This window comes from Chiloscyllium plagiosum, unplaced genomic scaffold, assembly GCF_037043375.1.
Source record: "Chiloscyllium plagiosum isolate Xiang-an unplaced genomic scaffold, Cpla_swu_hap1 HiC_scaffold_14, whole genome shotgun sequence".
NCBI classification, from domain to species: Eukaryota; Metazoa; Chordata; class Chondrichthyes; order Orectolobiformes; family Hemiscylliidae; genus Chiloscyllium; species Chiloscyllium plagiosum.
The window spans coordinates 87,760,856-87,905,034 of record NW_028270152.1 but is presented as its reverse complement, the minus strand read 5'-3'; the positions used below and the strand labels follow the sequence as shown (position 1 = coordinate 87,905,034).

The following is a 144,179-nucleotide window of genomic DNA, read 5'->3' as shown; positions in this document are numbered from 1 at the left end:
ACTGGACTTGTGCCTCACAACACACTTCACTTTCAACAACCAGATATACGAACAAATCAACGGAACACCCATGGGATCACCAATCTCGGAACTCATGCAAAGGTGAGAACAAACAGTCCTACCACAAATTCAACCTAAACTCTGGGTCAGATATGTCGATGACACGTTTGTAATCATTAAAAACACGGAAATAGAAAAAAAAACACACCGGATCATCAACGCCACACTCACAGGAATCCGATTCACGAGAGAAGAAGAAAAGGATAGCCAACTCCCATTCCGAGACGTGATGGTACAGAGAACACCGAATGGAGAATCCCCTACAAGGGTATACAGGAAAGCCACACACACAGACGAAGTCCTAAACTATGAAAGTAACCACCCCAACACACACAAACGAAGCTGCATCAGGACACTATTCAAAAGGGCCACAACACACTGCTGTACACCAGAACTGCAAAAAGAAGAAGAGGAACACCTGTACAAGGTATTCGCCAAAAACGGACACCCGCGCAACTTCATCAGCAGATGCCTAAGAGAATGACCACGGAACGAGGACATACCACAACCAAAAGGACTAGCCACACTACCATACATCAGGAACATCTCAGAACTGACAGCCAGACTACTGCGACCCCAAGGACTCATAACGGCACACAAACCAACAGCCACGCACAGACAAACAACTCACCAGAACGAAGGACCCGATATCCAACATGAGCAAAACTAATGTAGTGTACAAAATACCATGCAAGGACTGCACAAAACACTATATAGGACAAACATGAAGACAGCTAACAATCCGCATACATGAACATCGACTAGCCACGAAACGACACAACCAGCTATCCTTAGTAGCCACACATGCAGGCAACCAGCAACATGAATTCGACTGGGACAACACTACTATCATAGGGCAAGCCAGACAGAGAACAGCCAGGGAATTCCGAGAGGCATGGCATTCATCCATAAACTCCATCAACAAACACATCGACCTGGACCCAATATACCAACCACTACAGCGGACAGCTGAAACTGACAACCGGAAGCGGCAGGGACAGACCACTATAAACACCGAAGGAAACATCAAAGAAGCGCTTCGCAGGAGGCTCCCAAGCACTGATGATGTCGCCTAGCCAGGGGGACGAAACGTTTGCAACAATAATTTCCAGCTCGGCGAACAGAACCACAACAACGAGCACCCGAGCTATAAATCTTCGCACAAACTTTGAACTCTGCAGTATTTCGAATATCTCTTCCTTGTGAACCTCAATCTCTTCTAGTCTAGACGCAAGTATCTCTATACCTTCCTCGCCAACATTTTCATTTTCAATAGCGAATACTGTCAAAAAATATTTATTTAGTGCTTCCCCTATCTCCTCTGACTCCACGCACAACTTCCCATTATTATCCTTGATTGTCCCAAATTTAACTCTCGTCATTCTTTTATTCCTGACATACCTATGGAAAACCTTAGGGTTAACCCTGATCCTATCTGCCAACAACTTCTCATGTCTCCTCCTGGCTCTTCTCAGCTCTCTTTATAGGTCTTTCCTGATATCGTTGGAACCCTCGAGCGCTCTAACTGAGTTTTCACATTTTATCCTAACATAAGACTTCTTGGTCTTCTTGACCAGGGATTCCACTTCCTTAGTAAACCACGGCTCACGCGTTCTATATCTTCCTCCCTGCCTGACAGGTACATACTTATCTAGGACACACAGGAGCTTTTCCTTGAATAAGCTCCACATTTTAATGTGCTCATCCCCTGCAGTTTCCTACCCCATTCTACGCTTCCTAAATCTTACCTCATTGCATCGTAATTTCCCTTCCACCAGCTGAAACTCTTGCTCCGTGCAGTACACCTATCCCTTTCAATCACGAAAGTAAACCTGAGAGAATTGTGATCGCTGTCTCCAAAGTGCTCACCTGCTTCCGAATCTAAAACCTAGTCAGGCTCGTTACCCAGTACTAAATCGAAAGTGGCTTCGTCCCTTGAAGGCATGTCTACATACTGAGTCAGGAGGCCCTCCTGCACACACTGGGCAAAAACTAACCCATCTATAGTACTCGTACTGTCGTGATCCCAGTCAGTATTTGGATTTTTTCTTGAGTGTTCCAGAGTTTTTCATTGTCCCAGAGTCCAGATGAAGTTTGCATTCCTCACGTACGTGAGCGAGAATTCTTTCAATGTCTCAGATCAGTTCCTGTCCCGATAACGTCAAGTCAATGTCCCGTCCTCTACTCGGTCCGACAGTTCACACTTCATCATCCTCCTCTGATTCCATTTCCCAAAGAGTTTCTCAAGATTTCCAAAGCTGGAGCCTAAATTATATGGTTTGCTTCTTAAACATTTTTCCAACTGCCAACTGAAAATATTTTCACAGTATCTCTTCACAATCCTCTGGCTTGCACCATGTCCAGGGATGAGAAGTCCCGTTTGGTGGAGAGATTCCCGAGGCTGGTGAGTTTCACTTTGGAACAAAGATGGTTAAGTGGCAATTTTCTGCGGTTGTTTGTAATGACCGGAGAGGGAGCGGTGGGAATGAGCACTTTGAAGATCAGGAGGAAGTGTTGCCACTGACCCGGGTCAGAGAACAGAGGACAGGGATTAAAGGAATCTAATGAAAAGCAGCACTTCTGCTTAGGACGTTCAATAAAAACTGCAGAAACCCGATGTGTCGAGCAATGTATCTGGGAAGAGAAACAGAGATAATGATTTAAATATGGAACGTTTCTGATGAAGAACTCGATTTTCCCAAGTCTCATCAAATTACTGGGCTGGTTTGCAAAATAGGTTTTCTGAACTTTGAGCGAAAATTATTCCAGCAGGAAAGTATTCGTACGTAGTCAGCAGGATTCGAACCTACGTGGGGAAACCCCAATGGATTTCTACTCCATCGCCTTAACCACTCGGCCATGACTACAGACAGCGCAGTTGGCTTGAGAATTGACTAAATCAGCCGTGATCTCATTGAAAGCTCTGGCTGATTTGATGAGCGAAATGCTTCCATCTCCTTTCATACCTTTGCTGTCATTTGTAAGGTGCGAGACACCAATGTAAAAGAAGAAAAGCACAAAGGTAGGAAAAGATATTTGCAGCCAAAGTGAGTCAAAATTATTTGTTGAAAGGAAAATCACACTTGGCAATTTGCTAGATCTCTTTGCGAACATGACCAGCAGAGGTAAGCAAGGGAGCTATTGGTCTGAGTATTCTTGGACCTGAAGCAAACAAATAGTGACATATTCATTTCTTTTTCTGGCGAACGAAATGTTCTTTCCTGATGGTTACAATGAAAGAGATGGTTCCCAATAAAAGAGAGAGATTAATTCGCATGTAGATCTCTTTCAATGTGACACGATTCATTTTCAACCCTAATTACCCCAGAGATGGAGGGGGTGAGTTACTTTTCTTCACGCTTCAAATCCTCAGCGTGGAGGTACAGACATGAAACCGCTAGAGATGGAGTTCTTGCATAGGGAACCAGCGACACTGAAGGAACGATGTAAAAGTGAGGACTACAGATGCTGGAACCTGATTTTAGATCAGAGTGATGCTGGAAAAGCACAGCAGGTCAGGCAGCATCCGAGGAGCTGGATAGTCGACGTTTCTGTTGCCAGTCTTGCTGCGTTCCGCAAACAATTTTCGTTTTTGGCTCAGATTTCCAGCTACTGCAGCTATTTGTTTTATGTTAACCTTCATAATGTTTTGGACAAAACCAATGACCTGCCAGCATCGGAAAATCGGCAGAAGTACTGGTACACCGATACGTTTGCTGAACAATACAACCATTCCATGAGCGGGAATACGATCCGGGCCACGGTGCTGAGAGTACCGAATCCTCACAAGTAAATCCTCACACGAACATTTTCGTTGCAGATTATTTTCAACTTGTCTTCGAAGATTTACAAAGTGGGGAAAGGCCATTCCGCCCTTTGTGCATTGCGGCTAATCAGAGAGCCATCTATTCTAGTCGCAGTTTCCAACTTTGGCCCAAAGTTTGGTCATGGTGTCATGCAGAAACTCAGCGAGTTCACTCAGACATTTTTGTGTGTGCAGAATGATTTGCCACATTTAAGGCAAATTCAATGGCATCCCGAATGGGTATATAGACAGGAAGCGTTGGGAGAGATAAGGAACACATTTTGGCAAATATGGTTCAATTAATTTCGGTTATCTGTTCAGCAGGGACATGTTCGATAGTAGGGTATTTTTCCGTGCTCGGCATCGTTGATGTGCTCCCGCAGCAAATACCAGTTTTAATGGACCATTTGCAAAAAAAATGCACTCTGTTTGTTAGGCAGTAAGCGCGTTTGCCTTTCTTTCTGGAGGGTGGATGGGACGAGTTGACCCAGCGATGAGGGTCTTTCCGGACTTTTGCTGCCAATGACCATTCGTTTGGCACCTTCCCAACTTTGCCATCAAAGAGTTTGGCTGAAGAAAAATACCGCACGGATAATGTTACCCCCCTCAGCTCTCCAACGAATCCAGAAACTGACAGCTCTTCATGTGGAACAGAATCAAAACAGAAAGGGTGGACCATTGTCAGACACACCGAAGCATGCATGCTGCCTTTGTTACAGTGCAATCCGATTATGTCATGAACTGCTCAGAGAAACGGCAGCGAACCAATTCAGGACATACTAGAGATTTAGTGCATTGCCAAGTCACAGGAAGTGCTCAACAAACATAAAACAAAACGGAACAGCAATAACCCATGAAAAGTGAAGTTTACCAATTGCACTCGTGATGAAATTAGGTCAACAATGCGCTGATGACTCCATCTGATCGAGAGGACCAATCACCAGCCCCCTTCACCAGGACAGTAATGAAGGAAATGCGAGAAATACAAAAAACATTTCTCATCGCGATTGCCAACCTTTTCGCCACTGCAACAACAAAAACGGCGAGCAGATACAATGCAGAATCTGGTTTCGTATCAGCAATGAAATAGTAATATCCATTCACGTTCAGTGAAAACGGTGAACAAAGGAAATTGTCTGAAATATGAATACCCAGCGCAGGCTGCTTGGTTCCCTGATTATACTGCTGCACAGACTTTCATATTTAAAGGTACCTTTCAAAGAGAGTGTTTGTGGCTGTTCATATGACAATGGAAATTGTTGCCCTCGCTCTCACTGCCATTATTGATCGTGTTGGGTTTGGCATCCTCACCTTGCACGCGGGAGTTCAGTGTACAATTCTCTGCTGTGAAAAATCGGAGTGCTTTGGAGCAGAAAGATGCGAAGCTCGTGTGCTTTATGGAGATGTTGTTGGAATGTTTTGCGGTGCTGGGAAGTGGGATCCTCACAGTTCTGGGTAACATCCTCAGGGTTGCAGAGCCTGTTGTGAAGCCTCCTGTCCTGTGGCGGTTGGAATTGATTTAGTTTCAGTGCCGCTGGGCCCAGTTGTTGGTGTTGCAGATTGGATCCTGATCAATGTGTTTATTGATGGAATCCATGGATGGGTGCCCTGCTTCGAGAAAATCTCTGGCTGCCTTCTGATTGCCATGTTCTATTACTGTTGTGCTGCTCTCGAGGATGCTTTCTGTCTGTACGCATAGCTACTCGGGACAGCTGGCCGTGCCAATTAGTGACGGCCACACAAATTCTTTGCCAAGAATATGTATCCCACAACTGCATTCCCAGATGTCTGGCACACTAAATTGTCAACTAGGATATGCCATAAAGCAATTGAAACACCTTGCTTCCCTTTAATAAAATACATTTCTGGAAACTGATAGCCAGACTCCTCTGAACACACGGATTTAGGACAGCATATAAACCAACAGCCTCGCTGAGGGAAAGCTCACCAGAAAACAATATTCAATGCCCATCTTGTGCAGGACAAATGTGGTTGTCAAGATTCCACGCAGTGACTGCACGAAACACTATATCGGAGAAACAGACAGACAACTAGCGAGCTGCAATCATGAACTTCAGCCAGCCCGTATCCGCCACGGGCAGATGTTCTTGTAGTTGTATGTAGGGCATTGAGTGTTTCTGATTCAGGGGCTTGGACCGTCTGCAGCACTGGTTAATTCCTTGTGTTGTAACTACTGTTGGAACATATGTAAAACTCGATTGCTCATTGAGATGTACATCCAAAATATTAGCCGAGAGAAGTATTTTGGTGGTTTTTCTGGTGCTGTTCCTGTCATGCCCTCTGGCACTGGACTTATTGTGTGCTTCCTGACGGTTCAGTGCATGCTTCCGTGATCGTATTCTGGGCAGAAACTTGCAATTTAGCTTCAATAACGTGCGTTTGCAAACCTGGTACACCTCCCTGTGTTTTGTTATCTCTTATTGTGTGCAATTGCAACACGGCAAATCATTAATTTACATTGGAAGGTGACAAACCTTGTGAAATGCCAAGGTATTAGTGACATTTATCAATTGGTTGCATATTACTTTGATTCAGGAGATAAGGATATAAAACGTGTTTGTGTAGAAATGAGGACCAGTGAGGAAAGAAGTCATCCGCAGGTGTAGTTTCCAAGTGCACTCGCAGTAACCACTACGTACAAGAAAAAAATACTACATGTGAGTGATAAAAGCTGGCAATAGTTACGGGTGATCTTAGCTTCCCATCTCCCACTCACAGTTCAATGGTAAAAAAAAAATTTGGATGACAATAATCAATAAATCATATCTGTCCCAGAGAACTACGCGAGCCATATTTTGGTCATCGATTAGTTTACAGCTGACTTAGTCTCTGTCTTTTCTTGGAAACCATCCTCTTTGTTGTGACCATCAGGAAAGATATTACTTTTGACATAAAGAAAATGAAGATTATGTCACTAATCTTTGTTTGTTTCATGCCCAAGTACAATCAGGCGACCTTGATCAACTCTGCTAGTCATGCTAGCAAAGAAATCTGGAAACATGCCAAGTATGATTTTTCGCTCAATAAATAATTTTGATTCAGTTTGACTGAAACCACCTCTCCCTAAAGTTGTGCTTTTCTTCTTTTAAAATGGTGTCCGGTATCTTCCAAATGACGGCAAAGATACGAGAGCAGATGGAAGCAATTTAGCCTACCAAGTCTGCGACAAAATTCAATGAGATCATGGCTGATTTGGTTAATTCTCAACCCCCGTTTTTATTCTCATCTCCGTGATGCTCCATGTCTGTCTATCACAGCCTTGAATAGACCTCGCCTTCACAGCCCTCTGTGGTTAGCAAACCCACGGATTTGCTACCCTCTGAAAGAGTGAATATCCTCCTTATCATTTTCTTAAATGTTTGATCCTTTCAGCTGTGAGAACGCACTCTCGTCCCAATTTCTCGGGGGTGTACATCAGAGCAGAATAAGCCCCTGAAGGTAGGTCTGCACTCTCCAGTGCCGCTCCGTGTATTTGACACATTTTCATATTTTGACCTCTGATTAAAAATAGTATACCTAATTTGCACATCAGATTTGCCAGTGGTGAATTGTTTTCAAGAAGACTTCAATGAGCGTAATTCTACTGCCAGTGAATAGGGCTAGACACATTAGATTACTGACAGTGGGGAAACAGGCCCTTCGGCCCAACAATTCCACACCGCCGCGCCGAAGCACAACCCACCCATACCCCTACATTTACCCCTTACTTAACACTACGGGCAATTTAGCATGGCCAATTCGCCTGACCTGACCTGCACATCTTTGGACTGTGGGAGGAAACCGGAGCACTCGGAGGAAACACACACAGACACAGGGAGAGCGTGCAAACTCCACACAGTCAGTGGGTCTCTGGCGCTGTCAGCCAGCAGTGTTAACCACTGTGCCACCGTGCCGCCCTAATGCAAGGACATTTTTCTTTCGCGATCCAGTGCTGTGTTTATTCACCTCTCTGCGCATGAAAATGGATCCGACCCATCCACTTTATCTCTCATCAATATGTGTGCACTTCAAATTGATGCGGCCATGACTACATGCGCGCAATGCTGTCTTAGTATGTCTTATGTAATGGAAAGTTCCAACCTGAAACACCAGGATTTGGCTTTTCTTGGCACCCCAGCATTCTCCTCCTTTCGAAAGCAAGAGAGTCTGACAGCGAATACTGGGGTACCAGAAAAAGCCAAATCCTGGTGTTTCAGCTTGGATTTTTCCGTTACATAAGACATACTAAGACAGCATTGCACGCGTGACGTCATGGCCGCGTGGTACAGGTGATGGATTAGAAATCCATTGGAGCTTCCCTCCACAGGTTCGAATTCTGCTGGTTCCGTTTTCAGTGATGTCATGCTGGACGATTTTTCACTCACAGTTCAGCAATCTCGTCTCAACAAACAAGACCAATCAGTTGATTAGACTTCATCCACTACACTAACACCTTCCACCCCGACCTCAAATTCACCTGGACAGTCTCGGACTCCTCCCTCCCCTTCCTAGACCTTTCTGTTTCTATCTCAGGCGACCGAATCAACACGGACATCTACTACAAACCAACCGACTCCCACAGCTACCTGGACTACACCTCCTCCCATCCTGCCCCCTGTAAAAACGCCATCCCATTCTCCCAATTCCTTCGTCTCCGCCGCATCTGCTCCCAGGAGGACCAGTTCAAAATACGTACAACACAGATGGCCTCCTTCTTCAAGGACCGCAATTTCCCCCCCGACGTGGTCGACGGTGCCCTCCACCGCATCTCCTCCACTTCCCGCTCCTCCGCCCTTGAGCCCCGCCCCTCCAACCGCCACCAGGACAGAACCCCACTGGTCCTCACCTACCACCCCACCAATCTCCATGTACAGCGCATCATCCGCCGTCACTTCCGCCACCTCCAAACAGACCCCAGCACCAAGGATATATTTCCCTCCCCTCCCCTATCAGCTTTCCGTGGAGACCACTCCCTCCGCGACTCCCTTGTCAGATCCACACCCCCCACCGACCCAACCTCCACTCCCGGCACCTTCCCTTGCAACCGCAGGAGGTGCAACACTTGCGCCCACACCTCCCCCCTCACTTCTCTCCAAGGCCCCAAGGGAAACTTCCATATCCGCCACAGATTCACCTGCACCTCCACCCACATCATCTACTGCATCCGCTGCAGCCGGTGTGGCCTCCTCTATATTGGAGAGAGAGGCCGCCTACTTGCGGAGCCAACCAACCTGTGGCACAGCATTTCAACTCCCCCTCCCACTCCACCGAGGATATGCAGGTCATTGGACTCATCCACCGCCAAACCACAACAACCCGACGGTCGGAGGAGGAGCGTCTTATCTTCCGACTGGGAACCCTCCAACCGCAGGGGATGAACTTGGACTTCACCAGTTTCTTCATCCCCCCTCCCCCCACCTTGTCTCAGCCGGATCCCTCGAGCCCGGCACCGCCTTCCTGACCTGCAGTCTTCTTCTTGACCTCTCCGCCTCCATCCTACTCCGACCTATCACCCTCACCTTGACATTTCCAACTCCCCTCCTCCAAGTCCCTCCTCCCTACCTTTTATCTTCTCCTGCTGAACACTCTCTGCTCATTCCTGAAGAAGGGCCTGTGCCCGAAACGTCGAATCTCCTGTTCCCTGGATGCTGCCTGACCTGCTGTGCTGTTCCAGCAATAAAGTTTCGATTAGACTTAGCAAACTCAAGTTATTAATCAAAAATGCAACACACTTAAAACATTATCTCCGTTTCTCTTTTCACAGTTACTGCCAGACCCATCAAGATTTTGCAGTATTCTTTGAATGTACTGTGCAGAAGTGCTGCTTTTGAATTGATTCCTTTTACCGCAGTCCTCCGTTCACTAACTCTGGTCAGCGGCAACACTTCCCCCCGCTCGTCGAAGAGCCAATCCCCACCACTAATTTTCCCATCATTATAAATAGCCGCAGGAAATTGCTGACAAACCATCTTTGCTCCAAAGCGAAACTCATCAACATCGGGAATCCCTCCACAAAACGGGACTTCTCATCCCTGGACATGGTGAAATACAGACGATTGTGAACAGAATTTGGGAAAATATTGTCACTTGTCGGGTGAAAAAATGTGAAGAAGGCAAAACACGTCACCCAGTCTCCAGCTTTGTGAATCTTCAGAAACTCTTTGGGAAAAGGACTCAGAGGAGAATGAAGAAGGGTGTATTGTCAGACTGATCGGAAACAGTCAGGACAACTTCCCATTCTTTAAGTGGACGGGACATTGATTCTGATGTTCTCAGGACAAGAACTGGTTGGAGACATTGAAGTAATTCTCGGTCCTGTACATGAGGAATATAAACCTTATATGGACACTGGGACAATGGAAATACTCGATACCACACAAGACATTGAGAGGTTCGAAGAGAGATGTTCCCGATTGGAGCAGAGCTGGATCCCAGTGACATGGGTGTGTCTGTCGTGGATGGGATCAGACTGTTCCCATGTCGCGATTATGAATGTCCCAGTCCTTATTTCGGAAAAGTAAAACTGATAGAGGACAGTTGTCGTTCTGGGAATGGCAGCCTGAAGTGGGAGGTCAATCACAGACTGCTTTCGAGGATCGTCCAAGATGTTAGGTTGGAAGTATCAGCTCATTCGACTGTTAACTGAAATGTTACTGGTTCAATAGCGCCAGGGCGACAGTGATTGATGTTCTTACTGCATCTGTTTTCTGTGCAGCACTGTTTCGTGTTTCTAATGGGGTAAGGAAAATGATTTCCAAACAGCAACCTTTGGTTTGACGAACGATAAAAAAAAGTTTCTGCATTGCTTTAATGGTTAATGTAAAGAACTGTGGATTCTGGGAATTTGAAGCAAAAACAGAAACTGCTGTCGAAACTAACCAGTTTGGCAGTGCCTGTGGGAGATTACCGAGTTCTGATGAAGTTTTGAAATATTTGTCTCTGATTCTCTCTGAATAGACGCTGTAAGATCTGCTGAGATTCTCCTGGTATTTCTGTTCGTGGTTTTAACTGAATGCCTATTCCATTTATAAGGATGATACAACCAAACCCACCACAAACCAAGATTAAGAAATAACACCTCAGCATCTCACTCCACCGCAAGCCCAAGGATAACTACACGACACTGCACTTCTCCAGCTTCCACCCTAAATATATTAAAGAAGCCATACCGTAAGGACAAGCTCTTCACCTGCATAGGAACCGCTCAGATGAGGAATAATGCGATAGACACCTAAAGATTTTGAAGTATATCCTCATGATGATGGGGTACATGTTGAACTGATTGATCGCCAGTTCCGGTGTGCCACAGTGAAAATCTGCTGTGAACTCGTCAGAAGACAGACAGAGGAAGCGACTAATAGAGTATCTTTCATCGTCAGTACTTTCCTGGAGTTCAGCACGTTCTTCACAGGATTCAGCATGTCACCGATGATGATGAGCATCTCACTAAGAACATCCCCATGGCTTCTATTCTCACCTTCAAACACCCAGCAAAATTATAACATACGACCGTTTACAGTGAACTACTCAGCCTTCACATAGCATTAACCACAACACCACAGCACCATGCCTTCGCAACCTTTGCAAGACATGGACACTACCATCACCCGTTGGTACACCACCCACCACGTACACGACAGATACTCATGTGACTCAGGCAATGTTGTTTGTCACATATGCAGCAGGCAATGATACAACAAGATACCACAAGATACTCAGTAATGGTATATTGGCGAGACCATGCAGATGGTGTGCCAATGGATGAATGGTAACGGCATAACAATTGCCAGACAGGATTATTCACACCCAGTCGGGGAAGAGTTCAGCAATCAAGGACATTTGGTTTTCAATCTTCGACTAACTGTCGGCCAAGGCGGCTTTCGAGGTACACAACAACGCAAAATCGACAAACAGAATTGGATCGCCAACTGCCTTCGTTGTGGTGATGCCATCAACCATGATATTCGGTTAATGTCACACCACATGTGACCCACCACACTGTTCTGTATCTGTGAAATCTTCCTTATTGTTCTGTTTTCACACCATCCCTGTGACAAGTTGTTATTGTCTCTCTACCTTAATCACTTTGTTCAATATTGGCTAACTGATAATTTGGGTCAGTCTCGCAGCATGTCACTCTAGCCAAATAAAAATCAGAAGAACTGGGAATTTATTAAACCAGGAGCAAGGGCAAGGGTTACTGGGCGGGGTGGGGGAATGAGACTGGGGCATCGTGGCGAAGGGGGCAGGTGTTTCGCTGCTCTGGGGACATCTGTGGAGGAACATGAGAGTTAATGTTTCGGAGCTGGTGTCCCTTCCTCTGGTGTTTTTGTTGTGGAGCGGTTTTCCAGTTGCTTCTGTTTCTGTTCCATGTCATTCCAGTGCCTTGATTTGTCTCCAGTACGACTTTATTTTAACGGTTTGTAATTATCTCTCTGCCTCACTTTGTTGGATCATAGTTCAACCATTCTGTTGGCACTCAGTTATTGACACATTACTCACACTGTCGGACACTCTTGTTCACTTGCAGAGACTAAGTCTTTTACACTCCGCTCCCACAATTTGCCTGATATTTTGATCTGTCTGCCCTTGATCTCTCTTCCCTTAAATTCAGTGTTCTGTGTTATTCCCTCCCATTTCACCTAACGAAAGGGCTCTGGTCCGAAATCTTGTTATTTCAAATAAACATGTACATCTATAACCTGGTGTGATTTCTGAATTGGTCCATCGCAGTCCAAAACCGCAACCTCCACAGCAGGTACACGGAAACACCACTACACGCACTTTCCCCTCCACACGATGTTCAAGCTCATTCACTCCCGTTGCCGCATGTAATTCTGAACTTGTTGTTGTTCGTGATGAAATCTTAAGGTTCAAGCGGTTATCTTGCAATGTAAGAACTTTGGAATGTGGTTTAATTTCAAAGAAAAACATACTTCAAGGGACGATATATGCTTCAAAGCTTTGCCTGAGTTGTTTAAATGTCATTTATCTTGAACCCATTGAGCTGACGGAAGAATAAACATGCTTTGCACTTCTACCACACGGTGCCAGGGACCCAGTTCAATTCCAGCCTGTGACGACTGTCTGTATGGTGCTTGTATTCCTCCCATGTGAGCGTGAGTTTTCTTCCCGCATTATGAAAGCTGTGTAGTTTCAGTGGATTGCCAAATGGAAAATTACCCAACTTGTCCATGTATGTGGACTTCAGGTTATTTCGCTGTGAGAAACTGGAAGGGGATCGATTAGGAAGTGGTTTTTGTTGGGATAATCTTCAGTGCTTTGGTGTGGGCTTGACAGACCGAACGGCCTACTTCCACACAATTGGGATTTTACGAAAATTATTGCGATCGTGCGATTTTCCAGACAGTCCGAAAGATAAATAATGTTTCTAGGTGTCGTTTTGAATGTCTGCAAACGATATTCCAATTCTCACACAGGAACTACACCTCGAAGTCTGCACTTACGCAATTTAAAGTTATGCATTCAGTGTTCACGCTTCGGAAATCACAGCTTTTTACCATTAAGATCAAATCTTGTGTTTCTTAATCTATATCATAAACAGTCGAAATAGTCTCATTTATCTACATTTAATGAATGTACTTCAAGCTGATTGGAATGATAACTTCTCAGATTCTGGTTCATTTTGATCGTGGATAGGTAGATGATAACCACTCTTCCCATCAGCCCAACTGGATTTGCAAGGCATCGATCACCAACGCTGAGCGTTGCTGCTCCCTGGGAGAGGGTGAAGCGCGGTGATGGCCTGTTCGGTGACATCATACATGTATTTGTCTCCAGTTAGTTTCTATGGAGTAGGACTGACAATGAAGGGAAGTTCGAAGGCAAGAGCTGATTCTGGGAGGGGAAGCTTCTTGAAGAGGTTTTGGCAGTATCTGAGAGACTTTCCAAATTTCAAACAGGCAAAGTCATGAAATAAAATCTCTGGGGATGGATGCCTTCTAACAGGAGAATGGTGTAACCGAAAATATATAACATAGCCTAAAAGAACATAAATACCGCAGTCTTAGCAGGACGAATGGTAAGAAGAACATATTTGATTGAGGACTTCCTGCTGCAGCCTTTAAGTAGCGCAGCTTAGTCAGCTGCTCATAAATGATGATAAAACATCTATCCTCTAACTGATCACCTTCAGCCACGTGCTGGAGTATGTCTAGTCTACTGATGTATACATTTTGCTGCAAAATGGCTATGGAGACGTGTATGTCTTTGATATCAGGCTTATTCGGAAGAATGGCTCTACTCAGGTTTGAAGTTAGCTTTCGTGATTCGTTGGTTAGCTCTACTGCCTTACAACATGAAGGACCTGGATTCGATTCCAGCCTCAGGCGACCGTTTCGAGTTCGCATATTCTTCCTGTGTCTGCATGGGTTTCTTCGGGTTGCTCCAGTTTCCTACTACAGTCCAAAGCTGTGCAGGTTAGATAAATTGGATATGCTAAATTGTACCTCGTTCTCCAGAATGTGTTAGTCATGAGCAGTGCAAAGTAATAGGGAAGGGAAATTGCTGTGGGTGGAATACTCCTTAGAGGTTGCGTGTGAACTTGTTGGGCCTAATGACCTGTTTCCACACTGTAGGGATGGTATGATTCTATTTCATAACGTCGATACTTTAACAGCGTAAGGCATGGTACAACTCAGCAGCTTGATAGTAAAATGGTGAATGGTGGATTCACGCTGATTATCTGTGTCAAAGTTAACTGGCATGTGTTCATCTCAATTGGAATTGACGACTATGCAAATTTAATTGAAACAGAATCATGGCTGGAAAATACCTCCAGTGAAAATGCATCACCAAATTCAACATTTCTATTCATGGCAAGTTGCTGAGTCAGCGTATCTCAAATGTCTGATTACATGAATCTGCTGCAAGAACACAGGGATACATATTTCCAAACTGCTCCTCTTAACTCTGTAGCTTAAGCGTTACATTTTTGTGAAGTTTTTCTCACCTCCCAGTAAGTATTGACCTTCTAACAATTGAGTTTGATAAAGTTTATTTGAACAGTTCTTTTAACTATTCGGATGTTTTGAAGTGGGGGAGGAGAGCAACCCTCTGATCCACTGGGACAGTGAAGGACTGACTGAAGGAATACCTATCCAATTGTGATGGTTAGTAGCTTGGAAGGGAACATGCAGATAATTATATTCTCATTCGTTTACTTCCTTTGTCTTTAGGACGATAGTAGTACTAGAGTTGGAGTGTGCTGTCAAATGGAAATTGTTGATGAATCAAAAAAACTGCGACAGTGGTGAATGGATTGAAATTACACATAAAGTGCCAATCGAACTGGCTCAATTGCCATGGAATGGAACGTTCTGACGAAACTCAGCCGACCTGTTAGCAACTGGGTAAATTGTCAGAGAAGTAATGTTTCTTGTCCTACATGTCCTCCCTTCAGGACTGTTCTGAAGAAGAGTCATTTTGGCCTCAAAAAATTAACTGTATTTCTCTCCAAGTATGCTGTTAGAGTTGCTGAACTTCTCCAGCACTTTCTGCTTTCATTTCAGTTATTCAATATTCGAAGCATTGTCCTTTTGTACGAATGTTTCATAATGGCGCTTTCCAACAACTTGGGGTATGTTGTCGATATATTTGTTCAGTCAATCGGGGAGTATTCCATCACACACTTGACGTGAGACTTCTCCGTATTGGAGAAGCGATTGGAGTCAGAAAGCCCATTACTGATGGCAGTTATCTGGCCTGCGCTTGTAGCCACATTATTTATGTAGGGATGACAGTTCATTTTGGGGTTAATAGTAACTTCCAGATTGTTGATCGTTCAAGACGAGGTAATGGCAACACCATTGAATTTCCAGAGGTGTTGATTGGATTATCTTAATCAGGATGTGTGAAATTCATTTCACTTTTCTGCCCAGGCCTTCACATTGCCAGAATTCTGCTGCATTGTGAAATGGAATGCTTCAGGAGTTGAGGAGGTAAGAATGCGGCTGAACTCTGGACATTTATTAACGAACAGAACCTTGAATAATTCCTGAAGTGAGGTCCTGGAGTTTAGATAACTGACCTGCAACAACCAATCCAGTTTCTGTGCGTCTGCAGTCACATGTATCTTGGAGCAAATAAGAATAGCAGCTTTACTTCCCTAAGGGGTAGAGGCGAATCGGAAGGGATTTTCCATGGTAACTTGTAATGGGTCAAAGGCATTAGACATAGAATTTCAACTTAGAATTCATGGCATCTGTCGTTGCAGGGTTTGAATTAGGTCTCTGATATCAATTCTGCAATATCTTCACGAGAGCTGATTATCATGTACTGATGAGCAATGCTTCTCCAAAACTGGGCTTAAGCTTGTTATTAAGCTTCTTCATTTCTCAGAAATTTGAATAAAAAACAAAAAAAAAAATGTGAGCAATGCTACAGTCTCAGTCTCCACAAGCTGCTTACACACAGTACCATGCAACACCTTTGGTGATGCATCAACTCAGATTTTCAAACAAGGAGCTTGTCAGTTGCCTGAAGGGAGAGAAAACGTCGCACAGAAAACTGCATCAAACAATTCAAACATGTGGAGTAGGTGATCCTCACTATCCTGGTCTTCATTGGCGTTCCTTATAAGGCATTATGACAATTTCACTTGTTTAGTCTGCTGCTGATCTGCTCTTTGGTTTAAACTTTTGAACAATAAAGTCTCCAATTCACTGACAAGTTTCCTTATTTAGACACAGGAAGTGCGATATCAGTTCACTGAGCAGTAGTCACCTTACAATTCTCTCGTGATAGAGACTCCCGATGTCACTGGAAATGCAGAACTTCCTAATCTCTGTGTTCTGCCATCCGTTCCGGTTTCATACCGTTTGTCGGTATGATAAGAAATCAGGCAAGTCAGTTGCAAAGAATGGTAAACGGAATTGAAACATTAACTCTTGCTAACCCACAGATGATGTAAGACATGCTGAGCCATTTCTGTTTCTGATATACAAATGAAGCCTGTTTTTGCGACAACTTTGAATGTTAAGTGGTGACCTGAGAGAAGTAATGCAAGACACTAAAATGAAGCGATAAACTGTTTCAGTTCGCTGTGGATTCTGCAATGAGTCTGAAAATGAGGTTCAGAGAATTCAGGACAGATGTTAGTGAGCACTTCTACACACAATATTTGGGAGAGGTTTGGAACTCACTTCCACAAATGACAGTAGATGCAGGGTTTTTATTTTGGTTTTAATCCAGAATTAATCCTGTGATTGTTTACATCTATCTCTAAAGACAATAGCAGCAGAAACAAGAGAAAACTGTGACCGAAAATCACCTATCAGGGATCTCGCCTTTCTGAGTTGGAAGTATCTGGCTATTCCTAAATCCTGGAACTCCCTCGCCAACAGCATCTTGGCTATACCTCTATGTTAAGGTCGCTCAAGTTTCTGTACAGTAGCTCATCATCTCAATCACTGGAGTAATTAGGGATGGGCAGTGAATCCAATGCCGTTGAGTGACGTCTATACGCCACGAATGAGTTTCGAACATCTGCAGGTTCTACGTGGACGGCCGCAAGCGATCGGGAGAAGGGAGTAGTGGAGCAGGGCGTTTGAGTAAAGTGAAAGGCAATGATGACTGGAGGGCGTGAGGCTGTAAGTGAGAGAGGAAGTGGTGATGCAAGGCTCACTGTTGGTATTAATGGGTCAGCCTAGACTGGTCACTTTTTACACTGACTTGCACAACACCGCTGATCAATTCAACACAATGATACTGTTCTCTTGGCGTTGTATTCCCTCTGTGCATATTAACGTGGTTAATGGGCCCAGTGAGGATGAACGTATCTTCTTTATGCTGTCGGCTTAAACAGACTTTAATAAAGTAACAAATGTCCAAGTTACTGTGATTGAACAGCTAATTAAATACACATATGGATTTGAACAGCATTGTCTGCGCTGACACCGTTGATGAATTAGTTCAAGCGCCTGGTAATAACGAGACTAGTATGGTGTCACATCCTGGCGTTGCATGTCCTGTACATTGAAGGATCGTTGCTTAAACTTCTTTAAAATGCCTTATTGTTGATGCACCATACAGAAAGAGCATGCTTCTTGTGTTTGAGCTGAGCGCATTTTTATTTCGTGTTACCACGTCCTGCCGCCTGCTGTGGCCCCATCAGTCAATATAGATCCTGCTAATTCAACGGAAAGATTCTTTACTATAATCCACAAGGACGTTTCAGTTAACGGTTGAATGCGCTGAAACTTCCAACCTAACAAATTCGACGATCCTCAAAAGCAGTCCGTGACTGAATTCCAAATTCAATGTGCCATTCCCTGAACTACTACTGTCCTCTATCAGTTTCATTTTCCAAATGAAAGACTGAACCATTTATTATGGAGACATTTTAACAGTCTGATACCCACAAGACAGACACAGCCATGTCACTGGGAACCAGCTCACCTCCATCAGGGATAATCTCCTCTTTTGCCTCTCAGTGCCTTGTGTCTTCCAGAGATTTTCATTGTCGCAGAGTCCAGATGAAGTTTCTATTCCCCATGTACAGGAGTGAGAATTTTTTCAATGTCTCAGACCAGTTCCTGTCCCGACAACATCAGAGTCAATATTCTGGCCTCTGCTCGGTCCGACAGTTCACACTTCTGCATTCTCCACTGATTGCACTTCCCAAAGAGTTTCTAAAGATTCCCAAAGCGGGTGCCTGGATTGGTTTGGCTCCTTAACATTTTTCCAACTGCCAATTGACAATATTTTCACAGTAAAGCTTCGGAAACCTCTGGTCTGCACCATGTCCAGTGATGAGAAGTCCCGTTTGGTGGAGAGATTCCCGAGGCTGGTGAGTTTCACTTTGGAACAAAGATGGTTAAGTGGCAATTTCCTGCGGTTGCTTGTAATGATGGGAGAGGGAGCGGTGGGGGATGAGCACTTTGACGAGCAGGAGGAAGTGTTGCCACTGACCCGAGTCAGAGAACAGTGGACAGGGATGAAAGGAATCTGATGAAAAGCAGCACTTCTGCTTAGGACGTTCAATAACAACTACAGAAACCCGATGTGTCGAGCAGTGTATCTGGAAAGAGAAACAGAGATAATGTTTTAAATATGGAACATTTCTGATGAAGAACTCGAGTTCCAAAGTCTAATTAAATTACCGGCCTGGTTTGCAAAATAGGTTTTTTGAACATTGAGCGAAAATCCGCCCAGCAGCAAGTCATTCATAGCGGAGTCAGCTGGATTCGGACCTACGCGGGGATACATGAATAGATTTTTAACCTATCACCTAAACCACTCGGCCAAGAGTACTGAGTAAAAAGCAGAGTTAAGCATTAACCAAATCAGCCATGATCTCATTGAAAGCAGTCGCTGACTTGATGAGCTGAATGCTTCCATCTCCTCTCCTAACTCTGCAGTCAAATGTAAGTTGCGAGACACCAATGTAAAAGAAGAAAAGCACAAAATTAGGAAAAGATATTTACAGCCAAACTGAGTTAAAATTGTGATTGAAAGGAAAATCAAACTTGGCAATTTGCTAGTTCTCTTTGTAAACATGACCAGCAGAGGTAATAAAGGGAGCTATTGATCTGAGTGTTCTTGGACCTGAAGCACAACAGAAATACGTCTCTTGGGTACTATTTTGGATGTATTTCTCAATGAGCTATCATGTTTTACATATGTTCCATCGGGAATTACCTCACGCAAGGAAGTAACCAGTGCGGCAGACTGTCATATCATCCGAGTTCCAAGTCCCGGAGTCAGAGAGACTCAGTGCCCTGTGTGTACCTGCAAGGAACAGCTGTGCATGGGGTTTTCAGGGTAATTGAACCGCATGAATGCAGCTCGATGGTCGTCTGTCTGCTTCTCCTCTATAGTTTTCTGTGAAGTCTCTGCGTGCAATCTTGTCAACTATGTTTGTCCGGCACAAGATGGGCATTGGTCACTTGTCTCTAAGAGAGGCTGCTGGTTTATGTGTTGTCATAATTCCGAGTGGAAGGCGGAATCTGGTTGTCAGTTCCCAGAAACTTACTTTAATAAATGGAAGCGTGCTTTTTAACTTGCCGCGTGGCATATCCTCGTTGCGAAGTTCGTGCACTGCGAATCACGTTGCGGGACAATCCAATTTTGGCAAAGAATTTGTGTGGCAGTCACGAGTTGCCACGACCAGCTATCCCTAGTAGCAATACGGACAAATGACAAGAACTGCAAATTCGATTACAGCAGCAGAAGTTTAATGTGACAGGGCAAACAGAAGGCAGCCAGAAGATTTCTGGACGTAGGGTAATCACCCAAGGTACCTTTACATATGAAAGTCTGTGCATCAGTAGAATCTGGGACCCAAGTAGTCTATGATGGTGATTCATATTCCAGACAACTTGTGTTGTTCCCCGTTTACTCTGAAAATGAATAGACATAGTTATTTCACCGTTATTTCGAAAGAAGATCCTGCATTGAGGAGGTGGCTGGAGCATCTCAGAGTTGTCGAGCATGGAAACAAATCCCGCGATCCAACTTGCTATTGCTGAATAGATAACCGAAATTAATCCATACATATCTCACAATATTTGCGCCTTATCTCTCCGAGGTCTTCCTGTCTGTACACCCATTCAGATGCCTTTGAAATGTTGTGAGTGCACCAGACTCTGCCACTAAATGTGGCAATTCATTCCACACACACAAAAATTCTGTGTGAGAAACATGTGTCCCTCACATCCCTTTTAAATTTTTCCTCTCTCACATTAAACGTTTGCTATGTAGATTTGAACTCGCGTGTCTTGTGAAAAAGTGCTCCCTGACTATTTACTTTGTCTGTCTTCCTCATGATTTTATTAGCTTCTGTGAGGCCATATGTAAGCACTGAAGCTCCTGGGAATCTGACGAAGACTATTCAGTTTCGTTCTCATGTCCAAGCAGTGCAAACCTTGCAAATCCTTGTAAAGGTTTTCTCAATTAGTCTTGCAAGAAGGATGTCCACCTGCAGCACTTGTTTGACCGCGTGGTCACTCTGGAACTGCTGGTGGACTCACTGTGGAGCATCAGCAATTCTGGAGAATTATGTTGCCTCGCAGGTGCTCAGCCCAGGGATGTCGACCATCGGCTGAAGAGCATTCGAAAAGGGGATCGGGAACAGCCAGTTGTCTTGGTGCATACAGGCACCAACGAAAAAAAAAACGAGATGAGGACCTGCAGGGATAATTCAGGGAGCTATGAGGGAAATTAAAGAGGAGGACCTCAAAGGTAGTAATCTCGGAATTACTGCCGGTACCATGTGACTGCCAGTGTAGAAATGAATAAAAAAAGGCACGATGAACACGTGACTTCAGGAATGGTGCTGCAGGGCGGGTTTCAGATTTGTTGGATTTTGCGACCAGTTCTGGGGAATGTGGGACTAAGAAAATTGACGATCTACATCTGAACCAGACAGGAATGAATGTCCTTTCGGGAGTTTTTGCTACTGCTGTTGGGGAGGTTTTATACTAATGTGGCAGGGGGCTGGGAACCACAAGATTAAACAAGTCGGCAGTGCGGTGGAAACTGGAAACGCTAAGAATCAGGAAGATAGCATTAATAATGGGAAGAGAAGGCAGACAGCAGATGACTGCAAAAGAACTGGTGGCCTGAAACGCATCTACTTTAATTCATGGAGTATAGACAGATGAACTTAGGGCTGAGGTTGGAGCCTGGGAATATGAGGAGAAAGTGAGGTCTGCAGATGCTGGAGATCAGAGCTGGAAATGTGTTGCTGGAAAAGTGCAGCAGGTCAGGCAGCATCCAGGGAACAGGAGAATCGACGTTTCGGACATAAGCCCTTCCTGAAGAAGGGCTTATGCCCGAAACGTCGATTCTCCTGTTCCCTGGATGCTGCCTGACCTGCTGCGCTTTTCCAGCAACACATTTCCAGCCTGGGAATATGACGTTATTGCGATCACAGAGATTTAGTTGAAGGAAGGGCATGGTTGGCAACCAAATGTTGTCGGATATAGATGCTTCAGACTGGACAGGGATGGAAAAATGGGGAAGGAGTTGCATTGCTGGCCAGGGATGATATCATGGCTGTGCGAAAGGAGGACACCATGTAAGGCTTGGGTCGTGAGACACTATGGATTGAGCAGTGACATAAGTAGGGTGAGGTTAGATTTTTGTGGCTGTATTACAGTGAGCGTGAGGTGTAAGAAAAAAATAGTTAAACAGATCATGGAAAGATTTAGAGGCAATAATTTAGTGTTGATTGAAGATTTCTGTTTTCCCAACATTGACTGGGATACTCTCAGCGTCAGAGGTCTGGATGGGATACCATTTGTAAGAAGCCTCCAGATGAGTTTTCTGGAGTGGTATATCAATAGTCCGACGAGGGAATAGGACATATTGGAACTGATATTGGGGAATAAACCAGGGCTGGTGATAGCAGTTGCCGTGGGTGATTTCTTTGGGAAGTGTCCAATATTCTGTAAGTGTTAGAATACTCATTGACAAAGATGAGTGTTGTCATGAGGAAAGAGAACTAAACTGGGCCAAAGCTAATTATATCAAAATTATGCAGGAGGTCGAAAATGTGGATTGGACACAGCTATTTGTAGGAATGTCCACAGTTCATATGTGGCAGGCTTTCAAAGATAGGTAAAATATAGTGCAGGATAGGCATGTCCCATTGAAGGCAAAGGATTTGGAAGGCAATGTTCGTGAACTGTTGATGACAGGACATTTGTACGACTCGCCAAGAGGAAAAGGGAAGCATACATAACGCCTCGGCAGCCAATAACATAATGGTCCCTCGAGGACATGAGAAGAGTAGGACAAGTCTTAAACGAGGGATCAAGGGTGTTAAAAGGGGTCATGAAACATCTTCACGCTAGCACAATTACGTAGAATCCTACAGCCTATTATTCATATATAAGAAGCAAGCGGGTAACCAGAGAAAGGATTGGTCCACTAAAGGAAAATGAAGGAAGGCTGTATGTCGAATCTGAAAGAGTGGGTATGATTCTGAATGATTATTTTGCATCAGTGGTCACTGAGGAGAGGAACATGATGAATGTTGAGTGCAGAGTAAAACATTTGATTAGTCTGGATCATGTCGACATAAGTAGGGCAGCTGTGTTGGGCAGGCTAGGGGTAATTAATGTGGACAAATCCCCAGGAACTGATGGTATCTATCCCTGGTTCCTGGGTGAGGTGAGAGAGGAAATAGCTGGGGCCCTGACAGATATCTTCGTGGCGAACTTCAGCACAGGTGAGGTTCTGGCCGACTGGAACGTTGCTCATATTGTCCCCTGTACAAGAAGGATAGTAGGGATATTCCGGATAACGACAGAACAATGGGCCTAACATCAGTGTTGGGAAAGTTGCTGGAGAAGGTACTGAGGGATAGGATCTATTCATATTTAGAAAATAATGTGCATATCAGTGAGAGGCACAGAGTTTTTCGGGGAAGTGCCCAAGTTGATAGATGAAGGAAAGGCTGTTGATGTCATATACATGCACTACAGTATGGAGTTAGATAAGGTTCCCCATGGTAACCAAATACAGAACGTAAAGTAACATGGTGTCCAGGGTGTTCTATACAGGTGGATAAAGAACTAGTTGAGCAATAGGAGACAGAGAATGTCAGTTGAATGGAGTTTCTCGAAATGGAGAAAGATGAGCAGTAGTGCTTCACAGTGGTCAGTGTTGTAGCCACTGTTGTTTGTGATATACATAAATGATCTGGAAGAGAGCACTGTTGGAATGATCAGAAAGTTTGCAGATGACACGAAGTTTTCTGGACTAGCAGAAAGTTTAAGTGACTGTTTAAGAATACAGGAGGACAGAGATATAGTGGAAAGTTGGGCGGAAAAGTGGCAGCTGGAGTTCAAAACAGATAACTGTGAGGTGACGCATTTCAGTCAGTCTAATTATAGATGGGGTTATACAATGAACGGAAGAGCTTTGGGAAAAAAAGTTGATGGACAGAGAGATCTGTGAGTGCAGGTCCATTATGCACTGAAGTTTGCTGCACAGGTGGATAGAGTAGACAAGCAGGCATATATTATGCTTGGCTTCATTGGATGGGGTATTGAATAAAATGGCTGGCAAGTCATGTTAAAATTGAACAATATATTGGCCTGGCCACACTTAGAATACTGTGTAAATTTCTGGTCGCCGCATTACCAAAAGGATGTGGACCCTTTGGAGAGGGCGCGTAAAAGGTTTAAGCGGATGTTGCCTCGTATGGAAGGTGCAATCTAGGAAGAGAGGTTGAGTAGGTTAGGTTTGTTTTCATTCGGAAAAAGGAGTTTGAGTGGGACCTTTTTAAGGTTTACCAAATCATGAAGGGTACAGACAGGGTAGATAGAGAAACGTTTTATTTCCCAGTTGAAGGATTAAATACCGAGAGGTCACGCTTTCAAGGTGAGAGGTGAAAAGTTTAAGAGGGATACACGCGGCAACTACTTGACACAGCGGGTGGTGGGTGTCTGGAACGCGTTCCCAGCTGAGACTGGAGAGGTAATCACGGTAGATACATTTAAGATACGTCTGGACAGATGCATGAGTCGGTGGGGAGCAGAGGGATACAGATGCTTAGGAATTGGGTGACAGATTTAAACAGTTGATTTGGATCGGCTCAGGCTTGAATGGATGAAGGCCCTGTTCCTTGTCTGTACATTTTCTTTAGTCTTTCTTCTTAAATTACGCCAATTGTTTTACAAAATTTGCGAGATCTAAGTGCCTGAAGTGAATCGATGCTGAAACACTAGTCAAAACAAATCTGAGTGATGGCTTTTGTGTGGTAGCGTGGTCGAGCGGTCTAATATGCTGGAGTTTCAGCTTCAGTTTCTATCGAATCGTGGCTTCAAATACCAGCAGCCTAAGTGAGCTACTATGTGGAGATGTATGTGAGCGGAGTGCGCATGCGTGGATGCCTTTTAATTTGAGTATTTGCAGCTCCTCAGTCTGCTTACCCTCTCGGTGATAACATTAGCGACCGTCTCTGAAAACAACGCAAGTTCCTGCTGTCCGACGTATCCTCATATACCGTCGATAACATTGGTTTTGGATATCTGCGTTGCCAGTTTCTGTTTCTCAAATGGTCAGCGCAGTTGGCTGAAATGTTGGTGGTTCGAGCCCACCCAGGGAATAAGCCTCAAATATTTCAGTATAAGCATTTACCCCGACCATATATTGACATTGTAACTGGGAAAACTCATCCATGATTCACCCCAAATCCACAGGGAGTGAGACGTTTACACGCAGCAGAATACGACATCACCTTCTCCAAGCTCCCGATGCTAACAGAAAGCGGCCACTGCAGCTTCAATCAGCGACTTTCTGCCAAGCCATGGGAAACAACTCGTGGAAACTCTTTCCTTAGTAACAGCTCTTTCCGTGTGAAAGGAGCAAACCTTTCGCTTTAAATTGGAAAGGGCTTCAGGACATTGGAATGTTGCTCCAGTCCTTGGAACGTGTTATAAATAAAACTCCTGGCGTGAAAATAAGAAGTGGTTAAGGTTTTCGGCAGAAAGAACAAAGAAAGTGTTGATTGAACCGACTCTGTCTCGTCAGCAGATAGGAAATGCCCAACACTGTAAACGGAAATGATTGGGTTTCCTTAGGTAATTTCCCGAATGATTTACTGTCTGCCAGAGTGATTGGAAATCACATCAGCGACATAAAGGTGAGGGTAAAAATATGAAGATATTAAGGCTGAACCTTAAATCCCGGGACAAGTGCTGAATAGATTGTCATGCTTTGAAGGAATAACTGAAGTGAAAGTTGTGAATGATATTTTTGTGATTAGGGGGAATGAACTGGATCTGAAAAAAATGCTGATGAATTATGTTCGCAATGTAATAGCAAACTAATCCACAGTGCACTGTGCTTGGCTAGCTCAGTCGGTGCAGTGTGAGATGTTTAGTATGAGGGTGGTGGGTGCAAGTCTCACAATGGGCGCTTTCACTGCTTAATACAATTCCAGCTCTTCGTTCCACGTGCAGTATTGAAAGCCTTCGCAGGGGAATGTTCTTGCTGCTTTCATTGTCCGCCTGCTTTTGATCACACGTCGGTTTCTGAGTGTACACTGTGTTCATTTTACTGGAGGCGCCAGAGACAACTTTATCAGTGCAGCCGAAAATACGATGAATGATGTCCGTTTCAAAACGTGAGGTTCCAAACCAACCGTGCACCACCCAAAGTGTTCAAAGGCACGGAAAGCGAATGGCCACTTGCTAGGGGTCTGACAGAGACAGATCAATGTCACATGGGTCCTGAAGCAATCTTCAGTGATTCAGATTGTTCTGATGGAAACCGAAGGGAACTCTCCCTCAACGTTTGTAATTGTTCTTCTTGTGTTTAACGTAATGAACAGTATATTATCAGTAACGAGGGTGGAGGTGCGGCAGGATCGTGAGGTTTCAGTGTGGGACATAGACATGGTAAGTCAAGTATCCCAAGAGCACGGGAGAACTGTTTGGTCCAGTATCACTGTCATCTTCTGCTTCTAAACCAACAAATGAAATTACTGGAAAATCTCAGCATATCTGTTAGCATCTTGGAAATATAAATCGATTTAAGACTTCGGGATTAGTGATACTTCTTTTCCATGTCCATCTCCACCTGCTTTTGCACACTCTTCCTTTTTATTGAATGTCTCCTGACTTCCAACTTTGTAATGTTTTGAACAAATAACAAAAGTGAAGGATGTGAATTATGTTATTTGTGATTGGGAGGAATGAGCTGGATCTTTGCAAATTGCTGTGCCAGGTGAATTATGCTCAGAATGAAATAGCAAACTAATGCATCGTGTCCCAAGCCTGGATATCTCAGTTCGGTGCAATGTGAGTTGTTTAATCAAAGAGTCGTGCGTCCAAGCCCCATTATAGTCGTTTTCACTGTTTAATAGAGTTCCAGATCTTCTTTCCACATGCAGAATTGCAAGTCAACGCTGGTGGAGCATTCTTGTTGTTTTCTCTGACACATATGTCCTCCTGCTTTGATCACATGTCGGTTACTGAGTGAAAACTGCACCTTACTGGAAGCGCCAGATATAACTTTATAAATGCAGCTGAAAATACTATGAATTATGTCCATTTCAAAACGTGAGATTCCACTTCATCCGTGCACCAACCAAAGTGTTCAAAGACACAGAACGCGAATGGCCATTTGTTAGTGGTCTGACAGAGACGGCTTAATGTCTCATGGGCCCTGAACAAAAATTAACTGATTCAGAATGTGCTGATGGAATGGAACGGAGCTCTCCCTGTACATTTTGCAATTGTTCTTGTTGTGTGCTCATGTAAGTTTATGTAATGAACTGTTTATTGCCAGTAACGAGGGTGGGGGTGGGGAAGGATTCTGAGGTTTCAGAGTGGGACAGACGTGATCTGATCGACCGGGTAATTCAAATATTCCCAGAACATGAGAGAGCTGATTGGTCCAGGATCACTCCCATCTTCAGCTTCAGAATCAACAAATGAAATTGCTGGAAAATCTCAGCAGGTCCGGTCGCATCTTGAAAATGAAAACCGAATGAGATTTCGGGACTGGTGACACTTCATTTTCCATCTTCATGTCCCTCTGCCTTTCTACAAACTTCCTTTTTATTGAATATGTCCTGACTTCAAACTTTATATTCAGCTTCACTTTTATTGCTTCCTCTCCAAACATTTTCCCAGTCTCTAAAATTGTATCATGCTTGTTCTATCTCTCATTTTGCCCAGGACTTCCAACTGAACAAATAACTCTGTTTCTATTTCCTTAGAAACCAGATGGCCAGAGATTGCAAAACATAGGAGCGGTTAGCACTTTCAGAATTCGATCTTGGCTAATATCGTTCTTAACCCCATTCTCCAGTCCACTTACTCCCCAGTCTTAGGATCCAGTCTTTTTGCCAGAGTGGGTCCTAATCCGTCCCAAAACCCTCCACATGTGTTGGCAGCTGTTACACCGTGTCTACGTGTCATCACTCTCAGTTTCAGTGATTCTCGGCAAACACGAACTGTTCTGAGCAGCTCGATCGGGTCTCTGGCTCCACTGTGATCCTGCAGGGGAGCAGTAATCATCTTCATCTCCTACGGAAATTATCGGCGCTTCAAGAAAAACGGACAGACAGAAACATATGTGGAGGCAATTGCTTTCTGACCTGGTCAGTAAAACTTACTCTGTATATCCCCGCACATTCTAGCTGTCCTGGTGAAAGGGAATACAAGTCCAATTAATTGCCATCTACGGTTTTATTTGATATGTTTTATTTTATTCTTCCTTGTTTTGAATATGCAGGGATGTTTCCAGCACTGATGGCCACCATTTCTAAGAGTGCATTCTGCGGGCCCTGATCTTTTCTGGAGAGTAGCAGTATCAGTTTGTGCGAAAGTGGCCCAGTCCAAACTTTAGAAGAAACATTGTTGTTCCCTCTTTCTGGGCGACAGTCTTTCATATCATGATCGATGGGGTTTTATTGCATTCTCATCAGCAAACCTTGTTTTGAATTTACTCGCCCGATACTACTGTAGCGGTGAAAAGAATATAATTCCGAATACCTGCTGCGTGAAATTCATTTTCAAATTTCTATTCGCAGTGGTCCTTCATATGTGGCGATTTCTATATCAGTGCTGGCCATCCTGTTTAAGAGTGCCGTTGCATATGTTCCTCTGTCTTGGCGCGGCAGGGAAAATTGTCTGTGCCTTTACAGGCAATATTTCCTGGATATTTCAACATGGTATTCTTTTTTTTTTCAATCATATCCTCTTTATGGACACAGTTACCGGGCACTGATCCTTTATGTAACAACAGTACCGCATTTGCTTGACATGCGAAGGTGGCCTGGATCAGTAACATGGAGAGCATTAATTTCCATCTGTCATAGCGAACACTGGATTCATGATGTTAGTCTCTGTCAAATGCATCCGAAAATGTGCTCTGAAAGCTTCATTTGAACGCTGTCTGGCGTTTCTCAACGTGTGTCAACGAAAACCAGAAATCCTCAATCATAGTTCGGAGCAGTTCACATATTCGAGTTTCGAAGCAGCAGACACGGATACAGTTCATTCAGTCAACAACAGGAATGAAAAGATTTACAGGCACAGATGTACTATCAACTCTTGTTCTCAGACTGTTACTAATATTACCGTGTGGCCTGAAGTCTCAGCCATGTTGTAACTGAAAATGAGGAAATCACAGACAGGCTGCCGAATGACGCAGTATGTATTTTGTTTTCTTGTTCTCACACAGTTCCAGGAAATTATGACAGCGAGGGAGAGGAATGCAAGTCAAGTGCAGCTCTGGTGAAACACCTTCTGTCTGATTCAGTCATCAACAAGAAACGTGAAGGCGACTGAAGCGGGAAACCTTTTCACAACTTGAACAAAGAGCATTCACGAAGAGTGACCATCTCTTTGACATCTCAGATCGCCTTTGGCCTTCCCTGAATATGTATAAAAACTAATTTTTGAACACCCCAAAGTGAGAACTGTTTGATTTACCGACAATAAGTGAGTCGCATGTCCTTGATTCCCACATAGGTTTCCAACTCAGCTTGCAGCCAGGTGGCAGTTGCTCATGGCTCTGCTGGATAATGCACTATTATGGAGAAAGAAAAGGAAAGTTGGAACTCTTATTGGCTCTGGGTTTCGAATAATCTTGCTACGTGTTCTGCCATTCTCGGATTCCAGTGTTAAACCAGTTTTTCAGTTCATCTGAGCAGCAGGAGAGTCGGCGTTTCTGGCAGGAGCAGAATTCATCATCTCCAGTGATCACTTTATCTGAGGAGAGAAAATGCACAACGTTTCACACAGCGATTAATCGGAATTGCATTCCGTTTCAGCATGGCAGCAGATATGGGCTAGCAAATTCAAAGCCAGATTTGCTGATGAGAACAACAAGCACGACCGCTCAGATAGAGCAATTCCTTCCCACCGCTTATTCTGCAGAACTGGTGCAGTTGCTGTGAGTATGCTGCAGGGTATCATCAGGTACATGCTCTTGGGTTTCCGGTTTTGGCCTGCGTGCTCGCGTGGCTGAGCAACCTGAGATTGTGATTTCAGATTCCACTTCTTAAGAAGGCTTGTGTTTGCATCCCTGTGCGGCCACTTGTGCTAATGAATCAAGCTGGCAACGTTTTGCAGGAATGAGTTTTGTTAAAGTTGAACAGAAAAAAAGCAGTCATTTCTTCTAACCCGGCTGTGATGTGGCACAGCAGAAAACAACCAACATGTCAGTGCCCATGTTTTCCCCTTGTGCTGTAGTTGTCACGTTCCCCTCCAGCTCGAAAGTCCACCAGCATAATACGCAACTCAAAAGCAGGCTGCGCCAAGTCCTCATATTCCAGACAATTTGCACTTTTCACCATTTTCTCTGAAAGTGAATGGAGATACTTCTTTTCCTGTTGATGTGAAATTAGGTTCTACATTGAATCTGCTCGCAGTTTTCTGTTATTGTTGCGAAAAGGAGGAAAATTGCGATATGAAACTTGGTTACTTTTCCCTAATTTCCATAATTTCTGTCCTGATGAGAGAGGCTGGTGATTGGTCCTCTCGATCCGGTGGAGACATCAGCCCAATTGTTAACCTCATCTAATCGAGACTGTAATTGGTAATCTTCACTTTTCATGGTTCATTGTTAGTCAGTTCTGATTCATGTTACTTGAGCACTTTCCTGGGAGTATTGATGCACTAAGGCGCCAGTACATTGAAAGCACCATTTGGAATTGCCTCGCTGCCATTTGTGTGAGCAGCTCATGACCCAGACGACTCGCTCTGCCTCACAGGCAGCATTCATGAGTCCGTGTGTCTGAAAATAGGTTCTCTTTGTCAGTTCTGCTTCTGTTCATGAGTTGTCAGTTTTCGGTTTCGCTGGAGAGCTGCAGGGGCAACATGATTTGTGAGGTATTTTCCACAGCCAAAATCTCCCACTGAGAAGTTGGGAATGTGTCAAGAAGAATGGTCATTGGCAGCCTAAGACCAGAAAAAAATGATTCGTTGCTAGTTTTAACCGAAGCAGCCTGATGGAGTTATCTCAAATGGGAGAGTACTGACTTTGCATGCGAGAGATTGCGGAGTTGCAAGCTCCGTTCTCCATCCCCTTTTATGGCGGCACCGTGGCTCAGTGGTTAGCACTGCCGCCTCACAGCACGAGTGTTCCATGCTTGATTCCTGTGCGTAGTTTGCACATTCTCCCTGCATCTGCGTGGGTTTCTTCCCACACTCCAAAGATGTGCAAGGCAGGTGAATTTGACATGCTAATTTGCCCATAATGATCGGTGCATTAGTTGGTGGGAAATTGGTCTGGGTTACTCTTTGGAGGGTCGGTGTGGACTAGTTGCGCTAAAGGGCCTGTTTCCATACTGTAGGGAATCTAATCTAACCATCTTCCAGAAAACCAGCCCAACGCACTGACCAAGTGATGAGTGCCTATTCAAACTGGTGATCGCCACTGCAGCATCTCAGAGGGTCTGAGCCCGTAAACAACCGCTCTATTTGCCAAATTTTCACGTTTATTCTTTTTCAACTTTCCTGTCTGTATACAGATCAATATGCCTTTGAAATGTTGAGAGTAGACCAGACTCCAACACTAAATCTGACAATTCATTCCAAACACGCAAAACAATGTCCTTCAGATCCCTTTTAAATTTTACCACTCTCCCCTTAAAACATTGTTCCCTTGTTTTGAACTTGCCTGCCTTGGGAAGAAATGTTCATTGACCATTTAGTCTACCGTCTCCTTCATATTGATATAAACCTCTGTCAGCCCATCCCTCAGCCCCCAAGCTCCACGGAAAATTTTCACATCCAATTCAGCTTTACGCTACAGTCCAAACACTATAAGCCTTGCAACATCCTCATAAATATTATTGAACTTACGCCAAGTTCGCCATTGAAAGGGCGTAAGGGTAAGTACCTGAAGTGAGGCGATGCTGAAACACTAATCATGAAAAACGTGGTTACGGGGGTTTGGCAGCGTGGCAGAGGTGTTCAAGGAGCTGTCTTTAAACTATAACCTCAATCTAGTCATTGATTTGAATTCCCACCACGACCAGAACCACAGGTGAAGTCGAGAACTCTGTTTTTCGTGAAAGACCTATAAACATTGAGATGTCAGGATTTGATCTCATAGTAGGCTGTTTTTTGACAGGAACTTTCATTAACTAAGGCTGAGGGACTGCCCAAGCTTAACGATTCAAAACTATGCGTGCATTTACTTGACTATTCGAACACAGGAACGCGGACTCATTTTTGTGTGTTTCACAGTTACTCGGTGTAAATTTAAAACAACCTCTGGTTATGCAAAAGAGTTCAAAGCTGGATATTCTCCACTGAAAATGCACAGGAAGCGGCAATGTCTTATTGCTTTTGCTTCGAACTGATAACTTAGCCTGTTTAAACTGACAGGATAACGCGGATCCATCCATCCTCTTGGGCACCTTTAATCGCGTTAATATCCGCAAAGGTAAACTCACACGAAGAGTAATGGGCTCATTGTGGTGAATTGTTAAGGAGTGGTGTGTGCTTCTGAGTGAATAGCGGTCAGTAAATACTGACACTAACATTGAACGTTGCAACACCAGCTCCTCACTCACTTGCTGTCTCATGCCTCCCAGTCATCATTGCCTTTCACATTTTCCCCTCGTCCGTTCCACTTCTCAATTTATTCCCGACCGTTTGCAAGTGTTCCCTTAGAAACTGCAGCTTTAGGAAACGTATTACTGGGATAAAGTCATTGCTCAATGTGATGGGATGCACCGTCAATCCCTAATTACCCGAGAGATTGAGATTTTGAGTTACTCCGCAGAACCCTGGATATCCTCAGTTGCGGATGCCATGAGGCAAGGATTTAGGCCTAGTGACATTGAAGGAACAGCGAGATATTTTCAAGTGTGAAACGCTAGATCCTTGGAGGGGTCATTGCGGTGATAGCATTCACGGGTATTTGCTGCCATTGTCCTTCCAGACAGATGCTGATCGATCACTGAATTGTTCTGGCAGGATCCGTGTGTGTGTTCTGTGTGCAACCAGGATTTAGCTTTCATTCGGATAATTTTCAAGAAGAGAATTAAATCTTCACTTCCTGACTGGAAATTAAAGCCTGTTCTGGGCAACTTAAACTCAGACTCGTCTGCAGGGATGTCCATTGATACTGCAGCAGCCCCTGGGACCTGTTCAAATTCTTGTGCCTGCTCTTCACGTCATAAGCGTCTTCGTCAGCAGTGTGTCTCTCTCCAAGTTTCCAAGTCGGTTCATATTATCACCCTTGGTTTCAATGTAAAGAAGGCAATGCTTGATAAACTGATGTTGTTCAGCAGATATACTGCAGCAAGTTAAGTAAAGACTGATGCAAGCACGAGCTCGTTTTGAGCTGTGCTGATGTTGTGGCAGCAAGAAAGGCATCGTTCAACTCGCCTCATTCCGGATGACGGGCTCGAAATGACCAGTGGTTTCTCGCTGAATTAGTTCAAGCTCTGGAATGTAAAAGACTTCAAATATGAAAGTACAGTGAAAGGAAATGGTTCACAGAGTGGGGAATTCCAAGTGAAACAGTGACGGTGATTATGTTTGCTGATTTTTCACCATGTGAATGCTGTTTCCCTGATGTGGACGTTTACATTACCTACAGACAAACTGTCACAGCGCTAAACCTGGTCTTTGGGTCAGTGACGGAATTGGTAACACGCCTGACATCGAGTTAGGGGATTGTCCGTTCGCATTTAAAATCACGAGGATGTAGCGTGCTAGTCCATTCCTGTTGTCTGTCAGGAAAGGAAGGGTTTGGTTTTGTTGAATTTGCAGTTTCTTTCGTCCACTTCAAATTCTAGCTCAGAGCAACGTCTCTCATTGTCTGAAGAACTGGCTTTGGTTTAACCAAAAGCTGCCTTTTGGCGGTTGAACTTGCATGTTGGAGCGGACAGCTGAAGTGAAGCACAAGGAGCTGGTCAAATCCTGAGAACTCTGCCACTCTCGGGGAATGTGTCTGTGTGTCTCTTTCTGTCGGCGACACGACGTGGGTAATAACACAGTGTGACTATGTCAAACTTCAATCCCATTGTTGTGTCATCTAAGATCAAAGCGAGAACCTCACTGCAATTTGCACTGGAAACATCAGAAGACATAAGGTTATGGACCAAAGCTGGAAACTGGGAATAGAATAGATGAATGTCTTTAAACCAGACTGCACCATGGGCCAAATGGGATTTTTCGTACTGCAAAACTTGAAGACGAGTAGAAACCAATCTGCAGTGAAACTGATCAGAAATGAAAGGGAAAAGCCATTTCATTGAGAATAAGTGCAAGAGCGTCTGTCTTCATTCAGTGTAATTTCATAGTTAGGATTTGGAACTCTGACCGCCATAGTGTTGGTTCTATTCTCGGACAGGGAATGAACGTTTTATTGTGCAAATATATCGTGGTACCAGTATTTCTTACCACTGGTCCGTACCTGGTAATGCTGGGTTTTGTGCTATGTTATCAAAAATCAAAAAGATGCAGGTTTTGGAAATCTGAACTAAAAACGAGAATTGATAGAAAAACCCGCTACACCTGGCAACATCTGTGGAGAAAAGCCGATTTTATTTTTAGATGGACAGGAAACAAATTAGTTATAGATTTCTAGATTATACTGTTGGGAAAATGATAATTTTACCTGTCGAATTAGGATATTTATCAAAATCACTCTTGAGCTTACAAACGTCGAATTTACAATCTTAAAAGGACTTAATCAGCTGTCATGCTACTTTCATTTTCCTGAGGTGGTGGAAGGCTATGTTTTAATGGCTACATTTCCTTTTGCTTTCTGTTATTTAGCAGTCACGCCGAATGGAGAATTGTTTCTTTCAGTGTCTGCCTCAATATGTGTTTTGTTTTTTTCTATACGTGTCTCTGTATCCTCCTGGGCCTTTTTCACATTCTCCGACTCTCTGGCTCTCCATATCCCTCATTTCCCATTTCTGCTCATGAAAATCCTGACATTCAGAGACAGTTTGAGATTCGTACTGCTGAGAGGCTTTCTGACTCCTGGCTGGAGTCGGTCGAAGTTGTCTCACATTCTCTGGATAATGCGCCTGTCACTTCGACCTGAGGCAAGGAGACATTTCTTCCTCAAAATCTAAAGACCCTTTCGAAGTTAAAGTTGAATTCCTTATCCAACTGATATTTGAAGAAGAACAAGGATGCATTTACTGTTGGTGTACAACAAATGAATGGTGACAGCAGAGAATGAGGGTGATCACGTCGTGGTGTCAGTGCCATTACAACAACATTCCCCGGGAATGCTGCACTGTCTCCTGCCTCACCAATTAATTTCCACAAAACTGGGAATGAAGGAATGAGAATAAGAGGATGAGAAGCAGAAGTGCTTGTGCAACTGCGGGAAGAATCTCCAGGTTAAAATAGTAGTTAAAAAGAGCAACATACACTACTGGATTTAAACCTGGAAAATGAAGCCGGAACGTGAAATCAAAATATACAGCAATTCAAACAGGACACTGAGTTTCTCGATGAGCAACACAATCCTTGCGAGAAATAACGAGCTTTCAATACAATGAGCAGGCATCAGTGTGATGGGAGGTGCTTTCACCAGTTAAGCCACGGCGCCACGTTAAAAGCCAGATTTGTCGTCCATATGTGCAATGTCTGAACCACTTGATCACAGGAATTCGAAAACGCGTTTTCTGTATTAGCGTTGCTCAGTATGAATGGCAATCAAACTCTGCTTGTGCAAAAGCAGACATTTCAATGCTGAGCATGCCCCACTGAAAAGGCACAGAAAAAAAACAGTATTCTCTTGCCTTGGCATCCAACAGATATTTTCATCTGTTTAAACTGATAGAATAAAGAGGATGTGCTCATCTCCTCTCGCGTCCCATTAACCACGTTAATACACACGCAGGGAATTTCAAACCAAGATGAACAGGCTCATTGGCAGCATTGACAGCAATGGTGTGTGAGTCATTGCGAACAGTGAGAAATAAATGCTGAACCAATAGCACTGACACTGAGCCTTGCACCATCAGTTCCACACTCACATCTTGTGTCATGTCTCCTCGGCATCAGAGCATTTGACTTTAATTATTCTACCCTGCACCTCTCCTCAAATTATTCCCGACCGCTTGCAGTGTCGAATTAGTGCATGCAATTATTAGAAATACATTTCTGGGACACATTTGTCTTTCAATAGATAAAATTCACTGCCCATCCCTAATTATCCCAAAGATGTAGGGGACGAGTTACTTTTGTTAACTCTTCAAATCCTTCGTATGGAGGTACTGACAAGAAACCGCTAGAGATGGAGTTCCTGGATTGCGGAAAGCAGACCGACCCCAAACTACTCACGTAACTCACCCAGGGAAGAACAGATGGACCCTACTCTGTCAATGTAACTCAACCAGGGGACAGAAGTCTGACATCACAAGATCAATGTAACTCAACGAGGTAATTATGGCCTGACTGCACTCTGTTAATGTAACTCACCCAGGGAAGAGTAGACTGACGCCACTCTGTCAATGTTAGTCATCCAGCGAATAGCAGACTGACCCAACACTTTATATGTAACCCACCCAGCAAATGGCAGACTAACACGACTCAGTCAGTATAATGTACCCAAGAAAGAGCAGACTGATGCCACTCTGTCAACGTAACTCACTCAGAGAAGAGCAGGCTGTACCCATTCTGTCTCTGTCACTCATCCAGGAAAGAGCAGGCTGGTCTGATTCTGTCAATGAAACACAAGCAGGGAGACGAGCCTGACTCCACTCTGTCAAAGTAACTCACTCATAGAAGAGGAGACTTATTCCATTCTGTCTATGTGAATCATCCAGCGAAGACAGTAATGAAACCACACTTGCTGTTAAACTCAGACAGAGAAGAGCAGACTGTCACGACTTTGAGAAAGTAACACGCCCATGGAGGAGCAGACTGACACCACTCTCTTAACGTAGCTCACCCAGGGAAGAACAGACTGAGTGTATCATTTGCGTATGTTGCTGTACAAGAGTCATTGTTCAAGTACAGCATCAAGGTACACTGGGAGATACCCAAAAGGAGTCTCCCCCGATTGGTGCATATACACTTTTCTCCCCTGCAATCCACGATCTGGAATGCTGTGGTCGGTAGCGTGTCAGGCTTGGGGCTGTAGTTAGCCTGGAGTTCGGGTGGTGACACGAGATTTGCCTAAATTGCCCCCCCCCCCACTATCAGGGTAAGGCTAGTCGCCTCCCGCGGAAGCAGACAGCTAGCATTTCTCGCCAAGCTCTCAGTAATTTGCTGGGCAGACTACCTCTGGGCTGTGTGCAAACATATCTAACAAGTGTAGCCAACATCTAATCTCTCATTTTGTCTAATGAACAAAGCAAATGCTCTGTTCCCTTCCCATCTAGCAATGGCCCTTCGCAGCTCCCAACCTACTGGCGTCGCATTTACGCCATTTATCTCCAGCAGGCAAATTCCCCTCCTGCTTTAACTTCGCTCTCTAGACACGGCCGTCTCCCTTCGGGGTTCGGGTGTGTCATTAATGACCTTTGCCCGGCTTGGGGTTTGGTCCATGATCTGGTTTGATTGGTTGCCATGCCCCAGGGCTCCTATCATCTGTACTACATTCTGCACTGCATCTCGCAGGGCGGGGGTGGGGCGACTGCACACTATATTCACCTGTCTACAGATGTCGGAGAAGGATCTTTCTATTCCACACCACGAGACTCCCTCATTGCTCTTCTGAGTCTTACTTTGCTCATATAATATCTATTTCCCATGTCAGGTGCCCCTTTTGCCGTGGTGGCTACTACTAAGTGCCAGTCACCGGCGCGGCATGGATCCCTGCATTAATCTTAATTATCGAATTTATAGTCGTACTTGTTACTGAACGGCTATGGGTCGCATGTAAAGATCCACTTCGTCCTATCAGTTAAGATAACTGTCAGCTGCTACATCCCAGACGCTCCTGCCCTTATGAATAGTCCTACCAGGGCGCTTGTCAACAGTGTTAACTTGGGGCAGCCCCACATTTGCTTAAGTCTTCTCATAAATACTAAATTGGTTTTGGTGTTGTGCGATGTCTCCTCAGTCCCAGCTGCAAGTTTGTAATGGCTGGCGTGTATCCACGTGGCTGTTCCGGCGATCTTAACAGCTGTCTGTGCTGTAAAGCGTACTTGAAACGGTCACCGCCACCTCTTTGCCTTCCTGTTTTCCCTCCTGAAGTCTTTTGCCACTATTCAGGCTCCTGGTTATAGATCGTACATCTTCCCTTCTGCTGATTGGGGTAGTGCTGTCTTCGCTTGATTCTGTATTTGGACAGAAGTGTAGAGAGTTTCATGCAGTAACACAACATCTCATCCTCAGAGTGGCCTGTTTTCTGGCTTCCCTGACGTCTCGGGACAATTCCTGTGTTTGGCTGCCTACCAAACAAAATCTCAAACGGACTAAGATTAGCTCTCCCTCTCCTCCTAGCTCTCATACACATTAGCACAATTGGAAGTGCCTTTGTCCATGCCATCCCTAGTTCCTCACAGCATTTTGTCAATTTATTTTTAAGGTAGAATTTTCTCTTTCCGCTGCCCTACCGCTCGTTTGGTGGTAGGCACAGTGTTATCTCATGTTTCTTCTTAAATACTCACTAATATACTGTAGGGCATTATGGAGAATTGGTGTCCCACTGTCACTACTAAGCCTAAAGTGTAGGTTTGCTCGCTGAGCTGTAGATTTGATATCCAGACGTTTCATTACCTGGCTAATGGAGGTTAGGGGGGTAGTGTAGGTTAGGTGGGCTTGGATCGGTGCAACATCGAGAGCCAAAGGGACTGTACTGCGCTGTATTATTCTATGATCTTTGTTCTAGGTAACATCATCAGTGACGAACTCCAAGTGAAGAGAAACCGTTGTCTCCTGCTTTCTAGTTATATGTTTGTCCAGGATGGAGTTCGTGGGGTTTGTGGCGATGCCATTTCCTGTTTGTTTTCTGAGGGGTTGATAGATGCTATCTAGATATATATGTCTTTTTTTATGGCGTTGCGGTTGGAGTGCTAGGCCTAAAGGAATTCTCTGGCATGTCTTTGCTTAGCCTGTGCTAGGACATCTATCCTTTGCTTAGGATAGATGTGTTGTCCCAGTCGAAATGGTGTTTTTGTTTCATCCATGCGTAGGGCTACGAGGGAGAGAGGGTCGTGTCTTTTTGTGGCTAGCTGGTGTTCTGTATCCTGGTAGCGAACTTTCTTCCTGTTTGTCCTACGCAGTGTTTGTGGCAGTCCTTGCATGGAATTTTGTATATGACGTTGGTTTTATTCATGGGTTGCACTGGGTCTTTTAAATTTGTTGGTTTTGTTTGAGACGTTTGGTGGGATTCCGAGGGGTCATAGGTGTCTGGCTGCCACGTTTGAGACTTCAGTGATGTATTGAAAGGTCGATAGGGTTTCTGGCTGTGTTAGGTCTACTTGTCGTGGTTTGTTCCTGAGGAATCTGTGGACTGTATTTTTTAAGTATCTGTTCTTCTTGAATACGTTTTATAGGTGCTTCTCCTCTGTTTTCCGAAGTTCGTCTGTGTTGAAATGTGTGGTGCTTCGTTGGAATAGTGTTCTGATACAGCTTCCTTTTTGCGTGTTGGAATAGTTGCTGGTGTAGTTACGTATTTGGTCAGTGTTTGTCGGTTTGCTGTATGTGCAGACACACCAGAGAATTCCGAGAGGCCTCACACTCCAATCACAACGCCATAAACAAACACATTGATCGATTTACCATCTGTCAACCCCTTAGAAAACGAATAGGAAATGACATCACCACAAACCCCAGGAACCCCATCCAGGACAAACATATAAATAGAAAGCAGGAGACAACATATTCGCTTCACTTGGAGGTCGCCACTGATGATGTTACCTAGCCAGGTAATGAAACGTCTGGATAACAAACGTACAGCTCAGCGAGCAAACCTACACCCTAAACCTCGACTGGAGCTATAAACGTTCACAAACCTTGGGACTACTAAGCCTCTCAGGGATGCTCCATCTCGGAATTATTTCAGTTGGGAAGACTTTGGTAACGGCACTGGCAATCTGTTTTGCCGTAGGAAACGCTTGCACCCATTTTGAAAACATATCAACTATTACCAGACAATACCTTTTTCCTTTGCAGGGTGTTAGTTCGCTTAAATCCAGTTATAAATGTTCAAATTGTTTTTGGGATTTCGGAAATGCTACATAACTCATCTGTATTCCCCTCCCCACATTATTGTGGCACAGATAAGACGTCGTTCACAATATTTCTGGAAGTAATGAGTAAATCCCTCAATGTACCACTGTGCTGAAATACTGTCATATCTCCTTTCTTTTGACACATGTTCCTTACCGTGTATCAGTTTGGCATAGAATTTAATAATGGTCGTGGTAGAAAAGGTTTAGCATTGGGGCCAAACCATACCCCTTACCTCAAACTGCACTCTGCTTTTTCCCACTCAAACGTGTCTTCCAGCCTGGACATCGACTGTGACTCCCGTACGTCTGCTATTTGGGAAAGGATTTTTGTCATTCCCATGTCAAACTGATCATTTACCGGCTGCTGGGCTGCCGTCTTTGCCGCTGAGTCTGCCCTTGCATTTCCTTGAGAAACGGAATCATTATGTTTCGTGTAGGCATCATATTTACACACAGCGATTGATTTAGGCAATACGACCACTTCCAAGAGATCAGAAATCTGATCACGGGTGTGTGATGGGCTTTCCGGTGAAGGTCAAGAAGTCCCTGTATTTCCATAGGATTCCAACATCATGTGCAACTCCGAATCCGTATCTGCTATTGGTTAAATATTCACTGTGTTTCCCTTAGCCAATTTGCATGCCTCAGTCAAGGCGATCAGCTCCGCTGCTTGCGCTGACAGTTGAGAAGCGAGTGATCCCGCTTTGAATACCTCATGGGTAGTTACTAGAGTATGCCCAATAAAATTCTGACCTATCTCCTTGCATCTCCATCCACACAAAAAAACGACATATTTAGATTCTGAATTGGTGAATTCTGCAAGTCTTGTCTAGGCAGCACATTTCATTAATTACAGCGATACAATCATGTGGGTCTCCGTCTCCTTCTCTAGTGAGAGAATTAGCAGCATTAAGGACGTTACATCGTTTTATTGCAATGTTAGGCTTCTCCAATAACGCAGTATTGTATCTGAGTCAACGCGCTGCCGACGTTAGTACTGTCTTTTGCTCGGAAAGCAGTAAGGATACTGCATGTGTGATCAGTTTGGTTAAGTCGCCATAGCCGATTATATCCCTGGACACTGCAACCACAGCTCACAGGCAATCTGACACGCAATCCTGCCGCTACGTGGTCTAGCTTAGCCGAAAAATAAGCTGCCAGCCTGAATTTTCCCCCATGATCCTGCAACAACACAGATGTCATGCAGCCATGTTTCTCATCTGCCGTTTGACAGAAGGCTTGTTTGGATTCGGAATCCCCAGTGTCGGTGTACTTTGAAACGTCTTTTTCAATTCAACTCGGCCGCTGGGATCTATTGCAACGGACCATGGTTCTGCTCCCCTTTTCATGGGCCATGTCACTTCAGGGCGCCTCAAGATTTGTGTAATGTGGGATAAAAGTTCTTCAGTCGGAGCATATGCCCAAAAAGTATAGCAATTGTTTCTTCATGTGAGGCCTTGGAATTTGCTGAATGACTTGCACTCTGTCTTGACAAATGGCCTTCCCTTGTTCAGATATTAAGTGACTGAAGAACTTCACCTGTTGTTGCATAAATCGAAGCTTTGCGAGACTGACTTTGTGCCCTTCCCTCGTGTAATGCAAGGGAATCCTTCTCACATTGTTCCTCTGTCGTTGCTGCTGTTCAGCAATCGTCTACAGATTGCAGAAGCGCAGACCCGGGGGTTAAAACAAGAGTCTCCAGTCTCCTGCGTATAGCCTCATTATATATGGTGGGTCACTCACAGTAACATTGACAAAGTCATGTGAACTCATAAGATTTCCCTTTGAATTAAAAAGCGAACCAGAATTGACTATCTGGATGCACCGTCACACTAAAGAATGTATTTGCTAAATCCACAGTACGGAACCATTTACTGTCCAGTATGTGGTTCGCATGGAACTAATACAGTATAGGGTTTGGGAACACTTGATGCGCGCGGGACAACACTGTTATTGACTGCCTGCAGGTCTTAAACAAACCTGCATTCCTCCGGTTCACTTGGAATTTTTGTTGCCTTTTTGATCAGAAAAATGGGAGTTCTCACTAGTGAGTTTACACAGGGGATTATCTTCTAGCCTTTGGGAAGGATTGAAAAACTAGAGTAACTACTTCTATGGCCTCGGGTTTTAACTGGCATTGTGCACTGCAAGGACGATACTCCGACTTCGTGGTTACTCGTATTGGTTCACAACCTCGTATAAGCCCCACATCATGTTTGCCTTTTACCCATAATTCAGTAGGGATCGTCATTAATCTTGGGTCTGAGACGTTTATGTTAGGGAAACGCCAGGCCAGCCTTCTCGGCTCTTCAGGGCTCGCGGGGGTTACCTCGACTGTTCTATTGCCTGAGTTAGATAAATTAATTTCTTCCTATATGTCCGCACATCTGCATTGAACCACATACCCACATCGTCCCAGAACACTCAGCATTTCGTTCTTTATGCCTTTAGTACCCATGGCCCCAAATCCTGCCAATTGTCACTGGATACCTTCGCCAGTGACACACGAGGAGCGCAGCCTTCCACATCAAAAATATAGAATTTACTTGCCGTCACAGGTACTTTACATAAGTTCACACTGACTGCACATCTGTCATCCCTTCAATAAAATTCGCACAATAACAACTGACCTGGTTTAACCAATCTCCTGAACCAATACTTCTCTTATGCGTGCTCAGGGCCATCCTGGTGTATGTGTGCTGTGCAGTGCAGCATATTCCCGCAAAAAAAAAAATCGATGTTGATATGATTAACATGGTTACCTGCTTCCAGGGCGAGTGAATTGCTTATTGAACTCATTGCTCTCTGGCTTAATCGCCACTCATAGACATACACAAGGGGTCGTGGGTTGTATTTTACAGTTTACACTTGTGAATCTTCCCTTTGAATTACCTGCAAGCCCGTCGGAGTACTGAGCAAATACAACCCCAGTCTCACTATGAGATCCCGAGCCATCAAATGTAAAGGACAGAATTCCGCTAACAAAATTGAGAATTAGAATGTATGCACATTACTGATTTCACACAATATGGGTGCGGTAAAACTCTCTCATATCACGAAGCCTGATGCCTCCATTGAGTTCAGGAACATTCCACTCATCTTTATTGGCGTCAACTCTCTGAACTGTCTTGATTTGAGGAGTGAATGTGCTGGCCATGTATCTACCAAAAAGGTAACTGGTGTACCTTCCACGTATAACATAGAGGTAGGCATCGACATATACGCATCATTGGTTTATTGAATATATTGTCCACACTCCGCAATCTCAATATTCAATATAGAGTTGGGATACATCTCAGTGCCCGTTAGGTTAGTAGAAGTGATTAGCATAAGGGATTCTTCATAGCCAAATATAAAGGAAAGAGGCTGACCTGTACCTTGTGGCCTGCCCACCTCAACCTCAGTCGTCCCCTGTCAGTCACTATGCTGTCCAGCCTCCAGGACCGATTGAGGCTGTCTGTGCGGGCACTGTCTCGACTAGTGGTCCATTGCTCCTCAAACAAAGCACTAGCCAGATCTATCTCTGCAAGCACACTTCCGCGATCCCTTCCTCTTTTGCGAACTCCACCTTCGCCTCTCTCTTTTCCCGCAGTTCCTCGCTCCAACGGCTGAACGACCATTTGCATTATAATAAGCTGAGGTTTATGTGATTGCTGTTGCATCTTTAATTTCCGGTTATGGTTCTCTTGAGCCAGCAATTTTTCAGCATGTATCACGTATTGTTCTATGTAATTCAGCTTTCCCGTGTCCCCGGTAATACCCGTATATTTTACCTATTTTGTTGTTTCGTACTTCATTCCATTGATGAAGCTGCTCCTCAGGTGTGATGTCTGCCGTCGCTATGTCCTTGGGTGGTATCAGTCCACAATAGACGTCATCGACTTTTGTGAGGCGCTTAAGGTACTGGGACATTGTCTCAACTTCTTTAGGGATTCTTGCTTCAATTGATTGTGGGTACGATATGCTATTGGTGATTCAGAAGACCCTGAGGCGGCGACCGTTGACTTGGATCTGATCCAGTCTTAAGACACTGTACAGCTTCATTAGGTTGTTTTCCGTGTGTGTGTGCATGTGCGTTGGTGTTTGTACGTGTACTTGATCTATCCTTTATTCGAGATTTTCTTTCCCTGAAATCAGGCTCAGCCTTCAACATGTTATAAGCACTCCAATTCACAGGTTCTATTTTACCCTTCCGTTTCTCCTTCTCTCTCTCCTCCAACGGTGACCTCAGCATTTGCAACTGCATGTTACTAAAACTTCCTTCCTCCAGAAAACCACATTCCTTGATTTACATTTTTAACTGCTTGACAGAAACTGGGCCATAATTATTTATCATATATTGTATTTTTTCTTGACCATTCCGAGTTGTCTGTCGACCCTCTTTTTGTTCGCTCTTGTTGGAGCCGATTTTCATGGATATTGGAAAAGTGAACATCTCTCTCTGTCTGTCTGTCTGTCTGTCTCTCTCTCTCACGATACCATAATCTTCTCTTTGCCAATATAACTTGTTTTTACCTGCCGAGGTCCCCTCTCATTGGTTGCGACCGCCTCATTGCCTTGGTTTTCACAAACCAAGAACCCACGTAACCGGTACAGCTTTGACGACTCCAACGTGGCACATGTTGGCTTCAAGTCTATACCGACGTTAATCTTGCTGTCTCTTAAACTCTCTCGAGACGGCAATCCTTTCACTTGAGTTTTACTCGAATATCGCGTGAGAGTTCACTGGTCCCGCTTCCTGGTTCATTTATTCTCTTCGAACGAGTCTCCATGTCGGATTACTTTAGCCACAACTCTTACCCCGACCCTATTCGATTCGGAACGCGACTCTGGAGCGATCCACTTATCCCCAGTTCTCTCATGCAAAGGGGCCAATTCAGTGCTCGAGATGGAGTGAAAGACCTTCAAGGCAGTGGCGCGTACACCTCCTGGGAATCTTCAAAATCTTACCCAGTCGCAGGGACCCAGGCGAGCCCCCAAGTTTACTGCCTTGGGGTTTCAATCGATTCGACTCAAATGCTACCAAGAGCAAAGGAAAAGTTTAATTTTGAAATTTGCAGAGTGGACCTGACACATTTGCAAGACGCCTCATAAAATGGACGCCTGACGGTTTTCACATATTCCCTTTATACTATATATCGCCTTGCCTTATCACACCTCAAGCCAGGAACCTGGATCAGTCGAGTTCCTTTCCACACATGGAGTTGCTTTTTCTAATTCATGGACTGCAGATATAATAGATTATTGGCCTTGAGAGTCAGCTGAAAGTTAGGTTGAACTTTACATTTTTTCGGTCTTTTTGCAAAGTTAGGTCCATACTTCTTTGTTTCAAACTGATTTCACAAGAAATGATAATTTTCCATTACAGGGGATCAGGCTGACAGTGACTGAAGAAGTGTGATGGAGTGAGGATGATAGTGACACAATGAGGGTGAGGTGTCAGCGTGGTAGTGATGCAGACTATGTGAGTGGATCAGGCCGATATGTACGCAGTCTGGGGGGGTCAGAGTGATTGTGATGCAGTAAGTCTGAGGGATCAGACCGATAGTGACGCAGTGAGTGTGAGGTGGTCAGGGTGATAGTGAAGCACTTCGTGTGAGGGGTCAGTGTGAGAGTGACGCAGGAAGAGTGAGTGGTCAGTTTGATAGTGACACAGTAATTGGAGAGAGATCAGGCTGATAGGGATGCAGTAAGTGTTACTATGTCAGGCTGATCCTGACGCATAACGTGGGAGAGGACAGGGTGATAGTGACGCAGTAAGTGTGCAGGGGTCAGGCAGAGACTGTCGCAGTGAGTGTGAGACAGTCAGGGTGATAGTGAGGGAGTAAGTGTGTGCGTTCATGCTGGCAGTGACACAGTAAGTTGTGAGCATCAGGCTGATAGTGGCCAATATAAGTGAGGTGTTAGGGGAATAGTGACGCAGTAAGTGTGAGGTGTCAGGCTGTTAGTAATGCGGTAAGTGTGAGGGGTCAGTCTGATAGTGAAGCAGTAAGTGTGGTGGGGTCAGGCTGATAGTGTCACAGTATGTGTGCGGGGTCAGGCTGATAGTGATGCAGGAAGTGTCCGTGAGTCAGAGTGATCCTAATGCAGGAAATGTGAGGGGACAGGGTGATAGTGACGCAGTGAGTATGAGGGGGTCAGTGTGATGGTGACGGAGTAAGTGTGAGTGTTCAGGCTGATATTGATGCAGTATGTTGAGGGCGTCAGGCTAATACTGGCCAGTAAGTGTTAAGTGACAGGGTGGCAGTGATGCAGGAAATGTGAGGAGTCAGACTGATAGACACGGTGAAATTGTGAGGGGTCAGGCTGATAGTGATGCAGGAAGTGTGCGAGTGTCAGGCTGATAGTGACGCAGTAGGTGTGTTGGGAGCAGAGTGATAGGAACGCAATAAGTGTGAGCGGCTCTGGATGACAGTGACAGGTCAGTATGAGGGGGAGGATGGTAGTGATCCAGTGAGTGTGAGGTGTCAGGATGACAGTGAAACAGACTGTGTGAATGTGTCATTGTGATGGTGACATGGCAAGTGTTATAGGGTCAGGGTGACAGTGACGCAGTGAGTGTGAGATATCAGTGTGATAGTGACGCAGAACATTTGAGGGGCCAGGCTTATAGTGACGCAGTATGGGCAAGGGGTCAGGGTGACAGTGATGTAAATGCACTCACAGGGCCAGGTTGTCGTAAAGCTGTAAGTGTGAGTGTCTCAGGCTGATAGTGATGAAGTAAATGCGACGGGGTAAGGTGGATAAGGTTGCAGTAAGAGTGCAGGGGTAGTGCTAGAAGTGACGCAGTAAATGTGAGTGTTGAAGCTGATACTGACGCATTAAGTTTAAGGGGATCAGTCTGATCTTGACGAAGTATGTATGACATTGTCAGGATGATAGTTACGCTGTAAGTGTATGGGGGCACAATGATCTTGATGCAGCAAGAGTGGCGAGTCAGGGTGATAGTGACGCAGTAAGCATGAGTGGGTAAGTCTTATAGTGACGCAGTATATGTGAGGGAGTCAGCCTGGAAGTGGCGCAGTATGTGTGAGATGGTCAGGCTGATATTGATGCAGTCTGACCCCTCACACTTACTGTGTCACTATCAGCCTTACTCCATCACATTTATTGTGTCAGTATCAGACTGACGCAGTTGAGGTCAAAATGATAGTGACGCAATAGGTGTAAGCGGCTCAGGATGATAGTGACACAGTGGGTGTGAGATACCAGTGTGATAGTAACGTAGTAAGTGTAAGTGTAAGGCCCTCAGTGTGATAGTGCCACAGCAAGTGTGGGGTGTCATGGTGTAAATGACGTCGTAAGTGAGAGAGGGGCATTGCGATAGTGAAGCAGTAAGTGTGAGGGGGTCAGGCTGATAGTGACACAGTCAATGTGACGGGGCGGTGTTTTAGTGACAAGATAAGTGTGAGGCGTCAGTCTGATACTGACACAATAAATGTGATTGAGTCAGGCTGATAGTGATACAGTAAGTGTGAGGAGTCAGACAGATAGTGACACAATAAGAGTAAGGATTCAGGGTGATAGTAACATGGGAAGTGTGAGGGCGTGACTGAAAGTGACGCAATAAGTGTGTGGTGGTTAGGCTGATGGTGACGCAGTAAAAATAAGGCCGACAAGGTGAAAATGGCAAAGACTGTGTGAGTGGGTCAAGGTGATAGTGACGCAGTAAATGTGAGGAGGTCAGGGTGAAAGTGACGCAATAAATGAGAGAGAATCAGAGTGAGAGTGACGCAGTAAGTCTGAGGGGTCAGACTGATATTGACGCACTAAGTGTCAAGGGGTCAAGCTGATAGTGACACAGTCAGTGTGAGGGGAGAGAGTTTTAGTTACACAGTAAGTGCAAGGCGTCAGACTGAAACTGATACAAAAAGTGTGAGTGGTTCAGAGTGATAGTGACGCAGTCAGTGTGATGGGGCAGAGTTTTAGTAACATGGTAAACGTAAGGCGTCAGTCTGATACTGACGCAAAAGTGCGATGGAGGCAGGCTGATAGTGACGCAGTAGGTTTTAGGAGTGAGGGTGATATTAACATAGGAATTGCGAGGGCGTAACTGATAGTGACGCAATATTTGTGGGGCTGTCAGGCTGATAGTGACGCAGTAAAAATGAGGATGTCAAGGTGGAACTGGTGCAGTAAGTGTGAGGAAGGCAGATGGACAGTGACGCAGTAAGTGTGAGGGGTTCACGCTGATATTGAGGCATGCAAGTGTGAGGGGCTAGGTTGATAGTGACGCTGTGTGCCGGCGGGTCTGGCTGATAACGACGCAGAGAATGTGAGTGTCTCAGTGTGACAGTGACGCATTACGTGTGAGAGGGTCAGGGTGATAATGACAGAGGAAGTGTGAGGTGGTGAGTTTGATAGTGATGCTGTAATTGTGAGCTTGGTCAGCGTGATAGGAAGGGGCTCAGGCTGATAGCGACACAGCAATTGTGAGGAGGTCAGGGTAGTAGTGACGCAAAACATGTGAGCGGGTCAGGCTAATAGTGATGCAGTGAAGGTGAGAGTGTTGGTGTGCTTGTGACGCAGTAAGTGTGAGCCGCTCAGGATGATAGTGTCACAACATTTGCGAGGTTTCAGGTAGACACCCATGCAGTAAGTGTGACGTGTTCAGGGTGAAAGTGACACAGACACATTGAGGGTGTCAGATTGAAAGTGACGCAGGAAATGTGAGGGGAAAGGTTGATAGTGACACAGTAAGTGTAAGGGGTCAGGCTGATAATGATATATTAATTGTGATGGAGTCAGGATAATAGTGGTGCAGTGAGTATGAGTTGTCAGGGTGATAGTGACACACACACGGTGTGAGTGGGATAGAGTTATAGTGATGCAGCAAGTATGAGGAGGTTCGAGTGATAGTGTGCAGGGTCTGGCTGAAGGTGACGCAAGAAGAGTGAAAGGTTCAGGGTGATCTGGGCGCACTAAGTTTGGGGGCTCAAGGTGATAGTGATGCTGTAAGTATGAGTGGGTCAGTCTGATAGTGACACAGTACATTGAAGGGATCAGGCTGGGAGTGATGCAGTAAGCGTGAGGGGGTCAGGCTGATATTGATGCACTAAGTGAGAGGGTATCAAGGTGATGGTGACGCATGAAGTGTGAGCAGGTTAGAGAGATAGTGACGCCGTGAGTGAGTGGGGTTTGGCTGATAGGCATGCAGTAGGTGCGCATGTGTCAGGGTGTGAGTGATGCAGGAAGTATGAGGGTGCCAGAAGTATAGTGACGCATCAAGTATGAGGGGGTCAGAGTGATTGTGACGCAGTAATTCTGAGGGGATCAGGGAGATACCAACGCAGTAAGCATGAGGGTGTCAGGCTGTTAGTGACGCTGTCAGTGTGAGTGCCTCAGCCTAATAATGATGAAATAAATTTGAGAGAGTAATTCTGCTTGTCAGGTGATAAGTGTGAGTGAGTCAGGCTGGTAGTGATGCTGTACGTGTGAGTGTTGAAGCTCATAGTGAAGCAGAAGGTGTGAGGTGGTCAGTGTGATTGTGAGGCAGTAAATGTGAGAGGGTCAAGATGATAGTGACATAGTTAGTTTGAGGAGGCAGTGTTGTAGTGACACCGTAAGTGTGAGGCGTCAGTCTGATACTTACATAATAAGTGTGATGGAGTCAGGCTGATAGTGACACAGTAAGTGTAAGGAGTCAGGGTGATCGTAACATAGGAAGTGTAAGGGTGTGACTGATAGTGACAAAGTAAGTGCTTGGCAGTCAGGCTGATAGTGACGCAGTCAAAATGATGGTCTCGAAGTGAAAGTGGCACAGTAAATGTGAGGGCGCCAGATGGATAGTGATGTAGTAAGTTTGAGGGGTTCACGCTGATATTAAGGCGGTACGTGTGAGGGGTCAGGTCTATAGTGATGCAGTAAGTGTCGGCGGGTCAGGCTGATAGTGATGCATTCAAAGACCAAATATCCAAGGCTCACTGTAGCGCTGATTAGTGAGACTTCTCAAGGCTAAGACAAAAATCAATAGTTCTCATCCTGGTCATAAATCACAATGCTTCATTTTAAAATTCTCCTCTCCTGCTTCTAGATTCTACAATGAGGGAACAAAATTTAATTGCTCCACCCTGTTTATCTCTTCAAATATTTTGCAACTCTCAATGAGATTACCTCTCTTGTTTTGAAACTGTTAAAAAAAGGCCGGATTTGCCCAATTAAAATTCAGAGGACTAACGTTCATCCATGATATCAAGGCGAAACACCATTCGTTGTATTCCTCATATGGCATTAGTATCTTTCCTAAATTGAGGATTGTAATTCCTCATACTGTCGTCCAAGTGCGGTCGAACTGAGCCACCATACATTGGAAATAATGCTTCGTTCTCGTGCCCTGAAATCCTTCTGCAGCTTTCACAACAGACTTCTACAACGGCTACTAGACTGCAATGACTTATTAAAAACCTCTCCAAGATGCATTAATAAACATCTGTACATCAGACTTTCTACTTCAAACCATCGACAAATAAGCTCCACACATCTCCCTCCTGACAAGTATGATAAAGTCAAATCGTTGCTATTTATTAGATCATGAGGGACATGGATAGGTTGACTCGTCACGGTGTTTTCCGGCTGGTGAGGAAGTCAAAATTTAGAAAACATCGGTTTACATTTAGAGGGTAAGGATTTAAAAGGGACGTCAGGGGCAACTTTTTCAGTCGTGTCCAGAATGAGCTGCCAGAGAAATTGTTGTAGACTGGTACAACTGTAACATTTAATGGCATCTGGATGGATATAGAGTAACAAGGTTTTGAGGGATGTGGGTCAAATGTTGGCAAATGGGACCTATTAATTTAGGATAACTGTCCACCATGGTCAAGTTGGAAAGAAGGACCACTTTCCGTGTTGTATTGTTCAAGGACTTGATGACTCTAGAACAACCGCAAAAACTTTGCAAATAATTCCGTCAAGACGATTTCAAGTTCCAAATCTTTGGTTAATCTTCCCCTTTTGCGCTCACAAATTCATTACCTGATGTCAGAACTTACGGATTAGTTGCTGGATCCATTCATGTAAATTGGTTCTGCATTCTTTCTAATTCCGATATTGTTTTTACGAATGTAGCTAGTGTTTATGGACTTAGCATCAATATTTCTAATACCATATTTCGATGAATATTAAAACACAACAGCATATCTAATTTGGCACCAGATGATGAGCAATTGAGTCAAAATCGATCGGACGCAGTGAGACAATGATCCTCTCTTCGTGTGGTGAACATCCGTGACTCTATAATTCTACGAAGAATCATTCCCATAACTTCAGCTGTGTCAGAATCTAGTTTGCGGTGAAAGCCTGTCAATCTGCGAAGGTACCGTTCGTCTGGGCATCTGCAAAGGATTTGGCGAAATCTTTGGGTCTTGACAATTTGTTCTTCCAACAAATGAATTCAGTTATTTTACTATGAAAATTAATAGGCTTGCCGCAGCTGTGATGGCCGAGAGGTTAAGGCGTTGGCCTTGAAATCCAATGGGGTCTCCCTGCGCAGGTTCGAATCCTGTTCACAGCGTAGAATCTTTTAAAAGTCATTAATTCATTTGCAGAATTTGAATTTCGTGGAGCTTGAGCTTTGCATTCAATCGAAAGTAAATTTTCAACTGTGAAGAATCCGAAGTAATTTCAAGACTGACCCAGTCATCTAATTGAATAAATTATGTGTCGAGACACAAAAAGCCACCAACTTCCAACACGAATCAGTGTCAACACATTTGTCGAACTATCATGAAATTTGGATGTTCGGGGGGTGGAATTCAGCAAAACAAGAAGCAATGCAATACATTTACCTGCAGGTGATGACATCTTTTTCAGGATCCGTTGAAAGTCAAGCTGAGAAAGTTCAACCTAATTTACAGCTGACTCTCAAGGCCAATAATCTATTATATCAGCAGTCAATGAATTAGAAAAAAGCAATTCCATGTGTGGAAAGGAACTCGACTGATTCAGGTTCCTGGCTTGCGATGTGAAAAGGCAAGGCGATATCAGCGGAGTAGAATTTTCTGGAAATATTAGAAATGGAATGTTAACGGTCTTCTGCTGTCCACATTCGTAAGAAACTGTGCATTAAGAACTGAAATTGAAAATTAACGATGAAAATCAGACTTAGCCCTCTGTTTGTGGTGTAGCATTGTTCAGAACAATTGGTTGTTGTTGAGGCTAAAATTGACCAAAATAATCGATGGGGAACTTATCCACGGCCTTCGTTGGAGCAGTTGGTGTGGAGAGGTCAGCTTGAAGAACCAAATGCCAATTATTCATCATGGCTGTCTGAATTGCTTAGTTAAACATACTCCCAGTTTAATGAAAAAAAAGTTTTGCTATCGGAGCTAGATGTTTTCGTGTCAGCATGTTCAAATATGAGAAGACACTCCATGGAGTAGATGTGACTTAAATTTTGACTCTAACGTCAGAGATGTTGACACATTTCTGCACCAGAACAGCACTACCATTGGTATCAAATCAAACTGAACAAAGGACTCGTCACTTCGACATTTCCTGTCTGCAGACTCTGCCAATAGACCGTTCAGGCCCGATGTAGGAATAGGGCGTGGTGACATCTGTTCGCAAGTGGATCACTTCATTCTTGCTCACGATCCGTAAACCGTAATTCATTTTGAACTTCTTAGCCATCAGCATGATAAGTTGTACATAATGCACCACTTTGCTTCTCGAAAGAAAGAGCGAAATCTTATTCAATGCAGACGCAAATTCAAGTTGTCCCTGGTCGACCAGAAGACAGATGTCGCGAAACAAAGTGAATACAGAAAACAATCAATGTTTTCTGGGAGTCAAAAAGATGTACTGGAAGAACGGAAACATATATTTGGAACTAAAGTCACATACCACTTCCACAGACTAACGGTGTTCTTGAACCGTTATCTTAATTTGACCTTCATGTCCACCATTGCTGCAAAAATTATGTTAACAACTCAGAACTTTGTGTTCTTTGATATTGTCTCCTTCATGTTTCTCTTGATTTTAAAACTCAAACCGAGCAATAGTAATGCGCCCTACTTCATTTGCAAAGATCAGAAGAAAATCAATTTATAAGAGAACAGAAATAAAGCTTCGTCTGTCTTTCGAGAGAAAACACAGTTACCATTTCGACTCCAAAAAGTCTTCTTCAGAAGTCTGCGCAATGAACTCGAAATAGTAGACCGAAAATGAAAAAAAGATGCCAAAATGCCGCGAATACACCACCCGCAAGTGCCTCAAGTCCTACTCGAATATGCCGGATTACTACTATCAACATCAGTGGAGAACGGAACAAAGCTCATTCTGCAGTTGTCAACCTGTTATGACGTAGTTTGTAAAGTCAGAAATCTGATTCGGTAAAAAGCGGGATGAGAGCGGGATATAGGAAGTCTGAAAAAAGCAAGTGCGTGCTTTGCTTTGAAGAAGGTTGGCAGTGATGAAAATGGAAATTAACTACAGTAAGGGGGGCTGAATTAATACTCAGAATCGTTGCAACACACAGGGACGCAATTCTTTTTGCTAGGTTTCTGTTCTGCCATTTTATAATCACGACTGCTGTCGGGTTTGGTTTCCATTCCAGGCTTAGGTGACAGCCTGATGGAAGTTTGCACATTCGCTCAATTTCTGTGTGGTTGCTCTGGTTTGCTGCCACATTCTAAACATTTGCAGGTTATTTGGAATCGCCATTGAACGCACACGGTTACAGAGACAGTGATGTCTCTGTAATAGGAGTGTCTGGATAGGACGTACTTCAGAGGATTTGTGTGAACTTAAATAGACAGTGTGGGGTAAGTCTGCTGTTTCCTGGGAGAGCTACATGGACAGAGAGTGGTCAGGGTCTTCTTCCCTGAGGGAGATACATTGACAGAGTTGGGTTAGTTGCTCTTACCTGTTTCAGTCACGCAGATACAGTAGGGTCAGTCTGCCTTTCCCTGGGCGAATTTCTTTCACAGAGTGGTGACAGTCTGCTCTTCCCTGCCTGAGTGAAATAGAAAGAGCGGGGTCAGTATTATCTTCCCTCGATAATTTATGTTGACAGTCTGGCTTCCGTCTGCTCTTCCCTGGCGAGTTACATTGGTAGAGTGGGGTTAGTGTTCATTCATTGGGTGAGTGCCATAGACGGAATGGGATCAGTCTGCTCTTCCCTGAGGGAATTACATTTATAGAGTGGGGTCAGACTGCTCTTCAGAGAATGACTTATATTGACAGTGTGGAATCAGTCTACACTGAGATTGTGGGGTCAGTCTGTCCTTCCCTGGGTGAGTAACACTGACTGAGTGGCGTCAGTTTGCTCTTCCCTCAGTGAGTTACATTGACAGAGTGGCGTCAGGAGTGGCGTCTTTGAGGAGTTGACAAAAGTAACTCGTCCCCTACATCTTTGGGATAATTAGGGATGGGCAGTGAATCTTATCTCATTGAAAGTCAACTGTGTCCCAGAAATGCATTTCTAATAATTGCATGTACTAATTCGACACTGCAAGCGGACGGGAATAACTTGAGGAGAGGTGCAGGGTAGAATAATTAAAGTCAAATGCACTGATGCCGAGGAGACATGACACAAGATGTGAATGTGGAGCTAATGGTGCAAGGCTCAGTGTCAGTGCTATTGGTTCAGCATTTATTTCTCACTGTTCGCAATGACTCACACACCACTGCTGTCAATTCACAACAATGAGCCTGTTCATCTTGGTTTGAACATCCCTGCGTGTGTATTAATGTGGTTAATGGGATGCGAGAGGAGATGAGCACATCCCCTTTATTCTGTCAGTTGAAACAGATGAAAATATCTGTTGGATGCCAATGCAAAAGGATACTGTCTTTTTCTGTGCCTTTTCAGTAGGGCATGCTCAGCATTGAAATGTCTGCTTTTGCACAAGCAAAGTTTGATTGCCATTCATACTGAGCAACGTTAATACAGAAAACGCGTTTTCGAATTCCTGTGATCAAGTGGTTCAGGCATTGCACATATGGACGACAAATCTGGCTTTTAACGTGGCGCCGTGGCTTAGCTGGTGAAAGCACCTCCTATCACACTGGTGCCTGCTCATTGTATTGAAAGCTCGTTATTTCTCGCAAGGATTGTGTTGCTGATCGAGAAACTCAGTGTCCTGTTTGAATTGCTATATATTCTGATTTCGAGTTCCGGCATCATTTTCCAGATTTAAATCCAGTAGTGTATGTTGCCCTTTTTAACTACTATTTTAACCTGGAGATTCTTCTCGCAGTTCCACAAGCACTTCTGCTTCTCATCCCCGTATTCTCATTCCTTCATTCCCAGTTTTGTGGAAATTAAGTGGTGAGGCAGGAGACACTGCAGCATTCCCGGGGATGTTGTGGTAATGGCACTGACACCACGACATGATCACCCTCAGTCTCTGCTGTCACCATTCATTTGTTGTACACCAACAGTAAATGCATCCTTGTTCTTCTTCAGCTATCATGTAGTTACTTTCTTTTCCTGTTGGATAAGGAATTCAACTTTAACTTCGAAAGGGTCTTTAGATTTTGAGGAAGAAATGTCTCCTTGCCTCAGGTCGAAGTGACAGACGCATTATCCAGAGAATATGAGACCACTTCGACCGACTCCAGCCAGGCGTCAGAAAGCCTCTCAGCAGTTCGAATCTCAAACTGTCTCTGAATGTCACACTTTTCAAGAGCAGAAATGGGAAATGAGGGATATGGACAGTCAGAGAGTCGGAGAATGTGAAAAAGGCCTAGGAGGATACAGAGACAAATATAGAAAAAACGAAGACACATATTGAGGCAGACACTGAAAGAAACAATTCACCATTCGGCGTGACTGCTAAATAACAGAAAGCAAAAGGAAATGTAGCCATTAAAACATAGCCTTCCACCAGCTCAGGAAAATGAAAATAGCATGACAGCTGATTAAGTCCTTTTAAGATTGTAAATTCGACGTTTGTAAGCTCAAGAGTGATTTTGATAAATATCCTGATTCGACAGGTAAGATTATCATTTTCCCAACAGTATAATCTAGAAATCTATAACTAACCTGTTTCCTGTCCATTTAAAAAAAATCTGTTTCTCTCCACAGATGTTACCAGGTGTAGCGGGTTTCTCTATCAATTCTCGTTTTTAGTCCAGCTTTTCAAAACCTGCATCTTTTTGATTTTTGATAACCTGGCACAAAACCCAGCATTACCAGGTACGGACCAGTAGTCAGAAATACTGCTACCACGATATACTTGCACAATAAAGCGTTCATTCCCTGTCCGAAAATAGAACTAATGCCATGGCAGTTCTAGTTCCAAATCCTAACTACGTCATTACACTGAATGAAGACAGACGCTCTTGCACTTATTCTCAATGAAATGGCTTTTCCCTTTCATTTCTGATCAGTTTCACTGCAGATTGTTTTCTACTCGTCTTCAAGTTTTGCAGAATGGAAAAGCCCATTTGGCCCATGGTGCAGTCTGGTTTAAAGACATTCGTCTATTCCATTCCCTGTTTCCAGCTTTGGTCCATAACCTTATGTGTTCTGATGTTTCCAGTGCAAATGGCAGTGAGGTTCTCGCTTTGATCTTAGATGACACAACAATGGGATTGAAGTTTGACATAGTCACACTGTGTTATTACCCACGTCGTGTCTCCGACAGAAAGAGACACACAGACACATTCCCCGAGATTGGCAGAGTTCTCAGGATTTCACCAGCTCCTTGTGCTTCACTTCAGCTGTCCGCTCCAACATGCAAGTTCAACCGCCAAAAGGCAGCTTTTGATTAAACCAAAGCCAGTTCTACAGACAATGAGAGCCGTTGCTCTGAGCTAGAATTTGAAGTGGACGAAAGAAACTGAAAATTCGAAAACCCAAACCCTTCCGTTCCTGACAGACAACAGGAATGGACGAGCACGCTGCATCCTCGCGATTTTAAATGCGAACCGACAATCCCCTAACTCGACGTCAGGTGTGTTACCAATTCCGTCACTGACCCAAACACCAGGTTTGGCTGTGACAGTTTGTCTATAGGTAATGTAAACGTCCACATCAGGGAAACAGCATTTACAAGGTGAAAAATCAGCAAACATAATCACCGTCACTGTTTCACTTGGAATTCCCCACTCTGTGAACCATTTCCTTTCACTTTACTTTCATATTTGAAGTTTTTTACATTCCAGAGCCTGAACTAATTCAGCGAGAAACCACTGATCATTTCGAGCCCGTCACCCGGAATGAGGCGAGTTGAACGATGCCTTTCTTGCTGCCAAAACATCAGCGCAGCTCAAAACGAGCTCGGGTTTGCATCAGTCTTGACTTAACTTGCTGCAGTATATCTGCTGAACAACATCAGATTATCACAGCATTGCCTTCTTCACATTGAAACCAAGGGTGATAATATGAACCGACTTGGAAACTTGGAGAGAGAAACACTGCTGACAAAGACAATTATGACGTGAAGAGCAGGCACTAGAGTTTGTACAGGTCCCAGAGGCTACTGCAGTATCATTGGACATCCCTGCATACGAGTCTGATTTTGCATTGCCAGGAACAGGCTTTCATTCCTAGTTAGGAGATATAGATTTAATTCTCTTCTTGTGAATTATCCGAATGAAAACTAAATCCTGGCTGCACCCAGAACACACACACGGATCCTGCCAGAACAATTCAGTGATCGATCAGCATCTGTCTGGAAGGACAATGGCAGCAAATACAAGCGAAAGCTATCACCGCAATTACCCCTCCAAGGTTCTCGCGTTTCTCAGTTGAAAATATTTCTCTGTTCCTTCAATGTCACGATGTCTAAACCCTTGCCTCATGGCATTATGCCTGTACCCCGCAACTGAGGACATCCAGGGTTATGCGGAGTAACTCATAATCTCAATCTCTCGAGTAATTGGTGATTGACGGTGCATCCCATCACATTGAGCAATGACTTTATCCCAGTAATACGTTTCCTAAAGCTGCAGATTCTAAGGGAACACTTGCAAGCTGTCGGGAATAAGTTGAGAAGTGGAATGGCCGAGAGGAAAATGTGAAAGGCAATGATGACTGGGAGGCATGAGACAGCAAGTGAGTGAGGAGCTGGTGTTGCAACGTTCAATGTCAGTGTCAGTATTTACTGACCACTATTCACTCTGACTCACACACCACTCCTTAACAATTCACCACAATTAGCCCATTCCTCTTAGTGTGAGTTTCCCTTTGCTGATATTAACGCGGTTAAAGGTGCCCAAGAGGATGGATGGATCCGCATTATTCTGTCAGTTTAAACAGTATAAGTTATCAGTTTACAACAAAAGTAATAAGAGATTGTCTCTTCCTGTGCATTTTCAGTGGAGAATATCCAGCTTTGAACTCTTCTGCATAACCAGAGACTGTTTTAAATTTACACCGAGTAACTGTGAAACACACAAAAAATGAGTCCGAGTTCCTGTGTTCGAATAGTCAAGTAAATGCACGCATAGCTTTGAATCGTTGAGCTTGGGCAGTCCCTCAGCCTTAGTTAGTGCAAGTTCCTGTGAAAAAACAGCCGAATATGGGATCAAATCCTGACATCTCAATGTTTATAGGTCTTTCATGAAAAACAGAGTTCCCGACTTCACCTGTGGTTCTGGTTGTGGTGGGAATTCAAATCAATGACTGGATCGAGGTTATAGTTTAAAGACAGCTCCTTCGACATCTCTGCCACGCTGCCACACAAACCCCCGCAACCACGTTTTTCATGATTAGTGTTTCAGCATCGCCTCACTTCAGGCACTTACCCACACGCACTTTCAATGGCGAACTTGGCGTAAGTTCGATAAGATTTTTGAGGATGTTGCAAGGCATGCAGTGTTTGGACTGTAGCATAAAGCTGAATAGGGTGTGAAAATTTTCCTTGGAGCTTGAGGGCTGAGGGATGGGCTTAAGAGGTTTATATCAATATGAAGGAGACGGTAGAGTAATTGGTCAATGAACATTTCTTCCCAAGACAGGCAAGTTCAAAACAAGGGAACACTGTTTTAAGGGGAAAGTGGTAAAATTTAAAAGGGAGCTGAAGTACATTGTGTTTTTCACACAGAAAGACTTGCGTGTTTGGAATGAGTTGTCAGATTTAGTGGTGGAGTCTGGTATACTCTCAACATTTCAAAGGCATATTGATCTGTATACAGACAAGAAAGTTGAAAAAGAATAAACTTGAAAATTTGGCAAATACAGCGGTTGTTTACGGGCTCAGCCCCTCTGAGATGCTGCAGTGGCAATCACCAGTTTTAATAGGCACTCATCACTTGGTCAGTGCGTTGAGCTGGTTTTCTGGAAGATGGTTAGATTAGATTCCCTACAGTATGGAAACAGGCACTTCAGCGCAACTAGTCCACACCGACCCTCCAAAGACTAACCCACCCAGACCAATTTCCCTCGAACTAATGCACCGATCATTATGGGCAAATTAGCATGTCAAATTCACCTGTTCTGCACATCTTTTGAGTGTGGGAAGAAACTCACGCAGACGCAGGGAGAATGTGCAAACTACGCACAGGAATCAAACGTGGAACACTGGTGCTGTGAGGCAGCAGTGCAAACCACTGAGCCACGGTGCCGGCCTAAAATGGGATGGAGAACGCAGCTAGCCACCCCGCAATCTCTCACATGCAAAGCGAGTACTCTCCCATTTGAGATAACTCCCACAGGCTGCTTCGGTTAAAACCAGCAACGAATCATTTTTTCTGGTATTAGGCTGCCAATGACCATTCTTCTTGACACATTCCCAACTTCTCAGTGGGAGAAAATACCTCACAAATCATGTTGCCCGCGCAACTCTCCAGCGAAACCAAAAACTGACAACTCATGAACAGAAGCAGAACTGACAAAGAGAACCTATTTTCAGACACACGGACTCATGAATGCTGTCTGTGAGGCAGAGCGAGTAGTCTGAGTCATGATCTGCTCACACAAATTGCAGCGAGGCAATTCCAAATGGTGCTTTCAACGTACTGGCGCCTTAGTGCACCAATACTTCCATGAAAGTGCTCAAGTAACATGAATCAGAACTGACTAACAATGAACCATGAAAAGTGAAGATTACCAATTACAGTCTCGATTAGATGAGGTTAACAATTGGGCTGATGTCTCCATCGGATCGAGAGGACCAATCACCAGCCTCTCTCATCAGGACAGAAATTAAGGAAATTAGGGAAAAGTAACCAAGTTTCATATCGCAATTTTCCTCATTTTCGCAACAACAACAGAAAACTGCGAGCAGATCCAATGTCGAACCTAATTTCACATTAACATTCACTTTCAGAGAAACGGTGAAAAATGCAAATTGTCTGGAATATGAAAGATTGGCGCAGCCTGTTTTTGAGTCGCATATTCTGCTGGTGGCCTTTCGAGCTGGCGCAGAACGTGATAACTATAGCAGAAGGGGAAAACATGGGCACTGACATGTTGGTTGTTTTCTGCTGTGCCACATCACAACCGGCTTAGAAGAAATGACTGCTTTTTTTTCTGTTCAACTTTAACAAAACTCATCCCTGCAATCCGTTGCCAGCTTAATCCATTAGCACACGTGGCCGCGCAGGGATGCAAACACAAGCCTTCTTAAGAAGTGAAATCTGAAATCAGAGTCTCAGGTTGCTCAGCCACGCGAGCACACAGGCCAAAACCAGAAACCCAAGAGCATGTACCTGATGATACCCTGCAGCATACTCACAGCAACTGCACCAGTTCTGCAGAATAAACGGTGGGAAGGAATTGCTCGACATGAGCGGTCGTGCTTGTTGTTCTCATCAGCAAATCTGGCTTTGAATTTGCTAGCCCATATCTGCTGCCATGCTGAAACGGAATGCAATTCCGATTAGTCGCTGTGTGAAACTTTGTTCATTTTCTCTCCTCAGGTAAAGTGATCACTGGAGATGATGAATTCTGCTCCTGCCAGAAACGCCGACTCTCCTGCTGCTCAAATGAACTGAAAAACTGGTTTAGCACTGGAATCCGAGAATGGCAGAACACGTAGCAAGATTATTCGAAACCCAGAGCCAATAAGAGTTCTAACTTTCCTTTTCTTTCTCCATAATAGTGCATTATCCAGCAGAGCCATGACCAACTGCCACCTGGCTGCAAGCTGAGTTGGAAACCTATGTGGGAATCAACGACATGTGACTCACTTATTGTCGGTAAATCAAACAGTTCTCACTTTGAGGTGTACAAAAATTAGTTTCTATACATATTCAGGGAAGGTCAAAGGCGATCTGAGATGTCAAAGAGGTGGTCGCTGTTCGTGATTGCTCTTTGTTCGAGTTGTGAAAAGGTTTCCCACTTCAGTTGCATTCACGTTTCTTGTTGATGACTGAATCCGACAGAAGGTGTTTCACCAGAGCTGCACTTGACTTGCATTCCTCTCCCTCGCTGTCATACTTTCCTGGAACTCTGAGAGAACAAGAAAACAAAATACATACTGTCATTCGGCAGCCTGTCTGTGATTTCCTCATTTTCAGTTACAAAATGGCTTAGACTTCAGGCCACACGGTAATATTAGTAACAGTATGAGAACAAGAGTCGATAGTTCATCTGTGCCTGTAAATCTTTTCATTCCTGTTGTTGACTGAATGAACTGTGTCCGTGTCTGCTGTTTCGAAACTCGAATATGTGAACTGCTCCAAACTATGATTGAGGATTTCTGGTTTTGGTTGACACACGTTGAGAAACGCCAGACAGCGTTCAAATGAAGCTTTCACAGCACATTTTCGGATGCATTTGACAGAGACTAACATCATGAATCCAGTGTTCGCTGTGACAGAAGGAAATGAATGCTCTCCTTGTTACTGATCCAGGCCACCTTCGCATGTAAAGCACATGCGGTACTGTTGTTACAGAAAGGATCAGTGTCCGGTAACTGTGTCCTTAAAGTGGACATGATTGAAAGAATAAAGAATACCATGTTGAAATATCCAGGAAATATTGGCTGTAAATGTGCAGACAATTTTCCCTGCCGCGCCAAGACAGAGGAACATATGTAACTGCACTCTTAAACAGAATGGCCAGCAGTGATATAGACATCGCCACATATGAAGGACCACTGCGAATAGAAATTTGAAAATGAAATTCAGGCAGCAGGTATTCGGAATTATATTCTTTTCACCGCTACAGTAGTATTGGGCGAGTAAATACAAAACAAGGTTTGCTGATAAGAATGTAATAAACCCCATTGATCATGATATGAAAGACTGTCGTCCGGAAAGAGGGAACAACAATGTTTCTTCTAAGCTTTTTACTGGGCCACTTTCGCACAGACTCATACTGCTACTCTCCAGAAAAGATCAGGGCCCGTGGCATGCACTCTTAGAAATGGTGACCATCAGTGCTGGAAACATCCCTGCATATTCAAAACAAGGAAGAATACATATCGAATAAAAGCGTAGATGGCAATAAATTGCACTTGTATTCCCTTTCACCATAACAGCTAGAATGTGCGGGGATATACAGAGTAAGGTTTACTGACCAGGTCAGAAAGCAATTACCTCCACATATCTTGACACACAAGCCTATCTTTCTTCCTGTACGATTTTTTTGAAGCGTCGATCCTTTCCGTAGGAGATGAAGATGATTACTGCTCCCCCGCAGGATCACAGTGTGGCCAGAGACCCGATCGAGCTGCTCAGAACAGTTCGTGTTTGCCGAGAATCACTGAAACTGAGATTGATGACACAGAGACACGGTGTAACAGCTGCCAACACATGTGGAGGGCTTTGGGACGGATTAGGACCCAAAAAGACTGGGAAAAAGACTGGATCCTAAGACTGGGGAGTAAGTGTTCAGGGAGAGGACTGGAGAATGGGGTTCAGAATGATATAAGGCAGAATCGAATGGCGGAGCAGACTAGATATTCTGAAAGCGCTAACCGTCCTCCTATGTCTTCCAATCTCTGGCCATCTGGTATCTCAGGAAATAGAAACAGAGTTATTTGTTCAGTTTGAAGTCCCGGGCAAAGTGAGAGATAGAACAAGCATGATACAATTTTAGAGACTGGGAAAATGGTTGGAGAGGAAGCAATAAAAGTGAAGCTGAATATAAAGTTTGAAGTCAGGACATATTCAATAAAAAGGAAGTTTGCAGAAAGGCAGAGGGACATGAAGATGGAAAAAGAAGTGTCACCAGTCCCGAAATCTCATTCGGTTTTCATTTTCAAGATGCGACCGGACCTGCTGAGCTTTTCCAGCAATTTCATTTGTTGATTCTGAAAAAGAAGATGGGAGTGATCCTGGACCAATCAGCTCTCCCATGTTCTGGGAATATTTGACTTACCCGCTCGATCAGATCACGTCTGTCCCACACTGAAACCTCAGACTCCTTCCCCACCTCCACCCTCGTTACTGGCACTACACTGTTCATTTCATAAACTTACATGAGCACACAACAAGAACAATTGCAAAACGTTCATGCAGAGCTCCGTTCCGTTCCATCAGCACATTCTGAATCAGTTAATTTTTGTTCAGGACCCATGAGACATTAAGCCGTCTCTGTCAGACCACTAACAAATGGCCATTCGCGTTCTGTTTCTTTGAACACTTTGGTTGGTGCACGGATGTAATGGAATCTCACGTTTTGAAATGGACATCATTCTTAGTATTTTCAGCTGCACTGATAAAGTTGTCTCTGGCGCTTCCAGGAAAGTGCAGACAGTTTTCACTCTGAAACCGACATGTGATTAAAGCAGGAGGACAGATGTGTCAGCGAAAACAACAAGAATGCTCCACTAGCGTTGGCTGACAATTCCGCATGTGGAACGAAGAGCTGGAACTCTATTAGACAGTGAAAACGACTATTATGGGGCTTGGACGCACGACTTTCTGATTAAACAACTCGCATTGCGCCGAACTGCGATATCCAGCTTTGGCATACGATGAATTAGTTTGCTATTTCATTCTGAGCACAATTCACCTGACACAGCAATTTGCAAAGATCCAGCTCATTCCTCCCAATCAAAAATAACATAATTCACATCTTTCACTTTTGTTACTTCGTCAAAACACTACAATCTATTTAACACTTGTCCCGGCATTTAAGATTCAACCTGAATATTTTCATATGAAGTGATTTCCAGTCACTCTGGCAGACAGTAAATCAGTTGAAAAATTATCTTAGGAAACCCAACCATTTCTGTTTACAGTATTGGCAATTTCCCATCTACTGACAAGACAGAGTCCTCACAATCATCATTTTCTTTGTTCTTCCTGCCTAAAACGTTTACCACTTCTTATTTTCAAGACAGCAGTTTTGTTTATCAGACGTTCAAAGAACAGGAACAACCTACCAATCTCCTGAAGCCGTTTCCAATTTAAAATGGAAGTTTTGTTCCTTTCCCACGGGAAGAGTTTCCACGAACTGTGTCCCAGGGTTTGGCAGAAAGCCCTGATTGAAGCTGCAGTGCCCGCTTTCAGTTGGCATCGGGGGATTGGAGAACGTGGTGTCGTATTCTGCTGCGTGTAAACGTCTTGCTCCCTGTGGACTCGGGGTGAATCATGGATGAGTTTTCGGACCAACACTGCCTTCCAGTCTCAGGCCATCTGCTATCTAAGGAAATAGAAACAGAGTTATTTGTTCAGTTCGATGTCCTGGGCAATGTGAAAGATGGATACAAAATTGGCGACTAGGAAAATGGTTGGAGAGGAAGTAATAAAAGAGAAGCTGACATAAAGTTGGAAGTCAGGAGACATTCAATAAAAAGGAAAAGTGTGCGAAAGCAGGTGGAGATAGACATGGAAAAGAAGTGTCACTCGTCCCGAAGTCTTAAATCGATTTATATTGCCACGATGCTACCAGACCTGCTGAGATTTTCCAGTAATTTCATTTGTTGGTTTAGAAACAGAAGATGGCAGTGATCCTGGACCAAACAGTTCTCCCGTGCTCTGGGGATATTTGACTTACTGTGTCTATGTCCCACACTGAAACCTCACGATACTGCCGCACCTCCACCCTCGTTACTGACAATATACTGTTCATTACGTGAAACACAAGAAGAACAATTGCAAAACGTTGAGGGAGAGTACCCTTCGGTTTCCATCAGAACAATCTGAATCACTGAAAATTGGTTCAGGACCCATGTGACATTGATCCGTCTCTGTCAGACCCCTAGCAAGTGGCTATTCGCTTTCCGTGCCTTTGAACACTTTGGGTGGTGCACGGTTGGTTTGGAACCTCACGTTTTGAAACGGACGTCATTCATTGTATTTTCGGCTGCACTTATAAAGTTGTCTCTGGCGCCTCCAGTAAATGGAAACAGTGTTCACTCAGAAACCGACGTGTGATCAAAAACAGGCGGACAATGAAAGCAGCAAGAACATTCCCCTGCGAAGGGTTGCAATACTGCACGTGGAACGAAGAGCCGGAATTGTATTAAGCAGTGAAAGCGCCCATTGTGAGGCTTGCACCCACCACCCTCAGATTAAGCATCTCACACTGCACCGACTGGGCTAACCTAGCACGGTGCAATGTGGATTAGTTTGCTATTACATTCCGAGCATAATTCATCAGCAATTTGTTCGGATCCAGTTCATTCCTCCTAATCACAAAAATATCATTCACACCTTTCATTTAAGTTATTCCTTCAAAGCATTACAATCTATTCAGCAGTTGTCCCTTGGATTTAAGGTTCAACCTTAATATATTCATATTTTTATCCTCACCTTTATGTCGCTGATGTGATTTCCAATCACTCTGACAGACAGTCAATCAGTCGGGAAATTACCTAAGGAAACCCAATCATTTCCGTTTACAGTGTTGAGCATTTCCCATCTGCTGACGAGACAGAGTCGTCTCAATCAACACTTTCTTTGTTCTTTCTACCTAAAACCTTTACCACTTCTTATTTACAAGTCAGGAGTTTTATTTATAACATGTTCCAAGAACTGGAGCAACATTCTAATGTCCTGAAGCCCTTTCCAATTTAAAGTGAAAGTTTTGCTCCTTTCACACAGGAAGAGCTGTTACGAAGGAAGGAGTTTCCACGAGTTGTTTCCCATGACTTGGCAGAAAGTCGCTGATTGAAGCTGTAGTCTTCGCTTTCTGTTGGCATCGGGTGCTTGGAGAAAGTGATGTCGTATTCTGCTGCGTGTAAACGTCTCACTCCCTGCGGACTTGGAGTGAATCATGGATGAGTTTTCCCAGTTACAATGTAAATACATGGTCGGGGTAAATGCTTGAGCTGAAATATTTGAGGCTTATTCCCTGGGTGGGCTCGAACCACCAACATTTCAGCCAACTGCGCTGACCATTTGAGATTTAGAAACTGGCAACGCAGATATCCAAAAGCAATGTCATCGACGGGATATGAGGATACGTCGGACAGCAGGAACTTGCTTTGTTTTCAGAGACGGTCGCTGATTTTATCACCGAGAGGGTAAGCACACTGAGGAGCTGCAAATACTCAAATTAAAAGGCATCCACACATGCGCAGTTCACTCACATACATCTCCACATAGTGGCTCACTTACGATTCTGGTATTTGAAGCCACGATTCGATAGAAACTGAAGCTTAAAACCCAGCATATTAGACTGCTCGACCACGCTACCACACAAAAGTCAACGCTCAGATTTGTTATGACTAGTGTATCAGAATCGATTCACTTCAGGCACTTAGATCTCGCAAATTTTGTAATGAAACTGGCGCAATTTAAGAAGAAAGACTAAAGAAAATGTACAGACAAGGAACAGGCCCTTCATCCATTCAAGCCTGAGCCGATCCAAATCTACTGTTTAAATCTGTCACCCTATTCCTAAGCATCTGTATCCCTCTGCTCCCCACATCCTCAACGATCTGTCCAGATGTATCTTAAATGTATCTACCGTGATTACCTCTCCCGTCTCTGCTGGGAACGCGTTCTAGACACCCACCACCCGCTGTGTCAAGTCGTTGCCGCGTGTATCGCTCTTAAACTTTTCACCTCTCACCTTGAACGCGTGACCTCTCGGTATTTAATCCTTCAACTGGAAAATAAAACTTTTCTCTATCTACCCTGTCTGTACCCTTCATTATTTTGTAAGCCACAAAAAGGTCCCCGTCAAACTCCTTGTTTCTAATGAAAACAAACCTAACCGACTCAACCTCTCTTCCTAGATTGCACCTTCCATACGAGGCAACATCCGCTTAAACCTTTTACGTGCCCTCTCCAAAGCGACCACATCCTTTTGGTAATGTGGCGACCAGAAATTTACACAGTATTCTAAGTGTGGCCAGACCAATGTATTATTCAATTTTAACATGACTTGCCAGCCATTTTATTCAATACCCCATCCAATGAAGCCAAGCATACTATATGCCTGCTTGACTACTCTATCCACCTGTGCAGCAAACTTCAGTGTATAATGGACCTGCACTCACAGATCTCTCTGTCCATCAACTTTTTTTTTCCCAAAGCTCTTCCGTTCATTGTATAACCCCATCTATAATTAGACTGACCGAAATGCGTCACCTCACAGTTGTCTGTTTTGAACTCCAGCTGCCACTTTTCCGCCCATCTTTCCAGTATATCTATATCCTCCTGTATTCTTTAACAGTCACTTATACTTTCTGCTAGTCCAGAGTTCTTCGTGTCATCTGCAAACTTTCTGATCATTCCAACAGTGCTCTCTTCCAGGTCATTTATGTGTATCACAAACAACAGTGGCCACAACACTGACCCCTGTGGAGCACTACTGGTCATCTTTCTCCATTTCCAGAAACTCCATTCAACTGCCATTCTCTCTCTCCTATTGCTCAACTAATTCTTTATCCACCTGTCTAGAACACCCTGCACACCATGTTACTTTACGTTCTGTATTTGTTTACCGGGGGGAACCTTATCTAACTCCTTACTGTAGTGCATGAATATGTCATCAACAGCCTTTCCTTCATCTATCAACTTGGGCACTTCCCCGAAAAACTCTGTGCCTCTCACTGATATGCACATTATTTTATAAATATGAATAGATCCTATCCCTCAGTACCTTCTCCAGCAACTTTCCCAACGCTGATGTTAGGCGCCTTGTTCTGTAGTTATCCATAATATCCCCACTGTCCTTCTTGTACAGGGGACAATATGAGTAACGTTCCAGTCGGCCAGAACCTCACCTGTGCTGAAGGATGCCACGAAGATATCTGTCAGGGCCCCAGCTATTTCCTCTCTCACCTCACTGAGGAACCAGGGATAGATCCCATCCGTTCCTGGGGATTTGTCCACATTAATTACCACTAGCCTGCCCAAAACAGCTTCCCTACTTATGTCAACATGATCCAGATAAATCAAATGTCTTACTCTAGACTCAAAATTCATCATGCTCCTCTCCTCAGTGAACACTGATGCAAAATAATCATTCAGAATCATACCCACTCTCTCAGGTTCGACATCCAGCCTTCCTTCATTTTCCTTTAGTGGACCAATCCTTTCTCTGGTTACCCGTTTGCTTCTTATATATGAATAATAGGCTTTGGGATTCTCCTCAATTGTGCTAGCGTGAAGTTGTTTCATGACCCATTTTAACCCTCTTCATTCCTCGTTTAAGACTTGTCCTACTCTTCTCATGTTCCTCCAGGGACCATTATGTTCTTAGCTGCCGGGGCGTTATGTATGCTTCCCTTTTCCTCTTGGCGAGTCGTACAATTGTCCTGTCATCAACAGTTCACGAATATTGCCTTTCACATCCTTTGCCTTCAACGGGACATGCCTATCCTGCACTATATTTAACCTATGTTTGAAAGCCTGCCACATATGAACTGTGGACTTTCCTACAAATAGCTGTGTCCAATCCACATTTCCGACCTACTACATTATTTTGATATAATTAGCTTTGGCCCAGTTTAGTACTCTTTCCTCAGGACCACTCTCATCTTTGTAAATGAGTATTCTAAAACTTACAGAATATTGGACACTTCCCAAAGAAATCACCCACGGCATCTGCTATCACCAGCCCTGGCTTATTCCCTAATATCAGTTCCAATATGGCCTATTCCCTCGTCGGACTATTGATATACCGCTCCAGAAAACTCACCTGGAGGCTTCTTACAAATGGTATACCATCCAGACCTCTGACGCTAAGAGTATCCTGGTCAATGTTGGGAAAACGGAAATCTTCAGTCAACACTAAATTATTGCCTCTTCGTCTTTCCATGGTCTGTTTAACTATTTTTTTCTTACACCTCACGCTCACCTCCAGCCTCAAAAATCTAACCTCACCCTTCTTATTTCACTGCTCCATCCATAGTGTCTCACGACCCAAGCCCGACATGGTGCCCTCCTTTCACACAGCCATGATATCATCCCTGACCAGCAATGCAACTCCTTCCCCTTTTTTTACCTCCCTATCCCTTCTGAAGCAAATATATCCGAGAACATTTGGTTGCCAACCATGCCCTTCCTTCAAATAAATCTCTGTGATCGCAATAACGTCATATTCCCAGGCACCAACCTATGCCCGAAGTTCATCTGTCTATACTCCATGCATTAAAGTAGATGCATTTCAGGCCACCAGTTCTTTTGCATTCATCTGCTCTCTGTCTATTCTTCCCATTTCTAATGTTATCTTCCTAAGTCTTAGCGTTTCCAGTTTCCACCTCACTGCCGACTTGTTTACTCTTGTGGTTCCCAGCCCCCTGCCACATTAGTATAAAACCTCCCCAACAGCAGTAGCAAAACCTCCCCAAAGGACATTCGTTCCCGTCTGGTTCAGATGTACATCGTCAATTTTCTTATACTCCCACATTCCCCAGAACTGGTCGCAAAATCCAACAAATCTGAAACCCGCCATGCAGCACCATTCCTCAAGTCACGTGTTCATCGTGCCTTTTTTTAATTCATTTCTACGCTGGCAGTCACATGGCACCGGCAGTAATCCCGAGATTACTACCTTTGAGGTCCTCCTCTTTAATTTCTCTCCTAGCTCCCTGAATTCTCCCTGCAGGTCCTCATCTCGTTTTTTTTCGTTAGTGCCTGTGTGCACCAAGACAACTGGCTGTTTACAATCCCCTTTTCGAATGCTCTTCAGCCGATGGGCGACATCCCTCGCCTGAGCACCTGGGAGGCAACATAACTCTCCAGAATTGCTGATGCTCCACAGTGAGTCCACCCGCAGTTCCAGAGTGACCACGCGGTCAAACAAGTGCTGCAGCTGAACACACTTCTTGCAAGTGTAAGTTTAGCAAACCTTTACAAGGATTTGCAAGGTTTGCACTGCTTGGACATGAGAACGAAACTGAATAAGCTTCGTCAGATTCCCAGGAGCTTCAGTGCTTAGATATGGCCTCACAGAAGCTTATAAAATCATGAGGAAAACAGACAAAGTAAATAGTCAGGGAGCACTTTTTCACAAGACACGCGAGTTCAAATCTACATAGCAAACGTTTAATGCGAGAGAGGAAACATTTAAAAAAGGGATGTGAGGGACACATGTTTTTCACACAGAACTTTTGTTTGTGTGAATTGAATTGCCCCATTTAGTGGCAGAGTCTGGTGCACTCACAACATTTCTAAGGTATCTGAATAGGTTTATAGACAGGAAGACCTCGGAGAGATAAGGCAAAAATATTGGCAGATATGTATGGATTAATTTCGGTTATCTATTCAGCAAAGGCAAGTTGGATGGCGGGAGTTGTTTCCATGCTCGACAACTCTGAGATGCTCCAGCCACCGGCACCGGTTTGAATACACCATTTGCAAAAAAACGCATGATGTTTGTTACTCAGTCAGCCAGTTTGGCTATTTTGTTTGGAGGGTGGATGGGCCCAACCGATCCAGACATGAAGGTTTTCCGGATATTTGCTTCCAATTACCATTTTTCTTGACACTTTCCCAAGTTCGCCATCAAAGATTTTGGCTGAAGAAAAATACCTCCCATATCGCATTACCCACTTTGCTCTCCAGCGAATCCAAAAACTGACAGCTCTTAACGTGGAACAGAATTAAAACTGAAAAGGCAGTACCATGATCAGACACACTGAGGCTTAAGTGCTGTCTGTGAGGCACTGTGAGTCATCTCTGACATGAACCGCTCGCACAAGTAACAGCGAAGCAATTACAAACCTACTGGAGATTTAGTGTATTGCCAAGTCCCAGAAAGTGCTCAAGTATCATATAAAAAAAGAACAACAACGAACCATTAAAAGTGAACATTTCCAATTATATCCGTGATTAAATTAGGCCATCAATGCGCCAGTGCCCCCATATGATCGCGAAAGCCAATCACCTTTCTCCCTCACCAGGACAGTAACGAAGAAAATGAAAGTGTAGCAACGTTTCACATCGCAATTGCCCACCTTTTCGGCACAGCATCAAAAAACGGAGAACAGATTCAATGCTGGATCTTCTTTCGAAATAACGGTGAAGTAACTTTGTCTATTCATTTTCAGAGTAAACGGGGAACAACACAAGTTGTCTGGAATATGAATAACCAACATAGACTACTTGGGTCCCAGATTCTACTGATGCACAGACTTTCATATGAAAAGGTACCTTGGGTGATTGCCCTACACCCAGAAATCTTCTGGCTCCCTTTTGTTTGCCCTGTCACATTAAGCTTGTGCTGTTCTAATCGAATTTGTAGTTCTTGCCATTTGTCCGTATTGCTACTAGGGATAGCTGGTCGTGGCAACTCGTGACTGCCACACAAATACTTTGCCAAAATTGGATATACCCGCAACGTGATTCGCAGTGCACGAACTTCGCAACGAGGATATGCCATGCGGCAAGTTAAAAAGCACGCTTCCATTTATTAAAGTAAGTTCCTGGGAACTGACAACCAGATTCCTCCTTACACTCGGAATTATGACAACACATAAACCAACAGCCTCTCTCAGAGACAAGTGACCAATGCCCATCTTGTGCCGGACAAACATAGTTGACAAGATTGCACGCAGGGACTGCACAGAAAACTATAGAGGAGAAGCAGGCAGACGACCATCAGCTGCATTCATGCAGTTCTGTTACCCTGTCAACCCCATGCACAACTGTTCCTTGCAGGTACACACAGGGCACTGAGTGTCTCTGACTCAGGGACTTGGAACTCGGATTATATGACCGTCTGCAGCACTGGTTACTTCCTTGTGTGAGGTAACTCCCGATGGAACATATGTAAAACATGATAGCTCATTGAGAAATACATCCATAATAGCACCCAAGAGACGTATTTCTGTTGTGCTTCAGGTCCAAGAACACACAGATCAATCGCTCCCTTGATTACCTCTGCTGGTCATGTTTGCAAAGAGATCTAACAAATTGTCAAGTTTGATTTTCCATTCAATCAACAATTTTGACTCAATTTGGCTGCAAATATCTTTTCCTAACTTTGTGCTTTTCGTCTTTTACATTGGTGTCTCGCACCTTACAATTGACAGCAGAGTTAGGAGAGAAGATGGAAGCATTTAGCCCATCAAGTCAGCGACAGCTTTCAATGAGATCATGGCTGATTTGGTTAATGATCAACTCTACTTTTTAGTCAGTAATCATGGCCGAGTGGTTCAGGTGATAGGTTAAAAATCCATTCAGGTTTCCCCGCGTAGGTCCGAATCCAGCTGACTCCGCTTTGAATGACTTGCTGCTGGGCGAATTTTCTCTCAAAGTTCAAAAAACCTATTTTGCAAACCAGGCCGGTAATTTAATTAGACTTTGGAACTCCAGTTCTTCATCAGAAATGTTCCATATTTAAAACATTATCTCTGTTTCTCTTTCCAGCTACACTGCTCGACACATCGGGATTCTGCAGTTGTTTTTGAACGTCCTGAGCAGAAGTGCTGCTTTTCATTAGATTCCTTTAATCCCTGTCCTCTGTTCTCTGACTCCGGTCAGCGGCAACACTTCCTCCTGCTCGTCAAAGTGCTCATTCCCCAACGCTCCCTCTCCCATCATTACAAACAACCGTAGGAAATTGCCACTTAACGGTCTTTGATCCAAAGTGAAACTCACCAGCCTCGGGAATCTCTCCACCAAACGGGACATCTCATCACTGGACATGGCGCAGACCAGAGGTTAATGAAGCTTTATTGTGAAAATATTGTCAATTGGCAGTTGGAAAAATGTTAAGGAGCCAAACCAATCCAGGCACCAGCTTTGGGAATCTTGAGAAACTCTTTGGGACGTGGAATCAGAGGAGAATGCAGAAGGGTGAACTGTCGGACCGAGCAGAGGTCAGAATATTGACTCTGATGTTGTCGGGACAGGAACTGGTCTGAGACATTGAAAAAATTCTCACCCCTGTACATGGGGAATAGAAACTTCATCTGGACTCTGCGACAATGAAAATCTCTGGAACACACAAGGCACTGAGAGGCAAAAAAGGAGATTATCCCTGATGGAGATGATCTGGTTCCCAGTGACATGGGTGTGTCTGTCATGGGGGTATCAGACTGTTAAAATGTCTCCATAATGAATGGTTCAGTCTTTCATTTGGAAAAGTAAAACTGATAGAGGACAGTAGTCGTTCAGGGAATGGCACATTGAATTTGGAATTCAGTCACGGACTGCTTTAGAGGATCGTCGAATTTGTTAGGTTGGAAGTTTCAGTGCATTCGACTGTTAACTCAAACGTCCTTGTGGAACATAGTAAAGAATCTTTCCGTTGAATTAGCAGGATCTAGTATTGACTGATGGGGCCACAGCAGGCGGCAGGACGTGGTAACACGAAATAAAAATGCGCTGAGCTCAAATACCAGAAGCATGCTTTTTCGGTATGGTGGATCAACAATACAGCATTTTTAAAAAGTTTAAGCAACGATCCTTCAATGTACAGGACATGCAACGCCAGGATCTGGCACCATACTAGTCTCGTTATTACCAGGCGATTTAACTAATTCATCAACGGTGTCAGCGCAGAAGATGCTGTTCACATCCATATGTGTATTTAATTAGCTGTTCAATCACAGTAACTTGGACATTTGTTACTTTATTAAAGTTGCTCCATAAGAATTTAAACTAACCTCCCCACATAAATAAAGTGACTACAAGAAAACTGCCATCAGTCATGGGATTTCTGACTCCAATCGCTTCTCTAATACGGAGAAGTCTCACGTCAAGTGTGTGATGGAATACTCCCCGATTGACTGAACAAATATATCGACAACATACCCCAAGTTGTTGGAAAGCGCCATGATGAAACATTCGTACAAAAGGACAATGCTTCGAATATTGAATAACTGAAATGAAAGCAGAAAGTGCTGGAGAAGTTCAGCAACTCTAACAGCATACTTGGAGAGAAATACAGTTAACTTTTTGAGGCCAAAATGACTCTTCTTCAGAACAGCACTGAAGAGAGGACATGTAGGACAAGAAACATTACTTCTCTGACACTTTTCACAGTTGCTACCAGGTCGGCTGAGTTTCTTCAGAACGTTCCATTCCATGGCAATTGAGTCAGTTCGATTGGCACTTTATGTATAATTTCAATCCATTCACCACTGTCGCAGCTTTTTGATTCATCAACAATTTCCATTTGACAGCACACTCCAACTCTTGTACGACTATCGTCCTAAAGACAAAGGAAGTTAACGAATGGGAAAATCATTATCTGTATGTTCCCTTCCAAGCTACTAAACATCACAATTGGATAGGTATTCCTTCAATCAGTCCTTCACTGTCCCAGTGGATCAGACGGTTGCTCTCCTCCCCCACTTCAAAATATCCAAATCGATTAATGAACTGTTCAAATAAACTTTGTCAAACTCAATTGTCAGAAGGCCAACACTTACTGGGAGGTGAGAAAACCTTCACAAAAATGTAACGCTTAAGCTACAGAGTTAAGAGGAGCAGTTTGGAAATATGTATCCCTGTGTTCTTACAGCAGATTCATGTAATCAGACATTTGAGATAGGCTGAGTCAGCAACTTGCCATGAATAGAAATGTTGAATTTGGTGATGCATTTTCACTGGAGGTATTTTCCAGCCATGTTTCTGTTTCAATGAAATTTGCATAGTCGTCAATTCGAATTGCGATGAACACTTGCCAGTTAACTTTGACACAGATAATCAGCGTGAATCCACCATTCACCATTTTACTAGCAAGCTGCTGAGTTGTACCATGCCTTACGCTGTTAAAGTACTGACGTTATGAAATAGAATCATACCATCCCTACAGTGTGGAAACAGGTCATTTTACAACAAGTTCACATGCAACCTCTAAGGAGTATTCCACCCACAGCAATTTCCCTTCCCTACTACTTTGCACTGCTCCTGACCAACACATTCTGGAGAACGAGGTACAATTTAGCATATCCAATTTATCTAACCTGCATATCTTTGGACTGTAGTAGGAAACTGGAGCAACCCGAAGAAACCCATGCAGTCACAGGTAGAATATGCGAACTCTAAACGGTCGCCTGAGGCTGGAATCGAATCCAGGTCCTTCGTGCTGTAAGGCAGCAGTGCTAACCAACGTATCACAAAAGCTAACTTCAAACCTTAGTGGAGCCATTCTTCCGAATAAGCCTGTTTACAAAGACATACACGTCTCCATAGCCATTTTGCAGCAAAGAGTAGACATAAGTAGACTAGACATACTCCAGCACGTGGCTGAAGGTGATCAGTTAAAGGATAGATGTTTTATCATTATTTATGAGCAGCTGAGTAAGCTGCGCTACTGAAAGGCTGCAGCAGGAAGTCCTCAATCAAATATGTTCTTCTTACCATTCGTCCTGCGAAGACTGCGGTATTTATATTCATTATATATTTTCGGTTACACCATTCTCCTGTTAGATGGCATCCCCTGAGATTTTATTCAATGACTTTGCCTGTTGGAAGTTTGTAAAGTCTCTCAGATACTGCCAAAACCTCTTCAAGAGGCTTCCCCTCCCAGAATCAGCTCTTGCCTTCGAACTTCCCCTCATTGTCAGTCCTACTCCATAGAAACTAACTGGAGACAAATACATGTTTGATGTCACCGAACAGGCCATCACCGCGCTTCACTCTCTCCCAGGGAGCAGCACGGCTCAGCGTTGGTGATCGATGCCTTGCAAATCCACTTGGGATGATGGGAAGAGTGGTTGTCATCTACCTATCCACGATCAAAATGAACCTGAATCTGAGAAGTTACCATTCCAATCAGTTTGAAGTACATGCATTAAATGTAGATAAATGAGACTAATTCGACTGTTTATGATATAGATTAAGAAACACAAGATTTGATCTTAATGGTAAAAAGCTGTGTTTTCCGAAGCGTGAACACTGAATGCACAACTTTAAATTGCATAAGTGCAGACTTCGAGGTGTAGCTCCTGTGTGAGAATTGGAATATCGTTTGTAGACATGCAAAACGACACCTGGAAACATTATTTATCTTTCGGACTGTCTGGAAAATCGCACGAAGGCAATAATTTTCGTAAAATCCCAATTGTGTGGAAGTAGGCCGTTCGGTCTATCAAGCCCACACCAAAGCAGTGAAGATTATCCCAACAAAAACCACTTCCTAATCGATCCCCTTCCAGTTTCTCACAGCGAAATAACCTGAAGTTCACATACCTGGACAAGTTGGGTATTTTTCCATTTGGCAATCCACCGAAACTACACAGCTTTCATAATGTGGGAGGAAAACTCACGCACACATGGGAGGAGTACAAGCACCATACAGACAGTCGCCACAGGCTGGAATTGAAATGGGTCCCTGGCACCGTGTGCCAGAGGTGCGAAGCATGTTTATTCTTCCGTCAGCTCACTGGGTTCAAGATAAATGACATTTAAACAACTCAGGCAAAGCTTTGAAGCATATATCGTCCCTTGAAGCATGTTGTTCTTTGAATTTGAACCACATTCCAAAGTACATACATTGCAAAAGAACCGCTTGAACCTTAAGATTTCATCATGAACAACAACAAGTTCAGAATTACATGTGGCAACAGGAGTAAATGAGCTTGAACATAGTGTGGAGGGGAAAGTGCGTGTGGTGGTGTTTCCGTGTACCTATAGAGGTTGCGGTTTTGGACTGCGATGGACCAATTCAGAAATCACACCAGGTTATAGATGCACATGTTTATTTGAAATAACAAGATTTCGGACCAGAGCCCTTTCGTTAGGTGAAGTGGGAGGAAATAACACAGAACACTGAATTTAAAGGAAGAGAGATCAAAATATCAGGCATATTGTGGGAGCGGAGTGTCAAAGACTTAGTCTCTGCAAGTGAACAAGAGTGTCAGACAGTGTGAGTACTGTGTCAATAACTGAGTGCCAACAGAATGGTTGACCTATGATCCAACAAAGTGAGGCAGAGAGGTAATTACAAACCGTTAAAATAATGTCGTATTGGAGACAAATCAAGGCACTGGAATGACATGGAGCAGAAACAGAAGCAACTGGAAAACCGCTCCACAACAAAAACACCAGAGGAAGGGTCACCAGCTCCGAAACATTAACTCTCATGTTCCTCCACAGATGTCCCCAGACCAGCGAAACACCTGCCCCCTTCGCCACGATGCCCCAGTCCCGTTCCCCCAGCCCGCCCAGTAACCCTTGCCCTTGCTCTTGGTTTACAGCATTCCCAGTTCTTCTGATTTTTCTTTGGCTAGAGTCGCATGCCGCGAGTCTGACCCAAATTATCAGTTAGCCAATATTGAACAAAGTGATTAAGGGAGAGAGACAATAACAACTTGTCACGGTGATTGTGTGAAAACAGAACAATAAGGAAGATTTCACAGATACAGAACAGTGTGGTGGGTTACATATGGTGTGACATTAAACGAATATCATGGTTGATGCCATCACCACAACGAAGGCAGTTGGCTATCCAATTCTGTTTGGCGATTGTGCGTTGTTGTGTATCTCGAAAGCCGCCTTGGCCGACATTTAGTCGAAGATTGAAAACCAAATGTCCTTGATTGCTGAACTCTTTCCCGACTGGGTGTGAATGACCCTGTCTGGCAATTGTTATGCCGTTACCTTTCATCCATTGGCACACCATCTGCATGGTCTCGCCAAGATACCATTACTGGGTATCTTGTGGTATCTTGTGGTATCATTGCCTGCTGCATATGTGACAAACAACATTGCCTGAGTCACATGAGTACCTGTCGTGTACGTGGTGGGTGGTGTACTAATGAGTGATGGTAGTGTCCATGTTTTGCAAAGGTTGCGAAGGCATGGTGCTGTGGTGTTGTGGTTAATGCTATGTGAAGGCTGAGTAGTTTACTGTAACCGGTCGTATGTTATAATTTTGCTGGGTGTTTGAAGGTGAGAATTGAAGCCATGGGGATGTTCTTAGTGAGATGCTCATCATCATCGGTGACATGCTGAATCCTGTGAAGAACGTGCTGAACTCCAGGAAAGTACTGACGATGTCGCATACTCTGTCTGTCTTCTGACGAGTTCGCAGCATATTTTCACTGTGGTACACCGGAATTGGTGGTCAATCAGTTCAACATGTACCCCATCATCATGAGGATATCCTTCAAAATCTTTAGGTGTCTGTCGCATTATTCCTCATCTGAGCGGTTCCTGTGCAGGTGAAGCGCTTGTCCTTACGTTATGGCTTCTTTAATATATTTAGGGTGGAAGCTGGAGAAGTGCAGTATCGTGTAGTTATCCTTGGGCTTGCGGTGGAGTGAGATGCTGAGGTGTTATTTCTTAATTTTGGTTTGTGGTGGTTTTGGTTGTATCATCCTTATAAATGGAATAGGCATTCAGTTAAAACCACGAACAGAAATACCAGGAGAATCTCAGTAGATCTTACAGCGTCTATTCAGAGAGAATCAGAGACAAATATTTCAAAACTTCATCAGAACTCGGTAATCTCCCACAGGCACTGCCAAACTGGTTAGTTTCGACAGCAGTTTCTGTCTTTGCTTCAGATTCCCAGAATCCACAGTTCTTTACACTAGCTATTAAAGCAATGCAGAAACTTTTTTTATCGTTCGTCATTCCAATGGTTTCTGTTTGGAAAACATTTTCCTGACCCCATTAGAAACACGAAACGATGCTGCACAGAAAACAGATGCATTATGAACATCAATCGCTGTCGCCCTGGGGCTATTGAACTAGTAACATTTCAGTTAACAGTCGAATGAGCTGATACTTCCAACCTAACACCTTGGACGATCCTCGAAAGCAGTCTGTGATGAGCTCCCAATTCAGGCTGTCATTCCCAGAACGACAACTGTCCTCTATCAGTTTTACTTTTCCAAAATAAGGACTGGGACATTCATAATGGCGACATGGGAACAGTCTGATCCCATCCACGACAGACACACCCATGTCACTGGGAACCAGCTCTGCTCCAATCGGGAACATCTCTCTCCGAACCTCTCAGTACCTTGTGTGGTATCGAGTATTTTCATTGTCCTAGTGTCCATATAAGGTTTGGATTCCTCATGTACAGGACCGAGAATTACTTCAATGTCTCCAATCAGTCCTTGTCCTGAGAACATCAGAATCAATGTCCCGTCCTCTTAAAGAACGGAAAGCTGTCCTGACTGATTCCGATCAGTCTGACAATTCACCCTTCTTCATTCTCCTCTGACTCCTTTTCCCAAAGAGTTTCTGAAGATTCACGAAGCTGGAGACTGGGTGACGTGCTTTGCCTTCTTAACTTTTTTTCACCTGACAAGTGACAATATTTTCCCAAATTCTGTTCACAATCGTCTGTATTTCACCAAGTCCAGGGAGGAGAAGTCCCGTTTTGTGGAGGGATTCCCGATGTTGGTGAGTTTCGCTTTGGAGCAAAGATGGTTTGTCAGCAATTTCCTGCGGCAATTTATAATGATGGGATAATTAGTGGTGGGGATTGGCTCTTCGACGAGCGGGGGGGAAGTGTTGCCACTGACCAGAGTTAGTGAACGGAGGACTGCGGTAAAAGGAATCTATTCAAAAGCAGCACTTCTGCACAGTACATTCAAAGAATACTGCAAATTCTCAATGGGTCTGGCAGTAAGTGTGAAAAGAGAAACGGAAATAATGTTTTAAGTGTGTTGCATTTTTGATTGATAATTTGAGTTTGTGAAGTCTAATCGACTGACTGGTCTTGTTTGTTGAGACGAGATTTCTGAGCTGTGAGTGAAAACTCGTCCTGCATGACATCACTGAAAATGGATCCAGCAGAATTCGAACCTGCGGAGGGAAGCCCCAATGGATTTCTAATCCATCACCTGTATCACGCGGCCATGACTACACGCGTGCAATGCTGTCTTAGTATGTCTTATGTAACGGGAAGTTCCAACCTGAAACACCAGGATTTGGCTTTTCCTGGTACCCCAGTATTCGCTGTCAGACTCTCTTGCTTTCGAAAGGAGAAGGATGCTGGGGTGCTAGGAAAAGCCAAATCCTGGTGTTTCAGGTTGGAACTTTCCATTACATAAGACATACTAAGACAGCATTGCGCGCGTGTAGTCATGGCCGCATCAATTTGAATTGCACACATATTGATGAGAGATAAAGTGGGTAGGATCCATTTTCATACGCAGAGAGTTGAATAAACACAGCACTGGATCGCGAAAGAAAAATGTCCTTGCATTAGGTCGGCACGGTGGCACAGTGGTTAACACTGCTGGCTGACAGCGCCAGAAACCCGCGTTCAATTGCCGTCTCAGGCGACTGACTGTGTGGAGTTTGCACGCTTTCCCCGTGTCTGCGTGTGTTCCCTCCGGGTGCTCCGGTTTCCTCCCACAGTCCAAAGATGTGCAGGTCAGGTCAGGCGAATTGGCAACGCTAAATTGCTCGAAGTGTTAAGTAAGGGGTAAATGTAGGGATATGGGTGGGTTGTGCTTTGGCGCGGCGGTGTGGACTTGTTGGCCCGAAGGGCCTGTTTCCCCACTGGAAGTAATCTAATTTGTCTAGCCCTATTCACTGCCAGTAGAATTACGCTCATTGAAGTCTTCTTGAAAAGATTCACCACTGGCAAATCTGATGTGCAAATTAGGTCTACTATTTTTAATCAGAGGTCAAAATATGAAAATGTTTCAAATACACGGAACGGCACTGGAGAGTGCAGACCTACCTTCAGGGGCTTATTCTGCTCTGATGTACACCCCCGATAAATTGGGACGAGAATGCGTTCTCACAGCTGAAGGGATCAAATATTTAAGAAAATGATAAGGAGGATATTCACTCTTTCAGAGGGTAGCAAATCTGTGGGTTTCCTAAGAACAGAGGGCTGTGAAGGCGAGGTGTATTCAAGGCTGTGATAGACAGACATGGAGCATCACGGAGATGAGGATAAAAACGGGGGTTGAGAATTAACCAAATCAGCCATGATCTCATTGAATGTTGTCGCAGACTTGATAGGCTAAATTGCTTCCATCTGCTCTCATATCTTTGCCGTCATTTGGAAGATACCGGACAACATTTTAAAAGAAGAAAAGCACAAGTTTAGGGAGAGGTGGTTTCAATCAAACTGAATCAAAATTATTTATTGAACGAAAAATCACACTTGGCATGTTTCCAAATTTCTTTGCTAGCATGACAAGCAGAGTTGATCAAGGTCGTCTGATTGTACTTGGGCATGAAACAAACAAAGATTAGTGACATAATCTTCATTTTCTTTATGTCAAAAGTAATATCTTTCCTGATGGTCACAACAAAGGAGATGTTTTCCAAGAAAAGACAGAGACTAAGTCAGCTGTAAACTAATCGATGACCAAAATATGACTCGCGTTGTTCTCTGGGACAGATATGATTTATTGATTATTGTCATCCAAACTTTTTTTTTTACCATTGAACCGTGAGTGGGAGATGGGAAGCTAAGATCACCCGTAACTATTGCCAGCTTTTATCACTCACATGTAGTATTTTTTTCTTGTACGTAGTGGTTACTGCGAGTGCACTTGGAAACTACACCTGCGGATGACTTCTTTCCTCACTGGTCCTCATTTCTACACAAACACGTTTTATATCCTTATCTCCTGAATCAAAGTAATATGCAACCAATTGATAAATGTCACTAATACCTTGGCATTTCACCCGCCTCCGTTTGTCACCTTCCAAAGTAAATTAATGATTTGCCGTGTTGCAATTGCACACAATAAGAGATAACAAAATACAGGGAGGTGTACCAGGTTTGCAAACGCACGTTATTGAAGCTAAATTGCAAGTTTCTGCCCAAAATACGATCACGGAAGCATGCACTGAACCGTCAGGAAGCACACAATAAGTCCAGTTCCAGAGGGCATGACAGGAACAGCACCAGAAAAACCACCAAAATACTTCTCTCAGCTAATATTTTGGATGTACATCTCAATGAGCAATCGAGTTTTACGTATGTTCCAACAGTAGTTACAACACAAGGAATTAACCAGTGCTGCAGACGGTCCAAGCCCCTGAATCAGAAACACTCAATGCCCTACATACAACTACAAGAACATCTGCCCGTGGCGGATACGGGCTAGCTGAAGTTCATGATTGCAGCTCGCTAGTTGTCTGTCTGTTTCTCCGATATAGTGTTTCGTGCAGTCCCTGCGTGGAATCTTGACAACCACATTTGTCCTGCACAAGATGGGCATTGAATATTGTTTTCTGGTGAGCTTTCCCTCAGCGAGGCTGTTGGTTTATGTGCTGTCCTAAATCCGTGTGTTCAGAGGAGTCTGGCTATCAGTTTCCAGAAATGTATTTTACTAAATAGAAGCAAGGTGTTTCAATTGCTTTATGGCATATCCTAGTTGACAATTTAGTGTGCCAGACATCTGGGAATGCAGTTGTGGGATACATATTCTTGGCAAAGAATTTGTGTGGCCGTCACTAATTGGCACGGCCAGCTGTCCCGAGTAGCTATACGTACAGACAGAAAGCATCCTCGAGAGCAGCACAACAGTAATAGAACATGGCAATCAGAAGGCAGCCAGAGATTTTCTAGAAGCAGGGCACCCATCCATGGATTCCATCAATAAACACATTGATCAGGATCCAATCTGCAACACCAACAACTGGACCCAGCGGCACTGAAACTAAATCAATTCCAACCGCCACATAACAGTAGGCTTCACAACAGGCTCTGCAACCCTGAGGATGTTACCCAGAACTGTGAGGATCCCACTTCCCAGCACCGCAAAACATTCCAACAACATCTCCATTAAGCAGACGAGCTTCGCATCTTTCTGCTCCAAAGCACTCCGATTTTTCACAGCAGAGAACTGTATACTGAACTCCCGCGTGCAAGGTGAGGATGCCAAACCCAACACGATCAATAACGGCAGTGAGAGCGAGGGCAACAATTTCCATTGTCATATGAACAGCCACAAACACTCTCTTTGAAAGGTACCTTTAAATATGAAAGTCTGTGCAGCAGTATAATCAGGGAACCAAGCAGCCTGCGCTGGGTATTCATATTTCAGACAATTTGCTTTGTTCACCGTTTTCACTGAACGTGAATGGATATTACTATTTCATTGCTGATACGAAACCAGATTCTGCATTGTATCTGCTCGCCGTTTTTGTTGTTGCAGTGGCGAAAAGGTTGGCAATCGCGATGAGAAATGTTTTTTGTATTTCTCGCATTTCCTTCATTACTGTCCTGGTGAAGGGGGCTGGTGATTGGTCCTCTCGATCAGATGGAGTCATCAGCACATTGTTGACCTAATTTCATCACGAGTGCAATTGGTAAACTTCATTTTTCATGGATTATTGCTGTTCCGTTTTGTTTTATGTTTGTTGAGCACTTCCTGTGACTTGGCAATGCACTAAATCTCCAGTATGTCCTGAATTGCCTCGCTGCCGTTTCTCTGAGCAGTTCATGACATAATCGGATTGCACTGTAACAAAGGCAGCATGCATGCTTCGGTGTGTCTGACAATTGTCCACCCTTTCTGTTTTGCTTCTGTTCCACATGAAGAGCTGTCAGTTTCTGGATTCGTTGGAGAGCTGAGGGGGGTAACATTATCCGTGCGGTATTATTCTTCAGCCAAACTCTTTGATGGCAAAGTCGGGAAGGTGCCAAACGAATGGTCATTGGCAGCAAAAGTCCGGAAAGACCCTCATCGCTGGGTCAACTCGTCCCATCCACCCTCCAGAAAGAAAGGCAAATGCGCTTACTGCCTAACAAACAGAGTGCATTTTTTTGCAAATGGTCCATTAAAACTGGTGTTAGCTGCGGGAGCACATCAACGATGCCGAGCACGGAAAAATACCCTACTATCGAACATGTCCCTGCTGAACAGATAACCGAAATTAATTGAACCATATTTGCCAAAATGTGTTCCTTATCTCTCCGAACGCTTCCTGTGTATATACCCATTCGGGATGCCATTGAACTTGCCTTAAATGTGGCAAATCATTCTGCACACACAAAAATGTCTGAGTGAACTCGCTGAGTTTCTGCATGACACCATGACCAAACTTTGGGCCAAAGTTGGAAACTGCGACTAGAATAGATGGCTCTCTGATTAGCCGCAATGCACAAAGGGCGGAATGGCATTTTCCTACTTTGTAAATCTTCGAAGACAAGTTGAAAATAATCTGCAACGAAAATGTTCGTGTGAGGATTTACTTGTGAGGATTCGGTACTCTCAGCACCGTGGCCCGGATCGTATTCCCGCTCATGGAATGGTTGTATTGTTCAGCAAACGTATCGGTGTACCAGTACTTCTGCCGATTTTCCGATGCTGGCAGGTCATTGGTTTTGTCCAAAACATTATGAAGGTTAACATAAAACAAATAGCTGCAGTAGCTGGAAATCTGAGCCAAAAACGAAAATTGTTTGCGGAACGCAGCAAGACTGGCAACAGAAACGTCGACTTTCCTGCTCCTCGGATGCTGCCTGACCTGCTGTGCTTTTCCAGCATCACTCTGATCTAAAATCAGGTTCCAGCATCTGTAGTCCTCACTTTTACATCGTTCCTTCAGTGTCGCTGGTTCCCTATGCAAGAACTCCATCTCTAGCGGTTTCATGTCTGTACCTCCACGCTGAGGATTTGAAGCGTGAAGAAAAGTAACTCACCCCCTCCATCTCTGGGGTAATTAGGGACTGAAAAAGAATCGTGTCACATTGAAATATATCGAGATGCGACTTAATGTTTGTCTTTTATTGGGAACCATCTCTTTCATTGTAACCATCAGGAAAGAACATTTCGTTCGCCAGAAAAAGAAATGAATATGTCACTATTTGTTTGCTTCAGGTCCAAGAATACTCAGACCAATAGCTCCCTTGCTTACCTCTGCTGGTCATGTTCGCAAAGAGATCTAGCAAATTGCCAAGAGTGATTTTCCTTTCAATAAATAATTTTGACTCAGTTTGGCTGCAAATATCTTTTCCTACCTTTGTGCTTTTCTTCTTTTACATTGGTGTCTCGCACCTTACAAATGACAGCAAAGGTATGAAAGGAGATGGAAGCATTTAGCTCATCAAGTCAGCGAGAGCTTTCAATGAGATCACGGCTGATTTAGTCAATTCTCAACCCGACTGCGTTGTCTGTAGTCATGGCCGAGTGGTTAAGGCGATGGATTAGAAATCCATTGGGGTTTCCCCACGTAGGTTCGAATCCTGCTGATTACGTATGAATACTTTCCTGCTGGAATAATTTTCGCTCAAAGTTCAGAAAACCCAATTTTGCAAACCAGCCCAGTAATTTGATTAGACTTGGGAAACTCGAGTTCTTCATCAGAAACGTTCCATATTTAAATCATTATCTCTGTTTCTCTTCCCAGATACATTGCTCGACACATCGGGTTTCTGCAGTTTTTATTGAACCTCCTAAGCAGAAGTGCTGCTTTTCATTAGATTCCTTTAATCCATGTCCTCTGTTCTCTGACTCGGGTCAGTGGCAACACTTCCTCCTGCTCTTCAAAGTGCTCATTCCCCACCGCTCCCTCTCCGGTCATTACAAACAACCGCAGGAAATTGCCACTTTACCATCTTTGTTCCAAAGTGAAACTCACCAGCCTCGGGAATCTCTCCACCAAACGGGACTTCTCATCCCTGGACATGGTGCAAGCCAGAGGATTGTGAAGAGATACTGTGAAAATATTTTCAGTTGGCAGTTGGAAAAATGTTTAAGAAGCAAAACATATAATTTAGGCTCCAGCTTTGGAAATCTTGAGAAACTCTTTGGGAAATGGAATCAGAGGAGGATGATGAAGTGTGAACTGTCGGACCGAGTAGAGGACGGGACATTGACTCTGATGTTATCGGGACAGGAACTGATCTGAGACATTGAAAGAATTCTCGCTCACGTACGTGAGGAATGCAAACTTCATCTGGACTCTGGGACAATGAAAAACTCTGGAAAACTCAAGAAAAAATCCAAATACTGACTGGGATCACGACAGTACGAGTACTATAGATGGGTTAGTTTTTGCCCAGTGTGTGCAGGAGGGCCTCCTGACTCAGTATGTAGACATGCCTTCAAGGGACGAAGCCACTTTCGATTTAGTACTGGGTAACGAGCCTGGCTAGGTTTTAGATTCGGAGGTCGGTGAGCACTTTGGAGACAGCGATCACAATTCTCTCAGGTTTACTTTCGTGATTGAAAGGGATAGGTGTACTCCACGGAGCAAGAGGTTCAGCTGGTGGAAGGGAAATTACGATGTATCGAGGTAAGATTTAGGAAGCGTAGAATGTGGTCGGAAACTGCAGGGGATGAGCACATTAAAATGTGGAGCTTATTCAAGGAAAAGCTCCTGTGTGTCCTAGATAAGTATGTACCTGTCAGGCAGGGAGGAAGATATAGAACGCGTGAGCCGTGGTTTACTAAGGAAGTGGAATCCCTGGTCAAGAAGACCAAGAAGTCTTATGTTAGGATAAAATGTGAAAACTCAGTTAGAGCGCTCGAGGGTTCCAACGATATCAGGAAAGACCTATAAAGAGAGCTGAGAAGAGCCAGGAGGAGACATGAGAAGTTGTTGGCAGATAGGATCAGGGTTAACCCTAAGGCTTTCCATAGGTATGTCAGGAATAAAAGAATGACGAGAGTTAAATTTGGGACAATCAAGGATAATAATGGGAAGTTGTGCGTGGAGTCAGAGGAGATAGGGGAAGCACTAAATAAATATTTTTTGACAGTATTCGCTATTGAAAATGAAAATGTTGGCGAGGAAGGTATAGAGATACTTGCGTCTAGACTAGAAGAGATTGAGGTTCACAAGGAAGAGATATTCGAAATACTGCAGAGTTCAAGGTTTGTGCGAAGATTTATAGCTCGGGTGCTCGTTGTTGTGGTTCTGTTCGCCAAGCTGGAAATTATTGTTGCAAACGTTTCGTCCCCCTGGCTAGGCGACATCATCAGTGCTTGGGAGCCTCCTGCGAAGCGCTTCTTTGATGTTTCCTTCGGTGTTTATAGTGGTCTGTCCCTGCCGCTTCCGGTTGTCAGTTTCAGCTGTCCGCTGTAGTGGTTGGTATATTGGGTCCAGGTCGATGTGTTTGTTGATGGAGTTTGAGGATGAATGCCATGCCTCTCGGAATTCCCTGGCTGTTCTCTGTCTGGCTTGCCCTATGATAGTAGTGTTGTCCCAGTCGAATTCATGTTGCTGGTTGCCTGCATGTGTGGCTACTAAGAATAGCTGGTTGTGTCGTTTCGTGGCTAGTCGATGTTCATGTATGCGGATTGTTAGCTGTCTTCATGTTTGTCCTATATAGTGTTTTGTGCAGTCCTTGCATGGTATTTTGTACACGACATTAGTTTTGCTCATGTTGGATATCGGGTCCTTCGTTCTGGTGAGTTGTTTGTCTGTGCGTGGCTGTTGGTTTGTGTGCCGTTATGAGTCCTTGGGGTCGCAGTAGTCTGGCTGTCAGTTCTGAGATGTTCCTGATGTATGGTAGTGTGGCTAGTCCTTTTGGTTGTGGTATGTCCTCGTTCCGTGGTCATTCTCTTAGGCATCTGTTGATGAAGTTGAGCGGGTATCTGTTTTTGGCGAATACCTTGAAAAGGTGTTCCTCTTCTTCTTTTTGCAGTTCTGGTGTACAGCAGTGTGTTGTGGCCCTTTTGAATAGTGTCCTGATGCAGCTTCTTTTGTTTGTGTTGGGGTGGTTACTTTCATAGTTTAGGACTTCGTCTGTGTGTGTGGCTTTCCTGTCTACCCTTGTCGGGGATTCTCCATTCGGTGTTCTCTGTACCATCACGTCTCGGAATGGGAGTTCGCTATCCTTTTCTTCTTCTCTCGTGAAACGGATTCCTGTGAGTGTGGCGTTGATGATCCGGTGTGTTTTTTTCTATTTCCGTGTTTTTAATGATTACAAACGTGTCATCGACATATCTGACCCAGAGTTTAGGTTGAATTTGTGGTAGGACTGTTTGTTCTCACCTTTGCATGAGTCCCGAGATTGGTGATCCCATGGGTGTTCCGTTGATTTGTTCGTATATCTAGTTGTTGAATGTGAAGTGTGTTGTGAGGCACAAGTCCAGTAGTTTAAGACCCGATACCCAACATGAGCAAAACTCATGTAGTGTACAAAATACCATGCAAGAACTGCACAAAACACTATATAGGACAAACAGGCAGACAGCTAACAATCCGCATGCATGAACATCAACTAGCCACAAAACGAAACGATAAGCTATCCTTAGTAGCCGCACACGCAGACAACCAGCAACATGAATTCGACTGGGACAACACTACTATCATAGGGCAAGCCAGACAGAGAACAGCCAGGGAATTCCGAGAGGCATGGCATTCATCCACAAACTCCATCAACAAACACATCGACCTGGACCCAATATACCAACCACTACAGCGGACAGCTGAAACTGACAAACGGAAGCGGCAGGGACAGACCACTATAAACACCGAAGGAAACATCAAAGAAGCGCTTCGCAGGAGGCTCCCAAGCACTGATGATGTCCCCTAGCCAGGGGACGAAACGTTTGCAACAAAAACTTCCAGCTCGGCGAACAGAACCACAACATACTGCAGAGTGTGAAAATAGATAAGTCAGCTGGGCCGGATGGGATCTATCTGATGTTGTTTAGCAAAAGCACGACAGGAAGGTACAAATCAAGTTGATGCAACAACGGCTCGTTTTGAGCCGCTAATTTGCAGTGAAGTGGCGGCGCCAATAAAAGGTGTCACGCATCTCGTCTAATTCCACATCCTGAGCTCGAAATGACCGGAGGTCTCTCGCTGAGTATCTGCAGGGTCTTGTTTGGACGACACCATGACACTTTTTCACTGGAGTGGATCATGAAATCGCGTCGTGACTGTGAATAAAACGATGGAAACTTCCAGCAGAGAAGGAGGCGACCCTGAAGCAGGCAGCTGAGGACAAATGAATCTCCTTTGCCAGTGAAAGGCACTGCTTCGCAAATTGGAAACTTCGAAGTGAAGCAATGTTGGTGATTATCTTCGCTGCTTGTTCACCTTTTTAATTCTGATTCCGTGAAAGTCCATGACATTACATATCGACATTCTGCCAAGTGCAGGCTTGTCTCTTGGGCCAGTGGCGTAATGGATAACGCGTCTGACTTCGGATCAGAAGATTGTAGGTTCGGGTCCTACCTGGCTCGAGGGGGAATGTTTTGCTTTAACCGTGGTATACGTTGACGCTCCCCTGTAAAGTTCTCTCGGGACATCGCCTCTGTGCTTCCGCATGTAAAGCTTGCATTTGTCCTATTGTCCATTTCAAATTCCAGCTCTCCACAACGGGCACCTCCGTTAGTTTGGCGGTATCTTCTGGTGTGTCTCCCTCTGTGGGTGAAAATGAGCATGAGTTCCTCAAAAGAGTTACAATTCGTTATACTTCTGTCCCATTATTGTGCCATGTAAGAACATAGGATAACCTCATTGACATTTGACCTGGAAACATTAGAACACACGAGACTTTGGGCCAAAGTTCGAAACTGCGACTAGAATAGATGGCTCTCTGATTAGCCGCAATGCACATGGGCGGAATGGCCTTTTCCCACTTTGTAAATCTTCGAAGACAATTTGAAAAAAATCTGCAACGAAAATGTTCAGACAGGGTGTTTTATTTACACCAAGTACGATAGTATCTATCGCCTTGTCTTGTTATTTACTTGTGAGGATTCGGTATTCTCAGCACCGTGGCCCGGATCGTATTCCCGCTCATGGAATGGTTGTATTGTTCAGCAAACATATCGGTGTACCAGTACTTCTGCCGATTTTCCGATGCTGGCAGGTCATTGGTTTTGTCCAAAACATTATGAAGGTAACATAAAACAAATAGCTGCAGGTGCTGGAAATCTGAGCCAAAAACGAAAATTGTTTGTGCAGCGGAGCATGACTGGCAACAGAAACGTCGACTCTCCTGCTCCTCGGATGCAGCCTGACCTGCTGTGCTTTTCCAGCATCACTCTGATCTAAAGTCAGGTTTCCAGCATCTGCAGTCTTCACTTTTGCCTAGTTTCTTCAGTGTCTCTGGTTCCCAATTCAAGAACTCCATCTCTAGCGGTTTCATGTTTGTACCTCCGTGCTGAGGAGTTGAAGAGTGAAGCAAAGTAACTCACCTCCTCCATCTCTGGGGTAATTAGGGACTGAAAATGAATCGTGTCACATTGAAATATATCTACATGCGAATGAATCTCTGTCTTTTATTGGGAACCATCTCTTTCATTGTAACCATCAGGAAAGATCATTTCGTTTGCCAGAAAAAGAAATGAATATGTCACTAAACTTTGTTTGCTTCAGGTCCGAGAATACTCAGATCAATAGCTCCTTTGCTTACTTCTGCTGGTCATGTTTGCAAAGATATATGGCAAATTGCCAAGTGTCATTTTCCTTTCAATAAATAATTTTGACTCAGTTTGCCTGCAAATATTTTTTCCAACCTTTGTGCTTTTCTTCTTTTACATTGGTGTCTCGCACCTGACAAATGACAGCAAAGGTATGAAAGGAGATGGAAGCATTTCGCTCAAGTCAACGGTAGCTTTCAATGAGATCACGCTGATTTGGTCAATGCTCAACCCACCTGAGCTGTCGGTAGCCATGGCCGAGTGGTTAAGGCGATGGATTAGAAATCCATTGGGGTTTCCCCACGTAGGTTCGAATCCTGCTGACTACGTTGTGAATGCTTCTCTGCTGGTACAATTTCGCTCAAAGTTCAGAAAAACTATTTTGTGAACCAGGTCGGTAATTTGATTAGACTTGGGAAACTCGAGTTCTTCATCAGAAATGTTCCATAGTTAAAACATTATCTCTGTTTCTCTTTCCAGATACACTGCTCGACACGTCCTGAGCAGAAGTGCTACTTTTCATTAGATTCCTTTCATCCCTGTCCACTGTTCTGTGACTCGGGTCACTGGCATCACTTCCTCCTGCTCGTCAAAGTGCTCATTCCCCACCGCTCCCTCTCCATCATTAGAAACAACCGCAGGAAATCGCCACTTAACCATTTTTGTTCCAAAGTGAAACTTATCAGCCTCGGGAATCTCTCCACCAAGCGGGACTTCTCATCCCTGGACATGGTGCAAGCCAGAGGATTGTGAAGAGATACTGTGAAAATATTGTCAGTTGGCAGTTGAAAAAATGTTTAGGAAGCAAACCATATAATTTAGGCTCCAGCTTTGTAAATCTTGAGAAACTCTTTGGGAAATGGAATCAGAGGAGAATGAAGAAGTGTTAACTGTCGGACAGAGTAGAGGACGGGACATTGACTCTGATGTTCTCGGGACAGGAACTGATCTGAGACATTGAAATCATTCTCGCTCACGTACGTGAGGAATGCAAACTTCATCTGGACTCTGGGACAATGAAAAACTCTGGAACACTCAAGACAATAATGTGTTTCTGTTCGCCGAGCTGGAAGTTTTTGTTGGAAACGTTTCGTCCCCTGTCGAGGTGGCATCCTCCGTGCTTGGGACCCTCCTGCGAAGCGCTTCTGTAGTGTTTCGTGTGGCATTTATAGTGGCCTGTCCTTGCCGCTTGCTGTTGTCAGTTTCAGCTCTCCGCTGCAGTGGCTGGTATATTGGGTCCAAGTCGATGTGTTTGTTGATGGAGTTTGTGTATGAGTGCCATGCTTCTGGGAATTCCCTGGCTGTTCTTTGTTTGGCTTGCCCTATAATAGTGCTGTTGTCCCACTCGAATTCATGTTGCTTGTCGTCTGTGTGTGTGGCGACTACGCATAGTTGGTCGCTTCGTTTCGTGGCTAGTTGATGTTCCTGGATGTGGATCGTTAGCTGTCTTCCTGTTTGTCCTATATAGTGTTTTGTGCAGTCCTTGCATGGGATTTTGTATACTACATTTGTTTTGCTCATGTTGGGTATCGGGTCCTTAGTTCTGGTAAGCTGTTGTCTGAGTGTGGCTGTTGGTTTGTGTGCTGTTCAGAGTCCTAGTGGTCGCAGTAGTCTGGCTGTCAGTTCGGAGATGTTCTTCATGTGTGGTAGTGTGGCTCGTCCTTTGGGTTGTGGCATGTCCTCTTTCCGTGGTCTATCCCTTAGGCATCTGTTGATAAAATTGCGAGGATATCCGTTTTCGGCGAATACCTTGTATAGGTGGTCCTCTTCCTCTTTTTGCAGTTCTGGTGTGCTGCAGTGTGTTGTGCCCCTTTTGAATAGGGTCTTGATGCAACTTCGTTTGTGTATGTTGGGGTGGTTGCTCTCATAATTCAGGACTTGGTCTGTGTGTGTGGCTTTCCTGTGTACCTTTGTGGTGAATTCTCCGTTAGGTGTTCTCTGTACCATCACGTCTAGGAATGGGAGTTGGTTGCCCTTTTCTTCCTCTCTCGTGAATCGGATTCCTGTGAGTGTGGAGTTGATGATCCTGTGTGTTTTCTCTATTTCCGTGTTTTTAATGATTACAAAGGTGTCATCCACGTATCTGAACCAGTGTTTGGGTTGAATTTGCGGTAAGACTGCTCTAACCTTTGCATTACTGCTTCTGCTATGAGTTCCGACATCGGTGAGCCCAAGGGTGTTCCGTTGATTTGTTCGTATATCTGGTTGTTGAATGTGAAGTGTGTTGTGAGGCACAGGTCCCACGATTTAGGAAGATTAGGTAAGATTTAGGAAGCGTAGAATGGGGTAGGAAACTGCAGGGGGTGAGCACATTAAAATGTGGAGCTTATTCAAGGAAAAGCTCCTGTGTGTCCTAGATAAGTATGTACCTGTCAGGCAGGGAGGAAGATATAGAACGCGTGAGCCGTGGTTTACTAAGGAAGTGGAATCCCTGGTCAAGAAGAACAAGAAGTCTTATTTTGTTAGGACAAAATGTGAAAACCCAGTTAGAGCGCTCGAGGGTTCCAACGATATCAGGAAAGATCTAAACAGAGAGCTGAGAAGAGCCAGGAGGAGACATGTGAAGTTGTTGGCAGATAGGATCAGGGTTAACCCTAAGGTTTTCCATAGGTATGTCAGGATTAAAAGAATGAGGAGAGTTAAATTTGGGACAATCAAGGATAATAATGGGAAGTTGTGTGTGGAGTCAGAGGAGATTGGGGAAGCGCTAAATAAATATTTTTCGACAGTGTTCGCTATAGAAAATGAAAATGTTGGCGAGGATGATACTGAGATAATTGCGTCCAGAGTACTAGAGATTGAGGTTCACAAGGATTAGGTGATAGAAATACTGCAGAGTGTGATAACAGACAAGTCCCCTGGGCTGGATGGGATCTGTCCTAGTATCCTCAGGGAAGCAAGGGAAGAGATTGATGAGCCTTTGGCATCGATCGTCAAATCATCGTTATCTACAGGAATAGTGCCTGTGGAATGGAGCATAGCATACGTTGTTCCCGTGTTCAAAAAGGTTCGTAGAGACAACCCTGGTAATTATAGACCAGTGAGTCGCACTGCAGTTGTTAGTAACGTGTTGGAAAAGGTTATTATGGATAGGATTTATGACCATCTGGAAAAGAATAATCTGATTAGGGACAGTCAGCACGGTTTTGTGATGGGTCGGCCTTGCCCAACGAATGTTATTGACTTTTTTGACAAAGTGACCAAACAGGGAGATTACAGTAAACCGATTGATGTGGTGTATATGGGTTTCAGAACGTTGTTCGATAAGGTTCCCCACAATAGGCTATTATACAAAATGCTGTGGAATGGAATTGTGGGAGAGATTGCAGCTTTGATCAGTAATTGGCTTGCCAATAGAAAACAGTATTGTAGTTAATGGAACATGTTCTTCTTGGTGTCCATGTACTGGCGGCGTACCACAAGGGTCGGTGTTAGGTCCACTGTTGTTACATGAGATCTAACCTTGCCAATCAGTCTCCCATGGGGAACATTGTTGAACGCCTTACTGAAGTCCATATAGACCACATTTACTGCTCTGCCCTCATCAATCTTCTTTGTTACTTCTTCAAAAAAACTCAATCAAATTTGTGAGACATGATTTCCCACGCACAAAACCATGTTAACTGTCCCGAATCAGTCCATGCCTTTCCAAATACATGTAAATTCTGTTCCTCAGGATTCCCTCCAACAATTGGAGTATTCTTGGCAGATGCAGTTTCATGTCGGGATTGAGTTTTTTGAAGAAGTAACAAAGAAGATTGATGAGGGCAGAGCCGTAAATGTGGTCTATTTGGACTTCAGTAAGGCGTTCAACAATGTTCCCCATGGGAGACTGATTGGGAAGAATCAAAAGACACGCTACTATTAAAATCGATAGAAACACAAAAGATGTGCAGTGCAGAGGAGTCTCAGTGTTCTTTTTATGAAACGAACAAAGGTTAATCACATATTTATTTCTTGCTGGGAAAGGAAAGCCTTTTCTGATGCTCACAATTAAAGAGATGGTTTCCAAGAAAATAGGAAAATTAAGTCACCAGTAGAGTAATCAATTACCAAGATATCCCTCGTGATGTTTTATGGGACATGTGGGATTATTTGATTATTGTTCTGCAAACGTTTTTACAATGGAACCGAGAGTTTTAGATGGGAAGTTAAGATCACGCATGACTATTGCCATTTTGGTCACTCACACACAATATTTTTTCCTTGTACGATTTATTTCGCTTTGTGGTTACTGCGAGTGGGCTTGTAAACTACACATGCTTGTGAGTTCATGCCTCACTGTTCCTCAAATCCAGCCAAACAGACTTTACATCCTTACTTCCTGAATCAAGGTAATCTCTAACCATTGCATAAATGTCATTAAAACTTCGGTATTTCACACGCCTCTGTATATCATCTTACAATATTAATTGATCCTTTACTGTATTGCAGTTGCGCATAAGAAGAGAAAAATTGAATAGAGAATTGTGGACCTCCGCTTCACACACCCGTTATTGAAGCGAAAATGCAGATTACTGCCCATAATACGATCGTGGAAGCATGTGCGAAACCCTCAGGAATCACAGAATAAGTGTAGTGCCACAGGGCAAGTCAGGGACAGCACCAGAAAGACAACAGAAATGCTGCTCTGAGCTCCTATTTTGGATATATTTCTCAATGTGCAATAGAGTGTCACATGTGTTCCATCAGGAGTTACCTCACACAAGGAAGTAACCAGTGCTGCAGACGGTCATATCATCCGTGTTCCAAGCCCTGGAATCCGAGACATTCAATATTCTGTGCATAACTGCAAGGAACAGCTGTCGGAGGCGTTTATAGTCCATGTGAAATTATGAATGCAGCTCTCTAGTTGTCAGCCTCTTTCTCCTTTGTCGTGTTTCGTGCAGTCCCTGCGTGGAATCTCGTCAACCACGTTTGACCTGCACATGATGCGGATTGGGCCTTGTTTTCTCGTGAGTTGTTGTCTCAGTGAGGCTCTCGGTTTCTGTGTTGTCATAAGTCCGAATGTTCGGAGGAGTCTGGATATCGTTTTCCAGAATTTGTTTTTAATACAGGGAACCATGATTTAAAAATTACCTCAAAGCATATCCTCGCTGCGAACTTTGTGTGCCATGCATCTGCGAATGAAGGTGTGTGGATATTGGTTCTTGGCAAAGAATTTGTGTGGGCGTCAGTCCAGCAGTCCCTAGTAGCAATACATAAAAACGGCAAGGGCCACACATTCGACTAGAATAGCACAACAATAATAGGACAGGGCAAGCAGAAGACAGCCAGACAATTCCTGGAAGCAGGGCACTCATCCACGGATTCCATCCGTTGGACCCAATCTGCAATCCCAACAAACGGAAGCAGCGAGAATGAAACCAAATGAATTCGTACCAAAACATGAGAGCAGCGCTTCACAGGAACCTCTGCAGCGCTGAGAATGTCACCCAGACAGGCGAGGAAAAGTCTGCAAACCATCTTCCTCGCGTCACCGAACTTTTCAACAAGATCTCCAGAAGCATCCGAACTTCACATCTTTCTGCTCCAAAACACTCCGCTTTTCCACAACAGACAATTGCACACTCAACTACCGCGTGCAAGATGAGAATACCTGCCCCTACACTATTAAGGGCGGCAGTAAGAGCGCGGGGAAACAGCTGCCACTGTCATTCCACAGCTACAGACGCTCTTTTGGAAATGTACATTTTCGTATGAATGTCGGGGCAGCAGTAGAATATGGGAACTAAACAGCCTGCGCTGTGTCTTCATATTCTGGACAATGTGAGTTGTTCACAGCTTTCCCTGAAAGTGAGTGGACGTCGTTATTTCACCGCTGTTGTGAAGCCAGATCCTGCACTGAATCTGCTCCCTCGTTTTTTGTTGTTGTTGTGGGTAAAAGGTGGGCAACCGCAACGTGAAACGTTGTTATATTTCTCTCATTTCCTCCATTACTGTTCTGGTGAGGGAGGATGGAGATTAGCTCGCTCGATCAGATGGAGGCACCAGCGCCTTGTTGACCTAATTTAATCGAGAATATAATTGGTAATATTCACTTTGCATGGTACAGTTTTCTGTTATGTTTTATGTTACTTGAACACTTGCTGTTACTTGGCAATGCACTAAATCTCCAGAATGTCGGGAAGCTCCGTTTGGAATTGCTTCACTACTATTTGTGTGAACAGTTCTTGACATACACGTCTCGCACTGCCTCACAGACAGAAGTAATGAGTTTGTGTGTCTGATAATGACTCTGCCTTTTGAGTTTTGCACCTGGTCCACGTTAAGAGCTGTCAGTTTTTGGATTCACTGGAGAGTTGAGGTGATAACACGATTTGTGAGTTTTTTTTAGTCAACAAAATTATTTGATTGTATCAAGGAATGTATCAAGGAGAATGGTCATTGTCTGTAAATGTCTGGAAAACATTCCTCTCTATGTCATTTCAAAACATTACGCCTCAAGAAAAAATAAAATTCAAATGCGCTGACTTAGTAACAAACAGCATGCGTTTTTGCAATTGGTCTATTGAAACTGTTGTCAGGTCCTGGAGTATCACAGAATTTCCGAGCACGGAAGCAAACCTTCCTATCCAACTTGCACCTGCTGAACAGATGACCGTAACTAATCTAAACATATTTGCCAATATTTGTCCCTTATCTATCCGAACACTTCCTGTCTGCATACCCATTTAGATGCCTTTGAAGTGTTGTGAGCGCACCAAACTCTGCCACTCAATGTGGCAACTTATTCCACACGCACAAAAATATCTGTATTAAAAACAAGTGTCGCTCACATCCCTTTCAAATTGTTCTGCTCTCACATTAAACCTATGCTATCTCGCTTTAAACTCACGTGACTTCTGAAAAAGTGTAGATTGACTATGTCCTCTGCTCGTCTACCTCATGATTTTGTAAACTTTTCCAAGGACATCCCTCAGGCCTGCAGCTCCGGGGAAAACTGTCGAATAATATTCAGCTTCTCACTAATGTCCACACCGTGCAAACCTTTCAAATCATTGTAAATATTTTTTTTAATTATGCGAAGGTATTCGTAGAAAGCGCCAGGGGAAATTGCCTGAAGTGAAGCGATGATGAAACATTAGTCTTGACAGGTTTGGCGCTTAGTTATCGTCAGGGAGCGTCGCCGAGTGGTTTAATGTAGGTAAAAACAATGAATGCAGATGCTGGAGACCAGATCGAGGATTAGTAGTGCTGAAGAGCGCAGCAACTCAGGCAGCATCCGAGGAGCAGTAAATCGACGTTTCGGGTGAAACCCTGTATTCCTGATGAAGGGCCTTTGCCTGAAACGTCGATTTTACTGCTCCTCGGATGCTGCCTGAACTGCTGTGCTCTTCTAGCACCACTAATCCAGAGAGGTTTAATGTGCTGGGTTTAGGGTCCAGTCTCTAGTGCGTCGTGGGTTTGAAACCCAACTTTGCAATAGAACAGCAGCAGGCAGCTTTTTATGACAGAACTACACAGGTCCTGATATTGTTTTATGGGTGTGTTTGTTACTCCTCGGGTCTCTCACTCTCTCTGCGATAAACACGGGTACATGAGCAACTGATTCTTAAAATAATGAGAACTACTGCTGTCCACATCCTCTCGAGCACTGTGTGTTTGGATGTGCACACGCACAATTTTGCTGCCAGCTGCTGTGTCTCAAATGGTCAGTGCATTTGGCTGAAATGTTGGTTCTCCTAGCCCAAAAAGAGCACAGAGCTGTACATCTCTATGACTCTATGACTCTAAGTATTGAGACCGACCATGTACTAACAATACAACCACGAGAACTCATCCATGATTGACCCTGAGTCCGCAGTGAGTGAAACGGTCACGTGCAGCAGAATGTGACCCCACTCTCTACAAGCCCCTGCTGCCACCAGAAAGGAGCCACTGCTGTTTCAATCCGCGGCTTCCTGCCCAGACCTGGGACGCAGCTCAATGAAACTCCTTCCTCAGGAACGGCTGTTACCGTGTGAAAGGGTAAAAAATTCTAATTCAAATTGGAAATGGCTTCAGAAGATTGTTCCTGTTTTTAAAACATTTTATAATCAGAATTCCTGTCTCGAATTTAGAAGTGGTAAACTTTGTAGGCAGGTAGATCAAAGAAAGTGTTGATGGTGAGGACTCTGTCTCTTCAGCAGATGGGATTCCCTACACTCTAATCAGAAATGATTTGGTTTCCTGAGGTATTTTCCCGATTGATTTGCAGTCTGCCAGATTGTCTGGGAATCACTTCGGCGACCTAAGGATCATGGTCGAAATATGAAAATATTAACAGAGAATCGTAAATCCCGGGGCAAGGCCTAAATGGATTGCAATGGTCTGAAGGAATAAATCTGAGAATTGAAAAGACTTGAATAATGTTAGTTGCAATGGGGAGGAATGAACGAGATTTTTGAAAATTGCCGTGTCAGCTGAATTAAACTCAGTATGAAATGATAAATTAACCAACACCAATCCTGTCCTGGCTCGCTCAGTCGGTAGAGCTAGAGACCTTTAATCTCAATGCTGTGGGATCGAGACCCACGCAGGGCGCTGTTGTTTGTTAATATGTTTGCCGCTCTCCATTAATATTACAAGAGCGAATTCGCTCACTGAGGCAGGTTTTGTTGACACATTTTTCCTCCGTTTTTGATCATCTCTTGGTTTCTGAGTGAAAACTGTCTCCACTGTACTGCAGGTGCAAGAGACAAGGTTATCAGTTCAGCCGAATATACTATAAACGATATCCCTTCCAAAACGCGAGGTACCATTCCAAACGTGTCCCAACCAATATGTACAGAGACGTCGAATGCGAATGGCCACATGAGAGTGACAGCTGCGTGTCAAATGGTGCTGCAATAGAATTAACTGAATGTGAATGCTCTGATGGAAACCGAATGGAACTCTTCCTGAAATTTTCCTAATTCACTCGGTAAATGATGCTGTTGTGTACCGATATGGGTTTACATCATGAACAGCTTATTGTCAGTAACACGGGTGGGGGTGATGCAGGATCGTGAGGGTTCTGTGTGAGTCAGAAGTGATTTGTTCGAACAGGGAATTCAAACGTCCACAGAGCAGACATAGCTGAATGGTCCAGGTTCACACTACTCCCTTCTGTTTCAGTACCAACAAAAGAAATTGCGGGAAAATCTCAGCAAGTCTGGTAGAATCTTGGAATGGAAAACCGAGTTAAGTCTTCAAGACCAGGGACATTTATTTCTCCATGTCCATCTCCGTCTACCTTTTTATTGAATATGTCCTGACTCCCAACTTTATACTCAGTTTCTCTTTTATTACTCCGTCTCCAAACATTCTCCCAGTCTCCAAATTTAATAGCAGAACTGTTTCATCTCTCACCTCGCCGAGTTATGAGAGGAGAACTTCGAAATGCACGATTAACTCTGTTTCTATTCTTTGAAGATTTGTTTCTCTTCTTGTGGCTAATCTGAATGAAAACCATGTTCTGCTTCCACAGAGAGCACAGACCCGGTTCTGCCAGAAGGAATCCAGTGATTGATTGTATCCAATTGGAATCATAGAGTCATAGAGATGGACTGCAGGGAAACAGACCCTTCGTTCAAACCTGTCCATGCTGACCGGAAATCCCAATCCAATTTGGTCCGTCTTTCCAGCATACGGCCCATATCCCTCCAAACCCTTCCTACTCATATACCATTTAAAATGCCTCTTAAATGTTGCAATTGTACGAGCCTCCATCACATCCTCTGGCAGCCATGGCAACACATACACGAATAAATTGTCACTGCAAATCCACTCTAAGGATCTCGCCTTTCTGAGCTGAAACTATCTCGCTGTTCATTCAATGTCGCTATGTCTAATTCTTGGAACTCCCTCCCTATCGACATCATGGCTGTATCACTGTGTTGAGCACTTCGAGGACGAAGTAAAGTAACTTACCATCTCAATCTCTTGAGTAATTATGGTTGGGCAGTGAAGCCGATCCCAAAGAGTGACGTGCATTCTTCAGAATTTCGTTTGAAAAAGCTGCAGTTTCCAACTGGAAACCCAAAAGTGATCCGGAACAAATGTGAAGTTTCGAAGGGAAAGTAGGATAACCTGAAAGTCAATTATGACTGGGATGAATGAGGCAGAAAGTGAGTGAGGAGCTGTTGGCACAAGGATGAATGTCAGTGCTAATGGTTTAGCCCTTACTGCCCACTGTTAACACCGACTCACACACCACTCCTGGTAAATTCACCACAATTACCCTGGTCTCTTGGTATGAGTTTCCCTCTGTGCATATTCACGCAGTAAATCGGCCCAGGGATGATGAACGCATTCTGTTTATCCTGTCAGGTTAAAGAGGTGAAGGCATCAGTTTGAAATCAAAGCAAGAAGAGATTGCCTCTTCCTGTACATTTTCATTGGAGAGTCACCAGCTGTGAACTTCTTTCCTGCACAAGCGGACGTTGATATAAATTCTCATCGAGCAGCTTTATTACAGAAAGGTGGTCCGATTAACTGTGATCATATACTTCATTAAATGCCCTTATTGATTTGAAGAACAGTGTCTGTGGTTTCGTCAGTTAAAGCATTTGGTAATAACTAGGCGTTAATGGTGTCAAATGCTGTCAAATGTTCTGTACATTGAAAGTTCATTGTTTAAACTTCTAGTAAAAGCCGTATTGTTTATCCAACATCGCGAAAGTGACGGCTCAGCATGCTTCTTGTGTTTGAGCTCAGACCGTTGTTATTTCATGCTACCAAGCCCTACCGTCTGATGTGGACCCATTAATCTTTGTTCTATCCTGCTAATTCAACGCAGAGTTCTTTTTACTCTGTTCGACAAGGATTTGTCTATCTCTTCTACTATTATTCTCCGTCCGTCTTTTCAAGTTTTTTGGGAATAATAAAGAGACGCAGGAGACACTGCAGACTTGCAGGACAATGTTGTAGTAATAACGCATCCAATGAGATAATGGCTCTCATTGTCTGCTGTCACCATTCATTGATTTTAGGCAAACAGCAATGGCATCATAGAAATCCTACAATTGTAGTGAAACTGCTTTTTTTCTGGTCTATTATGAATACTATTTAGAATGGTAAAAGCTCATAACGTTTTGAGTGAACAAATGTTACCTGATCTCAGACCCAAGTAACACAGACATTACTTGGAGACTGTGAGCCCAGTTCTACACATTCTGGCCGAGGGGGCGGAGAAAGCCACGGAACAGCCTGCGATCTTAACACTTTTCCAAGAGTAGAAATGAAAAATGAGGGATATTGACAGACAGAGAGTGGGAGAATGTAGAAGAGAGTGAGGTGGTACAGAGAGACAAAGTGAGACAAACAGAAATTCTCCATTCACCATGGTGGCTCATCGACATAAAGGAGAAGAACAAGATAATGAAGGCCAGCCTTTCACCAACTCAGGGCAACAGCAACAGCATTACAGCCGATAAAGGAATTTTGCATTTTTACAGATGACGTCTGTCAGCTAATGAGAGATTCTGGTAAGTATGCTGTATCGCGAAGTGAAATTGACAATTACCCCGGCAATAAAACAATAAAAAGCATAAGTAGCCTGAAATATGTGATATGATACATTAAATCTCTTTGTCTTCACAGATGCTGTCAGGCCTGCAGTGTTTCTCTGTCAATTCCTGTTGTTGATTCAGATTTCCTGGATTCGCACTTCTTTGTTTTATGCTAGTCTGAATCCTGTTTGTGACAATACTCGATTAATTGCCAGCTCCACACAACATTCCCTGCTTTGGGAAGGTTGTCAACAACATAAACGGTCAGAGGAAATCCCCCATTGCTACAGCAGTGAGAGCACTGAGTCCTTAACAGTAGACTTCCACGGAAAGTGAAATATGGCGCTGTAAGTTTTCTCAATGAATCCACTTTTACTTTTTTTCATTTGTGATCATTTTCGCTGCACATCAGTTACTTTTTTTCTTCCATTTCTGTCAGCTTTTAAAAGGCCTTTCTGCCCATCTGCAGTGCGGGTCATTGGACATTCATCTTTTATATTCAAGGGGCCACTATTTCTTGGAGGACCTTCTGCACTGCATCTCGGGTGGGGTGGGTGCGAGGCCGTACCACTATATTCACCTGTCTATAGATATTGGAGAAGGGTCTATCTATTCCACACCACGAGGCTTCCTCATCACTCTTCTGAATCTTGGTTATTATTACCCTTGCCCATGGCACCTCCTTCTTTGATAACAGGAAACCGATATCCCGTGTCAGGTGTACCTGCAGCCATGGTGGATACTACTCAGTGCCAGTAACTGGGTACACAAGGATCTCTGCGTAAACATTTATTGCCTTATTTATAGTCGTCCTGGGAACCAAACGGGCATGGGTGGCATGTAAAGGTCAACTTAACATCCTTGGTTAAGATTACGTCTGCGGTTGTATCCCAGATACCCCTGCCTTCACGACTCGTCCTGCCATGCAGGCCCATATTTCTATGAGTCTTCTAATCACTACTTACAATTATTTGGACCCGGTGTTGTCCAATGTCTCCTCAAGGTCAGCTACACGTTTGCAATGGCTGGCGCGTATCAACGTGGCTCTTTCGGCGATCTTAACAGCTGTCTGTGTTGTCGGGAGCACTTGGAATGGTCCCGGCCAGCTCTTCGCCTTCCTGCTTTTGCTCCTGAAGTCTTTCACCACTATCCAGTCTTCAGGTTCTAGATTGTGCATCTTCCCTTCTGCTGGTTGGGGTAGTGCTGCCCTTCTTTTGATTTTGTATTTGAGACAGAAGTGTGGAGAGTTTTATACCGTAACATAACATCTCGTCCTCACAGTGGTCTGTTATCTGTCTTACAATCGGTCTTGGCCAATTGCTGTATTGGGCCACCTTCCAAACAAAATCTCAAACGTCCTAAGATTTACTCTTCCTCTCCTTCATATACATTAGCACAATTGGAAATGCCTTTGTCCATGTCACCTCTAGTTCCTCACAACATTTTGCCAATTTATTTTTAAGGGTAGAGTTCTCTCTTTCCACTGCCCCACCGCTCGCTGGGTGATAGGCACAATGTTGCCTCACCTTTATTTCCAAGTAATCACTGATCTGATGTAGGGCAATATTTATAAATGGCTTTCCATTGTCGCTGCTTAGCCTTTCAGGGATGCACCATCTCGGAATTATTTCAGTTAGCAAAGTCTTGGCTACTGCATTGGCATCCTGTTTAGACGTGGGAGCACTTCTACCCCTTGGGAAAACATCAACTATTACCAGACAATGCCTTTTCCCCTCGCTGGGTGTTAGTTCAATAAAATCCATCTGTAAATGTTCAAAGGGTCATTGGGATTGGGGGTGTTCTGCCTGATTCATTTGTATTCCCCTACCCACATTATTAGTGGCACAGAAAACACATTATTTACTTTTTTTAAATGAGTAATGAGTAAATCCCTTTCTGTACCAGCGTGCTGAAATATTGTCGAACATCCCCACTTTTGACACATGGTCCTTACCGTGTGTTACTTTGGCATAGAAAGGGAATAAAGATCGTGGCAGACAGGGATTACCATTGGGGCCACACTACACCCATTCCCTCATTCTGCACCCTGCCCTTGTCCATTCACGCTTCTCCTTCGATGTGGCCTGCGACTGTAACTCCCATCAGTCTGCTTTGGATTACAAATATTTGACATACACATGCCAAACTGATCACTTGGCGGCAGATTGGCTGCCGTCCTTGCCGCTGAGTCTACGTTTTCATTGCCTTGAGAAATTGAATCATAATTCTTCCTGTGGGCTTCACATGGACACACAGTGATTGATTTAGGCAATCGGACTGCTTTCAGGAGGTCAGAGATCTGGCCATGTTATGTGATTGACTTTCCAGTGGAGGTCAAGAAGCCCTTGTATTTCCACAAGGATCCAAAATTATGTACAACCCCGAATGCATATCTGCTGTCGATGTAAATATTCACTGTTCTGCCTTCGGTCAATTTACATGCCTCAATCAAGGCAATCAGCTCTGCTGCTTGCGCTGACAGATGAGAAGGAAGTGATCCCGCTTTGACTACCTCGTGGGTAGTTGCTACAACATACCAGACATTGGCCAATCTCTTTGCTTCTGAATGCTGACCTATCCACAATAAAACGTCGTATCCAGATTCTAAATTGGTGAATCCTACACGTCTGGTCTCGGGCTTCCAACCTAAGAACTTCAACTGTTGTTCCACAAGTTGTAGTTTTGCGAGACTAGATGGCAGAGCATCGCAAGCCTACCTTTCTCACATTGTTTCTCTGTTGATGCTGCGATTAAGCATTCGCTTCCATACTGGCGAAGCGCTGATCTTCCCCCGGTTAAAACAAGAGTCTCCAGACTCCTGTGTCGAGCCTCTTGAATTATGGTGGGGACTCACAGTAATCTTGAAAATGTTACGTGAAAGTATACTATTTGCCTTTGAATAGAAATGTGAAGCAGAATTGACTGTCAGCGTGTAATGGTACACAAAACAATGCATTTGCTAAATCCACAATAGAGAGCCATTTACATCCGGTGGAATTTGAGCCAATATAATATAGGGGTTGGGAACATTTGGAGTGTGTGGATTAACAGCGTTCTTTATAACCTGCAGGTCATGAACAAACCTCCATTCCCCCGATTCACCTGGAATGTTTGCCTTTTTGAACGAAAAAAATGGGTGTTCTCACCAGTGATCATTCACGGGGGATTATCATTCCAGCCTATAAGAGAGATTCAAAGACTGGGGTAATTCCTTGCACAGCCTCGGGTTTTAACGGCTCTTTTGCTTTGCAAGGACGATACTCAGACTTAGGGGTTATTCTTAAGGGTTCGTATGAGCCCCACATCGTGTTTGCCTTTTGCCCTGAAAACAGTTGGAACCCTTCTTAATCTTGGGTCCGAAAAATCTAACATAGGTAAACGCCAGATGATACTCCTGGCGGTGATTACCTGGACTGTCCTGTCTGCCTGAGTTAGCCAATTTAGTTTCTTCCTATACGTCTTTATAACTGCATTTAGGCAGATACCCACATCGACCCTGAAGATACAATCTTTCGTTTTTTGGGCCTGTCGTGCCCATGGTCCAAAATTCTGACACCTGTCGCTGGATGCCTTCGCCAATGATCCGTGAGGAAAAGAGCCTTCCACATCAAACACACAGGGTCTACGTACCGTCATAGATACTTGAAAAAGTTTAAAGTGACAGCACATCGGTGATCATTCCAATAAAATTCGCACAATAACAACTGATCTGGTTTAATCAATCTCCTGTACCAATCCTTCTCTTATGATTTGTCAGGACCATCGCAGTGTGTGTGTGTGTGTGTGTGTGTGTGCTGTGCAGTGCAGCATATTTCCAGCAAGAAAATCGGTGTTAATGGGATTACCATGGCTACTTGCTTCCTGGGTGAGTGAACCGCTCACGTAACCTATCGCTCTCTGACATGCATCAGTGGTCGTGATTAATATTTTCCAGCCTGCACTGTTAAATATTCTTTTTGTATTACCTGCAAGCCCGTCAGGGTACTGCGAAAATCTAACCCCAGTCTCACTATGAGATCCCGAGACATCAGATTAACAGAACAGGATTCCGATAACAGAAATGAGAATTGGAATGTTTTCCCATTACTGGTTTCTCACACTAGGGGTGCGGCCAATCTCTCTCGTGTCACGACTCCTGACGGACCCATTGAGTTGAGGAAGCTTCCGTTCATCTTTATTTGCATCGACTCTCTGAACTGCCTTGATTTATGAACTGAATATGTTGCCCTTGTATCTTCCAATAAAGTAAGAGGTGGACCTTCCACATATAACATAGATGTAAGCATTGACTTATATGCATCATCGTTGTACTGAAAATATAGTTCACGCTTTGCAAACTCAGTGCTCAGTGTAGACGTGGGACGTGTTTCAGTGCCCATAAGGTTAGTAGTAGAGATGAGCATAAGCGAGTTTTCGTTGCCAAGCATAAAGCAAAGAGGCTTACCTGTAACTTTGGGGCTGCCCACCTCCACCTCAGCCTTCCTCCATTCGTCACCCTGCTGCACAGCCTCCAGGGCCGATTGAGGCTGTCTGGGCGTGCAATGCCTCATTCAGTGGTCCATTGCTCTGCAAACAAAGCACCCACCAGATTTACCTCTGCCAGCTCTTCTTTTCACGCAGCACCTCCTTCCAACGGCTGGGCGACCATTTGCATCATAGTAAGCTGAGCTTTATTTGTTTGTTGTTCCATCTTTAATGTCCGTTTCTCCTTCTCTTGGGCCAGAAAGTTTTCAGCATGTAGCGCGTTCTATCAAATTCAGGTTTCCCGTGTCCCAGGTAATACATTGGTAAGACGCCTCATATAATGGGCGCCTGACAGCTTTCACATATTCCCTTTAAAGTACAATTCGCTTCTTCTTATCAACACTTCAATGTCAGTGGCCTGAAAGATTCGAGTTCCTTTCCAGATATGGAGTTGTTTTTATTTCTAATTCCTTGGCTGTTGGTATGGTAGTTTGCTGGCCTTGTAAGTCTGCCATTAGTTCGGTTTAAATTAACATAGATTTTCTTTCTGTCTGCAACACTTGCCCTCTGCAAAGTCAGGCCCTTACTTTTTTTGTTTCCCTGTGCTTTTATTGCTTTCAAAAGAAATGTTAATTTTCCATTGCAATAGACATCACATGATTTTCACAGGTTGGTGCAACATTGAGGGCCGAAGTGCCTGTACTGCACTGTAACGTTCTATGTTGTAAGATACATTTCCTGCTAGTTTTCGATGTCTCTCCTCACTGTGGAAACTTCCAGACACATCTTCCAGTGATGTGTCTGCACTTCATTGAATCCAGAAAACTGTAGTTCCTGCTGAGAATGTGATCTCTCTACAATGGAGAGAGGAAACCAGAGTCGGTGACAAAGCTGAGATCACTTAAGTTCTGTCCAGAAACAACAAAATTTACCCCGGTCTTCCAGTGTCCTGTCACTTTAACATTGCATTGTGTGCCCAAGTCATCATACCAGTCTCAGGTCTGCTGCAGTTCTTCTTCAAGGCACAGTGCAAGCTGGAAGACCGGCAACTCATTTTCTACTGAAAGACCATGCAGATTTCAGGACCCAACATCGAGTTCAATCATTTTGGATCCTGTCCGCCCTCTTCCACATTTTTCACCCAGCCACACATCGCATCAGTTCCGAACATGAATCTTTGGACTCGAAGCGTTAACTGTCCTTTCTCATCATAGATGGACAAGAGCTGCTGATTTTGTTCAGACATTTTGGCATTTCTTAAAAGAACATTTCTTTTTCAGTTGTAATTGCAAGACTGCAGGAACCGTCTGATTGCAGGAGGAGAAGTTCACAGGAGATGAAAATAATGCCAAGGGCTGGACCATTCCCATTGTGAAGGTAGATGAGCTCAGCTGGGGCTGTGTAACTAAGCACAGAGAAGACTGAGTGAGAAACTGATTAAGATTCACATATTATGAAGAGGGTAGATATTTATGACAAGGGTGAGGCTTTTCGGGAAGGAATAATAACCAGTGACATAGTTGAAAAGCAGGAGAAAAGCGGTTTAGAGGAGATTTAGGAAGAACGCCTTCACCCACAGAGTGTTGTTAATCTGGAATTTCTTATCTGAACGTGTGGTAATGCTAAGTGTTATGAGGACATTTCAGCAATATGTAGCCGAACACCTGAACATCCAGCGCACACGTGGATAAGGACCAGATATTGAAAAGTGTGACGAGGTCAGACTGACGTGAGATGGGTGTCCCGAACGAAATCATTCGAAGGCAAACTTTTGTGCTGAAAACTGGGTGAGGCCGCGACTCTATGGTGCAATGGAAAGCACATTGAATTTCTACGCCTTTCTTAAGACTGCCATTCAAAAGTTGTGGATGCAAATCTCATCAGAGTCGAGTTTTAGTTTATGGTTTGAAAGGTGTTCAGACCAGAGTCGGTTGCTCATCAATAACAGTTGAAACTTTATTGCTGGAACAGCACAGCAGGTCAGGCAGCATCCAGGGAACAGGAGATTCGACGTTTCGGGCACAGGCCCTTCTTCAGGAATGCTCATCAATAACATTCATGCAAAAAACCAACTGTCTCGAAATGCAACATTTTCCTCTCAGCGATGAATAACTTCGATGTCTATTTATGATAAATATGTGTTAGCCACTTGGCAACACGATGCTATGGATACACTGGAAAAAGACATAAAAAGTGCTGTGTGAGCTATGACAGTACAGAATGGCGTGGCGGGGCAGGAGCGGTCTTAAGAATGGCCTACTTCTGCTCCTTTCTGCTTGAGTCTTTACTGGCCCAGGTTTTTAAACAATCACAATGAGAACAATGTGAAGCTAAACCAATTAATATTTTCTGTCTCACCTCCACTTCGCTACCCTCAAAGCTGGAATAGATAGCTCCTGTTTCAGCTTTAGGTCAGACAGTGGAGGATTCTCTATTAGGCTGAACATCCCTTTACATAGGTTTCCAAGTGGACACATGGAGCAAGCGATTACATGGATGCGGGGGATTCAGGGACAGATTTCCCTTTTGCTGCGTTAGAATTCTGGCCAAGGTAATGAACGTGAACTTCTGACATTTTGAAACTGGATTCTTGCGACTTTACTAATTAAACTAAAATTCAACTTGCCCTTGCATAACATGATTAATTTTTCACTATTTAAAAAAAAACATGCCACGTGCCCTTGGATGTAGTAATGCAGAGGATTGTTGACGTTGTGTACAGTGTGGGTTATTGTGTCGTATGAACATTCCAAAGGATGCTGGTGAAGTACCAGTGAATCGAATTCTCTGACGAATTGATACCGTTAGAAGGAAAATCCCAGTACAGTGGCGACATAACATTGCCTGTGATCAACGAAGGAAGCCATGGTAAACGAACACAGAATTCAATAATGCCTATTTTCACCACATTTTACTATGTCATTTTCCTGAACCTGATGCTCCATAATCGATGATCTATCATCAGTATAACCTCCGCTGCGCTGCGTTTCATTTCAGATGTTCAGCAAAAAAGGAGGAATTGGTTTGAGGGGCCCAGTGGTAAGATCAGTAGCCATTGGTCATCAGTACACGGCAGCTCCAGTGGTGCAATTCGTCAGTTTGATGTAATTGCACGACAGACTGGAAGTGAGTCAGGTGCCGAAGTTGCACATTCGGTTCTCGCCAGGTGTTGATTTTAATGATAGTGACCAGAAATGATTGCAACTTCAAGCTGAAGAACAGTTCAAACACCGAATATTACACCGCAATAAAGTTCATTTTGGCGCTAACGTTGCACCGACCTGTGATACCAATCTAACGAGCATTTTACCATCACAATCCGCAAGTTTATACAATGACCATTTCATTACCTGAAAGTTGTTGAGTCTACGGCTGTTGAAGGCAAGCCGTTCAGCACCCTTACTACTCACTGATAAAGGAACCTACCTCGGTGTCTATCACCTTCAATTTACATCGATGTGCTCTTGTGCCAAAATTACCATTTGAAGAAAAATGCCTTCACTGTCCACCTTATGGCAACCTCTGATCATCTTCTATGTCTCTCTAAATTCACCCTTCAAACTTCTTGTCGCTATCAAAAACCGCCTCAAGTCCCTCAACCTTTCCTCGTAAGACCATCTCTCCATAGAAGGCAACATCCTAGAAAATGTCCTCTGCACCCTTTCCAATGCTTTCAAATCCATCGTATAATGTGGCGACCAGAAATGCACGCAACTCCACGAGTGCAGCCACACCAGTTAATTTCTGGAGCTGCAAAGTGATCATTTCGCTCTGAAACTGAATCACTCTCCGAAGAAAAATTAACACACCGTACTCCTTGCAAACAAACCTGTCAACGTGGGTGGTAACTTTCAGAGTTTTATATACATGGGCACCGAGATCGCTCGGCACATCGACACTTCCAAGAATATTACAATTAGCCAAGAATTCTTTATTCTTGTTGTTCCTTCCAAATTGAAATCCATTTGACACTTCTGAGGTCAGCTCTGTAACCTTCAGCAGATATTGGCACTATTGACAACATCGTCGATCTTAATGTCATCTGCAAATTTATGAATTCATCATTCCATGCCCTAATCCAGGTCATTTATAAAAATGACAAACAACAGCGGACACAAAAAGGAACCTTGTAGTACACCATCAGTTACTGAACTCCAAGATTATAATTTCCTATGAACTGCCACACTCTGTCTTCTTTCAGCGAGCCAATTTCTAATCCAAACCGCTAAACCATCCTCGATCCCATGACTCTGTATTTCATGCAACAGCCGACAGTGCCTTACTGAAAACCATATCCACCACATCAACCACTTTACTCTCATCCACCTGTTTGCTCACCTTCTCAAAGACCTCAATGAGGTTTGTGAGGCACAACCTGCTATTCATAAAATCGTACTCACGATCCCGAATCAACTTCTTCCTTTTTCGATGATCATAAATCCTATCTCTCATAGTCTGTTCCAAAAGGTTAGCTGCAAGAAAGCTGAGGATCACTGTTTATAATTACGAGCATTGTCTCTACTTCCCTTCGTGAAGAAGGGGACAATATTTGCTAAACTCGGGTTTTCTAGCACTAATGACATAAACACTGACGAAGTATAGCTTATAGTCAAAAGTTCTGCAATCTCCTCCCACGATTCGCAGAGAATCCTCGGATACATCCCATCAAGTCCAGGGGACAAACCTATTTTTAGACTTTCATGAATTGCTAACAACTCCTTTTTAAGAATGTCAATTTCGTTTATTCTAATAGGTTGCATCTCAATACTCTCTTCGACAACATTTGTTTTTCATTTTTGATATGATAAATAAAATACATTCAGCGTCTCTGCTATCCTTGGACTCCGCTGACAACTTCGTACGTCTGTTCTTGATAGGCCATAATCATATGCTAGACATTCTTTTATTCTTTAACTATCAATTGAAAGCTTCACGATTGTTCCTACCAGACAAAGACTTCTCATGCCTCTTCTTCGCTCGAAGCAGCTCTCTCTTTAGGCCCTTCCTGGTTAGCTTTTAATTCCCAAGCGTCCTACCTCAGCCTTCATATCTCCTTCTTCTCCTTCTTCTCAAGAGATTCAACTTCTTCAGTAAACCCAGCTCCCTGTGTCGACCTCATATTCCCTGCATGACGCACACATACTTACCACGGATATGCAGTAGCTTTTCCCTGAACAAGCTCCATACGTCTGGTGTGCACAACCCTTGAAGTTACTTTCCACATGCGGTGCATCTTAACTCTTGTCTAATGGCATCATAATGGCCTTTCTCCCCGCGATACCTCGTGCTCTGCTATAAATACCTATTCCTATCCATCACTAAATAAACATAACTGAATTGTGGTCACTATCAACAAAGTGCTCACTTACCTCCAAAGAGAACAGCTCGCTGAGTTCATTACCCATAAGCAAATCCAATGTGGCTTTGCGTCTTGTTGGCCTGTCTACATGCAGCGTCAGGAAACCCTCCTGCATACATTGGACAAAAACTGACCGATCCGAGGTGCTGAACCGATAACATTTCCAATCAATATTTGGAAAGTTAAAGCTCCCCATAACAACTACCCTGTCACATTTGTTCCTATCTAGAATCATCTTTGCATTCTTTTCCTACATAAATCTAGAGCATTTTTGTGGTGAGCTCTCAATTCCTGATTCTATTCTCAGTCCATTCTACCTCAGCACATTCAGTCGCATCCTCACCAATATCGTTTATGCTACCATAATACTGTCTTTGACGAATAAAGCCACATCTCCCCCTCTGAAACGACCCTCCTGTTCTGACTGAAAAATCGAAACTGAGGTCGCAGGAACAACCATTCTCTTCAGTCCTCCGTTCATGTCTCTGAAATGGCCACAACATCGAAGTCCCAGGTAACAACACATGGCACCTACCCTATCCCAGATGCTTCAGGCGTTGAAGCAAACACACTTCAAGCCACCGTCATCCTTGCCAGTACACTCTTGTAAACCTGAAACGCTATTTATGACAAAACCACTCACAACCACCTGCAAACTGGAGCTACAATTCAGCTTTCCACTCCGCGACTAAATTGTTCAAACCCTCATGAAGAGCTTTGGCAAATTGTCCCCTCAGGGTATTGGTACTCTTCTAGTTCGAGTGAAGACCATCCTGTTTGTAAAGGTTCCTCGACTCCAGTATGAGCCCCAACTATCCAGGTATCGGAATCTCTCCCTCCTGCACCATCCTTGCAACAACATTTTCAAATGCTCTCTCTCTACACTTCACCTCACTACGACGTAGAATGGGCAACAAATCAGAGAGAACAACGCTGTTTGTTCTAGATTTAAGATGTCACCCTCGATCCCTGAAATTCTGCCATACATCCACATCACTTTTATTACCGATGTTGGTGCATATGTGGACAACGACTTGTGGTTGCCCACCCTCTCCCTTAAGGATCCTGAAAACACGATGTGAGATATCACAAACCCTGGTAGCTGGGAGACAACACACCAATCATGAGTCTGCCTGTATCCACAGAATCTCAATCTGTTCCCATCGATATGGAGTCCCTAATAACAAATGCTCTCCTCCTCTCTCCCCCACCCTTCTGAGAAAAAGGGGCAATCTCTGTGCCAAAGACCTATACCCAATGGCTTTCCTCTCGGAAGTCATCCCACCCCCCCCAAAAAAAACAAATATGGTATACATGTTACTGAGGGGCACGGCCACAGCAAATGCCTGCACTGTCTGTCTGTTAGCGTTTCTGCTCCCGACTGTATCCCATCTATCTATTTCTTGTACCTGAAGTGTTACTGCCTCCCTATAACTTCGCTCAATTCCACTCAGACTCCAAATGATCTGACATCAAGCTACAGTTCCCGAACGCAGTTGCCGAGGAGCTGGAGTTGGGTGCACTTCCCGCAGATGTGGATATCTGGGACATTATTGAAGACCCTTACCTCTCACATTCTACAGAAAAAATTTCAAATGTCCGGCAATCCATTCCTAATTTTGTCCACATATACACACACACACATATATGGACATATATACATGTATATAAAAATGTGTGTGCATTTGCATGTGTGCGTGTGCGCATATATATTTAGAAGTTGCAAAAGAAAGTTGATTGAAACGGCGTTTATTTTTTTTAAAAAATGATTTTGTGGAGTGTTCTGTCCTTGGGAAATACCTCAGTACTTACAACCAGCAGAAATACTCCCTGAGTGAATATCCATCTCTCAATAGAGATACAGAGGTGACGTTTGAAGATGTTGACGTTTCTCATATCGCTGATCCTGTGCTGTGTTAAATTCTGGAAAGGATGTTTAGTTCGTTTCATGTTACTGATTTTGTTACAACCTCGCACAGGCCATTAAAACAATCCAAAAATGATTAGATTTATCTCATTGGACAATGTTGTCGGCAAAACTGTAACCGAAATGATAAAGATGTTTGGAGTACTGCTTTAAAGATTATAGGATTCAAACAGGAACATTTTTCGAGTCTTGTCACTGGATATTTTGGTGGGAGATGGGTGAGCAGCAAATGGTCTCACTTTCTTCTCTGTGATTGCAGCCAAATGTCTAAGGCAATAGATGAAAAAAAAATGGAGCATTCCATCGACAGGTCAGTTCCCACTCACTATAGTATAATTTCGCTTTGATTTTCGCCATTGTATAAAGGGATAGGTGAGTGGGGAGATCGGGATTCTGATAGTAAGCTGAGATATTGCGATAATTAATCCCACACTGTTGGCATCACTTTTCATCATAACCCAATTATGCAGCGGACTGAGCTGATCGACTTCCCTTTAGTGCTGAGCTAACAGAAACAGCTCAGTTACAATTTATGGAGGTTCACGTAGAACAAGCTGCTAAACCTTTCTTCACAACCAGTACTTTCTACACTTAGTCGTACTCACTTGGAGGTGATATGTGGTATATTTCCAATTAAAGTTAACCAATTAGAAATTGTGCACCTAACACTTACCCGACCCGGCCGACCAGACTCCCTGTCTTGTTGAAATTCACTCATTATGTTTCTGCACGCATTTTGACAAATACTTTAGAATCAGTTTCTGACACATTTTTCCTGAAAAATAATCATTTTCGATTTCAATTACTGTAGAGTGAAAAAAAATCCGTGCTCCAAACTTTTCCTTATCATTCATCGCTGGTTTTGAAGTTCGAAAGTCGAGTTATAGATCCATCTGAATGAAGGACTTTCCCTCCTGTTTACTCTCAGCAAATTCACATCATCAGGGAAACTTCCATATGGACGCAACTCAGTTTTACGTGGTTTCACGCCACATGATCTATTCATCTGTTCCACCATCCCATGAAACCTCGCCTTGTCTTTTCTAATGGCGTTATACCCCAGTACTTCGTTGGCTTCCTTTCCATTCTTTTTTGTTTCCCAGTAGACGCTGTCCATTCTTCCTGACGTCTTTTGATTCCAGTCATCGGCATCCATGTCTTTTATCATCTCTTTTATATGCCAGGGAAGTCCATCTTGAGAAAGAATGCTGTTCCAATGAAACACATGAAAACCCGCTTGAATGTTGTATACTGTCATTACCAGCATAGGGAAGATGGGAGCTAGTTCAGTCACAGGTGAATCTGTTGGTTGTCACACAATGGATCAACCACTGACTGGGAAATGACTGTTTTTCTTCACTTTTCTCCCCCCTCTGAACATGTGCTAAAACAACACAGTAAGGTATCATAGAATGCCGACAGTTAAGAAACTGGCCATTTGATGCAACAAATTCACACCGATCCTCCAGGGATTAACCCTCACAGAACAATTCCTTACCCTATTACTCTTCATTTGTTCCTGAATAAGGGACCTTACTGACAGTCGACCCAGTTGGATTCATGCCATGTCTCAGGCTCTGTGAGGCAGCAGTGCTAATCAGTGAGCCACCTTGCGGCCCTGCAGCAATATTTCAAGACACATGCGGACGCGTGTAAAATGCGTTTCCTGCCAAAGATGCTCTGCTTTTGTTGTTGTCCTTATCAGGAACAATAATCCTGATTCCCTGACCAGGCAATGAAACCAAACCACAGCGGTGATAGTGCTGAATTGTAACCACTAGCTGACATTTAGGACGGCAGGTGCAATTGCATCTTCTCTTAACAGCATAGTTTTTTTTTCCAGCGATGAGACGTTTCTTCCAAAATGCTATTCGTGACACCGAGCTTTTACAGCACAGAATAATGCATTATGTCAATGCCAGTCCATCAAACATCCATCCATTCTCATTTCCAGCTTCCAGTAGCCCGCAGCCTGACTTCTGAAGTGTTCGTCTCAAAGACACGTTCCCTGCAAAGGTTTAATCTCAAATGAAGAAGCGAATGAGACTGAAGTCAGATACCATTAAATTTGATCTTGAGCTGCTGGAGAACTGAACCGCATTTTCATCCAAAGAGGGAAATATACAGACACATCTTGTGAGAATGACAAAGGCCTGAGGAGAGGCCAACATTCAGAAAATGAGGAATTGAACTGTTTGCCTCTTCTTTCTTCACTTCGGGCTTTAAAACCCGATTCTGTTTGCATACGCAATGGGGTAAACAGGCAGGCGACTATCCTTCGAGGACTGGCACAGTCGTGAATAATTCGTCCATGCTAATCATTGAATTCTCCACCTGTTGAGGTAGCCTGGCTAGCTGTGCTCTTCCAGCCTCCTACCTGTTTCATTTGGATTCCAGCAGATTCCTGCCTCTACATAAGGAACGGAAGCATTTAGCCGCTTTGCTGTATGTTTTCCTCCCCCACTATTTCACTGTTACTTTACTGCTTCGACTGTATCACGTTGTTCTTCCGGATAAACTAGAACATTCTTGGCATCAGATGCTTGTCGTCCTTATGTTCCTCGAAGAGTAAACACAGATGTGGATTTCGAAAGTCAAGCAGATGAGGTCTGGTCCGTGAGGAAAATCACTTCACGATGTTCCCTCAGAAATAATTCCAAGCAACACGGAAAATGCTTCTGTAAATGTTTGTTGCAACAGTTGTAAACAAATTCAACAAGGCCCAAGCGAGATTCGAATACACGACCAAAAGTTGGTCAGACCAATGCGCTAGCCTTTTAGCTATGGAGCCACCGGCAAAAACGAAGCAATTTTTCTGACTAACAGAAAATGATGAACTCTAGCAAAGCAAATTCCGTCGTCCGAGGTTCGTAATGGAAGCTTCGTTTTCTGTTTTAAAATACGACTTGAAACCCATTTCTGTGATCACTTGTTTGATATGACACTTTGTCAGCTTCCCAATATCGCATAATGTGACTGGGTTCAAAATTTGTTTAAACTCCCTCCAGAGGAACAGCTTTGAAGTTTCCATTATGTGAAAGGCACGATGTAGTATTGATATCAATTAATTGCCCTCATTTCAACAAAGATTACAGCTTTTCTTCTTCTGTTATTGACTAATTCGTTTCCTATAGCATTGTGCGATTTACATGAAGAGATTTCACAATTTATGACCTTGGTAGATGAAGTTTAGGCACCAAACGTGGAACAATTCAAATCGAACATATACCGGAGATTGGAATTCCAAGCTACGCAGGTATCTGAGAGGACGTTTTAAAACAAAATCTTGGGTGTCGTGTTTACTGGCTGGGTTGGCATTTATTGAACAACACTAATTGCTCTTGAGTGAGCTGGAGGAAATGACAGTGATAGACAGAGCGAAGACAGTCAAGAGATTTGCAGAAATGATAAAAACGTTGGAATTTAGCTGCCAGGTAATGGGTGAACAACCCTTGTTTTTAATACTCCCACGTGCAGCAGAGTTGTTGAAAGATCTCAGGACTACATCTTTGGGTGAATAACCCGCAATCCCTGCCATTCCAGCATGTGGGAGCCCGTGTGGAAAGATAAAGCTGCGAAGGCCGCAGTGCAAGTTTGGGGAAATGTGCAGTGGTAAAAATATCATTCAGGTAAAGAACAATGAATCACTGAACAGAACGCAAGTACACCCTTGAATAGAGGCAGAGGGAGTTAGGCCAGAGCAGAGGGGGAATTTGAGAGGACGGATGGAAGTGTGTTACCATCGTTTAATCCAAACGAATAGATGAGACTTTGAGCTGCAGAAGAGCGGAAACGTGGAAGAGTTAATGATGTTAATCAGGTGCAAGTAGGCTGACATGGTGACGATGGCGACATGTGGTTGAAAGCACAAAACGCGGTGAAGGATGTCACTTTGGTTATGACGTGTCTCGTTCAGACTCAGGCAATTGCGAGGGAGAAGATTGAATCAGTGGCGAGGCATTTTCTGCTCGCACATGATAAATTATGCTTTCCAGCTCATCTCATCCATTTGCCGCAACTCCACTTTCAAAACCCATCCCTCCAACAAGGACAGAACTCCCTTATTCATCACTTTAAATTCCAGCAACCTCCGCAGACATCATGTCATTCTCCGACAGTTCCAGCACCTGAAAATGAACCCCACCAGCGAAGATGTGTTTCCCTCCCCACCCCTATCCGCTTTCTATAAAGATCATTCCCTCTATGACTCCCTTGTCAAGTGCACGCCCCTCACCAAACCACCATCCCCTCCCACCCCATTTTCATTCCAACACGGGATTTGCAAAACCTCCACCCACACCTCCACTCTGTTGCAGGCCCCAAAGGAGCCTTCCACATCCATGAGAGTTTTACCTGCACTTCCACACATGTCATTGAATGTATCCATTGCACCTGGTGCAGTCTACCTATATTGCGGAAACTGGACACCTAATTACAGTTTGCTTCAGAAAACACCCCCCGGACACCGTAACAAACAACATCACTGACCCATGGCCGAACACTTCAACTCTCCCTCCCAATCGGCCAAGTTCATGCATGTCCTGGGCTTCTATCGCTTTCATGAATTGTCCTATGTATCAATCTTCCTTCTCACCTATCCGCTCCGCACTGCTCTGCGACCAATCACCACTACACCCACCTCCATCCACCTATCACACTCTCAGCTACCTTGTCCCAGCCTCATCCACTCCAATTTGTCTCTCTACCCCCTCGGTTTACAAGCTCATTTCCCTAATGATAGCTCTTGTCCGAAACGTCGATTCTCCTACTCCTTGAATGCTGCCTGCCCTGCTGTGCTTTTCCAGCAGCATAGTTTCGACTCAGGAGCGAGGTAGTGGATTTTGATTTCGGGACTGAAGACAGAGGCCTCAGCTTTGCCATTATGCAATTGTAAGAAATGTCTGCTCCAACAGAACTGCATGTCAGACAAGACAGGACAGCTTTTGACCTGGAAGGAACAGGGAGGTGATCGTGTTTATATCCACCTGCATATCTATTTGTTCTCTGTGGTGGATGCTGTGTGCATGAAAGATTCTGACGAAATTCTGGTCACATTCTAAGTGTCGAAAATCCCTCACCCTCAGACCATATCTTAGAAAGTATCCAGAGTCTTGTGAAAGTTGCTTTCCCACTCTCATTTTTAGATAACATCTATTTCGCAGGATATTAGAAAAGGGGAAGATTTACAAACCAATCTCTCCGCCATGATCTGATAAAAACGCACATTTTATCACAGGTAGAACTTGATCATATAGAGAACATGAAAGGAAAAAAAATCCTCTGGTTATAGTGAGAGAGAAATCGTTCTCTTATTGTGTGTGTGGACAATGGTTCTACCCATCATCAGAGCTCACAAAACACAAATGCAGTCATACTAAGGAAAGTCTATGGAAATGTGCGTATTCATTTCCTTGTCTGAGCTGAATTTCCATGGAGACAAATATTCCAGGAAAAAGCAATTCACCTGCTCAGAGTGTGGAAAGGGATTCACTCTGCCTCTGACCTGCTGCAGCACCTGCTCGTTCAAAATGAGGAGAAACAATTTCAAAGTCTGGACTGCCGAAAATGCTTTAAAACGTCCAGCAGAACGCTCATTCTAATTAGAAACCTTTCATCTCGCCAGACTTTGGAAAATGTTATCAAACCTCTGTGTGCTTCATCTCTGAGAAATATGCTCACATGAATGAGAGACCTTTAAGAATTCTGGAGACCTGACGTCTGATCTCCGTGGTCACCCGGGAGGAGAGACATCTTTGTGTCCAAATCGATGGGACCTGCTTTAAAAGTCCGAGTGACCGGATGGCTCATCACATTTCTCACAATGTAGACGTGTCTTTCTAAATGCCCTGATTGCAGGAAGTGCTGCACAAGTTCCTGGAGACGAACTTGTCATCAACGTATTCACACTGTGGAAAGACATTATTCACTCTAAAAGTTCCAGGGGGCAGTTTATCATTAACGTCTTCACATTGAAGAGAGACCTATTAAATGTGTAGTTCGTGGGATGTGCTTAACAGTCTCTGTAGAAGTGATGTCCCTTCGACATTTTCACAATGCGCAAGACGTTTCAAGTGTATTTATTCTAGGAATAGGTTTAAGCGTTCATCTCAACTCTCAGTACACCAGCCAGTTTGCAGTGGGCAGAAAGCATTTACTTGCTCCATGTGAGAAACACAGTTAGCTCACTCATCGACCCCGCTGAGACAAAAGAGGGATCCCAGTCAGGGAAAGAAATCACTCACTCATCGACCCCGCTGAGACAGTGCAGAGATTACATATCTCAACAGCGATTTAACCTTGTTGTTCATCATATTCAGATCTGAAAGCAAAGTTTTGATATTCTGGATAAAAATCAAATAAATCAGCTTTGTATTAAATGCATTGTCAAATGTCATTGGAAGGATGGGTTTACTGAGTACTTGAAGCATCAGCACAGGTTCCCAAGGGGAAATAATGTCTGACAAATATATTAGACATCTGTGAGGGGGTAATGAGCAAGTAAGACGAAGTCTACCCTGTAGAGGTGACCAGCTGGAATTTCCAAAAGGCTTTTGGCAAGGTGCAGTATGACAAACTGCTCAATAATGGGCAACTTCTACTTTAGACGACGGTGTATTTGGAGTTTCCGCATCCTCTCCGAATCTGCCTGGATTTCCTCCCCAGACGGAAGATGCGTCGGTGACCTTCTTTGGCCATGGGGAATGCAGAGTTACTGGAATTGGGTAGAGGTGTGAATTTGGGTGTGATGTCCGTTGCATGATTAAAGGAATCTTCCTGGGCCGAATGGCCTGTTTCCACATTGTAGGTATTATATTAGGACAAGGTTGATCGCAGGGATTAAGGCTTTGGTCATATGAATTTCTTTTTTAAAAAAAGTTCACAGTTTCCATATAAACATATGATTTCATTTGAATCTGTTGAACGATATAAGGAGGGGAGGGGCATTCTTAAAGAGGACATCATAAAGGTCGAGCAAGAATGTCAGATCGCCTTAGCACGTAAAGTTAAGAATATAAACTAAAGAGATTCCACAAGTACATTAAGAACTAGAGACGAAATAGGACCACTTTAAGATGAAAGAACTCAGTTTTGTTTTTAACCTCAGCAGATGGAGAGATATATCATGTTCACTTCGTGGAGAACGAAATGGACCCTACAACTAAATATTGATGTTTATAAAGTCGTCTCCATTGTAAAGGGCAAGTGCTGGAGGACTTGAAAAATATGAAGATGGATATTTCTGTGGGATTTGATCTCATGTATCTCGGAACTTTTTGGCAAGTTAGGGAATGAAACTGTTGGGCCTTTCGTAGAAATAATTGTGCAAGCTATTACTATGAGTGAGGCACCGAAAAAATGGGGAGTGGCTAATTTTGTCCTTTTGTTAAGAAAGGGTTACATGGAGAATCCTGGAAACGATAGACCTGTGTTCCTGACGGTGGTCTTAAGTAAGTTGTTGGATGCAATTATAAACGATAGGATTTAAATGCATTTGGAGATACAAGGAATAAATAGGAATAACCAGAATGTTTTTGCGCGAGGGAAGTTGTATCTCACAAACATGACTGAGCTTTCAAGGGCATAACTAATATGATTGATCCGGAGAAAGTGGTAGATATTGCTCACTTGAACTTTTTCAAGGTTCCACATGTTTGCCTGATTCAAAAAGTGAGATCACAGAGAGATCAAGGTGAGATTTCCAATTCGATATAAAATTATATTAACAGCAGGAGGCTGGGAATAGCCGTGGAAAGTACACTGGAGGACGATTACCGATGGTGTCCCACAAGGATCGATGCTGAGCCCACATTCATTTTTTCATTTAAATAAATGATTTAGGTGAGAAGATAAAAAGCATGGTAAGTAATTTGCAAAATTTGTCGGAAAGGGGGCAATAAAAAGGTGATGGAAGATTGTGAAGAGATTTTCTCGTCAGGACCAATTCCTCTCTCTGTCCTCGAGTTTTTAAAGCGTGGGGGAGTGGGGTTGGGGCGGGACAGTGAAGGGCCATCCGTCCGTCGTACAGAGCAGGTTATCAGACGTCCATCTATTCTCGTCCCAGTTTGCAGCATTTGCCCCATAACTTTGAGTGTTCTGACTTTCCAGGGAAAATGTCAATGAGATTCGCTCTGTGAGCTTAATGACACAACAATGGTACTGACGATTGACTGGGTTGCAACACCTTTGAGGAACGTATTCTCATGTTCACACACAGAGGCAGACACGCAGGCACATTCCCCGACAGTGACAGAGTCCTCATCATTATACGCACTCCATGCGCTTTACGTCCGCAAGTTTCTCTGGTGAAAGGCGGCTTTAAGTGGAATACAGGCCACTTCTCCAACAAATGTGAACCGTTGCTGTGAACTGCGATATGAAGTGGATACTGAGCTGAAATAGTCCCACACGCTTCGCATGTGTAACTTTCAGTAACACAAATCCCACCAAATCAAGGCATCTTCCTCCTGGGATCTGACAGGACAGCGCCCAGCAAACATTCCTCACTAAAATTACTGACACACGGCAAACTCTAGACACATTTACGTCTCGTCTCCTCTCGTTCTGTTTCTGTTGCTGTCCCACCTCCAGATTCCTCTTCATGTCTAGTCCCAAGATCAATGAGCTGTTTGATACAAATACAGACACATTGAGAGAGTGATCTTTATTTCAAAAGCAGAATCAGGGAATGTAAGCTGCGAGGGCTTGCTCACGGCAGAGCAATAAGGCACCACGGTTTCATGTCCTGATTATCGTATAGACTGATTCCACCAATGGGCACCGTGCCAGTTATTACCAATTAAAATCTTCCAAGGAATACCGTGACTGACAGAAAGTAGCTTCGACCCCTTCCTCGCCGAGGGGCATTTTGCAAACAATGTCCTGTTCCTTCACAAACTGAGTTTTTCTCAGCTGGCCATGGATGCGTCGAGCACAGAAAATGCCCTTTGGCCCACTAAGTCTGCACATTCCAATACAATCCCCTGAACTGTTCTTACCTCATTTGGCAGCACTTTGCTCAAAGGCTCAAACGAATTCAGCACTGTAAGTGTTCGACGATATGAGTCTTTCATGCTTTGGAGGTTTCTGCCTTTTCAATCATGACAGGTGGTTGGTTGCAGTTTCCCAAGCTTCCTTATCTGGGTTATATGCATTTTACTTCATCCTGCGATTTGAATTTCAAACAAAAAAGCAGAGAACAAACACACTTCTAGTTCACTCTCGACCCTCAATCACAGTCAGCAAAATGCTAAACTGCATGGGGAACTCACAATGGATTTAACGCCCATCGCCTCAATCACTTGGCCACACCTGCAGAAGTACGCTACTACACTGGTTTCAAGTTCTCCCTCCCTGTGGAGCTGAGGGACAGGCAATCATTGTTAGGTTTGTTTGAATTGAATCACCACAGCTTCGACAGGGTAAAATGACAGGATATGTTTGGTCCGTGTAGTCAATCTCAATATTTCAAATTATCATTCATTTCAAAGCAAAGACAGAGATTGCAGGAGAAACTAAGCATGTCTGGCAGCATCCGGGGAGAGAGAAACAGAGACAACGATTCAGAGTTTCTTCAGGAGTTTCTCAGAACTCTGTTTTTGTCACAGGGTCTTCCATTCCTGCCGAGGTCCTTGAGCAGTTTTTGTTTTTGTCAGAGATTCCCAGCAGCCGCAACACTTTACTAGCCATTAAACAATAAAAAAACACATTTGTCGTTCCTCACTGGATAGGTTTTCCGATTGGGAGCATATTCCCGAACCTACTAAAAACACGAAACTGCACAGCAAAGGAGTCGGATGGATAAGAACAGCGACCGCTCCCTACCGGTTAACAGCCGAACGAGACAATTAATTGCTCCACAGAAACTGGGGAGTTCCTTGTCGCAAGCCACTTTCAGGATCTCATAAAGAAGACTGTTAGCGAATTCAAGAATTCGCCTGCCCTTTGTAGAATGACAATTGCCCTCGATTGGTTTGACCTTTCCAAAATGAATCCTGGGGCATTCGTTGTGGAAAATGGGAACAGTCTGATCCAACGCCTTGCCGACACAGTCATGTCACCGGGAACCAGCTCTCCTAAAACCGGGAACTACTCCCTTCGTGCCTCATGACGAACATATTCCTGACCACGGTAAAACCTCGGAACTGTGCAGCTGAAGAAAAAAGGATGGTGTGATTGTCACTCCCTTCCTGGGTCGTGGGAGAACAGCACCTGTTAGTGAAGAGCCGAACACACTGACTAACATTGCCACAGAGACTGATGAGCCAACGGCGTCAATGATCTCCGAATGCAAGCTTTAGCCTGCTCCTCCCCCATGGAAAATACTCCTTAATTTGCTTTACCTTTCGAAAATAAATCCTTGGAAATTCATTCTGAAGACATGGGAATACTCTGCTCCCACCCTCTAAAGACACAACCATGACACCAGGAACCAGTTCTCCTCCAACCGGGACCGTGTTTCTTCCAGCCTTTCAGTGTCTTGTCTGTGACCGTGTTTTCTCCTTGTCCCGGAGCTGAAATGAGATTTGACGTCCTGACGTGCTGGAACGAGAATCTTTTCAATGTCACAGATAAGTTCATGTCCGTAGAACATGAGAGTCAAAGCACTGACCTCCACAAGCACGGAAAGATTTCTAACCTGTCTCTGCTCAGTGGAACAGTTCATCGTCCATTCTACTCTGGATCCGCTTTCCAAGGAATATATAAAGATTCAAAAACCTCGAGACGCGGATTTCTGCTTTGCTTCTTGACAGTTTCCCCAAATGCCAATTGGCATTTTTTTCCAAGAATCTTTTCACAACCCTTTGCTTTGCATTATGTCCAGAGATAAATAAATCTCACTTTGTGGAGAGATTCCAGACTCTGGGAATGTTTTGTTTGGAGCAAAGACGTTTAATGGGAGATTTCTTGGGAATGTTTACAATGATGTGGGCGAAAGCGGTGTGGATGGGCGCGTTGATGGTCAGGAGGAACTGCTGCCCCTAACCAGGGAAATTGAAAACACTACTTGTATCAAATAAACTCAGTGAAACCTACATATACACCATATGTTTGTTATTATCTGTGAATAGAGGAACAGAGCTAACATTTTGAGTCAGATCCGTTTCTCGTTCTGAACACAAGTTTCCTGCGTGTCAACATTTGAGCAGACCTGAGAAAATATCGAGTTGTTGAGACGGGTTTTCTGGAGTTGCAGGGATAACTCATCCAACAGGAAATCATTTAAAATCAACAGTGAGGGGAACATGTTCTGTATTGATGAGAGATAGAGTGGATAGGAAGGATCCATTTCCATGAGCAGAGAGATTAACAATACGGCAATGGTCGAGTAATAAAGATATTCTTGTATTTTTACAACGCCTTTCAGCACTAATTCAGTCACAGGCACTGAAGTAACTTTGAAGCAGATGTATCATTGTCAAAACTAACGTGCTAATCTGGGCAGTTTGTTCAACCAGAGGTCAAAAAAGAGCACTGAGAACTGGCCCTGGAGAGGCCAGTGAGATTATGCTTTACCTTAAGCGTTTGTTCCTCTCTGGTCTATATCCAGAATAGTGCAGGACCGGTGGTTCTAATCTCAGGGGAAGGTGTTACACACTAAGACACAGATGAGCTGAATGTTCTCACGTTCAGAGGGTAGCAAGTATGTAGAAGTATTTACAGCAGATGTCTGGCAAGACTCAGTATATTTAAGCCTTCAATTATCTCTCTATTAATGGCATGGAGCAAGTGGCAGAGTGAAATGTACACAAATGTGCTGACAATTCACACTCGTGGGAGCACATATTATGTTGAGAACGTGGCATTTCGCATAGACATATAGATAGGTTGAATGAATGGGGAATAACTTGTCAGATGCAGTTTCATGTCGGCATTATGAGGTCATGCACTTTGGTCGGAGAAGTCAAAACAAAGAACACTATTAAAACCGAGAGAAAGTAGAAGAAACGTGTGAGACAGAGGAATCTCATGCCTGACACAAACATGTTTAGTATCATATTCTTTCCCTAACAAAAAGGATGGCTTCCTTTCCGAATGCTCACAATGAAAGAGATGGTTTCCAAGGAAAGTAAAAAACCCTGAAACAAATCGCCGAATCGAAACCAAAGGAAAGAATTGAGTCGTTCCAATGGACAACTTTGATGTTTATGGCTCTCTAAAATTTGTTTATAATGAAGCTGGAAGTGGAAATTGGGGGAGCTGGGGAGTGAAAGTCAGGTCACCCATGATTACTGTCATCCTTCGTGTGTTTTCCTCATTTTATTGTCTGTTTTATTTCGCATTGTGGTTACTGTGAGTGTGCTTGTTTACCACACCGCTGGTGACTTGTTTCCCAGACAGTTCTTCAACATGACTCGTAAGAATTCAACATTCTTTTCTCCTGAATCTAGGTAATCTCTAAACACTGTGCAAATATCGCCAGAACCTCGACATTTTCCACGCCTGTCTGCCTTCTTGCAATATCAATTGATTCATCACTGTGCTCCTGCTGCACAAATCAAGAACGACCCAAACCGCATCAATTGCATCGAGGCTGTGAGCGCAGATAACTGCAGCCGCTCCCCAGAGTACTGGCAACTGTGTGATCACAGAAGCACACATTGAACAGCCAGGAAACTCAACATAATTACAGTGCCAGAGGCCGTGCCAGGAATGGCACCTGAGAAACAACTGAAACACTCTTTTGAGCTACGGACCTGGTTATATTTCTCAATCAACAATCGAAGTTTACATTGGTTATATCAACTGATCCCTCACTCAAGAAACCAACAACTGCTGCAAACGGAGGAGAAAATGAGGACTTTACATACTGGACATCAGAGTCTAGAGTGCAGTGCTGGAAAACACAGCAGGTCAGACAGCATCTGAGGAGCAGGAGAATCGATGTTTTGGGCATGTGCCTGATGACTGGTCATGCCAGAACGTCCATTCTCCTGCTTCTTGGATGCTGCCTAACGTGCTGTACTTTTCCAGCAACACCGTCTCCATTGCTGCATACTGTCATACAATCCAAGCTTCCAGCCGCAGAATCTGCAACACTCAGTGTAATGAGTCAACCTATTGAGGACACCTGGCAGTGGTGTTTAGTGTTAAGTAGATCTTCATGAATGCGTGTCGTGAATTGTCTCTCTTGTATAATGTTCCCTGCTCTCACTACGTGCAACATTGTTTGAGCATATTTGTATTGTACATGATGGGTATTGGGTCCATTGTTCTGGTGAGTTGTTGTCTAAATGTCGCTTTCGGTTTATATTATCTCATAAATCCGAGTAGTCAAAGGCTGTCCGTTCCGAGACATTTTTGATTGATGTGTTGGGTCTTGGCATGCCCTCCTAACGTTGTTTGTCTGCAAGGAATTTGCGGGAATATCTCTTGTTGCAAAGCATTTCTGGAGGATCCGGTAAACGCCACAATCAGTTGTACAGAGTGGCAATGCACAGACATGACGAGGTCAACAAATTCGACCAGAACAACACAACAATAATTGGACAATAGTGGGCAGCCAGAGATTTTCTAGAATGACGAGAATCATTCAATGACTCCATCAAAGAACATGCTGACCTGGACGTAGCATACCGGGACCTGCAATGAACGACAAGAAGCAGCAACTGAAAGCAGTGGGAAGGAACTCACACCAATTCGAAACGCTACAGGACAGCAGAGCTTCATAAGAGACTCATCAGCCTTGAGGATGTCACCGAGAAATGGCAGGAAACTGCTGCAAACCAACTTCCCAACACTAGCGAACATCCACACACCATTTGCAAACTTCACTGGAACTACAAATCTTTACACAAACCTTGAAACCCTGAAACAGTCAGGACCGCCCCAGCGGGAAAATGAACCCTTGCATCCCACATGACAGCTGAGGATACGAAACGCCATACTCCAGTGGTCGGCAAAGCGAACTGCTCTTGCCAGCTACTTGTGCGTGCTCTTGTCAAAATAACTGCTTGATTCTCCTCATCCAAGTTTTCATCGTTTGACGTTGTGTGCCTTTAGCATTACAAATTTACATCTGTATATCTCTGAATTTTCTGAGAATTTCTGCCGTTCCAACACTTTGAGACAGTGAGTTCCAGATTCCAACCACTCGTTGTCTGATAAAGTTTTTTTTATGTGCAGCTACCCAAACCTTTTTACTCTTATCTTCAATCTATGGCTCCTTGGTGATTGATCCCTCCATCAAATGTTTCGTTAAGTGTACATAATCCATACCACTCATCATTTCCTATATCTCAATACTGTCTCTTCTCAATTTCCCAAGCTTTCAGAAAAAAAACGCCAGTCTGTCTAAACTCTTTAATAGTTGAAGTTCTTCAATCCAGATCATATATTGGCAAATCACTTCTGCATCGGTTCCACAGCTGTCATATCACTGCTATAATGTGAATTACAAAATTGTACACAATACTCTATCGAGAGATGAATGTTGACTTGAAATACATGTGGGTAGACAAGAGATATTGCTCTTTTCCAATAAAGTCATTCGTTCGATACTGTTCTGTGCCCTTTTCATGAACCCAATGCTCCAATGATCTCTGATCCATGCAAATAAAACACTATACGTGAGGATTCAAAACCCAATCACATGGTCTGATAGCATTAAGTGGCTTAATGGTCCTGATGGTCATATCGGGCACGTTCACCGAACAAGAGTGAAAGCTGCAGCACAGACTTAATGATGTCAATGTGAAAGTGAATGTTAATTTTTGCAATGCCCCAGTGAAATGGGAGGAGGGATGGAAAGGCGGAATAGTGATTGTTAAAGGGAGAAAAATCTCCGAGATTGGGTGTTGAGAGTAGCGGCTTGAAGCATTAAAACCAACACCTGAGTGAATATTTTCATCTTAAAATTGATTGTGTCCTTTCTGCGTTTGTTTTGCACAGGTTATGTGGAGTAACATGGAACAAATGCGCATTACTGATACTGGGATTTGAATGGAGGTTGCTTGACCACAACGCAGAGGACGAACCACTATTTGATGACATGAAAAAGCACAATACAAAAAGCAATTAATGCAATGGCAGAGATAGTCGAGGAACCGCATCACATGCACAACATGAAAGCCCACTGAGACTGGATTGAATCGTCACCTTCGATGTCCCCAGTGGCTGTGGAGATTCCATCATTGGGAATGTTGAAGACTGAATTCGAAAGATTTCAATGAAAGATGAAATGTCCAGGCGAGAGTGCACAAATATTATTGAAACATCGGTTTCAATAAACATGAAGTTTCACATCGTAACTTTACCCGTGCCGTGAGACAAGGAAGAAACTATTATTGCACACTCACATCGCACCAGATCCCAGGTCTGGACTCAGTGAAACTGTGTACGCAGTGGAGAAGATCCGATTGGAAATTGAGAGTGGAATGAACGAGTGGATATCTACTTTATCTGCCAGTGACAAAGTCCGTGAGCATGCAGTCCTACTGTGAAGGTAGAGAGGCGCGTGAAACACCGAGGCTGGGATCTCCAATCTCGCTCGGAGAAACTTCTGTTGACATGGCCCAGAGGGCTTTGGGTTGTGGGAAAGTATCCTGAGCTATCTAATCTGAATTGAAATGATTAGATTAGATTCCCTGCAGGATGTAAACAGGCCCTTCCGACCAACATGTTCACAGCAACCCTCCGAAGGACAACCCATCCCAACCCTATGTTTACACCTGCCTAATGAACCAAAAATTATGGACAATTTAGCATGGCCAATTCACGTGATGTGCACATCTTTTAGATTGTGGGACGTACCGGAGTACACGGAGGAAACACACACAGACACATGGAGAACGTGTAAGCTCCACACAGACAGTCGCTCGAGGCTGGAATCGGACCTGGGATCCGGGTGCTATGAGGCAGCCGTGTTAACCAATGAGCCACTGTGCCACACACTTGCTCATTGAATCGGCGCCCGCAGCCCTCTATCGCAAATATCTGCAAAGAATCACCATTCTCTGACTGAAGATATTCCTCCAAGTCTCATTTCCATATTGTCATCGCTTCACCTTTTCTCTGTGCCCTTCGGTTCTTGTGTGTCATAGTGGTTGAAACATCTTTGCCACATTGGCACTGCACAGGCCGCTCAGCACTCTGTAAATTTCAAATAAATCGAGTAATTGACCCAGACATCATTGAAATAGACCGCTGTTCCAAACAGTCCATGCTATCCTTCACTGAAACAAACATAGTACCAACCACGTGTACTGGGCCCATGTCTCTGTTAACATGTCCTATTCCTGCACAAATCTAAGTGTCTTTTAAATGTTGTAACTTTATCCATTTTCCTACTTCCTCTAGAACTTTGCACAGGAAACATACCGCGTAAAGTAAAACAAAGTGAACCTCATGTCTTTTTATGACCTTTGTCCTCACAACTTAAAATACGCCCACTAGTCCTGAAATACCCTAAAGAAGGAAAGCACCGTTGCAGTTGAGCTAATCTGTACTCCTCAGGATTTTAAAAACATTTATACAGTAAACGTTAACTTCCTATGCTCCTTTGAATGAAGTCCCAGCCTATCCAGCCTACAGGTCAATTCCTTCATTCCTTGCAACATACTGGTAAATCTCTTCTTAACTCTGTCCAGCTTAATATTCTTCTTTGTCTGACTTGGAAACCAGAACATAGACACAATGCTACAGCAGATGCCTTGCCAACATCCTGTACAACCTCAGGATAACGTCCCAACTTCAACACTAAAAACTGAGCAACGCATGGAAGCGTTCTAACAGCATTTTAACGAAGCTGACGATATGTGACACGACTTCCATAGTCCATTTCATGACCTATTCACGTTTCTATTGCGCAGGACTATTCAAAGCAGGACTTGTAAATGTACAAGTGCTACATTCCTTTACAACTCAAACTGCAGTACCTTACATTTATCCAAGGTAATTTCTCTTTACCATCCATTTAATCATCTACCCGAATGATCAATGTCTGTTTAAAATTTCTATAACATCAGATAACCTTCTTCTCTGTCTACTGTACCACCATGGAGAATTTTTTTTTTAGATTAGATTACAGTACAGTGTGGAAACAGGCCCTTCGGCCCAACAAGTCCACACCGACCCGCCGAAGCGAAATCCACCCATACCACTCCGTTTACCCCTTACCTAACACTACGGGCAATTTAGTATGGCCAATTCACCTGACCCTGCACATTTTTGGATTGTGGGAGGAAACCGAGCACCCTGAGGAGAGTCCCTCAGCACAGAAACAGGTCGTTTGGCACAAACTGGTTCACACTGATCATAATGCCGGTCCACATTAACCGCATTTCTCTGTACTTGGACCATATCATTCTAATCCTTTGATATCCATGTACTTGTCCAAATGTCTTTTAAATGTTCTTCATGTACACTCAAAGACTTCTGCTGTCATCTCATGAAATGCATGTCGCTCATGTTGGTGTCAACCTCAAACTGATTATCCCTGCCTTCCATATTGTCATCTGAAACATTTACATAAGTCACAAACAAAGGAGCCATCGCTGATCCCTGTGGAACACTGCTGGTCACAAGCTTCCAGTCTGACAAACAACACACCAAAGCCTCACCCTTTCTCTTGTTGTTCATTGAATTTTGTATCCGATTTGCAAACTCACTGTGAACCACATCTGATCTAACTTTACTCGTTAGTCTTCCATGTTGAAACTAGTTAAACACTTTCCTAAAGCCTAAGTTAGCAAAGATATTTGTTCCTGCTTCATCACTCCTCTTGCCTACTTGATCAAAACCTCAAAAATTTGTGAGATCCAATTTCCACCTCACTAAACCATGCTGATAATCCCCTCTATTTCCTGGACTCTGAAAATGCTATCTTCCAAAAACACTTCAAAAAACTTGCAAACCACCAATTTCAAACTCACAAGCCTGGAGATTCCAGTTTTTTTTTTCCCTGTATCCATTCTTCAATAAGGTTCGTCACTGTCCAGTCATTTTAAATCACACCCATATTTAGAGATGACACAATTATTTCAGCAAGGAGTCTTGCAATTTCCGCGTTTACCTCCCATAATGCTTTGGGATTCAGTACAAACACAGGGTAAACCTCGATGCTAATTGAAACCAGCAACACAGAAAAATATTAACCCCGTGCTGCAATCTGTGAAAATTCGATAGTCAAAACGTTTCGTAAAGGTCACGATTTAAAGGGAAAATATCAACTTTTTTCTTTATGTCTAACAGAGAATGAAAACTAACAACTATTTACAACTAGTTTCTCTTAAACCCATCGTTTACCTTCCACTCCGCAATAATATTCCGATTCTAAAAGATTCCCAATAATGATTTAAAAAGTAATCATGGTTCAAAACCACTCAGCTTTTTCAAGTCTCATTTTGTGGATTTGTCTGGGAAGATTCTCTCCAGGTTTTCCTCGATGTTCTGCCATGCAAACACATTTCCAGGAAGGTACATTTGTAGGATCTCTTGAGCTGGAAATCTCTGACGCAGTCCTAGCTGTTGAAAATGTCCTGATTTATAACCCAAAACATCGGATTATTTCATTGGCTTTAATGTTATCAAAACGTGAAGTTCACACCTGATTTTGATTTCGGATCTTGATTCATAATTTAAGTTGATGGCAAACCAGCTCTGCTGGCTGTTTCGAACAAATATCACATTGTTCCCTTGGTCAGATCAGGTTGTTTTGTGTCCTTGCAAGCTTTTCAACTCTTTTTTTTCACACCACGTTCATAACAATACACCAGTCCAGGGTCTGGAGTTTTATACGCCTTTTACATTTTCTGAGATGTCCAGCAATTATTTTCCTGTAATATGAAATGTTTATCAGTATGTATTTCCATGATTTCTGTAGCGTCCTTAAATCTAACATATCGTTGGCGAACAGACTTACCAGACTGAGCTGTTCCACCTTGCTTGAATCCCTCTAAATGACGTTCTCTTCATCGAAACGTCTAAATGTCTCATAAAATAATGTAGCAGAACCTCTACGTACCAATTGCTCTAGCAGTTGATTCCATGTGCAAGCCATCCTCTGTGCGAAAAGGAAGTCTTGTCATTCGGTGTAAATCTTACGAGGTCTGGACTCCCGGATCCAAGGGAAAACGAACTTTGCTCTTAGCCTTATCGAGAGCACTCTTGATTTTATGAATCTCTATAAAGTCATCTTCGACCTCCGATGCTGCAGTACGACAAGGCAGAGCCTGCTCGTTGTATTAAAAATCCAGTCCTGAGAACATGTAGACTCTTTGTTGCATGAGGCCAGATAGAGTCGAATGCAATGCAGCCGCGAGAAACATCACCGAATCTCAAATTATTGATGCTTGGTCAAATAGTTTCGGAAAAGGTATCGTCCTCTTCACATATGGAGAGTGAACATTTGGTCTCGCTGTCTCCACAATAAAAAATGACGTGAAAAATTCTTTTAGTGCCTCTTCCATCTGCTGAGCTCAAAAGCAATGTCAACCTCCTTGATCTTTCAGGTAATATTTCTCGCGTTGTTCTCTTGCCAGATATGTATTTGTAGACCCTCTTTGGATTATCTTCAGCCTTGGCAGATTAAATTATTTCATATCCCCTCTTTCCTTCCTGGTCTGCACTTTATTGAAGTCCCTACAAGAAATTCACTTGAACCCTGTTGTCTGTCTGATATAGGATACTCTTTCGTTTTGATTTGTTCCTCAACACCTTTATTCAACAATGGTCACGCCTTGTGAGTGTCCAGCCTGACAAATTCAGCTCAGGTTGACAGCATATCAGCCACTAGGAAAATGTTAATCTATGATTAAAGTTGGAATAACAGAGTATTAGAAATGCATTACAGAATAAAATGGATTCCGCATAGCTTTGTTCAGACTAAATCAGACCTAACACGTTTACAAGTATTTTCAGATCGCAACAAGCACAATACATAAAGGGGAATGCAGTAAATGGAATATATCTGAATTTCTAAAATTATTCTGAACGGTGTTTTATACGATAGCACTTCACAAGCATAGAAGCTTAAACCAACACATTTGGGGGTATGTATTAGTTGAGGATTGGGGAATAAATGGAGAGGCGAGGTAATGAGGGCATTTTCATGATAGTAAATTGTAACTTACAGATTCCCGGAGCCAACAATATTGGTGCCACAGCTGTTGACAACATGTACTAATCACCTGTACAACATAAGTTAATGTACTGTTGCTCAGTTTGGAGATGACACAAAATAGATATGGAAGCAAGTAATGAGGACGGCACAGCAACGTTGTGGACGGACAGAATCAGGATAAACAAGTGGACAAAAACGTAGCAGCATATTATATGCAAAATAAAGAGGTTTATGCGTTTTGGCAGATATAAATATTAAGTGGGGAAATACACAGCACAAAGCATCAGCATACAGAGCACTTCGCTTCCTTGTACATGAAATATGAAAAGTTAGCATCCAGTTTCAGCAGGTAATCGCGAAGTCAAATAATTTTGTTTCACTTTACTTAAACGGAATGGGGACATATGTTTTTTTTTCAAAATACACATGGCATTAGTCAGATCAGAGCTGGATTAATGTGAACAAATTTAGTCCCGCTATTTTAGGAATAGCAGTTCAGGGAAATTTAACACAAATCATCCTGGATATGGGAGGATATTCTCGGGAGATGAAACTGAGAATATTGCCCCTATACTCATTGGAATGTAGAATAATGTAACAAGACTTTACTGAGATACATTAGATTATAAGGGACATGATAGGATAATTTAGGAGAGAATTATTCGCCTTGTCTGAGAATCGAAGACCAGAGAACATAATCTCAGAGTAAGTAGTAACCTATTTAAGAAAGATGTGGAGGAATTTCTATCTCTTCGAGCCGACTGAATATGTGGAAGTATTTACTGCAGGCCGCTCTAGAAATTGGCAGCTCAGTGTATCCAAGATGACACTGAGATTAGGGAGGGTGGTAAAAAAGGAGGGGGTGTGGCGTTGCTAATTAGAAATAGTATAATGGCTGCAGAAAGGCATTTCGAGGGGGATATGCCTTTGGAGGTAGTATGGGCTGAAGTCAGAAATAGGAAAGGAACAGTCACCTTAGAACATAGAACATAGAACAACACAGCACAGAACAGGCCCTTCGGCCCATGATGTTGTGCCGAACATTTGTCCTAGCTTCAGCACCCATTCATGTACCTATGCAATTGCCGCTTAAAGGTCACCAATGATTCTGACTCTGCCACTCCCACAGGCAGCGCATTCCATACCCCCACCACTCTCTGGGTAAAGAACCCACCCCTGACATCTCCCCTATACCTTCCACCCTTCACCTTAAATTTATGTCCCCTTGTAACACTCTGTTGTACCCGGGGAAAAGTTTCTGATTGTCTACTCTATCTATTCCTCTGATCATCTTATAAACCTCTATCAAGTCACCCCTCATCCTTCGCCGTTCCAACGAGAAAAGGCCTAGCAATCTCAACCTATCCTCGTACGACCTATTCTCCATTCCAGGCAACATCCTGGTAAATCTTCTCTGCACCCTCTCCAAAGCTTCCACATCTTTCCTAAAGTGAGGCGACCAGAACTGCACACAGTACTCCAAATGAGGCCTAACCAAAGTCCTGTACAGTTGCAACATCACTTCACGACTCTTGAATTCAATCCCTCTGCTCATGAACGCTAATACACCATAGGCCTTCTTACAAGCTCTATCCACCTGAGTGGCAACTTTCAAATACCTATGAACATAGACCCCAAGATCCCTCTGTTCCTCCACCTCACTAAGAACCCTACTGTTAACCCCGTATTCAGCATTCTTATTTGTCTTTCCAAAATGGACAATCTCACACTTGGCAGGGTTGAACTCCATCTGCCACTCCTCAGCCCAGCTCTGCATCATGTCCAAGTCCCTTTGCAGCCGACAAGAGCCCTCCTCACTATCCGCAACTCCACCAATCTTCGTATCATCTGCAAATTTACTGTCCCACCCTTCGACTCCCTCATCCAAGTCATTAATAAAAATTACGAACAGCAGAGGACCCAGAACTGATCCCAGCGATCCCCACTTGTAACTGGGCTCCAGGCTGAATATTTACCATCTACCACCACTCTCTGACTTCGACCGGTTAGCCAGTTTTCTATCCAATTGGCTACATTTCCCTGTATCCCATGCCTCCTGACATTCCGCATAAGCCTACCATGGGGAACCTTATCAAATGCCTTACTAAAATCCATGTATACTACATCCACTGCTCTACCCTCATCCACATGCTTGGTCACCTCCTCAAAGAATTCAATCAGACTTGTAAGGCAAGACCTACCCTTCACAAATCCGTTCTGGCTATCCCTAATCAAGCAGTGCCTTTCCAGATACTCATAAATCCTATCCCTCAGTACTCTTTCCATTACTTTACCTCCCACCGAAATAATACTAACTGGCCTGTAATTCCCGGGGTTATCCCTATTCCCTTTTTTGAACAGGGGCACAACATTCGCCACTCTCCAGTCCCCTGGTACCACCCCCGTTGACAGTGAAGATGAAAAGATCATTGCCAATGGTACTGCAATTTCCTCTCTTGCTTCCCACATAATCCTAGAATATATCCCGTCAGGCCCGGGGGACTTGTCTATCCTCAAGTTGTTCAAAATATCCAACACATCTTCCTTCCTAACATGTATCTCCTCTAGCTTACCAGTCCGTTTCACACGCTCCTCTTCAACAATACGGTTCCTCTCATTCGTAAATACTGAAGAAAAGTACTGAAGAAAACACCTTGTTGGGTGTTTACTATAGGCCCGCCAATAGCAGCAGAGCTGTGAAGAAACAGATTGGGAAACAGAATTTGGAAATGTCCAGGGTATTAGTCATGGGCGATTTCAACTTCCCAAATATTGATTGGAAGCTCTTTAGATCAAGTAGATTGCACGGGGCGGTGTTCGTGCAGTGCGTCCAGGAAGCTTTTCTAACTCAGTATGTACATTGTCCGACCAGAGGGGAGGCCATATTGGATTTGCTACTCGGTAATGAACCGGGACAAGTGATGGGCTTGTTAGTGGGTGAGCATTTTGGTGATGGTGACCACAATTCTGTGACCTTCACATTGGTTATGGAGAGAGATAGGTGCATGCAACAGGGTAGGATTTTCAATTGGGGGAAGGGTAAATACGATGCTGCAAGACAGGATCTAAGGAGCATAAGTTGGGAGCAAAGAATGTCAGGGAAGGATGTCATTGAAATGTGGAACTTTTTCAAGGAACAGATACGTCGTGTCCTTGATATGTATGTACCTGTCAGGCAGGAAAGAGATGGTCGTGTGAGGGAACCTTGGGTGACGAGGGAGGTTGAATATCTAGTAAAGTGGAAGAAGGAGGCTTACATAAGGCTGAGGAAACAAGATTCAGACAGAGCGTTGGAGGGATACAGGATAGCCAGGAGGGAGCTGAAAAAAGGGATTAGGAGAGCAAAGAGAGGGCATGAAAACTCTTTGGCGGGTAGGATCAAGGATAACCCCAAGGCCTTTTATGCATATGTGAGAAACATGAGAATGACGAGAACGAGTGTACGTCCGATCAAGGACAGTAGTGGGAGACTGTGTATTGAGTCGCAAGAGACAGAAGAGGTCTTGAATGAATACTTTTCTTCAGTATTTACAAACGAGAGGGACCGTACTGTTGAAGAGGAGAGTATGAAACGAACTGGTAAGCTAGAGAAGATACATGTTAGGAAGGAAGATGTGTTGGGCATTTTGAAAAACTTGAGGACAGACAAGTCCCGGGGGCCTGACGGGATATATTCTGTGATTATGTGGGAAGCAAGAGAGGAAATTGCAGAGAGGAAATTGGCAATTAACTTTTCGTCTTCACTGTCAATGGGGGTGGTACCAGGGGACTGGAAAGTGGCGAATGTTGTGGCCCTGTTCAAAAAAGGGAATAGGGATAACCTCGGGAATTACAGGCCAGTTGGTCTTACTTTGGTTGTAGGCAAAGTAATGGAAAGGGTACCGATGGATAGGATTTATGAGTACCTGGAAAGACACTGCTCGATGAGGGACAACCAGCACTGATTTGTGAGGCGTAGGTCTTGCCTTACGAGTCTTATTGAATTCTTTGAGGAGGTGACCAAGCATGTGGTTGAGTGTAGAGCAGTGGATGTAGTGTACATGGATTTTAGTAAGTCATTTGATAAGGTTCCCCATGGTAGGCTTATGCCTTAAATCAGGAGGCATGTGATAGAGGGAAATTTGGCCATTTGGATAGAGAACTGGCTAACCGCTCGAAGTCAAAGAGTAGTGGTAGATGGCAAATATTCCGCCTGGAGCCCAGTTACAAGTGGAGTTCCGCAGGGATCAGTTCTGGGTCCTCTTCTGTTTGTAATTTTTATTAATGACTTGGAAGAGGGAGTCGAAGGGTGGGTCAGTAAATTTGCAGACGATACGAAGATTGGTGGAGTTGTGGATCGTGAGGAGGACTGTTGTCGACTGCAAAGGGACTTAGATATGATGCAGAGCTGGGCTGAGGAGTGGCAGATGGATTTCAACCCTTTCAAGTGTGAGGTTGACCATTTTGGAAAGACAAATAAGAATGTGGAATACAGAGTTAACGGTAGGGTTCTTAGTAAGGTGGAGGAGCAGAGTGATCTTGGGGTCTATGTTCATAGCTCTTTGAAAGTTGCCATTCAGGTGGATAGAGCTTGTAAGAAGGCCTATGGTGTATTCGCGTTCATTAGCAGGGGGATTGAGTTCAAGAGTCGTGAGGTGATGTTGCAGCTGTACAGGACATTGTTAAGGTCACATTTGGAGTACTGTGAGCAGTTCTGGTCGCCTCATTTTAGGAAAGATGTGGAAGCTTTGGAGAGGGTGCAGAGGAGATTTACCAGGATGTTGCCTGGAATGGAGAATAGGTCGTACGAGGAAAGGTTGAGAATGCTAGACCGTTTCTCATTGGAATGGTGAAGTATAAGGGGTGACTTGATAGAGGTTTATAAGATGATCAGGAGAATAGATAGAGTAGACAGTCAGAGACTTTTTCCTCGGGTACAACAGAGTGTTACAAGGGAACATAAATTTAAGGAAGGGGGAGGGGGGATGTCAGGGGTAGGTTGTTTACCCAGAGAGCGGTGGGGACATGGAATGCGCTGCCTGTGGGAGTGGCAGAGTCAGAATCATTGGTGACTTTTAAGCGGCAATTGGATAGATATATGGATAGGTGCTTAAGCTAGGACAAATGTTCGGCACAACATCGTAGACCGAAGGGCCTGTTCTGTGCTGTATTGTTCCAGGTTCTATGTTCTATATTCTAAGACTGTGAGAAACAGATTTTAATCAACAAGGTATTCAAAGTTTATGTGCTATTGCAGGAACGTGAATCTGAGGATTATCAGATCAACTGTAATCTCACTGAATGGTGAGAGCAGACTGCACAGGTTGAATTGACGACTTCTGCTCTTGCATCTTATTATCTTTCCTTTCTGGACTTTCAATTGCTTCTGTTTTTCCTTTATCAGTGAATTTACCGGGCATTAGATGAAGAAGATTTACAGTGCGAAGGCTTAAAACCAAATATCACTTCAGCATCTGATGGTGTTGCCCAGTTGATTGTTGCCTGAATATGATTCGCTTTTGAACATGACAGGGAAAAGCATCATTCACAGTGTGCGGAAGCTGTACACGTGTTGTACGTGTGGGCAGGGTTTCACCAGATAATCTGCCGAGTCCGAACATAAATACAGTCAGACGAGGGAAAGACCATTCGTCTGTTTCGAGTGTGGGACAGAATTCACTTGATCCACTACGTTGTTATAACAACAGCAAGTCCGCATAGCGGAAATGTCTTTTAAATGCCCTGAACGTGGGAAGCGGCTTAAAATCTCTGAGAATCTGTTGACCCATCAATATGTTGACACTAATGAGAAACGTCATTTGCTCCCAAACTGGGCCTGGATTAAAGTGGTTAATTGGACTCTCTGTGCACGCGCCATCTCACTGTGGGGAGAGGCTGTTCACCTGCACTAGTGTGGAGGAGATTTGATGTGAAATCCAACCTACTGAAACAACAGCAAGTTCACAAGTGAACAAAGTGCCTCGTTTTTACTGTGCTTCATCGTGTGTCAAAGTCTCAACCAAAAGTTTTGGTTTGAATTCCAGCTTACTGTGGAGCTGTTCCAAAGAGTTTAATGTATAGGAAAGGATTAGAAGGATACGGGGCAATGGCAGGGAGATGGGGTTAGTCTGAATGCACATTTTGGTCGGAATGGGCCACTTTGGACCAAAGGGTCTGCCTCTGTGCTTTAGGACTCTATGACTCTAACAACCATTGCTTCTCTCCCACTGAATATCATATTGTACTTTCCCAATTCACTGGAGCGAACTTGACCCTCCACCCTGCAGGCTTCCCTGATGTTTGACAACCATGATCAACATTCGATATTATATGCAGATGCCGTGTAAAATGCAACATATTAATGTCAAATTTCCTGAGAACAAGATTATTAATTAGTCCTTCTGAGCACACATCACCAAATCCAAAATTACCTTGTCTCTAATTTGGATTACAACATACTCCTCCAGCTACCTGATACACACTTCTGTAATTTATTTTTCACAGCATTAGCAGTCACTTAGTTTACGCAGTTTAGATGTAACGTGAGATAATTCAGTATTACTGCAGCACCAACAATGCCAATTTTCCACAGCATAAGATATACAAAATTTGCACGACAATTTTGCACGGCAGAACACACCAATGCTTGTTTCTCATTGCTAAGATCCTCCCAAACCGATTCCGTGGGATCTGAGGGACATGGTCGGTCGCATTATTAGCGACAGACTTCGAGAAGACTTCATTGAGGCTCACCTCGACGCTGAGATGATTTGAAGAAATGTCCACAACGTTTTTTATCGTCGTTCTCTCTGCTCCCTCACACTCTCTGTATATCTGGTATAGCACCTACCCCTGAACAAGGCTTGCGCTCTATCTCCAAATAAAGTTCATGTACTTCCAATCACTGTTGAATTCAGCACCTTCCTTCCATCATTTGGTCTGTCGCCTATGCAATACACCCACACCAATAACACCTTATGGATTCTGCACTGTGGACTGACTCCCTCCAGGCACCTCACCATTCAGCAACACTCCCCCCGTACCACTACCTACAACAGTACGAACAGCTCATTCCCCACTTCCCTTTCTCCCATTCCAGGATAAACAGCCTGGAACAAGACAGAAAGGGCCAAGCCGGGTGGTGGAGTGTCCGATATCCGTTCCCATTCCCCCCCTCTCCACGCCATGTTGGTAGGACCTCTGCACGAGCCGGAGAGGACCGAGTGAATCGTATGGAAATTCTGTAATATTCACCTCCTACCAACTGAGTAAGAAGCAATGTTTTGTGGAGGGCAATTCTCACTTTAACTGCTCTGTCTTTTCCGCTATTTCTTTCCCTCCCAAAACAACAAATATCTCATTGCAGAAAGATGGAGACACAGAAATACTTAGAGACATATGTAAACACCACAATATACTAACATTCACAGCACATGCAATGAGATGGATCCGCACACATGTAGAGGCATACAGAGGCATACACAGTCACACACAAACAGATAAAACGCAGAGGCTAATACACGAAGGAACAAATGTATACACACAAATACACAGACACACAAACACATGAACAAACACACACGCACACATGCAGATACACAGAAACGCAGGCACTTGTGTCTATAAACGAGAGATAGATAGGTTTTTGATGACTAAGGGTACCAAGGGTTACCGAGAGATGTCACGAGAATGATGTTGAGAAACCTCTCAGCCAATATTAAATGACATTCAGATTCGATGGGCCGAATTGCCTAATTCTGCTCCTTTTTTTTAATGCTCGTGTGGTTTTATGCTATCTGGTATTCTCTTCCTGGGACAGGAGCAGAGAATGAGTTTAATACATATTTGATTGGAAAGAGTCAGTGGTAATATTGGACAGGTTTAGGGGGCTGTATAAGTCTATTCCGAATTATTCTGTCCTTATGTTTCAAAAAAGGTGACAATTTGTTGTTAGTTTAACACAGTTTTAAAATAATGGGTCCTGCAATGAAATAAGGATGTTCCTTTCCCTTTCGTGTTGTGCTGTCTGTGGTACCCTTTTCCTCAGGGAGCAGTAAAGACGTGTTTTTTTAAGATATTCAAGGCTGACCTCGCGTGATCTTTCCTGGACAGGAGAGTCAATGTTTATTGGGAACAGACCAGAGATAGATGGTCAGAGCATTCGGATAAGCCATGAGCATTCTGAATGGTGCAGCCGAATGGCCAACTTCTGCTCCGATCCATTCAGTTAGTCTGCAGATGTAGCAAGTGGTATGAAATGATATTGTTTCAGGGAAAGGTTAGCGGGTTTAATCGTAGCAATGTTTTACTGCATCTGGACAGCGAGACTGCAAATACAGGAGGTCAGAGTCGAAAAGTGTTGCCCTGGAAAAACACAGCAGGTCAGGCAGCATCCGAGGAGCAGGGAAGTCAATGCTTCGGGCATAAGCCCTTCAGCAGGAATGTCCCCGAAACATTCCAATGGGCCTTTTGATAAGAAGCATTATCATTTTCGGTATTGGATGCGAAATCTTTTTGAACCATACACGATTTTGTGAAAAATTCGCTGGACACATATTTTATCTTGTTAGGGTGTTTGAAACTACAGAATAAATGTTAAGAATAAAATGTGTTGATTGATAAAAATGCATAGGCGTGTACTGCACCTTTTAAAGAGAGTAAAAGTTGGCAAGGACTTAACAAACACAGAGCCTGCTGATATTTTTTTAAAAGTAACATTTGACTGAAAGAAACAGTTGAGCTGAGTGCTATGGTATACAACAAATTCGATTTAGGCCAATCAGTTTAACTTACGCCCCAAGAAACCAAAATCCAAACGAATTTGAATTTTAATGCTATAAAACCAACGAGACAATCTGGTGTTTTGTGGTATAAAATCGGGCATTTTGAACAGTTAGCCAGGGCGGCAAAAAGCACTAATAAATGCAGACTGCCTTCAGAATCGCTCTTTGAAAGGTACCTGTTTCTATGAAATCTGTGCAGTTGAAGACCGAAGAAAAGACCCGGGAAAACCTACAGATGAAGATTCCCAGGAAAATGGACATAACTCGCTGGGGGTTTTGAAGTTCTTTTTTTTTTGTAAATCTTAATCGGGTGGTTTTATTGGATCAGTACATTGCTGTAGAGTGGGAAGTAGATAAACTGATCAGACCAGGATGAGTCCAGTGTAGAAAGTTGTTGTTTAATGTTCTCTTTTTTCTCTTGGAGTTAAAGAAGAAACTATTATTGCTTTCTATAGATAGTGGAATTTGGTCGTTCTTTGTCACTCACACTTTTACAGACTATGAGGCGAAGTGATTTTTTTCTGTGTGTCTGGTTTAAATTAGCAGAAGGGCTTCGCACTTTGTCGTAACATTGATTTTTCTGCAGATATAATGAAGACATCAACCGATTTCTTAAAATTATGCAGACACAGGTAAACATACCATGAAATTATGCAGCTGGGATTTTGTTTTTATTTTGCTCAGAAAAGGCACTGTGTTTAACAGCAGTAATGATGCACTTGTATATAGGATCTTATCATCCATTGCAGAGAATTTTCAAAGAAACCACACGTGGTCCTTTTTGGTGTTCAGTTGGCATTATTGCATATTTTAACACAGAGAGGGATAAAAATGTTACCTGCCACAGAAGTAGCAGCCTAGTGCCCCCCTCTCTCATTTTCTTCCACCTGACAAGAGAAACAAATCCTGCGTCATCTTTACCAATCGTGCAGGTTTCCTGATGAAAGATTCTTTGGCATCTTTCCGCTATCTGATGTAAAGTGAATTGAACCACATCCAACTGTTCCGGGGAGATAGCCCATTACAAGCAGCTTGTGTGAGTGAAAGAACTTCAGAGGACAGAATAACATTTGGGACATTCTGTCATCTTTCCATTTGTTAAGAGTTCAGCTATTAAAGAACTCTGGAAAGCTTTCATTTTTTTTGTTTTGTCTTAAAAGGTGTGTGTTCATGTGTGCATGCAGCAGCACGTTTGTGTGTTTATCACATTTTTCTAGAAGATGAGCCAGGCTGACACTTATATCATTGGCCTTATCACTGAACTTTGAAATTTCTTGTAACCGGTGGAGAAGTGTGACTGCAAAAGGAATCAGTGACCCTGTAACATTGGTTGGAACACGAATGAGAAATTGTGAAAGAGCTGTAAAAGTGGGAATTCCCTTTCGCAGAAGTATGTGATGTCTAGGTGTTTGTATTGAACAGAGAAAGGAATGAATGGAAACCGTGCATACAGAAAAGTGCTGCTAAGACCACAACCAGATCAGCTACGAACTTAGTACCTGGTACAGCAGTGGCAAAGTGGTTTATGACCCATTCCTGCTCCTCACTCAAATGTTCCAATGTTCTATTCATCTCTGCACAGGAGCAGATGGAGGCAACTTGCGCCAAATACCTGGTCCACAGTAACATAGGATATCATTCAGTTCCACCAGACTGACACACACAGTATGGTGTGGGTTGGAAAATGTCATTGGGTAATACAAACTGGGTTCGAAA

General features: G+C 43.7%; 5 non-coding genes across 5 annotated transcripts; 4 read left to right on the top strand and 1 right to left on the bottom strand.

Annotated features, from left to right (window-relative positions):
* Positions 1-2,845: 2,845 nt before the first annotated feature.
* On the bottom strand, positions 2,846-2,927 carry trnas-aga (transfer RNA serine (anticodon AGA)). The gene has a single exon. It is a non-coding gene; the product is annotated as a tRNA-Ser (tRNA).
* A 48,462-nt stretch (positions 2,928-51,389) lies between these two features.
* trnas-uga (transfer RNA serine (anticodon UGA)) lies at positions 51,390-51,471 on the top strand. Its single transcript has one exon. It is a non-coding gene; the product is annotated as a tRNA-Ser (tRNA).
* Positions 51,472-85,208: 33,737 nt separating this feature from the next.
* trnas-aga (transfer RNA serine (anticodon AGA)) lies at positions 85,209-85,290 on the top strand. The gene has a single exon. It is a non-coding gene; the product is annotated as a tRNA-Ser (tRNA).
* Positions 85,291-89,160: 3,870 nt separating this feature from the next.
* trnar-ucg (transfer RNA arginine (anticodon UCG)) lies at positions 89,161-89,233 on the top strand. The gene has a single exon. It is a non-coding gene; the product is annotated as a tRNA-Arg (tRNA).
* A 1,432-nt stretch (positions 89,234-90,665) lies between these two features.
* Positions 90,666-90,747, top strand: trnas-aga (transfer RNA serine (anticodon AGA)). The gene has a single exon. It is a non-coding gene; the product is annotated as a tRNA-Ser (tRNA).
* Positions 90,748-144,179: the final 53,432 nt, after the last annotated feature.